The sequence below is a fragment of the Perognathus longimembris genome, chromosome 17 (assembly GCF_023159225.1).
Source record: "Perognathus longimembris pacificus isolate PPM17 chromosome 17, ASM2315922v1, whole genome shotgun sequence".
Lineage (NCBI taxonomy): Eukaryota > Metazoa > Chordata > Mammalia > Rodentia > Heteromyidae > Perognathus > Perognathus longimembris.
In genome coordinates, this window is record NC_063177.1 from 46,892,873 (window position 1) to 47,037,051 (window position 144,179).

The 144,179-nt window shown below is 46.9% G+C and overlaps 2 protein-coding genes across 2 annotated transcripts; one reads left to right on the forward strand and one right to left on the reverse strand.

Annotated features, from left to right (window-relative positions):
* Positions 1–4,986: 4,986 nt before the first annotated feature.
* On the reverse strand, positions 4,987–68,319 carry Rgs9 (regulator of G protein signaling 9). The gene is made up of 19 exons (XM_048365627.1): positions 68,122–68,319; positions 55,727–55,823; positions 52,983–53,033; positions 51,278–51,384; positions 50,559–50,610; positions 50,219–50,277; positions 48,508–48,584; positions 44,424–44,505; positions 38,406–38,468; positions 33,347–33,376; positions 32,519–32,580; positions 29,215–29,328; positions 28,120–28,235; positions 22,563–22,650; positions 20,537–20,675; positions 18,206–18,291; positions 15,817–15,934; positions 7,986–8,455; positions 4,987–5,228 (listed from the first exon to the last, which is right to left on the reverse strand). Exons 1-19 carry the CDS (start codon positions 68,176–68,178, stop codon positions 5,078–5,080), a joined length of 2,019 nt encoding a protein of 672 aa, XP_048221584.1. The 5' UTR covers positions 68,179–68,319; the 3' UTR covers positions 4,987–5,077.
* A 1,664-nt stretch (positions 68,320–69,983) lies between these two features.
* On the forward strand, positions 69,984–71,351 carry LOC125365740 (tripartite motif-containing protein 43-like). Its single transcript, XM_048365971.1, has 3 exons — positions 69,984–70,823; positions 70,869–71,057; positions 71,142–71,351. The coding sequence occupies exons 1-3, from the start codon at positions 69,984–69,986 to the stop codon at positions 71,349–71,351; spliced, it is 1,239 nt and encodes a 412-aa protein (XP_048221928.1).
* Positions 71,352–144,179: the final 72,828 nt, after the last annotated feature.

Here is a 144,179-nt window from a genome sequence, read left to right on the forward strand (position 1 = left end):
AGAGGAACCAGAACCCCAGCATTCTTGGCTTGTAGAGGAATGTGTTTGGCCCCACGTGGTCTTTATGCTCCTGTCAATGCCGGCACAGACAGACAATGTCAAGGTATTGGTGACAACTGTGGCTAGGATGTTAAGAAAATGATTTTCCTCACACATCCATGGCTGGAAGCAATCTAACTCAGCCCGATGGACTGGTCTTAATATAGGCACAACCTTAAATGCAGCAGCTCCTCTTATTAATTGCTGACCCGGGAAAACGGAGGAATGCACACGGCTGTGCATGATGACATCATGTTTGTGAAACACTGGGAACCACTTAATGTGTATGGTTGAGATCTGTGAGCCACAGACTCCCTCTTCTGGTGAAGAACACGGAGACAGGACAGTGGAGCTCTGAGCAGAGTCAGCAGTCAAGAGTGCCTGGCTCTCCTCGCCCTCCCCAGTGCACCTGCCTGGTGCTCGGATACTTCTCCACTATTTGGCCAGCCCAGACTCTTCCATAAGCTGTTGCTTCTCCCCTAGCAAATCAGCAGAGAGAAGCACAGTCTTTTCTCAAGCTCAATGAATTCACAAGCACCAAAAGGTCTTCTCCCTAGAGAGGACAAAGAGACAAACCACCCTAAGGCCCCTGGAGAAACTTGCTCTGCTTGGAGCTTGTCATGAAAAGGACAATAATCACATTCTTTTTTTTTTTTTTTTGCCAGCACCACCTCTGGCCATTTTTTTCTGTATATGTGGTGCTGGGGAATTGAACCCAGGGCCTTATGTATACGAGGCAAGCGCTCTTGCCACTAGGCCATATCCCCAGCCCCAATAATCACATTCTTGGGACTACAGTAAGTGCAAATGGAATGTTAAGCTAAGAACCCTGCTTTCACTTGTGCTGTGACCTGAAAGCTCAGAATATACACAGTAAGTACCAACCAGCTAGCTACCCTTTGTGGGCTCCATAGGCAGACAAATCCCACCTACAGGAGATGGGGGGCTTTGCCCCCTTACAGGCCAAAGGTGGGGTTTCCCAGGGCCAAGTACACGTCACACTGTCTATACACCAGATTTCCTGGTTCACAGAGGAGGTGATGAGGTTCTGTCTGTCCTATGTTGGAAATGAGTTGGCCAGGACTCGCAGACTCCATGTCATGTGCTGCGCCAGAGACTCACAGATCCAAGTACCCCCAGCTTACCTGAGTGAGAATAGGAAATGAGCCACAGTCCCCAACCCCCCACTTGGGTTTTCACATCCTGTGGCACATATTCAGTCTGAGCAAGCGAAACGCCAACCAAGGGATGGCACATAGCTACATTTTTGTATTCAGGCCCTTAGCAAATGGCCAAACAAAAACTAACCAGCCCTCCTGCCTCCCCTCACTCCATTTCTATATTAACCTTGTTTCTATCATGCTTTCAAGCTCCTCAGGACCGTGTAGTGGTTCCAGTGTGGGGGAGACAAGCAGCCACTTATTCCCATCCTCCACATCACCCTAGAAGTTTAGCGAGTCATAAACTGGCTTAAGACTCCATGTCCCAACCTCTTTATGGGTAGGTGTGGCCATGTGATCAAGGGCTGACCCATAGAATATGAGTGGCAATAATACAATCTGCTTGTGGCTTGTGAATTCAAGAAGCAGTTGTCTTGCCAATCACCTCTCCTGAGCTTGGACTGAACATGTTGATGATGAGCCAGAAGGACTGCAGGGCCATGGCTCTTCATTTGGCTTTGATATTGAAATCACATAGGAAAGATTCTTTAAAAGGTCCTGAATTCAGTTACCATTAAAGGAAGGAAGGAAGGAAGAGAGGGAGGGAAGAAGGGAGGGAGGGAGAGTGGACCCAATACTAGGGGGTCACCCCCATGGATCCTCACTTGATTGGACTCTGTTCTGGGCATCGGATCTCTCAAGATTCCCGGATTCTAGTGTTCAAATAAAACAAGGAATCAGCCTTGCTGGAAGTAGAGGATGGGTAGAGCAACAAGGTTTTTAAAAGTCGTATTCCTTTCATACGAAACAATATTTATCAAAATGAACTTCAGGAAATGAAATTGAGAGGTTTTTTTCCCCCTTTTGTTTGCTGCTTTTTGTTTTCTTTTCTTTTTGTTCTGTTTGTTCCTTTATATGTCTTAGGGAGTGTCTTAAGGGGAGGCATAGAAATGGAGGGGTAATGGGTGAATAAAAGCAGCAGTGGTACTCACTGGACACTATGTTGAAAATGAGCTTTACAACTTGTGGGTGGAGATGGAAGGGGAAACTTGAGGAGAGAGCAAGGGAAGGGGTAAAAAAAAGAAATGTTCTCTTTTCCTGACTTCTCTGTTCATCACCTTTATAATAACAATATTAAAGTAGTGTTCCCTACACTTCCTTCCTTCCTTAGACTCTCCTACCCACCCCTCCTACCCACTGACCTCCCAACTATGAGCAAGTATGTAGCAGAGAACAACTCCCTATTTGAGTCTCGTCTTTCTGGGATCTATTTATTACTGAACTTTGTCCTAGATTTTATTCCATTCAACCAGCACATTCTGGATTCTTCTGTCCCTGATACTGAAGATCCAGGCAGCATTAGTTCTCTTTTGCACTTTCGGATATAGAAGTGGAACCCCATTAATGCTAGTATTCAAATCCAGAGATTCTTGCCCCTCATTTCTGGGCACATTGGCAGGTAGTAATCCAGGGACATGGATTGCCCCCCACTTTAATCTTATTTTAGATCAGCTTTGCAAATAAAGGCACTGAACCAACACTTTCCAAGAAAGATGCAGACTCTTCCACTTCCTTCCTAGGAGAAAAGTTTCCTTAGCCCTGTGGACTAAGTCTGGCAGGAGCCACAATAAGTGATGTTGAAGTACTAAGCCTCGGTAGTTACCTGGCAGACTTCTGCAAGTTTTGACCACACATCTGCCCATCATTCATTTTTGGAAGTGGGCAAAGAGGTGATTCACCAGCCCCAGTATTTGTATCCTAGATGAGATAAGCTGTCGGAAGTCAAAGTAAGTGAGAGCTCTTATCTACTAATTGAGTTCTGATGTAATTGAGGGGTAGAAGAGGGACTGTCATAACTGGTTTATCAAATATCATTTCCTTTGAAGACTTCTTATGCAACTTTCTTCTCCCCTCCCTTCTTTTTTTTTCTTTTTTTCTTTTTTTTTTTTTGGCAGTATGAGTTTAAAACCCAGGGCCTTGAACTTGCTAGGTAAAGGCTCTACCACTTGTGCCACGCACCTAGCCCTTTTCAGTTTAGTTTATTTTTCAGATCAGATCTCAACATAACTCAGGCTAGTCTCAGACCTTGATCCTTCCATCTCCTAGAATAACAACCTCACAGGAGGAAGGACTTCTCAGACAGTTGGGATTATAAGCATGCCTCACCATGCCGTTTCTTCTCGCGACTTAAAACTGTTTTATTCACTGTATAGCAATTAATTTCAGCCCACTGGTCAAATCCAGATACAAGTTCAGGAGGAACCTGTGGAACAATGCTAGGACTAGGGAAAAAAAGACAGGGGTATAATGTGTAATCTCCAATCCAGGTTTTATTTATGTGTACACACACACACACACACACACACACACACACATACGCTTGTGTGCATGCACACATGTGCATGCCAGTACTGGGACTTGAACTTAGGACCTCATGCTCTCAGCTTGCTTTTTCATTCAAGGCTGGCACTCTATTACTTGAGCCACACCTCTATTTCAGCTTTTTTCTGGTTAGTTGGAGATAGAGTCTCATGGAATTTTCTGCCTGGGCTGGTTCTAAACTTCGATCCTCAGATCTCAGCCTCCTGAGTAGCTAGGTATGAGCTACCTGCAACCCAGACATGTCTAGGGTTTCTTAAATAGTGACCCTTTCTTGAGCTATCTTTTGTTGCGAGGGTTCTGTGCTTTGTGGGATGTTGAGCAGCCTCCCTGGCCTTTGCCTTCCAGATGCCAGCAATCGCTTCAACTCCCCACCACAATCCTGACCTTCAAAACTCTCTCCAGGCACTGCCTCATATCCCCTAGGAATAAAGGTAACTCAACCTGGTTGAGAACCATGAGATAAATCCTTGGGGCAAAAAGCCATTACTACAGCCCACCTCCCCAGGCTAGCACAGCACTGGGCATCCAGTAGACAATCAATACGCACTCTCTGGGAGAAGAGATGGGAAAGGCATCAAGCCCAGCCCTCCAAAAGTACCTGCTGGCCTGGTGTAATGGAAGACAAAATGGACCCCCAGATCCTCCTGTAAGGAGAGGATGGACGAATGACCCAGTGCTACACCACAGAGACTCTATCTGGAAGGCCAGGCTTTCCTCTGGGGGAGTGGGAAGGAGGCTCCAGACAGTGACGACGGTGCAATAGTTAGGGCAACAGTGCAGGGCCATTCCCAGCAAGACTCCCTTGACAACGACTGACTCAAGGATGCTATTCAGGTGGCCTGGCCCAAATTCTGGAGATCAGACCTGCACCAGCTTCTAAGCCCCTCCCTCCTTTCTGCAGCTTCCATCCTTTAAGCCTCACAGGTGTTGTCCCCAACACAACCCACTTTGATGCCTACTTTTAGAGAATCTGGCATTCCAGGGTATGCTTTTCCACTTCCTGTGGCCTGCCACAGTCCTCCCCCAGAAGCTCAGGTGATGAAAGCATTATGTCTCAACCAATTTAGATAGGGAAGTTGGGGCAGGGGGGACTTTTGAAAGGTACTCAATTCAATTTTCCACAAAACTGAAGAAAACATGAGTTTACTTCACACGCTATTATTGCTCATGAACCACTAATAGAATTGGACACATGCTATAACATTCCAATCCAAGACACTCTTCCAAGTGACCCTTTATTGGTATTAAGGCAGCAAGGGACATCTTCTAGGACCTCTTCCGGCCCACATGCCTTTTTGGCCACACGGCGGGGGGGGGGGGGGGTGTGTCAGGACAAGGGAAGGGGGAGGCCACCGGGAGCCAGCCAGAGGACGTTTCCCTTGGTCTCTCCAGCCCTCCATTTTCATTCTAATGCACTTTGGTTTGAGAGCGCGTGTGCTCCGTGGCCCCATCTGTCAGGGTCTTCCAGGAAGACGTGCGTGGCCTGCAGCCCCAGCTCAGCCAGACTTGCCCTCTGCCAGGCTCTCCCAGGGACAGATGACCTCGTTTTCTGTTGCCCGGTCACTAGACGCCCCTGTCCCAGCGTCGTCCGAGTCCACTAGGCAGGGGCCACTCTCTGTAGGCACATCCATTTTGATCTGGAAAAAGCTTCGGGCACAAAAGGGTACACATGACCAAAGGTAAAAGGCCAGATGATCCCCAACCGCCCCAAGAAGACTAGCACACCGGGGGCATTGACCCAAAGGGGGTTGTGCCACCCTGGGCTCAGGAGATCCCTTTCATTAAGGAGGATGACTCCAAATATGCTTTGTTTTACTTGGGGGGAAGGGCTTGGATCTTCTGCTTTTGGATGAATTCAGGAAGTCCCTGTAGGACACAGCAGCCCCCTTGATCTCTGAGAAACTTTAAAAAGTCCCACACCTCCATGTCAGGGCTGACAGTGACCTCTGAGCTAGAACATTCCATCATCATCCTTCCGATTGAAGAATCCCCAAGCATGCACCAGACCCTACTCCCCCTCCTAAGGCGATGCTGCCCTTCCCTCCTGCTCCTCCAAGCAACAAGGGGAGGACAGGGAATGGCCTCCGGTACTTACTGTGCCCCCTGCACACAGTGCATAGCGAACCCATGCTCCTAGGGTACCTATGGCAACCTAAGGCCTTTGCTTGTCGCTCCATTCTCCAACACAAGCAGGGCCACACACAGGAAGTCGTTCATTCACTGGGGGCGGGGGGTACCCTTGACTGCCTCCTTTCAAATCCAATAAGGATGGGGCTGATGCATAGTCTGTATTGTCTACAACTTGGCTTTCTGCCATGGGCCTGGGCTTTATCAGGCATTCTTCTGAGCTCCCTTCTGCCTTTGGCAGCTGAGGACTCCTGCTCAGGAAAAGATTGGGCATTTCTGCCAATCACTGCCAATGCAAAGATCTAGGTGAGAGTGCATGTGGAAGCTGGAGGGGGTACCCTGGGCAGGTCCTCTGAGGGAGCAGGGCTAGGGGAATGCAAGCCACCTAAGGTAGGGGTAGCATACCCTGGGATATCATCACCTGTGCATCCTACTGTGGCCATAGATCTTCTGTCCTTTACAAATGCAGTGGCTTTATTAATCTCATATTCTTGGGGTGGAGCAGGGTATAAAGAAGAATGTGGGGCTGGGGATATGGCCTAGTGGCAAGAGTGCCTGCCTCGGATACATGAGGCCCTAGGTTCGATTCCCCAGCACCACATATACAGAAAACCGCCAGAAGCGGTGCTGTGGCTCAAGCGGCAGAGTGCTAGCCTTGAGCGAGAAGCCAGGGACAGTGCTCAGGCCCTGAGTCCAAGGCCCAGGACTGGCAAAAAAAAAAAAAAAAGAAGAATGTGGATAGAAAAAGAAGTCGAGAAAACATCACACAGGTGGGTGCAGTGGGCCACACCTGTGATCCTAGCTCCTTGGGAAACAGAGACTCAGAGATCACGGTTCAAAGCCAGCCTGGACAGTTACTGAGACTTCCCAACTCACCCCATCTCAACAAATAAAAAGCAGCGACACAAGATTTGTAAATAGAAGGGTTGCAGTACAGGCCAACATATAAAGCTAAGATCCAGGGCTGGGAACATGGCCTAGTGGCAACAGTGCTTGTCTTGTATACATGAAGCCCTGGGTTCAATTCCCCAGCACCACATCTATAGAAAACAGCCAGAAGTGGCGCTGTGGCTCAAGTGGCATGCCGGGCTCGGGTCGCCTCCCCTGGCACGGGAGTTCAGGCTCTATTCTAATCTAATCGCTCCCTTTCTCACCCTCTCCCCTGGTCACCCAACCCGCAGGTAAGGCCAGAGTGGAGTGGGGGGCTCAGGAAAGACCTCAGGTGCACGCAGCCGTACGAGATCCCTTGTCCTCCCTCCTTACCCTCGAAGGAAGCCAGGCGCAGATGGGCCTCAGAGATGCTTCAAGAGCAAATCTGATTTAATAAGGGAGTGGCTAACAGTTGATATAGTAGGGGTGACGAGAAAAGGGGTGATTGACCAAGAGCTGGCGATAGGCTGGTGAGCTTGTCATAAGACCCCCTCATGAGCTAACGTCACCTGGAAAGCACCACCCCAGGGGCAAAGCCCGCGAGAATGGGGAGCACATGGGCTGGCGAGAAAGTTGGGGGGCTGGTCGCAAAGCCAGTTCTTCTGGTTCTGGACCCAGAGAACTGTGGCCTGCTTCCGCATTCCCCCAGGGCTGGAGGAAGGGCGACGTCTTGGGAGCGCTGTCCTCTGCCCTTCCCCCCTCAAGGCCAAAGCTGAACCCCAACAGTGGTAGAGTGCTAGCCTTGAGCAAAAAGAAGCCAGGGACAGTGCTTAGGCCCTGAGTCAAAGTGCCAGGCCTGGCCAATAAATAAATAAATAAATAAAATAAAAGCTAAGATCCTGTTTGAAAAAGTAACCCAAGCCAAAGAATGCTTACCTGATTCTGATTTTTTAGAAATCTAATTAGCTAACTCTTTTTTTTTTTTTTTTTTTTTTTTTTGGCCAGTCCTGGGCCTTGGACTCAGGGCCCAAGCACTGTCCCTGGCTTCTTCCCGCTCAAGGCTAGCACTCTGCCACTTGAGCCACAGCGCCGCTTCTGGCCGTTTTCTGTATATGTGGTGCTGGGGAATCAAACCTAGGGCCTTGTGTATCCGAGGCAGGCACTCTTGCCACTAGGCTATATCCCCAGCCCCCCCCCCCCCTTTTTTTTTTTAAAGAAAACCTCTGAACCCTCTCCTTGTCAGGAAGAAGGAGGGAGAGATTCCAGTGACCTAGGGCTATGAACAGCCTACTGGTGACCCTGTTTGGTCCCCACCAGCCGCCCTCCCCCCCCATTACTGCCCCAGGGCCGCGGCCACACCCGCAGCTCCCCAGTCATCGCAAGCACAGTGCAAGCCCCTCTCCTTACTTTGCTACCTTCTTGGGTTTCAGCCTCGGCAGCTGCTGGCCCACGTCCCCGAGGGGCTGCACCTTCCCATGGGACACAGCTGGGCACTTGGGTGAGAGCCTGGCAAAAACCGGAGAAGCCAAGCAACCTCGCCTCAGAAACCTGCTGAGGGACAGGGCTGGCCGGGCCTTAGGAGGGGCCCTGGCCTGGCTGAGGGACCCCGGGCCATCGATGGGGGCCTCGCTGCTCTCGCCGTGGACACCAGACCAGCTGGCTTCCCCCTTGGGCTCCAAGCCCGAAGAGCTCTCCAAGGCCCCTCGAATGGGCGAGGGGCAGATGGCAGTGCTGGGCCTCCTGATGAAGCGGCTGGGCGAGGGGAAAGGCCTCCGGGGGGAGCGGCAGGAGGGGGAGAAGGGGCCGGAAGGAGAGGGAGGCACGCAGGTCCCCGTGTACACAGCCAGGTGGGGGCTGGGAGCCATGTGCTGGCCTGGCTGTAGGGAGGAAAAGGAAAGAGCTCAGTGCTGAGTTGTGGGGTCCCTCAGCCCACGGGGCCCCTCAAGCTGCCCTTCTGATGGCTAGGGTGCAGGCCTGGCCTCTCTTCCTCCAGTGACAACAATGCAGATATGCAGAGGCCTGCTGTGAGGGACCTGTCTGTCCCCAAGGGTCTCCAGAGTGGTGCAGCAGCACAAATCCTCCTTCCGGTTCCCAGATGCTGGGGTGCAACCATCACCCGCAGGGCCATTCCCCAGATGAGCAAGCCCCAGCACCCCCAGGGCCACACCAGCTGCACAGGGGGCCTCAACCTCAGGTCTGGAAGCATCGAACTGAGGGGGGGATGGTAAGACCCCAACACTTCAGCATGGTCTGGCCCCAGTCCCTTTACAAGCCCTGTCAGGTAGGAAGGGGAGGCAGGAGCAGAAGGCTGGAGGAGGGGGGGAGTTGAGTGGAGAATAGGGAACTATCGCAAGTTCCTGATGCAGGACAGAGGGCTTGGCACTTAGCTCAAGGAGCGTGAAGGAGGCTTGTCCATGCAGGGACAACGTAAATGAAAACTCACATTTCCAGTGAAGACCTATTCCCTTTACAGAGCACAGAGGCCCAGCCACCTGGGCCAGTCCCAAAGGCCTGTTACAGTTATACCAGTGCCTGGTAAGGGCAGAGGTCTTGGGGGGAAGCGGGGGGTTGGAAAGGCCTTAGGGACAATTGTCCAAGTGCAATCTCCAAGAGAGAATTGAAAATGAGCCCCGTGAGGCATAAGGATTCCTACTCAGAGAGATCCCAACTGCCACCTTCTCTCCACCCCCCAAGAACTGCCCTGCAACTGGAGGTGGCTGTCGCAGCCCTGGGCAGACAGGGGGTCGATGGCTGGGTGAGATCAGAAGTGGGGGACAGGGGGAGGATCTTCATTCTTTCCCACTGGTTCTCTGAAATTCAAACAAGACCCTGTTCTGAAACAGCAGCTAGAGCTACTGCTCCCTGTAACCGGCTAAGAACCAGACAGGACCAGGACCTGGGCTGGAGAGTTATCACATTATTAACCATTACTGTTATTGTTAGGACACCGTGAGAACTTAGCACCCAGAAGTCCCTGGGCTGAACAATTCACTCATAATCACGAGTGCTTGCATTTGCCTCCCTTCCCACCCCCAGAGCCACTCCGTGGGGCAAGTCACGACTGATATCTCCATCTCACTGCGGTAGAAAACGCATGCTCAAGGAGCCAAGGAGTGGTGGAAATGATGAGGGAGACCTTAAAACTCCAGGGCCTGGGTGGTTGAGTTGATCAGTGTATCTAGTCAAATAGCCACTTCTGGTCCACACCACCCCCCCAAACACTCACTCTACAAGGAGTCACATCTTACCAACAGCCTGAATAAGCCTGGAAGAGGACCCCCTTTTCTCCCCACCAAGAGTTTCCACATGAGGGTGCAGCAGGTGCTGTCAGAGACCCATGCTCCTTTACCATCAGAGTCTCAACGAACTAAGGCACCGCCATTTGTTTTCTTGGACAATCATTTGTTTCCTGGAACCATTGCTGACCCATCAATCAAAGACTTAATCAGTGACTAAATACGATTCTGAGCCCGGATCAGTGTGATACAAAAGTCCCTGCTGCTTCTACTGAGCCGTGTTGGCACCCTATTGCCTATGGGAGCTTGGGATCCTAGAAGTGGATGGAAAGTACGTACCCACAAGAGAAGCTAGGCCTTGCAAGGGGGAAAAACAGACGTATCGGAGTGGTGCCTCCTAACCCTAACTTAAAACCTATTCCTTTAGAATCGATGGTAAACTCTCCTATAATTGTACTTTACAACTAAGACAACAGTCACATGGACCTGGTCAAGCTGACCAGGATTGTATAGATTATGATTTGAATTTCTTCTCCCTACCCTCCCCCAACCCTGTGCATCTTCCATCCTCCTTCCTCCCTCCATCTTTTCCCATCCCATTCCTCCTCCAGCATCTTCTCTTTTCCAGGATGAATAACAGGATGGACAGGAAAAGTGGCCACTACCTTTCTTCACTTACCTTGCCTGAGCTGGTTCTTCCTTCTGGGCAAATGGTCATTGCCTGGGTTGATTGAGGACACTCTAAGCAGGATGCTCTATCTACCTCCTCCCAGGGAGCCAGGGATCCCCACCTTTTCTCCCTCCCACCAAGGAACTTGGAGACCTAGCCCCTCCCACCCAAGCCCCACCTACCACTGATGTCAAGTAGCAAGGCTGTGACATGCAAGACACGTGGCAAAGAAATGTGACAGGACACAGTCCAAGCAGAGGAGAGTTTGATTTCCTTTTGTTGTGCATTGCATTTTATTGTGCGAGGTTCACCAAGAGAGAGAAGCATGAAATGGAGCAGGTACAGAATGAGAACACAATCACAGGCATTGTAATGGAAGGCAAAGCAGATGATGTAGGAAGATGCAGCTCATCTTTGTCCCCCGAAACTGGCTGAGAATGCAAAGAAAATGCGTGGCCACTTGAATCGCCTTCCTGGTAACCAGAGGGCTGTGTTCCGATTTAACATTCAGGTAGGCGGTCCTGCCTTCCATACCCTCCCCACTCTCCCTTCCCTTCCTTCTCCAAGAGCAAACAAGCCAAGTTGATTACAGGAGGAAAATCCCTGTGGGTGGCAATGCCATGTCTTCTTCTAGTCATTCCATTGGTCACCGTCTAGCACAAGGCCTTCCCAGCTGGAACTGAGCCTTACTTGGGCTGGGCAGTAACTACGCCGTGGTTGGTTCGTCCTCTCCTAGATGCTGAGGGGGGCAGACATCAACTCTTTATCCTGCCCACACTTGGATTGTATCCTAATGTTTCCTGGAGAGCCCGGGGGGGGGGGTGCACGACAAGGTTTTGAGAGGGAGGAGTGTGGTGGGGGATAACAGTGACGTGCACACGCTCAGGAAATGCCCTGATAAGCAGCCTCTGTATTGGACAATACTGACAGGCAGAAGTTCTCTTGAAGAGCATGCAAGCGCTGGGGAGCAAGGGGAATGAGGATGGTAATAGCAGTGATTGTAGTGAGATGGTGAGGGTGGTGCTGGTGATGAAGATGGTGTTGATGGTAATGATGGTGATGGAAATGAAGGTGATGATGAAAGTAAGGATGATGGTGGTGATGGTGATCAAGATGGTGGTCATGATGATGATGGTTGTGATGATGGTGATGATGGTGGAGAGTGGTCGTGGTGATGACGATAAAGGTGATGATGATGATGGAGGTGATGGCAATCATAGTGAAGATGATGATGATGATGATGATGATGATGATGATGATGATGAAGATGATAACAGGAGTTAGTATTTATGGAGCATTTGTATGTCAGGCATGGGTCTAAGGTCTCGTGTTCTTGTCTCTAGCCCTTATTTTTTCACTGAATACTCCTCATCTTAACAGTCAAGCTGGGAGATGGAATTCTACAGAGGAAACCCTGGTGCCTGCTCTAGCATAAAATGTACACTCCATGCATCAAAAGGTTTGTCATGTGGTTAAACTAGTGGCACTAAGGAATTACAATGGTGCCTGAGCCCATGGAATAATAGACTATCATAGTGGTTGAAACGTGTCACATTGTCCAAAGGAACACTGTCTTTGATGCCACATGACATCCAAGTGGGCCCTGCAAGGCTGGCTGTTACCTCTGACCCCTGCTCATAAAATCAGTAGGAGCAACTTCCACCTGCTAGAACGGACAGCAGAACTCAGACCTGTGTGGCCCTTTTTCTACAGCACAGGACAATTCCCTAGGAGGCCTGCGGGCTGTAGAACAGAGTACTGGCACACTCCTGTGCTGGAAAGGAAGTAAGTGAAGACTGGAAAAGAGCTAATGTCTGGAGGTGAGGTGCAGTGAGGTCCCACAAGTGTGTATAAAATCAAACATCTCTAGTTGCTGCACAGAATTTTCCAGAATGGATAGTCTAGGTTCAGTCACTCGATCTGTTCCTGCACACCAGCTAACTGCCCTCAGAGCCACTCTTGCTCTCTCCAAGTCTTCACTCCCTCCACAGGCTAGTGGATCCCAGTTCAAAGCCAGCCCAGGAAGAAAAGTCCACACAAACGCCATCTCCAAAATAAAAATAAGGCTAGAGAGGCACGACCCAGATGGTAGAGCACCAACTGAGCAAGCAAGCGGAGCGAATGTGAGGCCCCGAGTTCAAACCTCAATACCATCAAAAAGTCAAAAAGGAATTTATGCTATCTTCAACACCTCTCCTACCCTGCCCGCCATTTTGCTAGGGGTGTGAGCTCAACACATGCAGAGCAACTCGAAGGGGCAGCAAATATTCACTGATTTCCTGCTTCTCAAACTTTCCCACGAAACTAGGCCAAACGGCAGGAGAGCTCGGCAACCAGCTCCCCCAGGAGTCCGAGGGCAGAGCCCGAACCTGCCACAGCCAAGCGCAACACGCCTTTGATGTCTCAGACTCCACTCTTAAAAAATTCATGCACATTTTGCATTCTATTTCATAACATATTAATGATTGTTTTAATGTAAATTTTTTAAAAAAAACTTTTCTCTTATTCTAAATATTGAAGTCGAATTGCTATCCCAGGCCTGGTACCCCCTCATGAAATTCAAAGTCTACTTTGAGAATAAATCTAGACCCAACTTCTCTTTTCTCGAATGAATAAGAAACCAAGAGGTGCTGGGACTTGCTCAAGACCTCGTGTCTAGTGCTAGGACCAGAACAGGGTCCAAAAGACTCTGTCAAAACCTAGAAATCTTGCTACTCCATTCGCTCCTTCATTCATTCACCTGAATACAGGTTGTGTAGAACCTGCTAGGTCTTGGTCAATAGACTCCAAATGGTAAATTAGTAATTACAGCCCTTCCTCCTCTCATGTCACTGGATTGACAGTGGTTCCCTATCAACCTGCAGGCACCCTCCAGAGCTGGAAAAGTCCAACCATGTTTAAAAGAGAGATAAGTGAAGTAAATGCCTTGGTTCCCTTTCAGGACATAAACTAGTCTTTGACCCATGAAGGGAAGTAGACATTCCCTTCTTGAGTCAATTTTGGTTTTTTGGCCAGTCCTGGGGCTTGGACTCAGGGCCTGAGCACTGTCCCTGGCTTCTTTTTGCTCAAGGCTAGCACTCTGCCACTTGAGCCACAGCGCCACTTCTGGCTTTTTCTGTCTATGTGGTGCTGAGGAATCGAACCCCGGGCTTCATGCATGCTAGACAAGCTCTCTACCACTAAGCCACATTCCCAGCCCAGACATTCCATTCTTCAGGTTGCAGTTATCTTGCTAATAGAAAACCAGAGACCATGAACTCCTCAGAACCCTGGCACAGAGGGTCATCGGTGACCTCGCCTTACCTCCTCCTCCTCCTACTTCATCTTGTGCCATTTCTTCTTCATCCTCCAGGCTTCATGGCTCACCTGGCCTGGCAGTGCACGCTGGTGGATTTGCCTCCCCTGGAACTTGGTGCTCACTGTCCTCTCCCCCTGGGACTGCTCCCTGCTCCATTGCCACCACATAGCCATCTCCTCCCCGCCCCCCCCCCCCCCCCGCTTCTCTACACAGCTCATCTTCCCAATCACAGCACCCTCTCCATTCCCTTTAGAACACATCTAAGCTGTGTTTATGTTATTGATTGTGCAGTAACCTCAGTTTTCTACCATTTCCTGCATCTGTGTTTTTTGCTAGAAAACTCTGACAATTTTTTTTTACTAGAATCCAGCTGCCTCTGTGACTCACTTTGGCCAATGAAATGATATAGATGAAACCATGCGAAGCCCTATTCTTTCTACTGGCTGCCTTGTATTTCTGCCATCATCATCAGCTCCCTGCCTAGGTCAAGTTGTTGGAAGAAAAGAGATACGGGAAGCAGTGTGGACTCATCCATTCATCCCAACCTAGGCTTCTGTAGACATGTAAGCCAACCCAGCCAGGATACACAAAGCCAAAGATACACAAACAATAAATACCTGTTGAATGGCACTCTAGTTTGTGGTTGAATGTCACCCAACAACAGTTACCTTTGAAAGTCCTAGACTACAAGTTCCACGAAGGAGGAACAGTGGCTTGCTTGTTCATCAACTCCTTGCACTTAGTAAGGGCTCAAAAAGTATGCTGAGTAAATGAGTGTACTCCTGCTCACCTCCTTGCTCGCTCTTTTGAATGCAGGTGTATGAGGTGAGCTTCACTTCAAGAATAACCACCCAGGTCTCACAAGGCCAAGGTTGGAGCTGTCTTCTCCTTCTACCCTTGACCACAGAGCTGGCCTAGCCTATAGCTGCAGAGGAGGGAAACCTCCAGAGCTAGAAAACATCCTTCAAGAACGTATTCTAGGGCTGGGGATATGGCCTAGTGGCAAGAGAGCTTGCCTCGTATACATGAGGCCCTGGGTTCAATTCCCCAGCACCACATATACAGAAAACGGCCAGAAGTGGCGCTGTGGCTCAAGTGGCAGAGTGCTAGCCTTGAGCTAAAGGAAGCCAGGGACAGTGCTCAGGCCCTGAGTTCAAGGCCCAGGACTGGCCAAAAAAAAAAAAGAATGTATTCTATTAGACCACAACTCATCCTGAAAATGCTACGGAGAGCTACCATCCTTCTTCCCCAGGAGTGAAGACACGAGTGCCTGGATTCTGCTCTGGCCGGAGTCCTGCATTCCTACAAGCTGCTTCATTACCCAGGAATTACAAGGAGATGGAGAGACAGAAGAAAAAAAGATACTGCTATCTCCTCTGGCAGCTGTGGCCTACTGGGGCCTTTTCAGTCATATAGAAGCTAAAAACGTATTTGCACAGGGGAACCTGGAACCGACTCCTTGGAAAGACTTCAGATTGCTTGAGAAGGACCATCTAAGTGGGAGAGACAGGCTGAGGAGCTTCCTAAAGCTACTTTGGACTGATGTCCTTAGAAGAACTATGCCGGGTGGCAGGGAGAAGCCATCTCTATAGTTCTGCAAGGTTCATGGTAGTACACAAAGCAGCCTATTTTCAATATGGTTCATGCTACACAAACTGCACAGGTGAAGACAGGTGGATAGGTAGCAACTGAGACAGGTGACTCCCCCAGCCCGGACATCACCAATGGTACCCCTTGGGGAATTGGAGTGAGGGAACAAACGTAAGTAAGTCATGTTTAGCATTATAAAGCCCACCATGAAGAACATTAGAGGAATCTGGGGGGGGGGGGGGAAATTCATTGACTCCACTGCTCTAATAATGGGGAATGGAATCGTCTAGACTTTGATCCTGCTTTCTTTGTTTGCCTCCTCCAGGTATACCCCTCTCTCCCCTCCCCGCCTCCCCAGCCCCACCATTCATGCTAGAAATCACAGATTTATTTAGGAGGGAGCTCCTTCTTGAGTTGGCTCCTCCGGTCCAGCTTGCTCATGACCTGGGTGATGTCCACCGTGTTGGCTGCTTCTCGAGCTTTTGCCTCCTCTTCTAGTTGTCTCAGGATGACAGGGCTCGGGCTGGACCGTAGGTGACGGCGCATGAACGGAAGGCTGGAGCTGCAAGGAAGGACAGATTGATGACTGGCAGAAAGCTACACCGTTTGCCTCGTGAGTCTGTTACTATACCTGGTGGGAGTAGATGGGGCTAGGAAGGCCAGAACCTGGAGTGGTTCCCGCACATTCCCCTGTGGACATCAAGGAAAGTTCTCAGAGCCAGATCCAACTTTCTTTCTCCCTTGGAGAATGAGACAACTGCCACCGGATGGTAAATTAGATGCGAGGAGAACTTTCTGGATCATGATCATGATAGACACCTTCCTCCAATGTTTAGAAATCTAATTGTTATCTTAGCATCCTGTAAGATCTTCATAAAAGCTAGGAGCAGGGTAGACTCCGGGACTAAAAACTCAAGATTTTCTATCTTGGGGAAGAATTGGAGCTCTCAGCCAAGGATCTGAAAAGGAAACAAAGAACTGGACTGTCCAGGAGGACTGGGTGTCGTTGACAGAGAGAGCAAGAAGGATTTGTAGAGGGATGGCAAGCTGGCAACACCCTGCTCCTAACCCAAGATCTTAGAATTACCCCAAAACTCCTTTAGAAACCAAATAGGGATTCAATTACACCCTGGAAGCCAGAGGCATGCCTAAGTGCCTGCGAACTACAGAGGAGAAGCACCAGAGAGACCACATGGACACGTGTCCACAAAGGCTGGGAAACAAGAATCCCAGCAGTGATAATACATGGATGATCTAGGACCCCCAACTTTCCGGATCACATAAGGCCACAGAATGCTAGTACAGATATTAGGGAGGTAGAGGGATCCCCTACCAACAAACTTTATCGAATATTGACTGTCTCACTACTGGCCAAGGGGAAAGCTTGGGGTTTAGGGCTCACTTGTCCTGGGAGAATTAAGTTCTACTAGACTATCTATACCTGTCAATCATGGAACAAATTCCCACCCACTAGAAATCCCTGCCTGGATACAGGCTGAGCCTCACACTGAACAAAAGCATTTACACGTGGTTCTCATTCATACTCATGATTCCTACTCACCACATTGCCACACTACAACATCCCATGCCCCAAGCCAAGCATTCCACCAGGGGCCTCTGCCACCCTGGGCACCAGAAACCCTGGTGGTGGCCCACAAGGACTCCAGCTGAATTCACATGTATTCAAAAATATCTGGAAGGAAAAGGGCAATCCAGCCTCTCTCTTAGACCTGCTCCTTGCTAGCTGAACGTCTGGCACTCTTCTGGCCCTTTCTTGTGGCTTAAGGTGAAGCTCTCAAGTGCCCAGGGACACTGAACTCCTTTTCTTCCTTCATAAACCTAGATCTGCACCAACAAAGGCCATCTTTCTCTCCCAGTCATCACAGAGCCATTGTCCTCCAAAATGAGACCGAGTTGGGGGCATTCTTAAGAAAGCCTTTAATAGAGGCTGTAGTTCAACTGCCCTCCTTTTGAATTGACTAGAGAAGCTGGAAAAGAGCCCAGCATGGGTTGAACAAATAGGAGCGCTTACCACAGGACACGTGGCTGGCAGGGTTCGGGAAAACCTCTGCCAGAGTCCCATGACTTTGTGCAAGCTGTCATTTGGTTACACTTTTGAATCTTCAATCCAACACACACACACACACACACACACACAGATGCACACACACCCATACACACAGATAAATACACACACACGCCTATACACACACACACACACACACACACAGAGCAGGCCAATTTGTCCCTCCGACATTAATGTTGCCCACTGTCCCAGTGGTGAGATGAGATGATGAGATGACCCACATTTCCAACAGGGAAAGTGAGAACGAACCAGTCAATGAATTCCTGAGCAGTAGCTCCAGAAGGAGCCAGAACACACCAGGTGTTCATGTGTACCCCCCTCCCCCCAGACCCAAACAGTTTGGTGTTTTCTCTTGGGGTACAATTTGCTATTGTCTCTAAGATCTTGGGACAACTCAGATATAGAGATGTCGCTACATGAATACCCATTCATCAATTTGGAAGGCGTGGCAATAAAAAATGAGATGTTTCTGTTTGTGATAAGAGTAATTATTGGTTTGATCATCAGAATTCTTTCAAACCAGCATTAGAGAGACAAAACATGCTGGAGATAATTACTAATGAAATCTTGCTTGTGGTTTCATGGCTTTGGAAACAAATGAAACATTTATTCCCAGAGTGATACTTCCAGTTCCCAACATTCTCCGTCTAGCAAATATCTCAATAACAGACATTAGGCTGAAAGAGACTGCCATGTCTCTATAAACCAAGCAGTGGGAGGCTAGTAATTTTAGACAACAGAACTTGCCTTCTCTTGGTGGTTTCCTGAGGTTCGATAGCCTTGGCCAGCATTTCCTTATAGATTGGAGATTTTAAATAGCGAGCATACGAATCCTGACAGGAATAAGAGAAAAGTAGTGATGGTGAGGGTCGTTCTCAGATGCGGCCCGCGGACCAGCGGCAGCAACATACCCAGGAACTCAACGGAAACACACGTTTCCAGGTGTAGGCCCATCATCTATTACCCACCCACTAACATCCTTGCAGTGACTTCCATGCAGCGAACCCTGGGAGAGACAAGGGAAGGGAATGTTGACCTCTCCCATTCAATCCCTTCTTCCTCCAAGTGTGGCCACAGGTAGGGAGCCCAGTCAGCCCCATTCATGCCCCTTTCTGCCCTGTGTTTTGGGGCCTAAGTGTAAGATATCCAAGAAAATAGAAGATCATGACTTAGACCCCACCCCCCCACCCCCCACCCCCAGTGGTTTCAGAGAAATGGTTCCATGATGGCTTCTTCCTTCCAAGCCAGCTAGATACTCTAATCATAACATACACAGGACAAAGCCCACTGCAACAACCTGGGGGCGGAGCACAGCCATCAAGGTCTCTTGAGTTGCTCTGATTCTAAGGACTAAGTGGTAGCAGTAATGGTTACAGGAACCAGGATGGAGTCTGGGAGAAGGGCTAATGGAGCCACTGGGTCCTGTTGTGCCTGTCACCATAGAAACAAAGCTGCAGAGAAGTAGAATCTAATGGAGTCCATGCATCACTCCGCTGGTAAATTAGCCGTGACCCTGTTCTATTCTGGCTAGTTGCTCATCTTCCCGAGTGTCTCCTGAATGTACTGTATTAAAACCACGTTTTTAAGAATCACAACATTTTCAAATACACAAAGGAAAACTAGTATTAAAGAAATGCTGGGCTGGGAATATGGCCTAGTGGTAAAGTACTCGCCTCGTGTACATGAAGCCCCAGGTTCGATTCCTCAGCACCACATATATAGAAAAAAGCCAGAAGTGGCGCTATGGCTCAAGTGGTAGAGTGCTAGCCTTGAGCAAAAAGAAGCCAGGGACAGTGCTCAGGCCCTGAGTTCAAGCCCCAGGACTGGCAAAAAAAAAAAAAGAAAGAAAAATAAAGAAACCCTGCTGTGGGTTTTTTAAACATACATACATACAGAAAGAAAGCCCACTAATGGAAAAACAAGAGAGACAGTTAATATTCCTTGCTGAAACTGCAAAGTGATTGCCCCACTTTTAAAGTAACTGTGTTGCTTTCCAATACGAGAGAATACGGGAAAAAGATGACCTAAAGGAAAGCTAATAAACATTCACCATCCCCACCAACCTATAATCATATAACAAAGATGTTTAGAAGGAACTTTGCTATAAAGGGACTCATTCCTATACTGAGAAGTTGGAGGACCAGCAGAAATTGTCTACGAATTCCCCTAAGAAAGAATGGGGCTGGGAATATGGCCTAGTGGCAAGAGTGCTTGCCTCATATACATGAAGCCCTGGGTTCGATTCCCCAGCACCACATATATAGAAAATGGCCAGAAGTGGTGCCGTGGGTCAAGTGGTAGAGTGCTAGCCTTGAGCAAAGAGAAGCCAGGGACAGTGCTCAGGCCCTGAGTCTAGTCCCCAGGACAGGACTGGCAAAAAGAAAAGAAAGATTGGGCATGGTTGGCTCACACCTATAAGGGATAGCATGCAGGCCCTAAGTTCAAGTCCCAGTACTGGCACCAAATTATTTTTTAAGTAATTGATTTTACATGTATTAATTTATGTATATATTCATGTATTGATTCATTCTCTGTGTATTGTGGTACTGGGTGAACTCAGCGCCATATGCTTGCTAGGCCAGTGCACTCAACATGAGCCACACTGCAGCCCCTTGTCACGCTGGCTTATTTTTGAGGTGGGGGGGGATCTCACTTTATGACTGGCCTGGCCTGGGCTGTAATCATGCACCTGTGTCACTGGGAATGACAGGCATTGTGTCTCCCCTTTAGCTGGGATGACAGGAGCATACCACCAGGTCCAGCCATGCATGGAGACGGGGTCTCACACACTTGTTTTTCTCCAGGCTGGCCTCAAGCAGGATGCCCCCATCTCTGCCTCCCCAAGTAGCCAGATTTACAGGTTTAAGTCACCTCACTCAGTTCTTTATTTTAACAATTCCGGGGTGCACAGGTGCAAACAGCCTCCACAGGCGTCCGTCGTGGCCGGTGGACCCCAGTCCAGCGGACAGGTGGGAGCGCTGGGGGGCCATGTCTGCAGCCTGCCACCTGGAAAGCGGAACCCCCGTGCCCTCTCCCTTTCCCCTAGGCTCCCAGGCACCCTGGGCACAGCCCCCCTACCTTCTTCATGAGCATGTAAATGTGGGTCTGCGCTGCGTCCAGCACGTAGCGGTGGGGGTGCCTCAGCCCCTTCACCGTGATGTCCATAGTCTTCCCATCAATGTTGATCCACCGTCTGGCCCCGGGGGCCAGGAACAGCCTGGGGAGAGAGGGAGGGAAGGAGGGAAGGAGGGAGGGAAAGGAGGGAGAAGAAGAGAGTGAGGGAGACGGAAGGAGAGATAGAGGGGGAGAGGTAGCAGGGGAGGAGTGAGGAAAAGGAAGAAGGGAGGGAGGGAGGGAGGGGAGGGGAGGGAGGGAGGGAGGGGAGGGAGGGAGGGAGGAGAAGAAAGGGAGAAAAAGAAGAAGGGAGATGGAGAAAGGGAAGTACAGATAGAGGGAGGTGGGGGGAGAGTTATCAGGGGAGGTAGGAAAGGGAGGGAAAGTAGCGAGTTCAATGTACAGGCCCAGGGGTGGGGACTGATCTAGCCTCTTCTGGCTTTGTTAGGGGACACTAAAGACTTGGACTCTGAAGAGGCTGTTGAGCAACTTTCCCTTGAAGTAAGAAGATAGCCATGTCAGCCTCAGAAACAGAAAACTGAAGTGTGCTGTTCTGGCTTCTAGGAGACAAAGCCTGAACGGGGGAGGCCCTGCTATGGGGGTGAAGAATCCCCCCTCTGAATACCCTCCTTCTCCTCTCTCACCCAGAAACCAGGCCCAGACACCTCCACACAGCTGCCCCCCTCCATGACCCTGTCGAGTGGGGTTTGGTGAATCTCCAGTGCAGGACTGGGAGGCGCCCCCCCGCCCATCATCCCAGAACCCCACGGGCGGCCCTTCTGGAGACCCAGGTCCAGCAAGCCCTTCAAGTGCCAGGGTTCTTAGTGGACCCCCGTTTTCCAGTCCTCTGAGGGGGCAGGCCTCATTTCCCCCCCCCCCCCGCCCATGGCTCAGCACCCCAAGCTGGGGCTGCTTCCCACAGCAGAGCATGTGAGGAGGAACTAGAACTATGGGGTCTCGGAGCCCAGGCGTCCACTGCAGCAAGGACAAACAGAAGGACCAGCAGGGATGTGACTCCGGTGGCACAGCCATCTAGCAGGCCAGGGAGGAGGGGGCTGAGGGGCGGGAGGAGTGTGGCTCTCAGCAACTTGCCTTCCTGCCCACTTGGGCCCCCAGACACAGCACTGGCCCTTGGGAACCTTCCCAGTGTCTCTTGGGTAATTTGGGAGAGAGGGGCAGACTTGAGCTGCAAGGGGATCCCAAGCTAGGCTTGCTATTGCCCCCAACCCCCGCAGGAGGCCAGCGCTTCCCTTCAGGCTTCTTGGGACCCAAGATGGCTTGTGGGGTGGGTTCTCTCCCACCTCAGTTCTTCTCCACTCTATCTCCCCCTTCTCCCTCCTTCCTTTCTCTGTCTCTCACTCTGCTCTTGCTCTCCTCGCTCTCACTCTCTCTCTTCTCAGTGTCCCTCCTACCCCTCTCTTATTCTCTCTTCCTTCCTCTCTCCCTCCCCCTCTCTCTATCTCCCTCCCCTCCTCCTCTTTACTTTTTTTTCCAGTCCTGAGGCTTGAACTCAGGGCCTGGGCACTGTCCCTGAGCTTCTTTTTGCTCAAGGCTAACACTCTACCACTTGAGCCACAGCGCCACTTCTGGCTTTCTCTGTTTATGTGGTGCTGAGGAATGGAACCCAGGACTTTATGTATAGGAGGCAAGTGCTCTACCACTAGGCCATATTCCCAGCCCCCTCTCCTCCTCCTCTTTCTCTCCCTTCCTTCTCCCCGCCCCCTACGGACACGGACACACACACACACACACACACACACACACACACACACACGTGCATGGTTGTGCCTTGGAAGACCTGAGAGCTGTTAGCCAACACATTTTGTGCTGAACTTCAGAGCACCCATCCTCTAGCTCACCAAGTTTTCATCAAAGGAACCCCCAAACTTTCCACAGCAGCAGCAGGGAGGAGCACTGTGGAGCTGAGGCCGAACCCCAGCCTAGCCACCCTCCACGCAACCTAACCCCCCACAAGCTGGCTGACGCTCACTTGTAGATCTCCTCTGCCTTCTCCTTGACCTTGGACTGGTCTCCATACTTCAGGTCCTCACAGGCTTCCCAGAATCCCAGATTCTCCCCTGTAAGGAGAGAGAAGGAAAGAGGAAATGGAAGACACGGGCCCCAGACAGGATGGTGTCATTACTGAGGCTGCATGTCCTGCAACACAAGCCACCACCGAGCAGTGTGGTGATATGAGGCTAAGTGCTCCTGGAGAGAGCCAGGCCCCTTCAGCCCTACTTTCCTCCGACCCCCACATTCTCTCCCCACTCCTCCACAGCACCCAGAAGCACCGGAATATGGTGGAAGAGTGATTCTAGGCGGCAAGTTTTTCCCAAGAAATTAAAGACAGTCATGGTGGAATAAATCCTGCACAAGTCTGTGTGTATATGTGTGTTTGTGTGTGTCCATATGTGTGTCGTAATGCAGACGCAGGCAATGGACTAGAGGATTCCCCTCCTCTCCTTTCACAATATTTTTGGAAGTTTCCAGATATTTCAGATTGGAAATGCCTACTTAACATTTGTCTCCTCACTGTCATAAACATTTGTCTCATGAACGTCAGAGAATTCTTTGGACCACCATTAACAGCCAATGATGTTCTTAACTGATGATCAGCTGATCAGGCGTCAAGTGAACTGTAAACCATCTTGTCCTTAGCAAAAGATTGCTTATGGTTAAAATTAAATGAGCAATTAGTCACAACAGCCAGGAAGTGAAAACAACTCTAATATCCAAGATGATGGAATTTATAAACAAAATGTGGTAGGCAGGACTAACAAATGATATAATGTGAATGCAACTTTGCAGGCACTATGCTAAGTACAATAATGAAGATAGGAAAGGCCAACTGTTGTATGATTCCACTTAATGTAAAGCACCTAAAGTAGACAAGTTCACAGAGGGAGTAGTATGGTGGATACCAGGGAGTAAGAAGTTCAGGTCTGTTGGATATACAGTTTCAGCTTGGGAGCAAGTTCTAGCAATGGAAGATGGTAATGATTGCACGTCAATGTGATTGTACTGATTGTCACTGAATTGTACCTCCAACAATGGTAAATATTTTGACATATAATTTTGCTACAAAAAGTACGTGCATGAAAGCATCTGCGCAAATGTCCACAGCAGCATTAATTGTAACAATCAAAATCAAAGCAACCCAAATGCCCATTCATTGATCAAAGGTGAACCAAATGGAGATACATATATATATATATATACACACACATACACACACACACACACACACACACACACTACAGCCACAAAAAAGGAATGAGGCGCTGCTACATGCCACAACACACACAAACATTATACTAAGTGAAATAATCACGTAGCATATGACCTCGTTTGTAAGAAATATCCAGAAGGGGCAGATCCACACAGATTGTGGCTGCCTAAGAATGAACAGGATTGGTAGGTGTGTGTGTGGGGGGGCACAGAGAGCAAGTCAGAGCCAGGGAGGAATATGAAATATTCAACATGGGCAAGGGGTTTCCTTCTGGGCTGTTGAAATCGTCTAGAATTAGATAATGTTCACAGTGGCCCAACAGCAAGATCATAATAAACCCCACTGAACTGCATTGGATTGCAGTGGTGCCTGCTTGTAATCCCAGCACTCAGGAGACTGAGGCAGAGGATCAGAAGTTTCAGACCACCCTGGGCTACATAGAACCTGTGTCAATATATATATTCTGTGTGTGTGCACATGTAATGTTTCACAACAGGTTGCGGAGTAGCTCAAGTAATAGAGCATTTTCCTACCAATGGCAAGGCCCTGAGTTCAAACCCCAGTACTTCCAATAAACAAAAGCAGAGCCAAAACTCTACTGTCTACTTTAAAAGGGTAAATTTCATGTTATATGGTTCATATCCCAATTTCACTCTTTTAACTAAATGAGAAAACAGATGATTTATCTTCCTTGGTTCATACATAAAGACATCCTTGGGACTCGAACATCAGTAATACAGTCTTAAGCCACGTGCTGGTGGTTCATGCCTGTGATCTTAGCTATGAAGGAAACTGAGCTTCGAGGAATGAATGGGTTACAAAGCCAGGCCAGAAAGTCTGAGACTATATCCAATTCACCAGCAAAATGAAGCCAGGAGGTAGTGCACCAATTGTGAGCAAGAAAGAGCAAGAGACTCTTATTTCAAGTACCAGAACACACACACACACACACACACACACACACACACACACACACACACACACACACACACACACACACACATGGTTTTAATGGTGCCTTAAGTCCTTTCTGAATTCTATTACTGAAGAATGGGGTTCAGGGGGAAGTTTATCGTTTTTGTCACTAGATGGCACCATTTCCACTTAATCCACTTATTCATGGGCCCACCTCGGTGTGTGTGCATCCATCCATTAGCTATTAGACCTCATTAGAGAGAAAGGTTTTCTACAATCCATATTACAATGTAACTTTCTACATCAGGCAGCCAACCAGGTTAAAGGCATGTCCAGTCTGATCTATGTCAGGCCAACCTTATAGACAAGAAGCTGAATCTTAAAGCCCAGACACTAAGCTCCCCTCCCCACCCCCCCCCCAAACTGGGGACTTCAGAAACAGGAAAATAAACCCTCCTCCCCCAAAACAAACATGTCAGCAAAGGCGGGAAAGCTAGCTGAACGTTCAGCCTAGTGACATTGGTTCTAATCTAGCCTTGATTGTCCTGGTGTTCCTTGGCACAGCATAGTGAGAGTCATAAGAACCCACCATGATGAGTCAGCCAGCAATGGGGCCCAGCATGTGAGTCGGCTTCCTCCCATAACATCCACACCCTCCAAAGGCCTTGAAGAAAATCCAGACCGGGAAGCAAGGCCCTGCGTCTCAGTCACACTTGAGAATCACCTGAGAGTGGGGAAGGGAATGTTCAAAACCTATCCCAACCCAAACCAATAGATAACTAATCTATGGAAATGGGATCCAGGCAAACCTTTTTAAAAAATATCCCAAGGAGATGCTTATGAGATTGGCAGAATTCATGTCAGGAAAATGGTCATACTGCCAAAAGCAATCTAAAGAGCCCATGCAAAATCCTACTATCATCCCTCACTAAATTAGAAAAATCAATAACAAAATTCATATGGAGGCATAAAACACCCCAAATAGCGAAAGTAATCCTGCGTAGAAAGAGCAGCAGGGGAGATGTCTCAGTACCAGGCTTCACATAATACTAGAGCCACAGATATAAAGAGCTTGTTACTAGCACCACAGCAGACCCAAAGACCAATGGGGCAGTATAGAAAAAAAGAAAACCACACAACTACAGCCAGATCTATCTAACAAAAAGATCCTAAAGCAGACACTGGAGGGGGGAAAAAAAGACAGCCTCTTAAATAAATGGTGGTGGGGAAACTGGTTATTTATTTATTTGTAGGGTAATTAAACTGGACCTCTATCTCTCACCCTGAACAAAAAATCAACTTCCAAAGCCAAAGAGCTTAAAGTAAGACCCGGGACTTTCAATCTACTACAGGAAAACCCCAGAAGTTATTAGGCACGGATAAGCATTTTCTGAATAGGACTCCAGTTGCTGAGAAGATGAGAGCAAGAACTGACAAATGGGGCTATATCCAATTGAAGTTTCCTCATAGGTTTGATATCAGCCAGAGGCCAGGCGTTCAGGAATCAACTTTTCTCTCCTGCCTGAAAAGCAAGTGGTGTTCTCGTTCATCAGCTAACTACTTCAATAACTCTTACAGTCAGAGCCAAGAGGCAATTCACAGAAAGGGAGAAAAATCTTTACCAGCTATTCAACAAATAAAAAATTCATATCCAGAATATATTTTAACTCAAAAATTAAGCAGCCAGATAACAAATAATCCGATTAATAAAGAGGCAAGCAAACTGAGCAGACTGGTCTCACAGGAAGAAATACAAATGGCTAACAGATGCATGAAGAAGTTCAGCATCCTCAGTCACAAAGGAAATACAAAGCAAAACCACAATAAGATTCATCTCACCCTAAGCAGCCATTAAGAAAACAACAAATGCTGGAGAGGACATGCATAAAAGAAACCCACTGTTGGTGGGAATGTAAGCTGGTACAACCACTATGGGAGTCAGTATGGCGGTGCCTCAAAAAACTAAAAATAGACTTGTTCTTTGACCCTGCTATACCACTACTGAGCACATATCCAAGGGAAAGAAAATCAGTCAACAAACCAGAAAGGCACCTTTGTACTGTATCTATTGCAGCCCTTTCAAAACTACCACACAATGGAATCAGTCTAGACACACAACAACTGATGAGTGGATTCTGTACACACCATTACACAGCCATAAAGAAAACTGAAACCATGTTATGTGTAAAAAAAAATGGATGGAATTAAAGGACTTCGTATTGCACAAGACCAGCTCAAAAGATAACACGTGTTCACTCACATGTAGGAACTAGACCTTAAAAGACATATTCATAAACATGTAGATACATAAATACTTGTAACCTTAGCCACTTGAGAGGCTGACATTGGAAGATCACAGTTGGAAGTCAGCCTGGGCAGAAAAGTCCATAGACTCCTATCTCTAACTGCCAAAAGCCAGAAATTGACTGCAGCACAAATGGTAGAGCGCTAACCTTGAACAAAAAGGTTCAGGGAAAGTGCCCAGGCCCTGAGTTCAAGCCCCAGGATTGTCACAAATTAATTAATCAGTCCATTAATTAAATCTCCCCAGGATTGGGGTGGAGCTAGCAGAATGGCTTAAGTGGGATAGTGAATGCCTAGCAAGCGTAAGCAAGACCCTAGTATAGGCAGTACACGTGTGTGTATGTGTGTCTGTGTGTCTGTGTCTGTGTTTGTGTCTGTATCTGTGTATACATATCCATCCTCAAGTGAATCAAATCTGTAGACACTGAGCTAAAGAAAATCAGCCTGGGAGACCAAAGGAAAAGCTTGAGGGGGCTGGGAATATAGCCTACTGGTAGAGTGCTTGCTTTGTATACATGAAGGCCTGGGTTCAATTCCTCAGCACCACATATATAGAAAAGGCCAGAAATGGCGCTGTGGCTCAAGTGGCGGAGTGCTAGCCTTGAGCAAAAAGAAGCCAGGGACAGTGTTCAGGCCTTGAGTTCAAGCCCCAGGACTGGCAAAAAGAATAAAAAAGGAAGAAAGAAAGGAAGGAAGGAAGGAAGGAAGGAAGGAAGGAAGGAAGGAAGGAAGGAAGGAAGGAAGGAAGGAAGGAAAGAAAGAAAGACAGACTTGCTTGTTTTAAAGTCTATGCCTGGTTGAGGTTGGGTGGGCCGGCAGTGGGACCTCTGAGTGACAGTCAGGACAGCCTGACCAGCATGGAGCCCTGGCAAGAGCGCAGGTGTCTCTTTTCCCCTGGCATGTGGTATCTCTTGGAGCCTATGGAAAGAACAGGCCAGTGACCAAGGTGTGACTCTTCCAGCTAGGAAGCATGGAAGTCCTGTTTAAGAGCATTGCTAATGAAAACATCCCTGGAGAAATTCCAGAAATCCTAGACGAGAAAGGAGTGTGACTTAAAATAAATTATTTTCATTTAAAAAAAAAAAAAAAAAGGACTTACCACTGAATTCTTTCTTGAGAAAGTACTGGAAGCTCTGTCGGCCCTTAGGGTCCCGGATCAGTTCACTGAAGTTAAAGGCCCATCTTTCCACCCGCATCTTGGTGGGGATTTCCACCCTGCAAGGATGATGGTTTACACATGTAACACTCCACACGAGGCAGGGGCTTTGCCCTGTGATGGCCTGGGTGGGAGATGCGGGACCTTGCCTGCCTCCATTAGTCCCACAGCCCAGGGCTCCTCTCCAACCCCTGCCAGAGGACACAAGCTACCCAGCCAACTTGCTAGGAAGCTGTAGCCTCAGACAAATGCCCTGGACCCACATCCAGGAAAAGGCCCCCTGGAGGTGAGGAGGACCCCTCGCCCTCAAGCCCTGCTCAGAAGGCCTCAGACCTGAAGACCATGAGAGGGAAGAGGGGATGTCAGGCTGCACACAGTGAATATTACTCGGCCATAACAGAATAAACTTTGAAAGTGTTGTGCCAAGTGAGAAAAGCTAATTAAAAAAAAAAAAACCCATGTTGTATGATACCACGCACAGCGAAGATACAGAATGGGCAGATCCACAGAGACAGAGAGAATGATGGAGCAATGGTAGCTTAGTGCTAGACTGGTCTGGGGAGATGAGAACTTAGGGGATCTGACAGCTAAAAGGTTCAGGATTTCTTCTGAAGGTAATGGAAAGATTTTTAAGTCAGGTCCTTCCATTCTTTGCAAATGGTACAATACCATTCTAACAGATGAGTAAATTCCATTGTGTGTGTGTGAAGGTGTAGCATTTTCTTGATCCATTCATCCATTAAGAGGCATCTGGGCTGATTCTATGCCTCAGCTATGGTAACTAGTGCTGCAATGAGAATGGTTGTGCTGGTGGCTTTACTGCATCCTGGTTTGTTTGTAATCTTTTGGATAAATGCCCAGGAGTAGAATTGCTGGATCATAGGGTAGTTCTATATTTAGTTTTTGGAACAATCCCCATACTACACTACTCTGAGTGTAATTACTTTTTTGAAAAAAAACATTGAACTGGACACTTTAAATGAGTAAGCTGTATAGCATGTGTATTGCAACTCAGAAAAGCAACCATCAAATACATACAACTTGGCATTTAAATCCCAGAACTGGGTGTCATCCGTTATCCAGGGGTTGCTGGGGAGACAGCCCGACATGATGGCATCGTTGGACAAGAACTGCTCGCTGTACTTGACAATCCTGAAAAGCAAGGGAACACAGTTTCCTAGACATTCCCATGCCAAGAGACTAAATCCATGCTCCCATTGACTGAACCTGCACTGACAGGGCTGCAGATTTATCATTGTCCTATCACAAATGTTCTAATAGCCCCAAGGACTGGTAGATACTTGTCAAGATCTGTCCTTTTCTACTTGGGAAAGTGTGTCATTTGGTCAATTCTCATTAAAAGATGACCTCTTTACGCTTTAACAAGTTTTGTTTTTTTTTGGGGGGGGGAAGACATGCGTATGTCAGTACTAGGGCTTGAACTCAGAGCCTTGTGCTCTTGCCTGGCTTTTTCACTCAAGGGTGAGGCTCTACTACTTGAGCTCCATTTCTAGTTTACTGCTGTTTAACTGAAGATAAAAGTCTTTCAGCTTTGTCTGACCAGGCTGCTTTCAAACTTTGATCCTTAGATCTCAGCCTCCTGAGTAGCTAGGACTACAGCTGTGAGCCACCGGTGCTGTGGGGATGTATTAGCATTTGTGGCTAATTCGTGGGCCAGGGTCTTGCTTCCATTGTTTGTGCCTTGGCTGGGGCTCTGCTGACATGCTAGAGCTTACCCTTTGTCAGCATAGTGCCCATGTTTGGGAACTTATGCCTCATTAATTTTTTAGCTAATTTTTATTGCAAAGGTGATGTTCAGAGGGGTTATAATTACATAAGTCAGGTAATGAGTGTACTTCTTTTAGAACAGTATCACCCCTCCTTAATATTCTCTCCATTTTTCCCTCCCTTCCTCCCCCCCAAGTTATACAGTTCATTTCCAATACAGTGTCTAGTGTATCACTGCTGAATCCATTTACCCTTTGCCCCTCCATTTCTGTGCTTCCTTTCCCCTCCCCAAATCAGATAAAGTTACATATAAGACAAAGGGTACATAAATAAAAAAAACAGCAACAAAAGGGAAAAAAACAGAAGAAAAGAAAAAAGTGGAAGAAAAGAACCACAGACAGTATAATTTTTTAAAAATCTCTTGGAGTTTATTTGAATAAGCATCATTTTATATGATCATATGTGCACAGCTATTGAGCCTTTGTGATCCTCTCCTAAGAATATCCTCCTTTGGTCTCACTGTTTGAATGTTTAGACTGCTGTTTAATTAATCATGCCCAAGTGTAATTTTTTTTATCTTCCACTATTCATTGGGTTTACTAGGCCTCATTGTTTAAAGCCGGAGACGTGAACCCCAAACCTATCATGGGAGACAAAAATAAATGCTCTCAAGATAAGTTAGACCTTCCACATGGACACACTTCCCTTTGTCTGAGTGGGGAAAACAAGCACCCAGAGGTGCAGAGCAGTGTCCAGGTGTGCCCAGAAGGTGACCGTCATCAAGTTCACACCAACAATGGGCGACTTCTCAGGAGAGGTAGTATTTTTGTAAACTACGAATTGGGGATGTTTTGTTAACAAGAAATAAACTCCTAACCATACTGGAAGATACTGGGGTACTCAGTCCCAGGAGCAACCAGGACCATTGTTCAAATCTTCTACAGACCAAGTAAAGGAATAAGCCAGGTTTGTGTCATGTGGGAGGGAGGGGAAAAAATCTCAGAGCTAGCAAAATGTTCCTAAGATGAATTTCCTATTTCAAAAAGATGAACTTGGGCTGGGAATATGGCCTAGTGGCACGAGTGCTCACCTCGTATACATGAAGCCCTGGGTTTGATTCCTCAGCACCACATATATAGAAAATGGCCAGAGGTGGCGCTGTGGCTCAAGTGGCAGAGTGCTAGCCTTGAGCAAAAAGAAGCCAGGGACAGTGCTCAGGCCCTGAGTCCAAGCCCCAGGACTGGCAACAACAACAAAAAGATGAACTGCTGTGTATTTGAGAGGCAAATAATCTGTTTAATGTCTCCCAACTATTGCCTGACGGTGAGGGGTGGGGGGAGAACTGGTTGTGGGGGAGGAACACTGGAAATTCACTAAACCAAACATCAATTTCCAATGTATCCAAATCCAGTTTTAAATCAGAGATTAGCAATGGACATTTAGCAGCCCACTGGATGGGTAAACACAACCTACATATCCCTAATTAATAAATATGAGGGCTGGGGATATGGCCTAGTGGCAAGAGTGCTTGCCTCATATACATGAGGGCCCTGGGTTCAATTCCCCAGCACCACATATACAGAAAATGGCCAGAAGTGGCGCTGTGGCTCAAGTGGCAGAATGCTAGCCTTGAGCAAAAAAGAAGCCAGGGACAGTGCTCAGGCCCTGAGTCCAAGCCGCAGGACTGGCCAAAAAAAATAAATAAATATATATAAATAAATAAATAAATAAATAAATAAATAAATAAATAAATAAATAAATAAAAAATATGAGCGGATGATGATGGAACCCAGGCTGTCTCAGATCCCCCTGGAGGTCCTTTCCATGAACTTGGGACCCTTCCCCTGCTCCCAACCTGATCAGTGGATCACACAGAACAGGACAGACTTTTATAGGAGCTTGATGACTCTTGACTTTTCTCAACCCAAGATAAAACCTGGAGACTTCATCACGAGTGAAGAAGGAACTGAACTTCAAGGAGACTGGTGTGTGTGTCTACAGTTCTTAGGCAGTTCTAAAGCAGCCAGCCCATTATGTGTCAAGTTTGCCTTAAAGCACACGTTTTCTCAATTGAGCCCCAGTGGCTCACACCTGTAATCCTCAAAACTCTGGAGTCTGAGATCCGAAAATCCTAGTTCAAAACCGGACTAATCTGAAAGATGCTTACCTCCAATAAGCCAGAAAAAAAACCCAAAAAGCCAGACGTGGAGGTGTGGCTCAAGTGGTAGAGCCTTGAATAAAGCTAAGCAAGAACACAAGACTGTGAGTTCAAGATCCAGGACACACACACACACACACACACACACACACATACACACGTGCACGCACAAGTTCTCCTCTTGCTCACCCACCTAACTGCTCACCTAGCAAGACAAACAAATCAAAGACATACCCTCAGGGCTGGGAATGTGGCTTACTAGTAGAGTGCTTGCCTAGCATGTGTGAAGCTCTGGGTTCGATTCCCCAGCACCCCATAAACAGAAAAGGCTGGAAGTGGTGCTGTGGCTCAAGTGGTAGAGCGCTAGCTAGCCTTGGGCACAGAGAAGTTCAGGGACAGTGCCCAGGCCCTGAAGTCTAAGCCCCAGGACTGACCAAAAAAAAAAAAAAGACATACCCTCCGAGAGACACGGACGACTTCACTGTGGACCGCATCAAGGCCTGCTGGTAATACATGATCTAGAAAAGACACCATCATGAGACAACCAAGCCTTACCCTTGAGGATCGCCAACACTCACATCACATGGGGCTCCAAACTGAGAAGCCATTTATTAATCCACAACAAGCGTTAAGCCAGCCATCTTGCTACCAACAAAGCAGGGACTCAGTAGAGAGGTGAATCCCAAACTCCACGTTAGTGCCCTCCTTCACCCATCATGCATTGATTTGGGAAAATCAATGAGTCCTGCAGGCTGATGCTTAACTACTCCCTCACAGGTCTCATGGTGACAGGAGCTGAGTGGTTCCCACCACAGGGGCCATCCTCAGTCTTTCTGCTTCTGAGGGGCCAGCAGAAGCAAGACATTCCCCCTTCCCTCTTAGACCGCCCTCCTCCCCATTCCGATACCCACTGCCCATCCCCCGCTTCCGTGGCCCAGACTGCCCAGGGCTCTAGCCTGGGTGACATAGGAGATTCTCAATGGCTCTACAGAAGTGAGTGGAGAGTCTGGCTGGCCACTGTCCCATTTCCTCCACAGCCCTCTCTGCCTTCCCCTCAGAGGTGTGAGTCTGTGGGTAGATCTTATCCAGACCTCAGCTTTGGCCCCATCCTGATCTTACCAAGGATTCCTGATCATTCTGTCCTGTCCCTTAATGTGGCAACAATTGTTTGCACATCACACCTGGGTTTCATTCATACTACTGAGTACAGAGCATAAGGCCAAGGTCTGTGTCATTTATTAGAGCATTTTTAAACCAGGTCCCTGGAACTGAAAGACTAATTACCTCTTTTCTGACAGCAGGGATTGTTTGTTTCTGTAAAACAGAAGAAACAAAACCATTAAATGGATGTAATTGAAATCATCACAGTTCAAATACCTGCTGGAAAAATGAAAACCCTTCACACATGAGAAAACAGCCCATCTTTTCTTACTTAAAGAGTAGAAATTTCCCATTGCTACCACTTCCATCCTATTCTGTGCAGCCATGGGAGACCAGCAACAAAGAGATGAGACCAGGAAAGGGGGTGCAATTTACCACTAGGACTCAAAACTAAGATGAACTGGGCACTGGTGGCTCACACCTGTCATCCTAGCTACTCACATGGCTGAGATCTGTGGGTATGGTTTGAAGCCAACATAGGCAAAAAGGTCCATGATACTCTTATCCCCCATTAGCCACCTGGAGCAAAAAACACTAAGGGACAGTACAGTGCCCGGGCCCTGATCAAGCCTTGGTACTGGCAAAAATGTTTTTTAAAAATGAATCACTGGCCCAATCTCCTGTTATATCTCTAGAGCCATCTGGAAAGTGAGCGATAAACAAGTGAAACCTCACCTCTCTCTCATTCTGTTAAGAGAGAGATGGAGATGGAAAAGCTGGTGAGGATCTTAAGCTTGTTTCTTCTCCCGTAGGGGAAGAGTGCTGAAGGAATGGTGAGGAGTATTCTGTTATTCATAGCAACTGAACCAACACCACAAGTTGGAAAAAAAAAAATAGCCACACTGTCAATGATAAAGAACAGCAGCTCCAGGGGAGGCTTTATATGTAGGCTTTTAGAAGCTTCTGGAAAGCATTCCACCCTGAAATACATACATAGATCTCCGTCATCCTGGGTCTCCCAGTACTACTTTTTCTGGTTGGATTAATTCCAGTCTTGGCTTTCCTAGATTCCCCCCACCCCCCACCCCGGACAAAGGCAGAGAAAATCTGGGCCCCAGTGGTTTATGCCTGCAATCCCAGCTACTTAGGAAGCTGAGATCTAGAGCATCACAATTTGAAGCCAGCTGGAGCAGAAAAGCCCACAACAACAGCAACAACTAAACAACAACAAAAATTGTCACTGTGTATCAGAAATTCAAATCAACTGGGAATCCGGTGTGTCTATTTGCTGAATTCAGCAAACCTGCTTCTGTCATTACTGTTAGTCACGGTCACAAAAGACATCATTTAAAATCCCACAGGCTCACACACACGTCTGTGCGATTCAAAGAGGAAATGATAAATCAGGCAGAAACACATTTGTTTTTCTCCCTGGTACTCACAGCTAACTCCCTTCCTACCCGGGAAACTGGTCCTCCCAGAGTGAACCCATGTTGTGACACAGAGAACGCTCATCCTAAGGAATCCTTGCTGTCACTCTGTATTCCTGGAATTCTGGCAACTTAATGATTTTTCACTTGTAGAGCTGCCCAAATGGGGACACATCTAGATTTGTTTATACTGCTCTGTGGCTGAAACCGGAATAGGTGCTGAAGACAACTGTCACAGGGCAAGAAGAGCCAGAACCGTTTCTGCCAAACCCCTGGGGGCCCTGCCACACAGGAAGGAGAAAGCCAGGGCAGGAAAAAGCAAGCTCTGGTGCCAGGTAGGAACAGGCAAAGACACAGAGGTAGAGCCAAAGGTGAGGCAGTCCTGGCATTGATGCACAGAGCAGGTGTATCGATGCACAGAAATGGTGAAATCCAGAAACAGAGGGAGTTCATGCAAAGCAGACAAGAAAGGGAAGGAGAGACTGCTGGCCGAGGAGACAAGGCTAAGACTGTCTTCATCTGAATCTCCTGCACAGGGTGAGGCAGGATTTCTCCAAATCTAAAGACCCTGCTACAAAAAGAACATATGCACAGCTCCTTCAGAAAAGCGGGTGTGAAGATGACAAGAATAAATCAAGCATGGCGCTTCTGGGTGTGGGCCTTGGATACTGGAACAAGTCACCTGCCTGTGCCTCTTGAGTGGCCCTATGGACAGGATGAGCCTCAGAGAGATGGAGATGAGAGAGGGGTGGTGATCTGCTATAAACTAGAAGGATCTAAATCAGAATTTTAGCTGCTCTTTTCTGGGCAAATAGCGAAATCTCCATTCCAGTTTTGTTATATGGAAAATGAAAGTAGCCTTATCTCCCCTAAAGGACTTAATGAAATCCAGGCACATTTCTAAAAGCCCCATACAATGGGCATTTGACACCATCAGGCAGGATTTGGGGCGTACTCTGGAGGCCATTTATGGAGATTCAAATCCCAGCATCACCATTCCCAGGCTGTGAATTCTCTCCCCCTCTAGTCCCTCAACTTGGAAGCTGAGATGCTCTTACAATTCCCCTCCTAAGAGGAGGGGCTTTGAATGGCTCAAGAGCTGAGCCAAACTCCCCTGGGTAGGGAGTGATAGAGCTGGGTCCTTCGAAGGTCAGCATAGGGCCATTCTCTCCAGCATAGGGTGTGGCCCCTCATTACTGCAGAACCTCTCCTGGGGTGGAGGAAATGGGAAGGAAGGGCCAGCCCTATGCACATAACAGGAGACAGCCAGCACCTGGCCTCTGGGACCAGCATGACAGGACCGGTCTTTCCGAAATAAGAAATGGGGAGATCGGTGCACTTGGCACCCTGTGTATCCCCAAGTGCACTGGAACTGAGCGAGGGCATACTTCCTAGGCTAATGTGGTCAGACCTTCCCGGGACTGGGCAGCCGCCCCAGCTCGTGACCGTCATCAGCCTGAGGAAGTGGGCCACCCAGGGGCCCCAACACCTGCCAACCTCGCAGTCTCCTACGAGCTCATGCCCCATGGGGCTTTGGTGCTCTTCGGGAAGAAGAGAGGTTTCTTCAAGGGTCCAGCTGTTCTCAGAAATGACCTCACTCTCCTCTGAACCGAGACACAGACAAAATCTCTCTATACGCCTGAGGCTTTGCAGAGATGTTCCAAGTGCTCTGTTCCTCTCAAGGCAGAAAAATGGGAGGAAGCAAGGACCCCCAGATATGGGGGCTGCTGCCTGCACACAGTATCCAGTCCCAGGCCCGCCCTGCGCCAGGGATGCACTCAGACCCTGGACGCTCAGACCCTGGAGGTGGAGGGAGGATGGCGGCCTGATTGCATGAAGGCCACGTGTTTCTTCCTTTGATGCCACAAAGCCAGCAGCCACACCCAGGCAAAAGAGCTGGTGGAAGAGAAAGAGAAAGAGGAGATATCAATAGCAGAGGTGCCCCAGCCCCTGGGGGACCCACCACAGTGAACCCCCACTCTGCCTCTTCCCCAGTCTGTGCTCTGGCCTTAGGCTCTGAGCACTGCCAGCTCTAATGTGGAGGCCCTGCCAATGCCTTCCCCCTCAACGCTGCTCAGCCATAGATGGAGCCCCCGGGGTCCCCACCCTCGTCAGATGAGTGACTGCTTCCTCCTCCTCCCCCTCCAGCAGAGGTTTCCAGAACAGCTCCTTCCCCTAGGGAGGGGGATGGGAAATGACAAAATCTTTTACCCTGGCTCTGTATTTTACTCGATGATTCTGTCTCCATGGCAACGGAGCCAACGAGGCCTCTGCAGTGATTTGTTATCTGACAAGAGGGGATGTGGGAAAGGCTGCCATAGGAACAGGCAGCTGAGGCATGCGGATGGTACCACGCATGTGCCTCGTGGACAAGAAACCTGGCAATTCCCCCCGTGGGGCTCTCCAGGGACTCATGGTTCTCTCCCCAGACATGCCAGAGATGCCCTTTTCCAGATCCTTCCCCTTCCCCTGCCATCTTCCTGCACTTAGGGCGCAACCCTCTAAGCCTTCACTCATGCCTCAAGGTATGGCCATGTCTTATGGATGACACCCTAAAGAAGTAACTGCCCCTTGCTGGCTCACGGAGGGTATTGCAGAGAAAACAAGGAAATGGAAACGGCTTTTAGGCAGAATGAAGAGGTCAGTGGTTTCCAATCTGAGCAATTCTGACTCCCCCAGAGGCATTGGACAAAGCCTGGAGACATGGTTGACAGCACTGCAGGCATTGGGGGAGGGGTGGGGAGAGGACTGGAAGTGGTGGCATGTAGTGGGCAGAGATTCTGCGAGACATCTTACAAAACACAAGCCATCCCCTACAGAATAGTCTGACCCCCAAATGTCAACTGTGGTGTGGTTTCAATAGGTTATGGCTACATTTCTTTAAATTATAAAAAAACAATATGGGGCTGGGAAGGAATTGCATATTTGGGGGTAAGTTCTTTTTAAACTAAGGGGTATGGCTTAAATGGTTGAGCTCTCACTTAGGGAAGCACAGAGCCTTGAGTTCAATTTCCAGTACCACTAAAAACCAAATATACAACTGGGTGGTGGTGGCTCACTCTTAAAATCCTAGCTACTCTGGAGGCTGAGCTTCAGGATCACAGTTTGAAGCCAGCCCAGGCAATTAAGCCCATAAGATTCTTATCTCCAATAAACTACTCAGAAAAGGCTGGAAGTGGCTCTGTGGTTCAGATGGTACTGTGCTAGTCTTGAGCAAAAGATGCTCAGGACAGCACCCAGGCCCTGAGTTCAAGCCCTAGAACTGGTAAACACACACACACACACACACACACACACACACACACACAGAGACAGAAAGAGAGAGAGAGAAATTTAAAGTATTTGAAAATGTTTGACCTCAAAGGGGGATATGAACAGTGGTACTCTAGTCCCTGTCATATGTGGATTAAGACTTAAATCCAAAGTTGACATAAGGGTTTTCCAGGCTGGCGCCTAAAGTCTTCTCAGGGCCAAGGAATTTATTGCAAGTGCATAGAACATGTCTGTGCATCTTTGGGCAGGATTGGTACATAGTTTTTAATCAGACTCTCAAGAGAGAAGTGACTCAGAAAAGAAAACCAGCCATCCAGTTGCCATTTGCCCTGACCTATATCCTTCTCTCTCTCCTTTTTCCTGTTGTGATCTCGCTACCCAGGACCTTTGCCCTAGGCTCCTCCTCTCCTGTGACTGCACAATGCCATGATACTCCTCGATGTGGAAGTTCCCAAACAAGACACAAATGAACCTGTGGACACCTTTCCAGCCTCAGAAACTGGCCCTGCCCAGAATGCTTCAGAGACTTACCTGTTTACCTTAACTTCATTTGGATTGGTCACTCGATCCAGGCCATAGTCCAGCACATCGTTCATTCCTGGCTAAATGGAATAGAAACAATACACGCATCACTCTAGGATGACCAACTTTAGGTCTTAGCCAACCTGCCAACTGTGAGATCAAGCTGAGAAGGGCTTGCAGCCCAACCCATAGGAGACACGAGGATGTATAAACCTTCCAAGTGAGCTAGGGGGCTGCTTGGGGGCTGTTCTGATATCAGTGATCCCCAGCATCTAACATGGTATGTGATGGAAGCCCAGTTGGGTGAGTGGGCAGAAAGATGAATGGATGGAACAATGGGTGAGTGGGTGGCGGGATGAATGGATAGACAGATGGACAGATGGATAGCATTCCAGTACCATAGTAGGGAAGATGGATGAATGGGTAGGTGGATGGGCAGAGAGATAAATAAATGGATGGATAGACAGACAGACGGATAGCATCTCCAATACCAGCAGATGGATAGATAGACAGACAGACAGACAGACAAGAAAAGGGAGGGATAACACTGAAATTCACAAGTATTCACTAGGATTCATCCATGGGACCCCTGACTCCTCCCAAAGGGATCTTTCCCGCAGTGCAGTGTTCTGCCATGGGCTGGATAAGAAGTAAGACAGCAGTGCTTAGAGAGAGTCCAAGTTTTAGTCAGGCACTTCTGGGATCCAGCCCTGGTTCAGCTGCTTTCCAGGTGGGCCAAAGCTCTTGGAAAGTGCTCTGTCCACACTTACTGCCCCTGCTGGGAAGCAGAGACCATGCGTACAACGTGGCAGGTTCTTCTGAGGGTTTAATGAGAGGGGATGTCCTATGCACTGTCAGTAGAGGGTCACTGTCACTCAACAAGGGAATGGATTCATTAGACAATTTAAAGGTGTGTTTCAGAGTGAGGTCTGCAATCTCTGCTCCCTTCCCCACCATATCTCAACCCTACAGACAGGCTCTGTTGGTTGCTCTCATCTCTTTGAGGCCGGCCATTGAGACCCTTCACTTCCTGGACACTGATGGAGGCCAGGCACCCATCAGGTGCTCAGCATGTGCTATTAACGCAGATTGCACTGAGAAGCACGTGGGGGCCACTGGCTTTCTTTCATCAGAGCTGGCCTCCTCCATAGGACAGAAACAGCTTTAGCTCAGTGGTCAGGCTGCCAGATAGGGCATCCGGTTCCTTTCAGATAAGTAGCAGATGATCTGTGCCTCCGATTGTTTAATACTTGTTGTACATTTGGGTTGAGACTACAGAATATATTGTAATAAGCATGTATTTTATGTAAACATGCTGTTTAGCTGAAATTCAAATGTATCCAAACATCCGTATTTAATTTTCTAAATCTGGCAACCCCACCCAGCAGCCTACCATGGTGGAAAAAAGCGGGCCTACATCCTAGACAAGGAACAGGAAAAAAAGAACAAGACAACAGAAAATATATAGGGAACAAGACAACAGAAAAGGACAGGGAAGGGGTGCCGCTATCCTCTGTGGGGCTGGGACCTCTGGACCTGGATCAACAACTACTTCAGAGCCACTTCCTCTGTGCTGGGCACTGCCCGGGGGGGCTGGCCCCTGCTCACAGGCATCCCCAGAAGGTATACTGAGGCACTTCTAGTCTTAGGGGAGGAGAGGTAGCCTCTCCTCAGAGACTCATCACAAAAGGATAATTAAGAAGCTGGGCACCAGTGGTTCACGCCCATAATCCTAGCTACTCAGGACGCGAGATCTGAGATTCATGGGCAGCCTGGGCAGGAAAGTTCATGAAATTCTTGTCTCCAATTAAACAGAAAAAGAAACAAGCTGGAAGGAGAGGTATGGCTCAAGGGGTAGAGTGTCAGCCTTGAGCAAAAAAGCTGAGACAGCAGCACTCAGACCCTGAGTTCAAGCCCTAGTACTGGGATAACTTATAGCTGTGACTAGTACCACGAAGGAAATACAGATGCCTGAGGCAGAACTCCATGAGAGCTAACTTTGTAGGAAAGGGAAATGGGTGGCAGCTTTCATAACAGTGCTTTGCCTAAAGTGGATTCCAAGAATTTCTCCATCTGCTAGGGAGAAATGCCTGACAATGGATGAAACAGAACACATACCTGAATGTGCATACACACACACACACACACAATTATGCTCATAGGCATGAATATTCACTTTTTTTTTTGCCAGTCCTGGGCCTTGAACTCAGGGCCTGAGCACTGTCCCTGGCTTCCTTTTGCTCAAGGCTAGCACTCTGCCACTTGATCCACAGCACCACTTCTGGCCATTTTCTATATATGTGGTGCTGGGGAATCGAGCTCAGGGCTTCATGTATATGAGGCAAGCTCTCTTGCCACTAGGCCATATTCCCAGCCCATGAATATTCACTTTTACAGACACATACACACACTAGTACACTGGAGTACACACACGCGCGCGCGCACACACACATACTCAGTTGTCTATACTCAGGCTCCCTTCTTACTACCTTGGCATAAAGGCTTGACTTAGCTACCCAGCCCTTCCCTCTGAATCCCTCTGAACTCCACATGAAATCAGCTACTCCAGGGCTCAATGGTTTACCTGAAGAACAGAAATCAACCAGGGCTTCCCTCCGCTTTCTAGACGGGATGTCTGGGACTATCAGACCTGCAGCCTCCACCAGAGTTTGTTGTTCCCCCAGCCTTCCTGATGCCCCATCTTTTCCATCATTTCTACAGGATGGCCAGGCCCTTCCTCGCCTGTCCTGTAGTCCCTGCTCTGGTCTCCTTTCAGCTTCTGTGTGGACAGCAGCTGTCTGTCTCAGTTCATGGAGCTGTAGTCCCATTAAGGTTTCTACCTACAAAACTCCCCCAGCAAGAGGCTGCCTTTCTGCCTCTGTTTGTTTGGGGATTCCCAGGCTTATTCATTCATTCATTCACTCATCCATCAGCTAGCATCATCTTTGGTTTGCTGTGACAGTCAGCAAGAGTCACCGCTGACACAGAAAGGTACACAGATGAAGATAAGCAGACATAAGTGTTAGGGCACAGGAGGCAAAGGCAATCAACCAGTGATGTGCTGCCCAGAGAAAGGAGATACACACACACACACACACACACACACACACACACACACACCTCCTGCCCTGGTGCCACAAACACGAATCCATCCAGAGAGGCACATACTTTGCCCTCTTCAATTAGCATGAAGCCCAACTACATCTCTGGGGCGTAAATGAAAGCTCAGAGAGAGCTGATGTCCACTTCTCAGTGACCCTCTTCTCCTTTCTCTAGTTCTTCCTTCCTTCCTTCACTGGTCCTTGCTCTCTTTCCCAAAGTGTCAGACCGTTCCAATGCATGGGAGAAAAATGATAACTAAAACACTAAATTGGGGCTGGGGATGTGGCTTAGTGGCAGAGTGCTTGCTTAGCATTCATGAGGTCCTGGGTTCAATTCCTCAGCACCACACAAACAGGAAAATCTGGAAGTGGCACTGTGACTCAAGTGGTAGAGAGCTAGCCTTGAGAGAAAGAAGCTCAGGGACAGTGCCCAGGCCCTGAGTTCAAGCCAAGGACTGGCCAAAAAAAAAAAAAAAACAAAAAAACACCAAATTGTTTGGTAAGCCAAATAAAACGTGAGGAGACAGACAGACAGAGAGACAAAGACAGGGACAGAGAGAGAGGTAGAGAAGAGCAGAAAAGAGATCATTTGAGGCTAGAAAATTGGAGAAGTTTGCTACAAGCACATGTTGGCTTGAATGTGGCCTCTGGCAAGCTACCCAGCATTCTGCACATCACTCGCTCATTTGTGCAATAGTCTTAGTCTCTGGCTCTCTGCTTGAACATCCTCAAAGTCACAGGCCAAGTCTTTTTGGGCCCATAGTCCCAATAGTCTCATTAACTACTAGGCATCTGGGATACAGTGGACCTTCAAAAGTATATGTTGGCATTTGGAAAAAAAAACTAAAACCAAAATACATAGAGTTTCCTGTCTTGTTATTCATGATATAGCATCATGTGCCAGGTTACTTGGTCGGGGGGGGGGGGGGGGTGGGCAATGAATAGCCTTTGAAAATACTGTCTTCATAGCTTCTCAGTGTTCCATGAGGTCAGATTCAGCTTCACTGACTCCGCCATCCTCTGTGGTGGAGCATTTAGCCTGATCCTAGCAGGAAACGGAAAGCTGATGTGTCTTCTGTCTGTGTGTGGGGGTTGAAACCAGGGCAACTGAGCTCCATATTCACATGTGTGACCGTAGTATTTAGGGCACACTGCCAAAAATTATCCTCTGCCACAACACCAGGCCTAGGAGAGGGACTACACCCCTGGAGGTCTGGGGTAGCAACACAACCCCCCTCTCCCCCCACCCCAGATGGCTCATGCAAGGAACCATCTCCCCGCTGCATCTATATACATTACTATTACATAGTGCTCACACCTGTACTTTGTTCCATTTGGGTAAAAAGCAGATGAGGAACCTCATCTTCCTTCACCACAGGGTGCTGAATCACGAGTGCCATTTTGGCTCTGTGATTCCCCCACCCCCACCTCACATCCGACCTAGGCCTCTGCCAGTGGTGCTAGTCCCAATGCAGCGGCCGAGCCCCATCCTCTCCCTGGGTGACAGCAATTGGGATTCTAAGCCCTGGAGGAACACAGGAGCGGGGCACATCCGGGGTTTTCTTTCACAGTAGCAGCTTGTGGGGACCACCAGTATGAACTTGCTACTCAGCACCGAGCACTAAGCCTTGATTTCTCCATCTGAGTGATGGGACGATGACATTCTCTGTTTTGTAGCATCATGACCAGGTGGGAAGGAAGCAACCTGGGCCTAGAGCTTCCCACGTACACACAGTGGGTGCTCCATGGTTTCTAGCTACTATTTCACGCCCAGCACCTAGCTTCAGTGCTGGCACAGAGTCAGGCCCAATCAGAGCCTCATAAACGAAGAAACAGATCAATGAAAAAATAAATCAGTTAATGCCATAGCTGCGTGACATGCTATATAGCAGCTGGCCACAGTCAGTCCACAAAGCGACTGTGCCACATCCACAGAGCCAAATGCTCAGTGTGTGGAGGCTGGCTTTTGTCCCACCTCACTGATGGTTTGTTTGTGTCTCCTGGAGACAGTCTGGCAGTCTGTGGGCTCCAGGGCTCCCTGAGTTTGTCAGACAGATTGCTCTTTTCCAGGCTGAGACGCTCCTCAGACTGAATGATGTCTGCTCCATGCATGCCAATAAGAGGGGGAGAATGTTCTGGAAGATTTAAGGAGGCCCCACATGCACTCCTGCCTCATCCTTGAGGACTAGTGTCTGTTTTCTACAGAGAGGAGATTAAGTGTGAAGAACCGTTTCGTGTGCTAGGAGCTTTAGGAGTACAGCAAAGCCTCACTCTGAACATGGGTCCCTGAACATGCTGTCAAAGAGAGACTGGGCATCTTTGAACCCAGGTGTTATGTTTTAGGAGCAGCAGGCAATGTTCTAATGGCCAAGGAGATTACAAAACCCCTGAAATGCAATGACTATATCACATGACATTGTCAGGAGCACAAGGACCCTAGAGGATTAAGATAAGATTCCCCCTTAGATCTAGGGGTTCAGATTCTCTGGCTTTAGGAGTTGTGTGAGCCTCCGCTTGCTTATCAGTAGAATGGGAATGACACTAATCACTTTCACAGGAGAGGGAAGGCAGAATGCTTAGCACAAAATGGTGATGGTGGTGGTGGTGGAGGAGGAAGTCGGGGAAGTAAGGACATGGTGTGGGGGGGAACTGATGGGAGATGGTGGAGGTAAAAATAATGTGGTGCTGGCTGTGTTGGATGTGTTAGTATTAGGGATCACGAACCCGGATGGGCCATGCGCAGACACCAGGCAGGCAGCACAACCCTTCTTCCACCTGAGTAGAGGACACCTACCTACCTGCTCACTCAAGACTGAGCAGTGGCTCGGGCCATTCCAGGTCCACCCCCGGAGGGAGACAGCTGGCAAGGGACATGGAGAGGGCAGGCAGAGGGTGGGGGCGGGGCTCAGAAACCATGAGGGGCCTCAGACTCACCGGGCTCCGGTGCACCAGCCAGTAGGCTTTTTCCTGGCAATCCAGTGCGTACCGATCAGCCTTGTTCCTTTCCTTTCCAGTCCTGAAGGAAGAAAACCATGTTCAAGGCCAGGAGCCATATTTTGAAAGGGTTGTTTGGGGTTTTTTTTGTTTTTGGTCTTTGTTGGCCCATGATAGCCTCCATTCTTGATGATATTTTGCACTGTTCTCCCTGTCTGTCCAAATAACCCAGGTGTGTTAGCTATAACACCAATACCACACCTACACAGGGTACAGGTGTGTCCCTGTATTACTTCACCTAGTCTCCGTGAGTCCTCTTTAGTGGCTTTTTCCAACCTTACTGGTGAAAGAATTAAAGCAAGGTTTTCCCCAGCCAGGGCCACACTCGAGCACAGGGCAGAAATGGGGCTTGCCACCTGGGAGCTTACGCCCTGACCCGGTCTCTCTGATGGCCCCAGCTGCAGTGAAATGACCATCTAGGCTGCACGGAACCCCCACTAGCTTCTTACTATGTCTTCGCCTTGGTAAACCACATGATCAACATCTGGTGGTGCAGGCTGCAATCGATGTCAAGCTGGGCTGGGGGCAGGGGTGGGGGGACATTGGTCTCAGAGTATCTTCTTTTTTCTCTGCTGTCCATCCTTCTCTGTCACTCCAAAGAGCACAAGCCAAGTCAGGGCTTGTTTTTTTCTGAACTCAACTGATGATTGCCATAAGTCATTTCTCTCTCTCTCTCTCTCTCTCTCTCTCTCTCTCTCTCTCTCTCTCTCTCTCTCTCTCTCTCTCTGTCTCCCTCTCCCTCTCTCTCACCACTACTTGGGTTTAAACTCGGGGCCTGGCCACTCTCCCTTAGCTTTTTCCCTCAAGGCTAATGCACTACCATTTGATTTACAGATGCACTTCTGGCTTTTTGTGAGTTAATTCATGGGCTTTTCTGCCCCCCTCTGGCTTTGAACCAAGATCCTCTTATCTCAGCCCCTGTAGTAGCTAGGACTACAGGCGTGAGCCATTGGTACCTGGTTGATCATTCCCATCTTATCTCTCCACCCCTTTCCCACTGTCCATAGGATATGATGCTGGGCCTCCCTCCTCCAGGACTGGGGAGACATCAGTTAATTATGGCCCGAGGTCCACGCTCAGTCCTGTTTCCTGGGTGAGCTGTACTCACATTCATCAACACTTGTTTTCCCAGGCAACGTAAGATGACGCACATGCCCTCACCACGACAGTCAGCAGATTTATCGCCCTGTTAATGTACTGTGAATAACATAATAACCTCCAGAGAGCCCGCTGGGTGAACAGTGCCATTCCAGCAGGGTGTTCTGCCAGCCTCCTCTGGAAATTAAATAGAAACACTGTCGCTCCAGCTTCCCCCTTGACAACCTAACTGGATTTTCCACCAGGTTAACTAGCTTGTCTTGGAGAGGCTGGGCCACACACGGCCTGGGGCATTATGGGGATTCCACCAGTCCCTAAAGACCCCAGTGGTCCTTTCTGGATCAACTCAGCTGCTCCTCTGCAAATGATGTTAACGGACAGGAGTCGTGATGTCTGGAATCTCAGACAGCCAGGAAACTAGGAACTCTTTGTTAGGTCATATAATGATTTTTTTTAACAACAGCATTTGTTTAATCTTTCATCTGTTCATGCATTTATTGATCTTCTATGCTGTTCCATTTACTATGAATATTTTAGTGAACTAAACACAGAGTCCCAGCCTTTGAGGAGATTTTTGGACTAACCACGACACAAATTGGCCATGTAAGCAAACTGGATTGGAAAGGCACGGTGTGCTGTAGGGAAACCCTCAGGGGACTTCGGGGTCAACATGGGGTGGGGTGGCATCTTCAGTGATTTCTGAATAAGTCTACAGTCCTTCGATGCTCTTTCCACAGACAGAGCCGTCCATGCCCTCTCCCTTGAATCCGGGTGGGTTTTCTGTGATAGTTTTGTATGTCACACGCAGCACTGTGAAACTGCTGAGGCCGTACCAGAAAAGAGAGGGAGGCCGCCAGGTTCCTCCTGTGCTGCCAGATGAGCCTACATCTCCTCTAAGCAACCTGACCTCCTCCATGCCGCCATGCTATGAGGAAGCTCAAGCCACACAACACACAGGGCCTAGAAGTTTCCAAAAGAAAACAAGGAATGCCAGCAGGCTCTCACCTGCACCAGGCCCCCAGCTCTCACCACGTGACCATAACTACTAGAGAAGCTTAACGTTGGAACCACTCAGCCCAGGCCCTTCCCACATCCCTGACCTTTGAAAGTCATGGCAGATAATACAATAATTGTTGTTGCTGTTCTAAGCCACTAAGTATAGGGCGCTCTGAGTGCAACAACAGCACATCAGAAAGGGGGACGTGACATTTGAAGTGAATATCCTCTTGACTGCTTGGAGGAAGTGGAGTGGCATGATCCTAATTGTGTTTCAAAAATAGGAGCAGGGCCAATGATACCATCAAGTGGTAGAGCTCTTGCAGGCACCACAAGGTCCTGGGTTTTCTTCCAGTACTTCCAAAGCATCAGATGCTGGAGCAAATTAAGAGTAGAGGGAGGTTGGGAGGGTATGTCTGTGGTTTGGCACACAGTGAAATTGGCTCCACTTGTGTGGTGGCAATGGAGGTGGGCAGGCGTCCACCATGCAGCCTAACTGGGTACCAGCAAGCCTACTGTTCTAGGATCAGGACCTGTGAGGGTGAGCAAGGCCAGCTGATTACCCCACCTTGAATTATCCATGTAAGTAACCACTGCTGGTAGCCACCAGACCTCCCATGGCTCCCTCGCTTCTCAGACCATGGGTGGGATTGTACAGCCCCATTCAGTCCTCTTGGAAGTCAAGCATAACTGTGGGAGTGCAGGTGACAGGTGTCTCTCTAATCTGCAAAGAGTGTCCCTTCCCTGATACAAAGGTAGCAAAGCCCAGATGCATCCTGGACTGAAGGAGCTCAGATGACCCACAGCAGACAGGAACACAACCAAGAAATGAACCTGTAGAATCTAGCCCCTAAGAGTTGGGGGCTATTTGTTCTGATGGCCTAGCCCTTGTCCTGACGGATAGATCACTGTCCCCACCCAACACTTATATCTGGCCCTCATGGACAAGACAGATGTAGCTCTACATCCCCTAGGGACACAAAGCAAATGCAAGCCAGAAGTGGGTGCCCCTAAAGGACAAATCTAATAATAGCTTTTCCTACCTAAAGTCTCCCTGTGGTCCTCTGGTGATCTGCCACTAACACCTCCAGCAAGTATTGTGCTAACTCCTGCCCAGTCCACACTTGGCACTCTGCTCCAGCCATAAGAAATGCTTGCTGGGGCAATCTCCTGCTTTCCAGCTCTAGTGTTCCCTCTGTATCCACCATTGCCATCCTTCACCTAGGTATGTCTTACTCAGCTACCAGTTGAGTGTCGTTTCTACAGCTGCCTCTGCAAACTCCCACCGTGTGGCCCTCACACCATGAGAGTATCAGGGCCTGTTCACTTGTCTTCCTGGCCCACCACAGTGGGTCCTTTTATTCTCTAGAGCTCACCCAGTGCTTGACACACCAAAGCTTATTAAAGATTTACTTTAATAAGGGGGGGGGGAAGCTAGGTGTGGTGAAGCACATCTGTAATCCCAGCTAATCTGAAGGCAGAGGTAGGAGAATCCTGAGTATGAAGCCAGCCAGGCAAGGCCCTATATCAAAGAGAAAACACAACAAACATGGCAGGGGATATAGCTCGGGAGGTAGAGCACTGGGTTTGAGGCACTGGGTTTGATCCCCCACAAAAAAGAAAAGGGAGAGGGAGGAGGAAGAAGGAAGCAAGGACACAAGGAAGCAAGAAGAAAGGGAGGGGAGGAGGAAAGGAATGAGGGAAGGGAGGGAAAAGAGGGAAGAGGGAAGGAGGGAAGGAGGGAGAGAGGGAGGGAAGGAGGAAGGGAGAGAAGGAAGAAGGAAGAAGGAAGAAGGAAGGAAGGAAGGAAGGAAGGAAGGAAGGAAGGAAGGAAGGAAGGAAGGAAGGAAGGAAGGAAGGAAAGAAGGAAGGAAGGAAGGAAGGAAGGGAAGGACACAACCATAGGGCAGGTATGGCCCCTTTCACTCACCTGTACTGCTCTTTGGCCTGCATAATGACAAAGTCCCACTTGTAGTTAATTTTTTTGTTCAAGAAATTGTAATTCTCCTAGAGAAGGAAAATACAAAGAAGAATACTGAGCCTTGGCCACATGCAGCAGAGTAAAAAGCTCTAAGCCATTGGAGCCCATTGTTCTAGATGGACTCGCCCAGCTTCAAGATGATGTTCAATCATTCAAGGGACAGTATGGATTGCCTTCGCTAGGAGTCTTGTCTTTCTCCATTTGGATGTGTTTTGTTTAAACTAAGTAATCCCAAGTCTGACAGGCATGGTAACACACATCTGTAACCCAACACTCAAGAGGCTGAAGAGGCTGGGGATATAGCCTAGTGGCAAGAGCGCTTGCCTTGTATACATGAAGCCCTGGGTTCGATTCCCCAGCACCACATATACAGAAAATGGCCAGAAGTGGCTCTGTGATTTAAGTGGCAGAGTGCTAGCCTTGAGCAAAAAGAAGCCAGGGACGGGGTGCTCAGGCCCTGAGTCCAAGGCCCAGGACTGGCAAAAAAAAAAGGCTGAAGAAAGAGGATCTCAAGTTAGAAGTCAGCCTAAGCCTCAGAAGAAAAAAAAAAGTTAAAATACAATAAACCTATCCCAAACATGACTAGGAAGAAAGGACAAAGGAAGAGGGAATAAAAACTCAATATTCAACCATCGAACATCAAAATCCACAAAGCATATATGAAAATATAACCTATCATTTGTATAGTTAATATATACTAATTTTTAAAAATCCACTCCCAATGTTACTGTGATGCTGGTTGTTGTTGTTTAGGGTTGTTTTGTTTTTGTTTTGCCAGTCCTAGGGCTTGAACCCAGTGCCCAGGTGCATCCCTGAGCTTCTTTTGCTCAAGGCTGGCACTCTACCACTTGAGCCACAGCGCCACTTCCAGCTTTTACTGAGTAGTTTATTGGAGATAAGAGCCTCGTGGACTTCCTGCCTGGGCTGGCTTCAAACCACAATCCTCAGATCTCATCTTCCTGAGAAGCTAGGATGACAGGTGTGAGCCACCAGCACCCAGCTAAAAACATGTTTTTGTTTTATTTTTTTAATTTAAATTTTATTTACAATGAAATGTATAGAAGGGTTACAGTTACATAAGTAAGGTAATGAGTACATTTCTTTTTGAACAGTGCAAAGTGGGAGAAAGACATGTTTTTAAAGAATTAAAATATAGCAAGATGGTTGCCCTCTGCTAGCAATGTGAGGCTTCAGAAGAAGCTTAAGGTTGTACTTAGGGAAATTTGATTCACCCAGACTAAATTAAATAATACGGTATAGTATGAATAAAAGCCTACACAACTGCTTTTGCGCCATAAACTCAAGTTCAATGGTGTTCATGAAGGGTGATCCATAATTATGACATATATCAAGTACACCGTGTTATTTGGAGACCGAAAAAGGAATAAAACATTAGTCCCCAAGTGCCTAACAGGCAAGGGAGCAAGGACCTACACTACAGCATGAGGAATTAAAACTGGACACAGAGAAGAGCTTGTTTCAGCAAACTCCTCCTAAGTAAATCAGGGGATGGATGGGCAGATGGCTGAGTAGATGGATGGGTGGATGGGAGGATAGGCTACAGATCAATGCAGAAGTGTGAGGGAAGAAGAGGGAAAACCCCATTCATGACCATGTCCCACTCTACTATAATTAATTCAACTTGAAAACCTCTTCTTACCTTTTCATATTCTTCTAAAATCCCCTTCTTCTTGATATTTCGCTTGGCGAGATAGATGGCTAGGAAAGAAATCAATGACGCTTTCCATCATCATTATTACATTTCAATTCTCAACGCCTGCTCCCCTTGGCGGCCTCCCTCTGTGAGGCTGCCCAGCTCAGATTACTTAAGAGGATACTCAGCCCAGTGCCCTTCCTCCATCCCCAAGGACCTTCCCAATACAGATGTGAGCTGGCGCAAAGGTACAGGTGACAGCAAGACAAATGTCACCAAGACACAGCAAGTAAACAAGCAACTGCTGAGCATGAGCAAAGGCACAGGAGCGGGGTGAAGTACTTACCATAATCTGTGTCTTCTGCTGGCCACTGCTGAGTGGGCCAAAAATAGGGTGTCTGCAAAAGAAAATAGAAAAACAGTGCTCACCCACTGGGCTGGGATCTCAAGAACAAACCTCTTGCCCTCTAGACCTGGGTTAGAAGAGATAAAAACACCTTAGCCCCCTCCACTATTTTTAATTAACTTTTTTTTTGGGGGGGGGGCCAGTCCTAGGCCATGAACTCAGGGCCTGAGCACTGTCCCTGGCTTCTTTTTGCTCAAGGCTAGCACTCTGCCACTTGAGCCACAGCGCCACTTCCGGCCATTTTCTGTATATATGGTGCTGAGGAATCGAACCCAGGGCCTCATGTATACAAGGCAAGCACTCTTGCCACTAGGCCATATTCCCAGCCCTTTTTAATTAATTTATTTTTTGATCAGTTGTGGGGTTTGAACGCTGTCCCTGAGTTTTTCCGCTCAAGGCTAGCACTCTACCACTTGTAGCCACAGCACCACTTCTGGTTTTCTGGTGGATCACTGGAGATAAGAGTCTCACAGACTTTTCTGCCCCTGGCTGGCTCTGAACTACAATCCTCAGATCTCAGCCTCCTGAGTAGCTAGGATTACAGGCATGAGCCACCTGCAGCCAGCTCCTTTTAAATCCTTGATCTGTGAGGTCAAGCAGTTACCTTTCCAAATAAAATCAATCCTACATGAACACCCAAACTCAAGGCCCAAACTCACCTGAAATCGGTAGAGGCTGCTGTCAGGCTTGAGAATGAGATTCTTGGGGTCTTGCAGAGGGTAGATGTACCCGTATTTGACAATAAAGTTGCCCAAGTTCTGGGCCTCTGGGGAGAAGGAGTTCAGACACAAACATGGAGAGCGAAGGCTAGAGGTTAGAAGGCCATTGCCCAGCCACACATAACACCCCAAACTCCAGGAGAGTGCCCTTCCTACCAGCAAGGTAGCTGAGGGATGCCCAGGTTCTTGAACCTGACTATGGACAGGCATGGGAAGGGGTGGAGGCTAAAAGGTTCTGGCCCCAGGACTGACGACTCAGTAAGTCAGTGAACCTGGATATGAATGGGTACAACATGTGGCTTGCTGCAGGTAACTTGTAGCTGATGGTTGAGAAAGCCCTGGAGAAGCATCTTTAGGCTTTGGGTCTGGAAAAGGTCACAGAGTGGTAAGAAAAAGTCTCTCTGCCTGACCATCAGCCACGCCTTCACTTAGAGAGAAAAGAGGAAGGAGATCACACTGATCCTCAACTATCCCTATGTGTGGCCCACATCCAGAGCCCTCCATTCCTTCCCACATTAATGCCCACAGCCCTCTTCATGTCCAACCAGAGTCGTCTTTCTGGATTTAACTCCGTTACAAGGAAAACCTTCTTGCTAACAAGTAAGAACGGAGGCAGGTAATCCTCCACTGGGAAATCCATCCCCCAACGCCTTCAAAGCCAGAACCTGCCCAGGACTCCTGCCTTCATCCTATCCCATCACCCAAGGCCTGGGAAGCCGTCCTCTCCCGCTCCCCTTTCACGGGCCAGACCCTGAGCTGTCCTGCCTTACTGAACCCACAGCTTTTTTCCCTATGAAATCTGCTCCCCAGAGTCTGTCACTCTGATCAACCCCTACAGATTGCTGCCAAACATCTTAAATAATTACAGGATACCTGCCAGGCTCCAAAGCTGCTCGTGGCTCCCTCACACCTATCTCTAGATAGAACTGGAATATGCAAACAGGTCGGGTGCACTCCCATGCTCCCTCCATCTCCCTAAGTAACTGACATCATCACTCCCAATTTCTCTTCATCGCCCCTCTATTCCCTGTTGGTTCCATGTCTATAGCATTGCTCTAGCCAGTCCCGGCTCGCTGGGAGACCCTTCCAGCTTCTCTTCATCAGTCAAGAGCATCACTTTTCTCCAGCGCCCCTTTTGAGAAGCCTCTTTGGACAGCATTGTCTCCATCTTCCTCTATAGCCTACATGCCCTCGTTATTTTACGTGACATAACTATTTCATCTCAGAAGCATTGTGCTGTTGTTTGGTTTTATTCTTGGAGGTCCTCTCGATGTAAATTCTCTTCCTCTGTGTGTGTGTGTATGTGTGTGTGAGTGTGTGTCAGTCATGGGGCCTGAACTCAAGGCCTGTGTGCTGTCCCTAAGCTTTTGTGCTCATGGCTAGCGCTCTACCACGTGAGCCACAGCTCCACTTCCGGTTTTCTGGTGGTTAATTGGAGATGAGTCTCATGGATGTTCCTGCCCCAGCCAGCTTCGAACCATAATCCTTAGATTTCAGCCTTCTGAATAGCTAGGATTACAAGTGTAAGCCACCAGCATGCAGCTCAATGTAAATGTCTTAGCCACACCAGCCACACAAAGCCTTGGTCTAGTTTTCCCTGTAGTAGGGTAGACACAGTAGTCAGCAATAATCAATAGATCCTCACCCAAATTGGAGATCCAAAGACGCTGGACAATCCACTGCAGAACATCACCTCCTGCACAACAGAGATGAATTCGGTCACTATCACAGTCTCGTAACTCACCCCCAGGGGGCCATACCCTCCTCCGTGTGGTTGCCTGCCTGGTCTCCTCTCTGCTCATCCAGGATCTTGTCCCTCAACTGCTCAAAACCCTCAGGCTCCTGGATCCCACTTATCCAGTTCATTCTTTGTAGCCTGCATGTCAGGGTTGTCCACGACGTGACTCCAGCATCTGCAACTCAACCCTCACCTCCCCCACACACGCTCTTCAATTCTTATCACACTTTGTCAAGGACAATACTTCCTACATAGACCACCTTGCACTAGACACTAAACACAAAGTGGATCCAAGGCCAGCCATTTAAGGAGCAGGAAAGTGGCTCACAAAGCTTGCAAACAGGGCTGGGGATATAGCCTAGTGGCAAGAGTGCCTGCCTCGGATACACGAGGCCCTAGGTTCGATTCCCCAGCACCACATATACAGAAAACGGCCAGAAGTGGCGCTGTGGCTCAAGTGGCAGAGTGCTAGCCTTGAGCGGGAAGAAGCCAGGGACAGTGCTCAGGCCCTGAGTCCAAGGCCCAGGACTGGCCAAAAAAAAAAAAAAACAAAAAAAACAAAAAAAAAACAAAGCTTGCAAACAAAGACATAAGACACGAGGGGATGGAACCTTGTCCATGACACTTCCCTCTTTGGGGGTTGGGAAGGGAGACTTCTTCTGGTATTCTCTTCTGGTATCCCTTTGGGAATACTCACACTCCCCAGGCTTAATCACAGTCCTCCAGCTATGGCTGGGTGTGGACAAGCTTTGTCTCTTCCCCTCGTGACCACACCACCAAGGGCATGGATGCTCCGCTATTGTGTCTCTTGGTACCTGCATGCCACCCATTCTTGTTTGCAATGGGTTTCCTTTCCCTGGATTCATCTTTGGCTGAAAAACATTCATCATCTAACATCCTGCTTCAAAAATCCCAGGCTGTTGTATGTGAAAGATGAAATATAACTGGATATGATAACTTATACAGGACCCCAGGTAATCACACACAGATTAAAGGAAGATGCCCTTAAGGGATGAACCCAAAGGCACAACTCCTCTCAACAAAGTTATCAATGCAAATTCCAGGAAATGGAAACATGGTGTTTTGTTGGAGGTGGTGGTGTTTGTTTTTGCTATTGGGTGTTGTTTTTTTCTTTGAAGAGGGGCAGAAGGGGTAGGGCACAGAAAGAGAGAGGAAGGGAGAGAAGATGCAGTCATGGAATTCAGTATATACTATGTAGAAAATCAACTGTGCAACTTATGGGCAGGGACAGGAGAACTGGGAAGAAGCAAAGGAAGGGGTGACAGTCTCCAACAAATGTACTCACCACCTGACTTATGAAATGGAAACCCCTCTGTACAACATCTGAATAATATCAATAAAGTTGTGTGTGTGGGGGGGGGGGTAAATCCCAGGCTGGGGCATGTTGACATTGCAATCTCTCTTTTAAAAAGCCTCTCTTTAGAAGCTACACACAGCCGCTACCAGCCCAAGAGTCAAGGCTATTCTCATCCTCTTGATTGCTTCCTGAAATAGATAGAGTAAGCTCTGGATGCCACTGGCCTTGCTACCAGACGGTCTGTGCTGACCGCAGGGCAGGCTACTCAGGTTCCCACTTCAGCCATCTTTTTCTAGAAACCTGGCACTGCTGATGCAAGACCAGGGTGCTTTGCTGTGGGACCTGTGTGTACAAGAGACAGAAGACCCCCATGCAGCAAGAGTAAGGAGAAACATGGCAGGGTAGATGCCACCCAGATCCAGAAAACCAAGTGTAGATCTACATACTAACAGTAGATGAGGTGAATTCTAGACTCAAAGAGCTAGCATGTGGCTTAGAAAAGCAAATGGCTTCTGTATGCATGATGTAATACCTACTGTTTACAAGATCTTAAAGAGTGGCTAACGGAGGAGTCAAATGCCTTCTGCTGGTGCCAGCCCCTTCCTCCAGCCAACCTCCCCATTGATGCCCTGCAGGCCCTTTAACTCCAACAAGAAGAGCTGGGGGCTCCAACCTAGATTATATGACTATGATCTAGAAGGTAGGGAAGAGTGGAGCAGGGCAAATGTGCATTTCTTTCCTAATAAATGTGCATTTATTTCCCACTGCCTGATTTCATTAAAACAAAACAAGCCGGCCGCCAGTGGTTCACACCTGTAATCCTAGCTACTCAGGAAGCTGAGATCTGAGGATGGCAGTTCAAAGCCAGCCCATGCAGGAAACTCCATGAGACTCTTATCTCCAATTAGCCACTCAAAAACCGGAAGTGGCGCTGTGGCTCAAGTGGTAGAGCACTAGCCTTGAGCTAAAGAGCTCAGGGACAGCGCCTAGGCCTAGAGTGCAAGCCCCACAACCAACAGGAGAAAAAAATGAAAAAGACAATTAAGTTTTCTAAAAATGAGCTTCTAGGAACAATGGTGAAAGGGACCTATCGCTTACAAGAAAATCAAAGTGCAGAAATCAGCAAACTTATTCTGCAAAGGGCTGGATAGTAACTATTTCAGCAGTGTGGGTTCCGATTCCACTCTGCAACTTAACCCTGCCCTTGGCATGTGAAAACAAGAGTGAATGGACATGCATGTGTTCTAGTAAAACTTTATTCATAAACACAATGGCCAGAGAAGAATTGGCCTGTGCGCTTGAATTTGCCAGCAAATTCACAAAGCCGCCTCACCTGTCATGGCGTGAGGGACACTGGTGACCAGGACCCTCTGGTTCTGCATTCTGACCCCTGTGTCTGGGTTCTGCATGTCTTTCACCAACGCTTCAATCTGCAAGACGGAAAAGGGGGGAAAGTCAGCTGATGGGAACTCTGCCAGGGCAGGATCCAAAGACAGGAGGGGACCCCGGGGCCTCCAACCCTGCAGGAGTCAGACCCGCACTGAATGGTTCCCTCGGGAACAGAGACACTCACGTGCCTCATTGACCCAGATGCCTCCTGGGCTGCCTGAGCTCCTGCAGGTACCTCCGGACTCAAAGGGGCTAGACAGGGCTCAAGAGCAAAGACTCCTTAACAAAAAAAATTTTTTTTTTTTTTGCTGGATAGAAAGTGAGAAAATACCACCTACGCGTGCCCAGGGGGAGAGAGCGACAGAGGAGCTGGCGTGGCGGGGGGAAGCCAGCTCCTGGGGGGCTCTGCAGGTCACACCCGAAGTGTGGGGTTTGTTCCAGTGGCTGGAGCCAAGAGCCTGTTGGAAGTGTACCCGAGGCAGAGAGAAGAGGTTTGTCACAGCAGGGAAAAATGGGTTCGCCCAATCCATTCCAAGTCACCTCCACAGTCCAGCCCATCACGTGAGCTTTCCAGTTCCTTCACAATAATTCCCACACGTGACTGCCTGGCCCGTGCACTGCCAAAGATATTGTACTTGGAGTGAGGGCCAAGGGCAAACCACCAGCCTCCACGATGGAAACCTCTTTTCTTTAGGACTCTTCTCCTTGCTCCTCCTCACTGGGGCTCTCACGTCTAGTCACACCTGCCACCTTGCTGTTCCTGACAATGTCAAGCACACCCTCTGCTAGACACAGGGCTTTTGCTCTGGCTATTCAGTCAGCCTGTTCCTAAGAGGTTTCCTTGGCTCATTCCCTCCCCTGCTCCCTCTTCTGGTATTCCCAGGTCTACCCTGGCCATGTTACTCAGTGCTGCAACCTCAGTCCCACCCTGTTTGCATTTCCCATTGCATTCAGCATCCGACAGACTGAGTCAGTAAGCACCTTAGGACACTGTTAGTCGTGTACCTCTCTTCCCTCCTAGGAGCTAGCCCTCCAGGGACCGGCCTTCGGTCCACCTTGCTCCCTTGCTGTATTCTGACTGCTTGGATGAATGCCTGGTACACAGGTGGCACTTGATAAACAGCTGGTGCAGGAATAATAAAGAAATGGTGATAAGGCCTTGATGGAGCACCAGCAAGTGACCAGGTAGCTCAGTGAGTGGCAGAGAAGAATACTGAGGTTTGTGATTACAATTGCCAGTTACCAACATGAGAAATGCAAAAAAATAAAAAGGAGGGGATGTCGTTTAGTGGTAAAGCACTTGACTAGCACGCATGAGGTCCTAGGTTCCATCCCTAGTACCAAAAATAAGAGAGAGGAAAAGGAAGAAGTAAGGAAAAAGAAGGGAGGGAAGGAGAGGAGAAGGAAGGGAAGGGAGAGGAAGGGAAGGAAGGGAGGAGAAGAGATGGGAAGGAGAGAAGGGGAAGGGAGAGAATGAGAGGAAAGAGAAAGAAACAAGGAAGGAAAGGGAGAGAAAGGACAGAAAGGAAGGGGAAGGGAGGGGAAGAAAGGAGGAGAGAAAGCAGAGAAGGGAGAGAAGGGAAGCAGATAGGGGAGGGAAGAAGAAGAGGGAAGGGAGAGGAAAAAGAGGGGACGGGGAGGGGAAAGGAAGAGGAAGATTGGGGGAGGGGGAAAGAGCATCCAGAATCACATACTTCTGCTCTTGCTCGTTAGCTACCAAGAACTGCTGAGAGACCGACACTATAGCGAGTGTCTGGAAATGGCCTCCTCAACTTTGGAACAGAAGAGGATCAGAGAGATAAACTAGAGAGCCATGAATATTCAAAGGAATGTTGGGAGCCAGAGAAACATCAATACACTGTCAAGGAAGACTGAACTGCAAGAAGACAGCACCAAGACAGCCCCACGCATCTTTAGACGGATATGGTGGTAGACGCCTGTCATCCCAGCCCTTGGGAGATAAAAGCAGCAGAGTCTCACATTCAAGGCCAACCTGGACTATACTCCATCCCAAAAACAAACAAGAGAAAAAAAGTTTTCCCACCTGAAAAAAATTAAATGGAAATAAAATCAGCTGCAAAATTACTTGTACACTATTTGAAAGCCGTGGTAACCTGGTGTTTCTTGACATCTAGTGTTCGTGACTGATATTAATCAAGCCTCATATCCAAACCCCACATCCTCCAGGGAAGTCCCCACTAATGGGAAGACCGTGTTAGGGCTTGGGTCTGAGGTGCCCCCAGAGGCCCCTATGCTGATGGCTTGGTCCTGCAGCAGCGTTCTGAAGCAGGACTTTGGGCAGGTGATTGGGTAGGCTAGGGCTCTGACATTATCCATGGATTAGTCTCATAATCTGATAGGCTATTTGGAGGTGATAGAAACTTAGGGGTAAGACCTTGTTGAAGGAAATGGTCTTTGAGGGCTTTATCTTCTCCTGGCCACCCCTTTCATTCCTCCCCTCACCCATTTCCCACTTAGTAATTTTGGACCACAGTTGATCATGAGTAACAACACCCTCAACACTGTAGGCTCACCCCAATGAACAGAGCCATTTTTGAGTTTGAAGGTGCTTGTGATCAGAAGAAAAAGAATTCCAGGCTCCTGCCTCCTCTGAAAGGTATTTCTTTCTCTCCTAACAGAAGGATCTCAGGCAACTCACATAACCTCTTTCCTCTTCTATAAAATGAGGACTATGATAGTATGTGCCCCGTTAATTGACATGGTTCTGTAATTGTTTAGAATCAAATGAAATAACTACGTTAGCTGGAGTACTGGTGGCTCACGCCTGCCATCCTAGCTACTCAGGAAGCTGAGATCTGAGGACCATGGTTCGAAGTCAGCAGAAAAGTCTATGAGACGCTCGCTCATCTCTAACAAAAAGCTGCAAGCAGAGATATGGCTCAAGTGAACAAGCTAAGTGAGAGGGAGGAGAAGAATTCAAGTCCCAGTATTGGCACCCCCCCACCCCCCCAAAAAAAGTTGATTCTGACTGCAATTTAAAAAAAAAAAAACAGAAGAGGAAATTAAGTGAAATGATTCCTCAAACTGTATATACAGGATGAGCAAACTGTCCCAATGTCGTGAGCATAGACTGTCTGGCACTCTGAGGGGTGGGTTCCCAGACTCTGAGCCTGTCCACCCACACAGGAGAAGGAAGAGATGGACACTAGAATTCTTGTGAGCTAGGAATGTAAAATGGCATAGAATGTAGAATGGACAGCCCTCCAAGAAATGAAAAGTAGACACATGACCTAGCATGTGACCCAGCAATTCCCCCCTCCCCACCCCCCCATCTGGAGGCAAAGGAACTGAAATCAGGATCCTGGACAATATTCATGCCATGTTCATCGCCTCACAGTGATGGCAGTCAAGATGTGTAAACAGTATCTAAGAGTCTATGAGCAGATTAACAAGAGGCGGTGTGTGTACACATCCGGAAAAAGCCTGTAACATGGAACAATGCAGAGAGGAGCCATGAGGACATTTTAATAAATAAACTAAGCCAGGCACAGAGACAGACAAATCACCCGTGTGAGCCACCTCATACAGGCAAATTTATGGGATGGGAAAGTAAATGCCAGGGACTATGGGGAGGAAATAAAACATGGTTCATTAATGGATATAAATCTCAGTTAAAATGAATGTACTGCAAAAATCTGCTATGTCATGTTGTTCTTGCACTTAATAATACTACACTTCATTTTTAAGAGGGTAGATCTCATGTTAAGTAGTATTACCACAATAAAATAAAATAAAGTTAGCCAGGCACTGGTGGATCAAGCCTGAAATCCTAGCTACTCAGGAAGCTGAGATCTGAGGATCAGAGCCTGAAGACAACCCAAGCAGGGAAGCTGGTGAGACTCTTATCTCCAATTAACCTGGCTCAAGTGCTAGAGTGCTAGCCTTGAACAAGGCAGCTCAGGGACAGCACCCAGGCCTTGAGTTCAAGCTCTAGTATTGGCACAAAATAAAAAATTAAAAAATAAAATAAGCCATTGATCCATCTGCGTTGGAGGGGAAAGGTCTTTTGGGGAAGCCTTGAATTTGAAAATATGACTTTACCTCCCACTCCTCCAGCCTGTTCCTGAAGCTGGAAGGCTCCCACCTTCACAAGGGGCGTGGGAAAATGTCCTAATTCAGCCTTGAGCAGTGGGGGTTCCCTGTGTCAATCTTTGTTGTAAGATCAGCATGTGAAGCTAAAGTATCAGCTCAAGAAACAAGCTGAAATCCATGCACAGGCCTGTGGCTCAGCCAGCCAATGAGCTCCAGGTAGCACCAGGGCTCCCTGTGAGGGGCTGAGCATACACTTGGTCTGCACAGACCCTTTTAGCTCATGGAATTGCTTCACTTCAGGTTCATTCAAAGTGGGAGTCGTCTGTGGGGCCAGAGCTTGGCCATGTCTCAGGCCGTGGGTAGGTGGCAGAAAGAGAAGCAAAGAGATCATCCCATTGGCCGGGACAGACAAAGGACCAAGGAGCCATGTCTTCCTGAGAGCTGCAGAAGCAACTCCTTCTAGAGTTAACTACGTCTTGGAATATAGGATGCTTCGAGAACCCCTTCTAGAGTTAACTGTGGGTCTTGGAATATACAATGCTTCAAGAAGCACCTGATTTTTGCAACGGTAAAGCCCAAACCTTCCCTCTCCCGTGTCAGCTATCAGAGAAAAATCTGTATTCCTGGGGATTTTTTTTTTAATTAGAAGAAATAACAGCATTGCCTGGAAACAAAAGGCCCATCTACTGGAGGAGAAATGAAAATCTCACCTCCAAAGTTTCACCTGAGTTCCCCTGACAAAGTCAGTGGGTTTGATTCCTTCTCTGCCTCAAAAAGAGAAAAAAAAAACCCAGTTATTATGAGTTTGAAAATAACTTTCAGAGGAGGCATAATGAGAGTTATTTTAAAATCACAATGAGGAGAGTCAAATTTCTTTCTAGCAGGTGTGTCAACCCTTTGCAGAAAGGAGTAGTGGGTGGGAGGGACGACTGTCACGTGGGCCTGGGGAACATTTGAAGGGGTTCGACCCATTGGATTCTGAGCAGCCTTCCTCAGACTTTCCTCATACACAACCTCTGAGAGGTCTCCCTGGTCATCTCACTCAGAAAGGACAGGGTTCCTGCACATGCCGTTGTGTCTCAGAGATTCTCTTGTGAGCTGAGTTGTATCTCAGTCCCCAATTTCATATGTTAAAGTCATACCTAGAGCTGGGAATATGGCCTAGTGGCAAGAGTGCTTGCCTCATATACATGAAGCCCTGGGTTCGATTCCCCAGCACTACATATATAGAAAATGGCCAGAAGTGGCGCTGTGGCTGAAATGGTAGAGTGCTAGCCTTGAGCAAAAAGAAGCCAGGGACAGTGTTCAGGCCCTGAGTCCAAGGCCTAGGACTGGCAAAAAATAAAAAAAAATAAAAAAGTCATACCTAACCCCCAATACCTCAGATGGTGATTGATTAAAGAGGTAAGTAAGAGCTACGAATGATGGCAGATACTTGTAATCCCAGCCCTTGAGAGGCAAAGGCAAAGAGGATCACAAGTTTGAGGCTAGCTTGAGATACAGAGAGAGAGAGAGTGAGCGAGCGAGAGAGACAGAGAGACAGACAGAGAGAGAGAGAGAGAAGAGAGAGAGAGAGAGCCTGCCTCAAAAAAGAACAAGGTCTGAGAGCCAGGTGCCAGTAGCTCACATCTCTAATCCTAGCTACTAAAGAGGCTGAGATCTGGGGATCTATGTTCAAAGCCAGCCCAGATAGGAAGGTCTGTGAGACATTTATCTCTAACCATCAAAAAACAAAAAACCCAAAACAGTTGGAAGTGGAGGTGTGATTCAAGTGGTAGAGAGCTAGCCTTGAGCAAAAAAGTTAAGGGACAGTGCCCAGGCCTTGAGTTCAAGCCCCAGGCACAGAAAATAAAACAAAGCCAAACAAGGTCTGGGGATACAGTATATACTGGTATTAGAACTAGGGAAGGAAAAAGGAATATCAAAATCCAGAGACAAAAGATTAAAAAAAAAAAGACTCCAAAAGCAATACTTACAAAACCATTTGGTGTAAACCAACTGGGGGAGAAGGAAAAGTGGAAAGGGAGGGGGGAATGAGGGAGGAGGTAACAAATTATACAAGAAATGTACCCACTGCCTTAGGTATAAAACTGTAACCTCTGGGCTGGGAATATGGCCTAGTGGCGAGAGTGCTTGCCTCATATACATGAAGCCCTGGGTTCGATTCCCCAGCACCACATATATAAAAAACGGCCAGAAGTGGCGCTGTGGCTCAAGTGGCAGAGTGCTAGCCTTGAGCAAAAAGAAGCCAGGGACAGTGCTCAAGCCCTGAGTTCAAGGCCCAGGACTAGCAAAAAACAAAACAAAACAAAACTGTAACACCTTTGTATATCACTTTTGACAATCAATCAATAAATATATATTATATAAATATATATATAAATAATAATAAATATCTACTAACAAAAAATAACAGGGTCTGGGAACGTAGCTCAGTGTTAAAGTGCTTGCCTAGCATGTGAAAATAAGGGGGGGGGGTTATACTCTAATCCAACAGGACTGGCATCCTCAAGAGAAAAGATCAGAATATCAGCTGAGAAGACAATGTGGAGACACAAACAGAAGACAGCCATCCACACACCAAGACAAGAGTTCTCAGAAGAAACCCACCCTCTGCACACTGCTCGCGGAATCCCAGCCCCCAGAACTGTGAGGAAATGCCTTTCTGCTGTTGAAGCCACCGAGCCTGTAACATTTTTTTATGGTAGCTTGCGCAGACAGGCTATCCTTAATCAGAAAAAATCCTTCCCCACTCTCAGAGAGGCAACTGCATTCTTTCCCACATTCTCCTTGCCTTTCTGCTCCAAACTGCTGCGAACTGTCACCCCCAGCTCCTTGGGTCCTGAGGGTGCCTCTGCTCCTCAGGAGATGAGGGAAGGCCAGGCCTCTCCCCACAATGGTTGAGCAGTGTCCCTGTCCCCAGCCAGATCAGCTTCCCCTCCCACAGAGATGCCACAAAGGTAGGCCACCGCTGACCTGTGCTGGGGTAGGGGAAAGAAGGGAGGGTGACACCATGTCGGGAGAAGCGGGGAGAGGAGTGGGGTATCGGCCCCACACTTCCTCTCTCAGACACCCATGAGCAGAGATGTGACTGCAGGCGTCCCATCCCGGGGACCCCCACATCACGAAGGGATCAGACACGACGGCTCTGATAGCTGTGACGGCTCTGACATCCCACCCACCGCACCCACGTTGCTCCTCCAATTAACGAGCTGTCACTCACGGTGGAAGATCTTGGGGGCTGGAACTTTCCTTTAAGCTGGAAGAGGCTCCCAGGGGGACAATTATAATGAGGATTCGTCTACTTGGAGATGAGGTGAGTGGCCCAGAACCACAGGGTTACTTTGCTGATAGAGAAAGGTGGGATCACGGCTGGGCAGACTCCTACCTACCCATTGCCAGCTCCTCCCAACATCTGGAAGACACTCACCTGCACCCGGCCTACTATTGTGGCACTCTTTCACCTGAATCTGCTCCTGGCAGCCCAGCCACAACCAAGCAGGAATTCCAGATGGCCCCCGGCAAGAACTGCAGTAGCCAACTTCTATTGATTCTGGGGGGTTTTGTTTTGTTTTGTTGCCAGTCCTAGGGCTTGAACTCAGGACCTGGGCACTACCCATGAGCTTCTTTTACTCAAGGCTAGCACTCTATCACTTGAGCCACAGCATCACTTTTGGCTTTTTCTGTGTATGTGGTACTGAAGAATCGAACCCAGGGCTTCAGGCATGCTAGGCAAGCACTCTGCCACTAGGCCACATTCCCAGCCCCTTGATTCTGGTTTTGTCTATATCTCTTATCTACCCACTGACTCAACCCCAGTGGATCATCTGCAAACAGTAGGCTAACAATGGGCTGGGGACAGGCTCTACCTTCACACGGGTTTGGGTCCACAGCCTTTAATATGCTCTCTATCCCAGGGGACCTGTTTAGGGAACCATCTTGTACACTCTAAAATATTACCGTCTGTCTCTACCCACTCAGTGCCAGTACAATTCCCAGTGGCAGTAGCCCAGAATATTGTTGCCAAATGGCCCCAGAGCTGCCATTTTATCTGCATAGTCAAACCACCTGGGAAGGTCTTTTTAAAAAGACAAATGTCTAGGCCTCACCCCAAGCCAAATAATTAGAAATTCTAATGACAGTGACTTGATGTGAATCCTTTTCAAGATGCAGCCAGGGTTGAAAAGCAGTCACACCTTCTCATCAGAATCCACTTGTAGCATGCAAACCAACCCAGCTTATTCATCCCTGGTTTTAAAGCATCCAGCAGCTTCACGTTAAACACAGAAAGCATTAAGTGCTCAGCATATTATAGGAAGCTCTCCAGCTCTGGGCCCTTCTCAACCACACACTCTTCCTATCCATCCACTCCAAACCCACCCCCCATCCTCTCCAGGAAGCTGTCCTGACCCCAAAGATTCCCCGCATGCCTCTCTTACGCATCTGTATTTTGCATCTGCCTACAATGCCACTCATCTTCCCAAACTCCTTTAAAATTGTTTTTGTTAACTTGACTCAGTTGGGAGTTCCTCATGAAATCTAATCCCCACCACACACACATACACCAGACAGAACTCCCCCATCCATCCCAGCTGGGTGTATCAACAACAATGTCTCTGTTTATACAGCTGTCTTTCTCAAGGTGCTCAGAGCAACCTGGTGTCCCCTACACCTGGCGTAAAAATGCTCCATTAAGTGTATTGAGTTAACAAATGATACAACCATCTGCCCAGGAATCTGACATCCTCTTCTCAAGTAGAGGAGGGAGGGAGGAAGGGAGGAAGGGAGAGAGAGAGAGAGAGAGAGAGAGAGAGAGAGAGAGAGAGAGAGAGAGAGAGAGACGCCAGGAGCCACAGGAAAGGTAAGCCATGTAATAGAAGACCCTCCTCATGTCACCAAGAAAGCCAATCCCATTGGAAATCTCAAGGGCAGAGGGAGGTTGGATTGGCTGGGCTGGTGACCTGGAAATCACAGACATGTGTGGGCAGCACCAGAGCAAATGCGTGTGGGTATGAGAGCCACTAGAAACCACTTACTTGTGGCTCTTTAATCCGCGTGTCCTTGGCTAACCCCACCCTCAGCAAAGCCCTGGGCCAGGTGGGCCCTCCGTCTCTTCCCATCACACCTCCACCAAGCCCAGGCATCCGGGTGGGCAGTGGCCTGGGCGAGGGGCAGGAAGGTCCAGCCACGGTGTGGAGCTGGAGGTGGAGGCACAGGGGAGTGACATCAGCACTCACAGGAGGACACTTTGGACCTGTGCCCACCCCCACCCCCCCCATGAGAAGACTCCATTCCCTGGGGTCACTGCAGTGGAGGACATCACCTCCCCTCCTCGGGCTCACATCAGCAAGTCTGCTGCATTCCTTGCCTATTCCAGCTTCTGCAATGGTTCCTTAAGGAATCAAATTGTCTCCAAAGAGTAGCAAGAGCTCATTTCCATCCCTCCACCTCAATCCACCTTTCTTCCAATTCTGTCTCTTACAAAATCACATGTCTGCAGATCCAGCAGATTCCCAGGCCTTCCAGCAACAGTGGCGTGTGCCCTTCCCTCTCTTCAAAGCATCTTCCTTTCTCTCAGCCGGAGCCTCCTATTTATCCCTCAGCTCCATGTCCCCGGCACATCGAAGGCTTGTCCCGCAGCCTCCTGACCCTATCTTACATCACAGAAATGTTTGTGTCATTGTTTAGCACTTGGAAATGGACAATGGCCACTTCTGTAATATTTTTGTATCTTTTTCTGATCCTACTATTTTATTAATATTATTATTAAAAATATTATTATTATTGCCAGTGCTAGGGCTTGAACTCAGGCCCTGGACCTTGTCCCTGAGCTTCTTTTGCTCAAGGCTAGCACTCTACCATTTGAGCCACAGTGCCACTTTCAGCCTTTTCTGTGTGGTTTATTGGAGATAAGAGTCTCACAGACTTACCTGCCCAGATTGACTTTGAGCTGTGGTCCTCAGATCTCAGCCTACTGAATAGGCAGGACTACAGGCATAAGCCACCAGCACCTGGCTTGTCCTATCACTTTAGTGGCTGTGTGATTAGCAAGTTTCTTAACCTGTCTGGGCCTCAGTTTCTTTCTTCATAAAATAATAATCACTCATTTCATCAGACCACTGTCCAATGAAACAAATGAGAAAATGCCTGGAAGACCCTGTTAGGGACAAACTGCACATTATGGTAAACCTGGAATGGAGAATGGCACCTGACACCATGCACCTGCCCTTGGTGCAGACCGTTCTCCAGAAGATGCCTGGTCCAGCTGATTGGCTACTGCTCCCCAACACCTGTTCTGCAGAGCCTTTCCTGTTTCCTGCTCTCTAAACAGCTCTGTAACATGATCCCAAACATTGGAATCCACAGGCAGGGTCCTAGCCAGTGCAAGACAAAGGGGAAGCACTATTAAAGACAGGGGTGCAATCTGTAGACACAGGAACGGAAGTCAGTCCACTAGGGGGGTTGGCAGAACCCACCTTCACAGTGGAGGGGCCTATGCGGGGGAAGAGGAAGGAATGGAAGGATGGCAGAGGGGCAATAGGAGGCTCCCACAGAAGGAGCCCGAGCTGTGGCAGATGGCAGAACATGGGGGTCCCTAAGAGATGAGGAGGCCATGGAGCTGAGTCCTTGCACTGGTGGCTGCTCTGCTCTGCCTGCTAGAGGGCGGGCAGGGAAGCTGGAGGGAGGTAATGCCAGGAAGGAGGTCAGGAGGAATCTTAAGTAGCTAGGCTGAGAAGGGAAGACTGCATCCTGCAGGCGTAGAAAGCCGGTCGGGGGAAGGGGACCCAAATGGAGGGGGTCACTTAATTTTGGAAAGAAAACCGGTGTGTGGGAAGGGTGTCTTGAGGGAGGGAGGTGGGGAGGGCAAGAGAAGCTTGGGTGGAGGGAAACGCAGTGGAAAAGGGAGGCTGGGTGAAGGATGGGAAGCTGAGGTGGAAGCTGAGGCTGGAGTGGAGGAAGGCAGGCCAGGATGGAGGCGAGGGAGATGGGAATGAGAGGGAAGGCTCGGGTGAAGGAAAGATTGGATGGAGAAGGGGAGGCTGGAGATCAAGACACCAGTGAGAAGGCCAAGGTAAAGAGAGAAACTACTAGAGAAGACAGTAACTGGTGCAGGGAAGGAATGCCCGAGATTTAATCAGGAAGCTCAATGTCTCCAGACAACTGCTCTCTCCCAAGCCAGAGTGGTCCAGCCCCCAAGAAAACCTGGAAGTTAACATTTCCTTTCCCACATCAGACTTGGTTAGCTTCCTCTGGCTGCAATCCTGCCCTGCAATCCTGACTCTCTGGGTTGTTTCTGTTTTCTGGACATCATCACATGTCTACTATGGAGGGGAGACCCAGTGTGAGTAATGAGTGAGCCCTGGGGTGGACCAGGGTTTTAACAGGTAGCAAATCCACAGAGTTGATCACTGAGTAGCAACTTGCTGAGCTCTCAGGGCTCAATGTCCAGGTCTAGCTTGTCACAAAGCATTCAGCTAATTCTACTCAATGGGATAAGCTTAAGACGATGCACACTGTCCTGCAAAAGTGGCTTTGGATAGGAGGAAGGGCACACAAGTGACTGGAGCCCTAATCCCCCTAGAGCTCTTCCCACACTTGCTGTCTCAAACGCCAGGAACAAAATGAACCGCTTCGTCCCCAAACACAGCACCCCACAAGTGCCTTCCACCCTCCCCCTAAGTCCCACCCGTGTCCCTCCAGGATGGGTTCCGCTGGGTCACTTGCTCTAAGCTTCTGATTGTGCGGCGGGGAGGGAGATGCCCAGCGATTCTTCTGGGGTGAAGGGCTCAGGGAGGCCCAGGATCCTTACAGATCACACCAGGTTTGAGGTCTACGCAAGACACAAACACCGTCACTTTAAAACACTGCAGCGTGGGACAGAAAATGGCCCAAAATGTTCACTTCACATCTGGTTTCTTATGACCATACAAGCAGGCAGATACCCCCTCCCTCCCTTCCCACTACCCTCCGTCCCCCGCAAGCGCAGCCTCCCTGGCTGCCTTGGGCACCCGCCTGTCCTCTCTTCTCCGAGGAACAACAGGTTGTTGGCAGCCTGCAGCCCAGTAGCAGAGCTGGCCTCCGAGGCTCCAATATAAACAACTTGCACACAAACCTCATTATTGCAGTCTTGGAACCGCAACGCGGGCATCATAAGTCATTTAAGACAGGCAGTCACCGGGAACCGACGACCGGGGACGCCCGCCGCTCCCGCCCCGCACCCCCGCACTCTCCCCAGAGCCGCCCCGCCCACCTGCCGGGGCCCACAGGTGAGGGCAGCCCGGCTACCTTCTGGAGAAATGCCATCCTCGGCCTGTACTGCTGGCCCTGGTGTCGGATCGTCATGCCGGACCCTGGGTGAATTCACCAGCGCCACACGAAGGTGAAGAGGAAGGAAAAGCCCCCCCAAGTGGGGCAAGCCGGCCTGGCCCGCCCCCGGCCTGGGCGTCGCCCCGGAGGCGCTAGGCGGGGAGCGCGCTCGGCCCCGGCCGCCGCCGCTGCTGCCGCCGCCGCCGCCGGAGGCTGCTCCGCTCCACTCGCACCCGCCGACTTGCAAAACAGCTGGAATCCGCGCCAGCCAATCAGCGGGCGGCGGCGCGAGCTCATTAGCATGCGCGGCGTCGGCGCCCGCCTGCCACTAGGGGGCGGTGTGCGGCTCCACCTGGGCTCGGTGCGGCCTCAGGTGAGGGTCAGGGATGAGCAAGCAGGTGGAAATGTCCCCAGGCCGAATGAGTTACATACAGAAGTTAGGCAAATGGTTCACGAATAAACCGCGATGGTAAACGGTCCTTCACCATTAACTGCTGGGCAACTTGGGCAAATTTTTTAAAACCTCAAGAACCAATGTCATAACCGGAGATGTTAAAAAAAAATAAAATCAATGGGATTGCAGTACACACTAGAAAGGGTCTTCAAGCATTTCCTGCCAAAATGAATAACACAGTGATTGTTCCTCAGTGTTTCCGTAGGCGAAAAGATCAGGGGTGACAATTTGTTGACCAAATAAGTATCAGAATAATTGGCCAGAAGTTTATTGTACAGGGAGAAAGTGAAGAATGAAGAGAATGTTATTACTCTTCAGCCACCTGTCTAGCCTTGGACAAATCAGATTTTACTTCGGGTTATTAGTGATTGCTCTGTGTGTGTGCACACTCACACACACACCAGACTGGGGACTTGAACTCAGGGCTTGGGTGTTATACCTGAGTTTTTGTCAAGGTTAAAACTCTACCACTTGAGTTGCAGCGCCATTTCTGGCTTTATATATATATGTGTGGTGCTGAGGAACAGAACCCAGGGCTTCATGCATACGTGGAGCACACTGTACCATTAGGCCATATTCCCACCACTACATTTGTTTTTAGCAGACTTCTGAAGGGCAGTTTTAGATTGCCTGCCAAATTAAGCAAAAGATGCTACACAACTCCTCTCCTAACACATGCAAAGCTGCCCATTGCCTAAGCCTCCATCAACAGATTCTTTCTGTAATCTTATCTAGAGAAAGGAGAGGAGGTGCTCCTGAGAAGTCCTAAAAACCCTTTCAGATTTACTGGCAGATAAAGTGTTTAGGATGGAAAAGAACTAGAGGGTATTTACTTAGGAAGGCAGTCAACTAAGAGCCCTTGAACCTGGAGACCCTTTTTCCTTTCAGGTCATATTTACCTGTAATAATCTGATGAAAGGATGAGCACTGGTGGACTCACACGTGTAATCCTAGCTATTCAGGTTCAAATCCAGGGCAAAGAAAGCCCACCAGACTTCAATCTCCAATTGACTAGTAAAAAAGCCCGAAGTAAAGGTGTAGCTCCAGTGGTAGAGCATTAGCCTTGAGTGATTAACTTAAGGGAGAGAACACAGGCCCTGAATTAAAGCCCCAGGACTTATTGATTTATAACTACAATACCAGAAGTAAAGCTCATGCTCACAACCATCTTTAAACCAATCAAGGAAAAGCATTCTGATTGGTTTTCAGTGTCCTGAGGTCCCACCCTCTCTAAGTACAAAAGGAGCCCAAACCACTGAGATTCAGACTGTTCACAACAAGGGTCCACTTCAACACACCTGCAGAGCTGCCCAAATTTGGATCTTGGCTACCGTTAGTGAGGATTACAGAGAAGAATCAGAACTCTAAGCATTCATTCACTGGAAAAATGGACATAGAGATGGACGTCTACAAGGCCTTGCAGAAGGTACTGAATTGTGTTATCTGCTTGAATACCTTGATTGACCCGGTCACCATAGTCTGTGGGCACACTTTCTGCCGACCATGTCTCTACCTGGCCTGGGAGGAAGCCCAGAATCCAGCCAGGTGCCGGGTCTGCAGGGCTCCATCCCAGAAGAGAGACCTCAAAACCAACATCAAGATCAAGAATCTGGTGTCCATTGCTAGAAAAGCCCGCCTCCGGCAGTTCCTGAGCTCTGAGGAACACAGGTGTGAGACACACCAGGAGCCAAAGCAGATGTTCTGTGAGGTGGAAACCAAGTTGCTGTGTAAACTCTGCTCCCGGTCTCCTGAGCACCAGGCTCATCAACACAGTGCCATTGAAGAGGCTGCTGAGGCCCACCGGGAGATGATTTTAAAACAAATGACATCTTTATGGGACAAGATACAAGACAACCAGAGAAACGTATGTAAAGAGACTGTAGTAATCTACAAGTGGATTTCTTATATGCATACATACAGAAGGATCATCCACAGTATGTATGAGATGCTGCTTCCACAATTGCAGGAGGAGGCAAAGACCCATTCAGAGACACTTATCAATGAAGAACGTGTGACTCTAGAGAAACTTAAAACAAGGGAAATGGAAATGCTTAATAAGAAGACACAACTCAGAAAAATGTATCAAGAGCTGATGAAAACATACCAAATTCCATATGTGAAACTCCTCATGGACTGGAAATATACACGAGCTAGATGTGAGTCATTGTTGGTATATCTGCCCCAGCCAATGAATCCAAAGCTCCGTGCTCTTCCCATCTCTGGACTGATGGATGAACTCAACCAGCACAGAGTGGAGATTTCCTTCACTCAGGAGACACAGAATCCTGGTATGACGCTGTTTGATGAAGTGAGAAAATTTACTAATGGCAATGACAGTGATGACAATGGTGCATTTTTGAATTCCGATGGATCCAACTGCTCCATTGCATGGGGTGTCCAGAGGTTCAACTCCTGGAAACATTACTGGGAGCTGAGTGTGGATGACTCTAAGGACTGGGCAGTAGGCGTCTGCAGGAATTCTAGGCTACGTAAGGACCACAACAGATTTCAATCTACAGATATATTCCTCCTTTTATGTGTGAAGGGGAACCAGGATGCCTATCTGTTTACCACCTCACCACTTTTGACTCAGTTTATAGAGAGGCCTGTGGGCAGGGTTGGTGTGTTTCTCGACTTTGAAGATGGAAGTCTGAGTTTTGTGAATGTTGCTAAGGGCTCCTTTATCTGGAAGTACCCGCCGGGCACCCTCCAGTTTTCTGTCCGCCCATTTTGTTCTACTGGTCCTACAGCATGATTCATTAGTTAAGGACTTGTCTAAGCCCTTCTCTGGAGCACATCACTAATACTGGATTTTTTTTCCTGGCTTTCTTTGTATTTAATGTATACTAGGTGTTTTTTTTTCTTTCAAATATGAATGCCGAATAAGGAGAACAAATTGAATGAAAAAATGGGCGTGGTAGCCTGTGTGTTTTATCCTAAGTACAATGAGAAGCATAGATTGGTGGACTGTAGTCATCTTTGCCTGGCTAAGAAGCAAGACCCTGTCTCAAAATTAACCAGAGCAAAGTGGGTGGAGGCCGTGCTGTGGTGACAAGAGGGCGCATGAAGACATCAGGACGGACATGTGTCCTGTTTCCTGTTTTGCCTGAGTGGATGGGTGGCATTTTAAAGTAGTTATATTAAGGCATGGCTTACATACAAGAAATTATTGCAAGTCAAGCATATAACTTACAGGTTGTTTGTTCCTTTTTTTGCCAGTCTTGGGCATAGAATCAGGTCCTGAGTACTGTCGCTGAGCCTTTTTGCTCAAAATAGCCATAGATCCTTCATACTTTTGGTGGTGAATTGGATATTAGACTCTCATGGACTGTCCAGCCCAGGCTGACTTCTGAAGAGAAATTTTTGATTACCTACAAAACAGAGTAAAAGATACTGGATTCGTTCTCTCCTTACACAGCCTCCTTCTTACAAACAACCTCCTCAACAGATTTTTTTTTTCTGCTATCTTATCTAGAGAAAGGAAAGGATGAATTTCTAAGTAGTCCTGAAAAATCCTTCCAGTTTGACTGCATTAAACCCTTCCTGCAGTCTGCAGGTGCTGGGTGTGGATAGAGTAGGTTGGATAATGTGTTTATGGTGGAATAGAACAAAGGGGATTTTTGCTTAGGAAGGCAGTCAATTAAGAGCTCTTGAAACTGGAGAACATTTCTCCTTTCAGGTCATATTTACCTGTAATAATGTGATGAAGGGCTGAGCACTGGTGGACTCACACCTGTAATCCTAGCTATTCAGGTTCAAAGCCAGGGCAAAAAAAAAGCCCACCAGACTTCAATCTCCAATTGACTAGCAAAAAAACAGAAGTAATGGTGGTAGAGAATTAGCCTTGAGTGACTAACTTTAGGGACAGAACACAGGCCCTGAATTAAAGCCACAAGGCCCACAGTAAAAAGAACAACACAAGAAAGGGCAGAGAGGTAACATTTAAGTGTGGTTGGTGGGCATATCTGCAGAGATTGTGGGGCATCAGCTTCCCTAAGTGGTGCCATTTTAAAGAAATGGGGTCTGCATGGCATGACATGGGAAGGGGTCCAAGGGTGCTTGCTGGAGAGACAGAAATGGTCCGAGTCTGGATGGTAAGGTGGTTGCTCAGTAACTTGAAGTCACACTGCCCGGGATGCTGTCCAGTGGGATGCACACACACCTGTGCTCAGAGCCCCTTTTACAGTCTGGGAGGAAAGACAGAGCCTTACGTGGTTCATCTCCACCTCATGGATATCTCAGGACAGTTCAGGCAAAGACTTCCCTGAAGAAGTTTCTTTGAGATGGGCCAGAGTTAAAGGAACCATTTGGTCACATGAAAGCATCCAGAAAAGAACTGCCTTGGGAAACCATGACACTGCCTAAGCTCAAATGGATGAAAAGCCAGAGCTCATGTAGGGAGTGTGTATTCTTGCAGGGACACAGGCATTACCAGAGAAGAATCTGGGGGATAAAAACTCTGCTCTCTCTTTTCCTGACCTTCATTAGGCATTGGTGCCCCCACATAAAGGCAGGGGCTTAAGAGCCTGGGTGGTGCTATTGGGGTAGCCAGGGCAGTGCAAGGGTTTGGAGGGACTGGGAGGAGGGAGTGTAGGGGATCCTGGGAAGGTGAACTAAGAGGAGGAAGCACAGGGGTTAAATGTCTATGATGCCACAAATGACCAGAGATGTCTGCGTCCACATGGGGTTTTGGAGCACTCTAGACTGAGCCCCAACTCCATCAACCACAGCCTCGTCAGCTTATGGAAACCAAGTGAAAGGTGTAGGGGAACCCCATTTTTGAGTCCCTAGAAACAGCAGGCTTAGACAAAGTAGTGGTCCTGGGGAGGAGCAAACGTGAACCCAATAACAGGAGCCCAAAGCAGCTTGACCTAGAGCTTCTTGACTTGGGCCAAGAAAGGAATGAGGAAGACCACTCCCTTTAGGGGAAGTTCCTAGAAGAGAAAGATTTCAGGCTGATTAAGACCACTCACACCCAGAATCAAGAATTGTATTGTTTGATTGGTTTCCAGAGTTTCCTGAAATCCTAATCACTAACAGCAGTCCTGCTTAGGTCTGTCTGCCTGCTTGCTTTGCCTAACTTGCCAGACCACCTGCGTGTGGTGAATGTGATTCTTACCCCATGACCACCTGGGAGGGGCACATGTGATACTTGCCTTTAAAAAGCCCAGCCCTATTTTGCCCTAGCAGTGTTTGTCACCATCTTGGTGGTGGCCAGCAGATGCTGAACACAGCTAAATAAAGACTCCTAGCCCAATTGACTGAGTGCTGTTGACTACTGCCGGGGGGGGGGGGGGGGGGGGGGGAAGGCCCACCTGGTTATCCTGTATTCAACAAGCTGACTTTGTCCTGACTTGGACAGGAATGGAATCAGATATCTGACATCGGGACTACTGCCCATGTACAGCTACACTTGTGTAATTCAGTCTTGTGATCATTCTTATGAAGAAAGCATATTACATCTGCTGTTGCGGGGTCTAAGGGGGGGGGGTGATTCCATGTCCCACCAAGAGTAGGCCACTCAGACAGTCTCCAGCAAAAAGATGAGTTTATTGTGGAAGCAAAAAGCGAACTGACCTGCTGGGAATGCAGCACAGACTTGGGAGCTGAAACTGCGTTTCCCTCACTGCCCCATCCTTGAGCTGGGTTTTATCAAGGTAAAAGCATAACAGATGTAGGGGATTGATGCTGTGGGTGGAGCACACAATAAACATTTCCTACCAAGTTTCCCTAATCAAGATGGAGTCAGCTGTATTCCCTGGTGTTAGCATTTCCCTAGCCTCAGGGCATTGGCTCCTCCCACTAGCCCCCAGATCCACCCATACCTAATGAGCCACTCCTACTCACTACCTACCTTCTTGCCTTTTACCCCCAGATACCCCCACCTGGATAAGGTGCAGATGCCATGTAGTTCTCCCATGGGAAATGTTCCCCCACTAGTAAATTTCCTTCTGTCTGTGATTATCTTCGCATGGTTCCCTGGCATGGCCCGGATATAGCCTTTCACCTACAACACTACAAATCGATTCAAGAACACATAGAGTAGGACTGGTCACATGAGGAATATATCTTTCCCACGCTTGTTAGGCAACAACTCATGAACACATATCCTGGTGGTGAAACTAAGGATTTATTTTACAGGGAGAGAACGTGGGCCAGCTAGACACTTCATTGGCCAACTCCATTCAAGAAAAAAGAAGTGAGGACAGAATGCATCCATCATGACCTCTCTCTCTCTGTACTTACTCTCTCCACAGAGTGGGGAAACCAAGTGAAAGGTATAGGGAACACCCCTTTTTTGAGTCCCTAGAAACAGCAAGTTGAGAAAAGGTACTGGGCCTGGTGAAGGGGAAACCCAAGGCCAAGAAGAGGAGCAGAAAGCACTTTGACGTTCAGCCACTTGATCTTGGCAAAAGAAAGGAATGAGGAAGACCACTCAGTTTCCATGTTTTCCAATAGGGGAAGTACCAAAAAGACAAAGATTTAAGGTTAAAAAGTTAAATAGGTAAAAACCAGTCACACCTGGTGCCAGGAATAGTATTACGATGATTGCTTTGTTTGCAGGAGTTTACTGGAATTGTAATCCCTAATAATGATTCTGTATCTGTATGTCTGCTTGCTTGCTTTGCCTAACTTGACAGACTGCCTGCCTGAGTCTTTAAAAATCCAGCCCTATTGGGGGCTACGGATATGGTTAAGTGGTAGAGTGCTCCCATGCATGCCCAAAGCCCTGGGTTCCATTCATCACCACCACATAAACAGAAGAACCCGGAAGTGGCCCTTGTGACTCAAGTGGTAGAGTTGCTAGCTTTGAGCAAAAAGGAAGCCAGGGACTAATGCTCAGGATTCGCAAAAAAATAAAATAAAGCCAAATCCAGCCCTAATAAGACCCAACACTGTCCTGCACCTTCCAGTGGGTGGCAAACCTACTCTGCACAGGTAAACAAAAGACTCCTAGCCCTATAGTCATGAGTTCAAGGCCAAACTGATGTCCAGTATACAACCCCAAGGACATTGCAGGCTTCTAGAAGCCCAGCTATCCAAGGGGTCCTTGGTGTTTACTCAGGAACAGGAGGGCAAACAGGGAGGGACATTTCATGCAAGGTTTCCTGCTTCAAACTCACCCAGGGGTTATTCAGAAATTATTTAAATATGGTGGCAATAGCCAGCTACTTCCATAAAGCATAATCCTCTATGTAAACATCCCATTGGAGAGCCAGGCAGGTACTCCGGCCTACAATCCCAGCCACTCTGGGGACTGAAATCAGGATGACCATGGTTCCTGGACACCCAGGCCAAAACAAGTTGATGAGATCCCCATCTCAACAGAAAAAGTTGGCACCATGGGAAGGGTAGTGTTCCTAGCAGACCAACTGTTTTCCTTTAGAGAACCTGGACCAAATGCAGATTGCAATTTGCTACTGTGTGAATCTCAGAGCTGCTGCTAGGACAAATCCTGATAGTGCCCGAAGCTGGTTGATTCTGTCCTGAGACGTGAGAGGTGGAAATCATCTTCCTGTGCAGCATGGCATACATCTGCACCATGAGTATTTCATAGCTTAGAGCTCTGATGGTTTTTAGGACATGCTGTGCAGAGGATCTTTCTCCTTGACATGTCATCATTGCGTTGGAGTCTATGGGCTATGTATCTTTGTTATGAGAATGTCACCAGCCTCAGGCAACAGTAGACATTACCCTCAAGTATGTATTTGTTAATAGTTGTTTTTTTTCCATTTTAAGTGTAGAACTTTTTATTATACCTTCTTTTCTCGTTATGAGTTGGAATATTTGAAATAAAAGAGCAATTGTTTAATATCTTGAAAGGTACACAATGTGTCAAAAATTTCTTGATCTAATATAATTTTTATTGTAAATTGTGCTTTGGAGAGACTGAACAAATTATTTAAGATGAGGAAATTTATTTCCAAAACTTGGAGTCCATTTCACTTAGCATCATCTTATGAACTCACCAACTCCATGTATTAGAAGTAAGTGGTTTATGTTTGTTGTTTTTATTTTCAATTTGCCCTACAAAATTATGTCTTTTTTTTTCTTTATTCCCATGTTTTTACCCCTGAAGGGACTGTAACTGATTACTGATCATGGTACCTTGGGTATTGTATGTACAGTTATCCGAACTGGGGAAGAGGAACACCAAAATGAAGAGACAAAGGGTAAAAGGCCAACAATTGCCACAGCAATACTTACAAGACTTATGCAGAAAACCAACTGCAAAACACAGGGGATGGTGGAGAGATATCTGGAGGGGACAGGGAGGAAAAAAACAAGGGAGGAGGGAACAAGTTTGATAAGAAACTTACTGCCTTACATAGGAAACTCTATGCCTCTGTACAGCACGTTGACAATAAAAAAGTAAAAAGAACAGTTACAAATAAACACGATTAACTCAAAGAACCTGAAAACATATTGAAACTATGCAATTGTTGCAACACAGAAATTTAGCAAACAACGATGGAAAGCAAATTTCATCCTTTGAGAAGGGATACCTAAAATTACACCCAATATCATTCAAGAGGATATTGTTGTGATTATTTCTGTGAAAATGAACACAAAGGCACACGTGCTTGGTTTTAAAGTTCCACTTATTGATTTGAAACTGGAATACCTGAAGGAAAGCTCAGGCACACGCCCTCTTTTAAGCCAATCAAGGAAAAGCATTCTGATTGGTTGTCAGAGTCCTGAGGTCCCGCCCTCTCTAACCAGAAAGGGAGCCCAAACCACTGAGACTCAGACTGTTGAGCTCAAGGGCCCAGTTTCGCCGATCGGCGTTTGCAACTTAGCTGTGGTTCGCGAGGATCCGAGTGAAGAATCAGCTCTGTAAACTTTCATTCATCGGGAAGGTGGACATGGACATCATGCAGGCCTTCCAGGAGGGACTGAGCTGCGCTATCTGCTTGAATACACTCATTGACCCGGTCACCATAGTCTGTGGGCACACTTTCTGTCGACCATGTCTCTGCTTGGCCTGGGAGAAAGCCTACATTCCTGCCAGGTGCCGGGTCTGCAGGGCTCCATCCAAGCGGACAAACCTCAAAACCAACCTCAAGGTGAAGCAACTGGTGTCCATTGCTAGAAAAGCCCACCTCCAGCAGTTCCTGAGCTCTGAGGAACACAGGTGTGAGACACACCAGGAGCCCAAGCGGGTGTTCTGTGAGGTGGAAACCAAGTTGCTGTGTAAGCTCTGCTCCCGGTCTCCTGAGCACCAGGCTCATCGACACAGTGCCATTGAAGAGGCTGCTGAGGCCCACCGGGAGATGATTTTAAAACACATGACATCTTTATGGCGCAAGTTTAAAGAAAACCAGAGAAACATACGTCAAGTGTCTGTAAAAGTCGGCCAGTGGATTCGTTTCATGGACACCTACATGAGGCTCATCAACAATATTTGTGAGGAGCTGCTTCCAGAATGGAAGGGAGACGAGAAGAGGATATCTGAGATACTTATAAGTGAAAAAAAATTGACTTTAAAGAAACTTAAAACAAGAGTAACACAAATGTGTAGAAAGAAGACACATTTCAAGAAAATGTATCAGGAACTGATGAGAACATACCGAAATCCAGATGTGAAACTCCTCACGCACTGGAAATACACACGAACCAGGTACGCCTTTTCCTTGTGCCTCATGCCCAAGCCTATGAATCCAAAGCTCAGAGCTGTTCACATCCCTGCCCTGAGAGATGAACTCGACCATTACAGAGTGGAGATTTCCTTCAGTCAGCAGACATGGAATCCTGTGATGATGCTGTTTGATGATGTGATAACATTGACAAATGGCTATGAGGACGAGGACGACTATGAGGAGGATGCATTTTTGAATTCTGATAGATGCAACTGCTCCAACACATGGGGCGTCCAGGCGTTCCGCTTTGGGAAATATTATTGGGAGCTGACTGTGGATGACTCTAAGGACTGGGCAGTAGGCGTCTGCAGGAATTCTAGGCTACGTAAGGACCCCATTACAATTGAATCTGGAGATGTATTCCTCCTTTTATGTGTGAAGGGGAACCAGGATGCCCATCTGTTTACCACCTCCCCACTTTTGCCTCAGTTTATAGAGAGACCTGTGGGCAGGGTTGGTGTGTTTCTCGACTTTGAAGATGGAAGTCTGAGTTTTGTGAATGTTGCTAAGGGCTCCTTTATCTGGAAGTACCCGCCGGGCACCCTCCAGTTTTCTGTCCGCCCATTTTGTTCTACTGGTCCTATAGCATGATTCATTAGTTAAGGACTTGTCTAAGCCCTTCTCTGGAGCACATTGCTAATACTGGGTTTTTTTTTTCTGGCTTTCCTTGTGCTTTAATGTATAGTGTGTTGTTTTTTTTTAATATGAACGCCGAATAAATAGAAAAATTAAATTAAAAAATGGGCGTGGTGGCCTGTGTGTTTTTTTTGTTTGTTTGTTTGTTTTGTTTTGTTTTTTTTTTTGGCCAGTCCTGGGCCTTGGACTCAGGGCCTGAGCACTGTCCCTGGCTTCTTTTTGCTCAAGGCTAGCACTCTGCCACTTGAGCCACAGCGCCACTTCTGGCAATTTTCTGTATATATGGTGCTGGGGAATCGAACCGAGGGCTTCATGTATGGGAGGCAAGCTCTCTTACCACTAGGCCATATCCCCAGCTGTGTGTTTTATCCTAAGTAGAAAGAGAAGCATGGATCTGTGGACTGTAGTCATCTTTGCCTGGCTAAAAAGTAAGACCCTGTTCAAAATTAACCAGAGCAAAGTGGGTGGAGGCCATGCTGTGGTGACGGAGGGTGGGTGAAGACATCAAGATGGACGTGTGTGCTGTTGCCTGTTTTGCCTGAGTGGATGGGTGGCATTGTAAAGCAGCTTTGTTAAGGCATGGCTCATGAACAAGAAATTATTGCTGGGCTGGGGATATGGCCTAGTGGCAAGAGTGCCTGCCTCATATACAGGAGGCCCTGGGTTCGATTCCTCAGCACCACATATACAGAAAATGGCCAGAAGTGGCGCTGTGGCTCAAGTGGAAGAGTGCTAGCCTTGAGCAAAAAGAAGTCAGGGACAGTGCTCAGGCCCTGAGTCCAAGCCCCAGGACTGACCAAAAAAAAAAAAAAAGAAGAAATTATTGCTAGTCCAAGTATGTAACTTGACAAGATGTTTCTTCATTTTTATGCCAGTCTCGGGGCTTGAATCAGGACCTGAGTACTGTCTCTGAGCCTTTTTGCTCAAAATAGCCATAGCTCCTTCATACCTTTGGTGGTGAATTGGATATTAGACTCTTACAGACTGTCCAGCCCAGGCTGACTTCTGAAGGGAAATTTCAGATTACCTACAAAAGAGAGCAAAAGATACTGGATTCGTTCTCTACCTACACACCCAAAGCCTCCTCCTTACAAAAAACCTCCTCAACAGAGTTTTTTTTCTGCTATCTTATCTAGAGAAAGGAAAGGATGACTTTCTAAGTAGTCCTGAAAATCCTTCCAGTTTGATTGCATTAAACCCTTCCTGCAATCTGCAGTTGCTGGGTGTGGATGGAGTACAGCAGATAACATGTTTACAATGGAATAGAATAAAGGGGTTTTTGCTTAAGAAGGCAGTCAACTAAGAGCCCTTGAACCTCCTGGAGACCCTTTTTCCTTTCAGGTCATATTTACCTGTAATAATCTGATGAAAGGCTGAGCACTGGTGGACTCACACCTGTAATCCTAGCTATTCAGGTTCAAAGCCAGGACAAAAAAAGCCCACCAGACTTCAATCTCCAATTGACTAGCAAAAAAAGCCCGAGGTAAAGGTGTAGCTCCAGTGGTAGAGCATTAGCCTTGAGTGATTAACTTAAGGGAGAGAACACAGGCCCTGAATTAAAGCTCCAGGGCCTGCACTAAAAAGCACAACATAAGAAAGGGCAGAGAGGTAAAGTGTAGGCGTGATTGGTGGGCGTCTCTGCAGAGATTGTGGGGCATCAGATTCCTTCCCTAAGTGGTACCCTTTTGAAGGAATGGGATCTGCATGGAATGACATGGGAAGGGGTCCAGGGTGCTTGCTGGAGAGGCAGAAATGGTCCATTTCTGGATGGTAAGGTGGTTGCCCAGGGAAATGAGTGCAGCATAACTCATCCACCTACTGTCTTAACATTATACCGCATCATTTTATCCAAAAACTAAACCTCCACAAAGACGTTGACAAAAAGTACAATCGTATCTATGGAAGTTATATCTAGAACACACTGGGGGATAACTGTTACGTGGTCGGGGAGAGGGGGAAAGTTCCACATCCCCCTAAGAGTCCACCATTCAGAGACAGTCTCAAGAAAAAGGATGGGTTTATTGGGGAAGCAAAAAGCAACCTGCCCGGCCAGGGACACAGCACAGACTCGGGAGCTGACACTGTGCCCCCAAGCAGTCCTCAAATTGGGGTTTATAAAAGTAAAAGCCTAGCACAGACATAGGGGCTTGACACAGGGGGTAGAGCAAGCAACATTAACAAGCAAGCCTGGCACAGATGTAGGAGGTTGACACAGGGGGTAGAACAAGCAACTAACAAGTTAAGCCATTTACAGGAACAGAATTTTGTGGTCACACTGACCTAACTTGCCCCCCCCCCCTCCAACATTTCCTACCATGTTCCCCTTACACTGGAGTCAGCTCTGCTCCCTACAACAATAATAACATATGCACGACTCTAGATCCTCACATGCTGTGAGACAAAAGAAGATACTTTCTGGGAGAGAATCACAAAGATACATGTATATATGTATGTATATATATATGAGTATATATATACTGAAATGAACTCCAACATATAGAAACAAAGGACTTTTTTAAGTTTTTGATGATTCTGTCTTCTTTAGCTTATAAAAGGTGTATTCATCTGTACATTTTTGAGAGGGCACTAGAGAGGGTACAGAACTGGAGGGAAACCATTTGTACATGATACAGTTTTTAGGAAAAATATAAAGATCTGTAATTTATTAGAGCATGGGAGCAAATTTGGGTGGGGAGGTTTTTGTAATAGTATATTATTAGCTTCTATTAGTTGTACGAAGGGAGGATTTTGTTGTGGCATTTCATGTATACAATGTACAAGCCTTTTTTCATTACCCACTACAATAAGTATATGTACATATATATACACACACATACAGATATGTAAGTATATAGAACCCATGTGTTAATAATCCTATAAGTCCTAAGAAAATATTATAAAATTTAATTTAAAACACTAACAGATAATATAAACCTAGAGCAAGGATGAGCAATATTATTTTCTACCAAGGGCCATTTGCATGTTTATAACATCATGCCTAGGCCATATAAAATTACAAATACAGATGAAGAGTGTAGGAGAAACATGTATTTATCTTGTAATCTACTAAAGGATTATGTAAAGAGTCTATGTAACTATAAGAATGGGCATTCCCCACCACTGACATAAATGACATAGCATATTTGTGAATAAAAGGAGTGTTTTAAAAAAAGAAAGAACTGGAGGAAAAATGGGTGAAAAGCAGAGCAGTGGAGCTCACTGGACTGTGATGAGAGTGAACTCGGCAGCTCCTGGGTGGAGACAGAAGGGAGGGGCTAGGAGACAGCAAGGGACCAGAAGACATTGGACAAAGAAACTGTACTCTTTGCCAGACTCATGAAAATATCACCCTTCTATATATCACTTCTATAATAATGGTAAACAATTTGGAAAACTATGATCACACAATGAGGTAGAAGGGCATGTGCTAACAGTCGACGCTCCTGAGCCACGGTGAGGTACATAGACACACTGTCATCATCTTCCTCATCCCTATTGTCCTCCACGTCCTCCTCATCACCAATAAAAGCAACTTAGAGCACAGGGCAGGCGGGGTTGTGCCAGAGCCTGTCCCAGGTGGGAGGAAATCTAGGAGGCTATGATCCAGGATCTAAATTGAAGCCATACTGCCTTGGATGCTGTCCAGTGTGATGCACGCACACTTGCCACTCAGAGACCCTTTTACAGTCTGGGAGGAAAGACAGAGCCTTACCTGGTTCAGCTCCATCTCGTGGATATCTCAGGACAGTTCTAGGCAAAGACTTCCATGAAGAAGGTTCTTAGTGGGGCTGGGGATATGGCCTAGTGGCAAGAGAGCTTGCCTCGTATACATGAGGCCCTGGGTTCGATTCCCCAGCACCACATATACAGAAAACGGCCAGAAGTGGCGCTGTGGCTCAAGTGGCAGAGTGCTAGCCTTGAGCAAAAGGAAGCCAGGGACAGTGCTCAGGCCCTGAGTCCAAGGCCCAGGACTGGCAAAAAAAAAACAAACAAACAAAAAAGAAGGTTCTTAGTGGTGGGACTGAGTTCAAGGAACCTTTGGGGCACATGGAAGCACCCAGAAAAGAACAGCCATGGCCAACCATGACATTGCCTAAGCTCAAATGGATGAAAAGCCAGAACCATGGAAGGGAATGTGTATTCTTGTGGGGACACAGGCATTTCCAGAGAAGAATCTGGGGAATAAATACTCCCTGAACTTCATTAGGCATTGGTGCCCCCACTTAAATGCAGGGGCCAGGGAGTCTGGGTGGTGCTGTGGGGGCAGCCAGGGCAGTTCCAAGGTTTGGGGGGGTGTGGAGAGTGGGGGTAGAAAGGATCCAGGGAAGGCAAACTATGGAGAGGCAGCATGGGGGCTGTCTATGTTGCCACAAATGCCCAGAGATGTCCAAGTCCACCCGGGATTCTGAGCACGCCTGCATCAGCAGTTACAGGGATAGAGTCAGAAATCTAACATGAGGACTAGCGCCATGTTCTGTTACCTTTGTCTAATTCAGTCTTGAGGAAGTTCTTTATGAGAGTATGTTACATCTGCAAATCAATTAAACAACATATAGAGGAAGACAGCTCAGATGCAGAATGGACCCGTCCCACACGTGTTAGGCAATAACAAATGAACACATAGCCTCATGAAGAAACTAAGTCTGTATGTTTCACAGAGGGAGAATGGGGCCCCACTAGACACCTCACTGGCCAGCACCAATTCAACCAAAAGGAAATGAGGGGAGGAGCCCCATTCATCCTCCTCTCTCTTGTCTCACTCTCTCCACAGAGGTGATAGCAAGGTTCTGGAAGCCCACCTCCCCCAAGGGTCCTTGGTGTTTACTCAGGGACAGGAGGGCAACAAGGAAGGGACATTTTCTGCAAGGCTTCCTGCTTCAAACTCACCCAGGGGTTATTCAGAAATAATCTTAATGCAGTGGGAATAGCCAGCTACTTCCATAAAGCATAATCCTCTATGAAAACATCCCATTGGAGAGCCAGGCAGGTCTCCAGCTACTCTGGGGACTGACATCAGGAGGAGCATGGTTCCTGGCCACCCAGGGAAAAAAACAAATTGATGAGACCCCCATCTCAATAGAAAAAGTTGACATGAGGAGAAGGAGCTTGTTTCCAGCAGACCAACTGGTTTTTGGGTGTTTTTGTTTTTGTTTTTGCCAGGGCTGGGCCTTGAACTCAGTGCCTGAGCACTGTCCCTGGCTTCTTTTTGCTCAAGGCTAGCACTCTGCCACTTGAACCACAGCGCCACTTCTGGCCATTTTCTATATATGTGGTGCTGGGGAATCGATCCCAGGTCTTCATGTATAGAAGGCAAGCACTCTTGCCCCTAGGCCATATTGCCAGGCACAGACCAACTGTTTTTGCTTAGAGAACCTGGATGGACCAAGTGCAGACAGCAGTTTGCTACTGTGTGAAACTCCACCTGCTGCAAAGATGGATCCTGATGGTGTCAGAAGCTGCTTGATTCTGTCACGAGACCTGAGAGGTAAAAGTCATCTTCCTGTGCAGTATGGCCTACATCTCCACCATGAGTATTTCATAGCTTAGAGTGTTGATAGTTATTGGAACATAGGGTGCAGAGGATCTTTCTCCTTGACATGACATCATTCTGTTGGAGTCTGCTGTCTACATAGCTTGGATTGTAGGACTGAGTCACCAGCCTCTGGCAACAGTAGACATAATCCTCAAGTATATATTTGTTAATAGTTTTTTCATTTACAATGTAGTACTTGTTGTTATACCTTCTTTTCTGGTTATCATTTCAAATTGGTATATTTGAAATAAAGGAAAAATTGTTAGTTATTTTGTAAGGTATACAGTATGTCACAATTTCATGATCTAATATCATTTTGAGTGTAAATTGGTCTTTGGAAAGTTGCCAAAATGATTTGATATAATGACAGTTATTCCAAAAACTTAGAGTTCACTTCACTTAGCATCGTCTTAGGAACTTACCAATACCAAATGTTGGAATTAAGTGCTTTATCTTTATTGTTGCTATTTTCAATGTACCATATGGAATTATGCATTTTTCCTATGTCTTTCTTCCCCATGTTTTTGCCCCTGATGTCACTGTAACTGGTTTGGTGCCCTGAGTATTGTATGTAAAATTATCTGAACTCAGGAAGAGAATCACCAAAATGGAGAGACAAAGGGTGAAGTGCCAGACTTTGAAGTATCAGGAGCTGATGGAAATATACCAACTTACAGATGTGAAATTCCTCATGGAATGGAAATATACACGAGCCAGATGTGAGTCATTGTTGGTACACATGCCCCAGCCAATGAATCCAAAGCTCAGTGCTCTTCCTATCTCTGGACTGATGGATGAACTCAACCAACACAGAGTAGAGATTTCCTTCACTCAGGGGACACAGAATCCTGGTATGACGCTGTTTGATGAAGTGAGAAAATTTACTAATGGTAATGACAGTGATGACAATGATGCATTTTTGAATTCCAATGGATCCAACTGCTCCATTGCATGGGGCATCCAGAGGTTCAAGTCTGGGAAACATTACTGGGAGCTGACTGTGGATGACTCTTTGGACTGGGCAGTAGGTGTCTACAGTAGTTATGGGATATGGAAGGTACCCAACCTAACACACTCTAGGGACATATTTCTCCTTTTGTGTGTGAAGGGGAACAAGGATAACCATATGTTTACCACCGCTCCGTTTATGCCTCACTATATAGAAAGGCCTGTAGGTGGAGTTGCTGTGTTTCTCAACTTTGAAGATGGAAGCTTGAGTTTTGTGAATGTTGCTAAGCGTTCCTTTATTTCGAAGTACCCTATGGGCACCTCCCAATTTCCTGTCAGGCCTTTCTTTTCCACCAATCATACAAATAACTCATTTGTAAAGAACTGGTCAGTGCACCTGGGAATATGGCCTAGTGGCAAGAGTGCTTGCCTCATATATATGAAGCCCTGGGTGGATTCCCCAGCACCACATACATAGAAAATGGCCAGAAGTGGCGCTGTGGTTCAAGTGGCAGAGTGCTAGCCCTGAGCAAAAAGAAGCCAGTCACAGTGCTCAGGCCCTCAGTCCAAGGCCCAAGACTGTCCAAAAAAAAAAAAAAAGGACTGGTCAGTGCAATGCCTAACATATGAAAGTGTAACGTCTCTGTACATCACTTTGAAAATAAATAAAAAAAATTACGAATAAACCTAAAAAAATAAAAACTGTTCAGATGCCAAATGTTTCTTTCCCTCTCGTATTAGCAAATAACTCATGGAACACATATGCTGGTATGCACACTACGTTCTTCTTTTTCACAGAGAGAGAATGTGGCCCGGCTAGACATCTCATTGGCCAACACCGATTCAACAAAAGGGATGTCAGGGCAGACCATATCCATCATCGTCTCTCTCTGTCTCTCACTCTCTCCACAGAACACAGACATAGCAGGCTTCTGGAAGCCACCTCCCCCGAGGTCCTTGGTGTTTATTCAGGGACAGGAGGGCAACGAGGAAGGGACATTTCCAGCAAAGTTTCCTGCTTCAAACTCACCCAGGGGTTATTCAGAAATTATTTAAATATGGTGGCAATAGCCAGCTACTTCCATAAAGCATAATCCTCTATGAAAACATCCCATTGGAGAGCCAGGCAGGTACTCCAGCTACTCTGGGGACTGAGACCAGGATGACCATGGTTCCTGGCCACCCAGGGCCAAAACAATTTGATGAGATCCCCATCTCAACAGAAAAAGTTGGCACTATGGGAAGGATAGTGTTTCCAGCAGACCAACTGTTTTCCTTAGAGAACCTGGACCAAGTGCAGACTGCAATTTGCTACTGTGGGAAACGCAGAGCTGCTGCTAGGACAAATCCTGATAGTGCCCGAGGCTGCTTGATTCTGTCATGAGAACTGAGAGGTGGAAATCATCATCCTGATCATCCTGTTTAGTGTGGCCTACATCTGCACCATGAGGATTTCAGAGCTTAGAGTGCTGATGGTTATTGGAACATGAGGTCCATAGGATTTTTCTCCTTTACATGACAGCATTCTGGTAGAGTCTGCTGTCTACATAGCTTGGATTAAAGGAATATGTCACCAGCCTCTGGCAACAGTAGACATTATCCTCAAGTATATATTTGTTAATAGTTGTTGTTTTTTATTTTAAATGTAGTACTTCTTATTATACCTTCTTTTCTCATTATGAGTTGGAATATTTGAAATGAAAGAGTCATTGTTGAATATTTTGTAAGGTACCCAATGTGTCAAAAATTTCATGACCTGGGCTAGTGATATGGCCTAGTGGCAAGAGTGCTTATTTCATATACATGAAGCCCTGGGTTCGATTCCTCAGCACCACATATACAGAAGAAGGCCACAAGTGGCGCTGTGGCTCAGTGGCAGAGTGCTAGTGTTGAGCAAATAGAATCCAGGGGCAGTGCACAGGCCTGGAGTCCAAGGCCCAGGAATGGCAAAAAATAAAAATAAATAAATAATAAATAAATAAAATTTCGTGATCTAATATCATTTTTAGTGTGAATTGGGCTTTGGAAAGATTGCCAAAATTATTTAATATAAGGAAAGTTATTTCCAAAACTTGGAGTTCATTTCACTTTGCATCACCTTATGAACTGACCAACTCCATTTATTAGAAGTAAATGGTTTATGTTTGTTGTTGTGTTGTGCCAAGTCGCAAGACCACCCCCAAGAAGACCACCGAGATTCAGACACTCCGAAATGCAAAAGCAAGGCAAGACTTTATTTAACGAGCTGCCAACTCGGGCCTCGTCCTACCCACCGACACAGCGGAGGTTAGGAGGAAGCCCCGAGCTGTGATTACACAGGGCTTATAAAGGCACAGAACAAGGTTACAACAATCAGCTGTGCAAGCAAGATTAGAACACAGGTACAAATCTGATTGGCTCAGGGTTCAATTCTAAAATGGGGTTCACGTGGTGGGGCCTGACTTCAAAGTCTGGCACCTCAGTTGTTATTTTTGATGTGCCATATGGAATTATGCCTTTTCTCCCTCTTTCTTCCCATGGTTTTACCCCTGAAGTCACTGTAAGTTATTACTAATCATGGTACCTTGGGTATTGTATGTACAATTATCGGTACTGGGGAAGAAGAACACCAAAATGAAGAGACAAAGGGTAAAAGGCCAACAATTGGCACAGCAAGACTTACGAGACATGTGTTGAAAACCAACTCCACAACACAGGGGATGGTGGAGAGATAACTGGAGGGGACAGGGAGGAGAAAAACAAGGGAGGAGGGAACAAGTTTGATAAGAAATGTACTCACTGCCTTGCATAGGAAACGGTACCCCTCTGTACAGCAAGTTGACAATAAAAAAGTAAAAGGAACAGTTACAAATAAACACGATTGAGTCAAAGAATCTGAAAATATATTGAAACTATGCAATCGCAGCAACACAAAAGTTTAGCAAAGATGGGAAGCAAATTTCAAAATTTGAGAAGGAATAATAAAATTACATCCAATGACATTCAAGAGGGTATTGTGATTATTCTGTGAAAATGAACACAAAGGCACATGTGGCTTGGTTTTAACGTTCCACTTACTGATTTGAAACTGGAATACCTGAAGGAAAGCTCAGGCACACGCCCTCTTTTAAGCCAATCAAAGGAAAGCATTCTGATTGGTTGTCAGAGTCCTGAGGTCCCGCCCTCTCTAACCAGAAAAGGAGCCCAAACCACTGAGACTCAGACTGTGCAGCTGAAGGGCCCAGGTCCATCAAACCGCAGAACTTCCCACCTTTGCAACTTGGCTGCAGTTCGCGAGGATCCCAGTGAAGAATCAGCTCTGTAAACTTTCATTCATCGGGAAGGTGGACATGGACATCACGCAGGCCTTCCAGGCGAGACTGAGGTGTCGTATCTGCTTGACTACCCTCATTGACCCGGTCACCATAGTCTGTGGGCACACTTTCTGTCGACCATGTCTCTGCCTTGCCTGGGAAAAAGCCCAGATTCCAGCCAAGTGCCCAGTCTGCAGGTCTCCATCTAAGCGGACAAACCTCAAAACCGACATCATGATGAAGCATCTGGTGTCCATTGCTAGAAAAGCCCACCTCCAGCAGTTCCTGAGCTCTGAGGAACACAGGTGTGAGACACACCAGGAGCTGAAGCAGGTGTTCTGTGAGGTGGAAACCAAGTTGCTGTGTAAGCTCTGCTCCCGGTCTCCTGAGCACCAGGCTCATCGACACAGTGCCATTGAAGAGGCTGCTGAGGCCCACCGGGAGATGATATTAAAACAAATGACATCTTTATGGGACAAGATACAAGAAAACCAGAGAAACATACGTGAAGAGTCTGTTAAAGTCCGCCAGTGGATTCGTTTCATGGACTCCTACATGAGGCTCATCAACAATATTTGTGAGATGCTGCTTCCAAAATGGAAGGGAGATGAGAAGAGGATATCTGAGATACTTACAAGCGAAAAAAATTGGACTTTAAAGAAACTTAAAAAAGGGGTAACACAAATGTGTAGAAAGAAGACACATTTGAAGAAAATGTATCAGGAGCTGATCAGAACATACCAAAATCCAGATATGAAACTCCTCATGCACTGGAAATACACGAGAACCAGGTACGCCTTTTCCTTGTGCCTCATGCCCCAGCCTATGAATCCAAAGCTCAGAGCTGTTCACATCCCTGGCCTGAGAGATGAACTCGACCATTACGGAGTAGAGATTTCCTTCAGTCAGCAGACACAGAATCCTGGTATGATGCTGTTTGAAGATGTGAAAAAATTGACAGATAGTGATGAGGAAGACCACGAAGATGATGATGATGATGATGTTTTGAATTCCGATGGATCCACCTGCTCCACCGCATGGGGCGTCCAGGCGTTCAGCTTTGGGAAGTATTATTGGGAGCTGAGTGTGGATGACTCTAAGGACTGGGCAGTAGGCGTCTGCAGGAATTCTAGGCTACGTAAGGACCCCATCAGAATTCAATCCTCAGATGTATTCCTCCTTTTATGTTTGAAGGGGTACCAGGATGCCGATCTGTTTACCACCTCCCCACTTTTGCCTCAGTTTATAGAGAGGCCTGTGGGCAGGGTTGGAGTGTTTCTTGACTTTGAAGATGGAAGTTTGAGTTTTGTGAATGTTGCTAAGGGCTCCTTTATCTGGAAGTACCCGCCGGGCACCTTGCAGTTTTCTGTCCGCCCTTTTTGTTGTACTGGTCCTGAAGTGCCAGACGTTGAAGTCAGGCCCCATTTTACCACGTAAACCCCATTTTACCACGTGAACCTGAGATCAACAGGCCCTGTGAGCAAACCCAGGACAAGCTTATTAGGGCCCAGCAGGTCTAGAACTCTAAGGACTGGGAATGCTCTAACCGCCCCTAGTATACCTCAAGCCCTGAGCCAATCAGATTTGTACCCGTAATCTTTCTTGCTTAAACACCTGATTGCTGTAACTTTGTCTTTGGCCTTTATAAGTTCTGTATAATCGCAGCTCGAGGCTGCCTCCTAACCTCCTCTGTGTCGGTGGGTAGGACAAGGCCCAGGTCGCAGCCTCGCTTGAATAAAGTCTTGCCTTGCTATTGCATTTCAGAATGTCTGAGTCTCGGTGGTCTTCTTGGTGGTGGTCTTGTGACTTGGCACAACATTTGGGGTTTCATCCGGGATGGCCCCAGAGACCCCCGAGACCCCAGACTCCAAAGGTAAGAAAATAGCGCTGTTCATTCTGTGTGTCTGTGTCTGTGTGATTTGTAGTTTTGTTTTCTGTTTTGGCCAGCTGCCTGAATCTGAATCTGTAGGTAGTGAAGGACCAGCCGCAGTGGACACGCTCATTTGGGCAGTCCTGGAGGACTGGGGGACACCTCAAGCCCTCCACAGGGGGCTCAGGCTTCTCACTACCACCCTAAACCTGAAGGACTGGACCGGGAGGCCCTTCTAACAGGTGCCCGTCCAGTCCACTCTATATTCGGGGTTGTCTGGTCTGCTCCTACACAGGAATGGGAGAGAGAGAGCCTCAAGACTGTGTGGTCTGCCCCCTCACAGTGGCAGGAGAGACACAGTGAGACTGTGTGGTCTGCCCCCTCACAGGGGCAGGAGAGACACAGTGAGACTGTGTGGTCTGCCCCCTCACAGGGGCAGGAGAGACACAGTAGAACCTGTAAGCCGTGGCTCCCTAAGTCTAAGAAATTCTTCCTATCAGCTTGGCTTTACTCCTTTTGAAATAATGTATGGGTACCCCCCGCCCATTATCCCTAGCCTTCAGACTGAATTGCTTGCTGATTTGGATGATGCTGAATTTTTGTGTAAACTTGATTATTTGCAGCTCATGCACAAGAATATGTGGCCCCAACTTAAGGCATTATATGATTCTGCTTCTGTCTCTACCCCCCATTCATTCACCAGGGGACTGGGTGTTCGTCCGGAGGCAGAACCCCAAATCCTTAGAACCACGGTGGAAGGGACCCTATGTAGTGCTACTGACTAAGGTAGACGGCATCAACACGGGTCCATTGCTCCCACGCCAGGCCAGCTGACCCCTTTGCCCTGGACGATGACTATCGTGATGGAACCTGGGAGGTCTCCAAGCACCCAAATCAGCCACTTTGCCTTCTCCTCAAGAAAAGAAAGTTAGACTGAATATTGTCATAATTTTCATTTTGCCTTCTTTCCTTGCTACACTGGCTAATGTTGACGTTAACCCTCACCAGCCTTTCCAATTATTTTGGCAGCTCACTCCAAAGTGGGGTGACCCCCTTATTTTAGCAACTAAGGAAGCCCCCTTAGGAACCTGGTGGCCAGACTTAGTAGTAGACTTACGTGATCTAGCCACAGGCTATAGGTTCCTGGCTAGGTAAGGTCAACGTGCCTTAGTCAGCCTGAAGAAGTTACAGAAGATGGATGATCTTCACCCATCAGCCCCCCTTTAAAACCAAGGCACCAGAGTTGTGTTGGGGAAGATGAGGCAGGACAAACTAGAGGTCTCAAAACAGAGGTACAGAGACTGTACTTGTGAGAAATGGTGACAGGCCCTTTGGTTACTACTTTGGGCCCTATTGGCCCATGCCTTATCTCTATATCATCCCCTAGACATGCAATCCATTGAAATGGACAGAATGGAGCCATGGTTGGCTCCCAAGATACCAAAAAGAAAAAGGAGGAAATGAAGTGCCAGACATTGAAGTCAGGCCCCATTTTACCATGTGAACCCCATTTTACCACGCGAACCCCACTTTACCATGTGAACCTGAGATAAGCAGGCCCTGTGAGCAGACCCAGGAGAAGCTCATTAGGGCCCAGTCAGTCTAGAACTCTAACCGCTGGGAATGCTTAACTTTGACCACCCCTAGAATTGAACCCTGAGCCAATCAGATTTGTACCTATATGCTAATCTTGCTTGCTTGAACACCTGATTGTTGTAACTTTGTTTTTTGCCTTTATAAGCCCTGTGTAATCACAACTCAGGGCTTCCTCCTAACCTCCGCTGTGTCGGTGGGTAGGATGAGGCCTGAGTTGCAGCTTGCTTGAATAAAGCCTTGCCTTGCTTTTGCATTTCAAAATGTCTGAGTCTTGGTGGTCTTCTTGGTGGTGGTCTCGAGACTTGGCACAACAGTCCTACAGCATGATTCATCAGTTAAGGACTTGTTTAAGCCCTTCTCTGGAGCACATCACTAATACTGGACTTTTTTTCTGGCTTTCTTTGTGATTTAATGTATACTGGGTGTTTTTTTTTTCTTTCAAATATGAATGCCGAATAAAGAGAACAAATTGAATGAAAAAATGGGTGTGGTGGCCTGTGTGTTTTATCCTAAGAAGAAAGAGAAGCATGGATCGGTGGACTGTATTCATCTTTGCCTGGCTAAGAAGCAAGACCCTGTCTCAAAATTAACCAGAGTAAAGTGGGTGGAGGCCGTGCTGTGGTGACAAAGGGAGCATGAAGACATCAGGACGGACTTGGGTCCTGTGCCTGTTTTGCCTGAGTGGATGGGTGGCATTGTAAAGCAGCTTTGTTAAGGCATGGCTCATGTGCAAGAAATTATTGCTAGTCCAAGTATATAATTTGACAAGTTGTTTCTTCGTTTTTATGCCAGTCTTGGTGCTTGAATCAGGACCTGAGTACTGTCTCTGAGCCTTTTTGCTCAAAATAGCCATAGACCCTTCTTACTTTTGGTGGTGAATTGGATATTAGACTCTCACGGACTGTCCAGCCCAGGCTGACTTCTGAAGGGAAATTTTAGATTACCTACAAAAGAGAGCAAAAGATACTGGATTCCTTCTGTCCTTACAAAGCCTCCTCCTTACAAACAACCTCCTCAACAGAGTTTTATTCTGCTATCTTATCTAGAGAAAGGAAAGGATGACTTTCTAAGTAGTCCTGAAAATCCTTCCAGTTTGACTGCATTAAACCCTGAAGTAGAGTGGGGGTTCGCTACAATGAAACAGGGTCCCCCCCAAGGGAGGGGATTCCTGGTTCCCCCAAGAGTCCACCACACAGTCTCCAGCTACAAGGTGACAAAAAGACAGTTTTAATGGGGAAGTAAAAAGTGAACATAAAGTGAACCGACTGGCCTTGGTCGCAGCCCAAACTCGGGAGCCGAAACTACCCACCGCAAGTGCAGTGTCAGGGCCCAGACTCGGGAGCTGGAACCGCCCGCAGGTGTGCAGTCCAGACTCAGGAGCTGGAACCACGCACACCTGTGCAGCCCAGACTCGGGATCTGGGACCACGCATCCGTGTGGCCTTCCAGCCTGGTTATAAGGCAAACATCACAGATGAACTTGTCACACGCAGGTGACCAATGAACATACAACACTTACAGAGCAAGCTAGGCCGCACACAGGTGGCCAATAGAGTTACAGTCTGTCTCATAATATCTATTTGAACTAACCTATCATAGCAGGTTCCCTTGAAGCTCCCAGGACTCAGGTGGTCAATCTACATAACTTATCATAATAAAGAGGAGGACACAGGTTCTCTAGAAGCTCCCAGGCCTCAGGTAGTCAATCTACATAACTTAACATAGTAAAGGGGAGCTTCCCTGAATAGGGTGGGGGAAGGCTTAGTGGAGATGGAGTTGGCTTCTGCTCTTATGTGAGCTGGAGTCAACCTAAAGTCGCTCTACAGCTAATGATGGCACTGGGAAGATCTGGCCTCCCTATTGCAACCTTTTCTGCAATCTGCAAGTGCTGTGTGTGGATAGAGTAGGTTGGATAATGTGTTTATGGTGGAATAGAACAAAGGGGATTTTTGCTTAGGAAGGCAGTCAACTAAGAGCTCTTGAAACTGGAGACCATTTCTCCTTTCAGGTCATATTTACCTGTAATAATCTGATGAAAGGCTGAGCACTGGTGAACTCACACCTGTAATCCTAGCTATTCAGGTTCAAAGACAGGGCAAAAAAAAAGCCCACCAGACTTCAATCTCCAATTGACTAGCAAAAAAACAGAAGTAATGGTGGTAGAGAATTAGCCTTGAGTGACTAACTTTAGGGACAGAACACAGGCCCTGAATTAAAGCCCCAAGGCCAAAAGTAAAAAGAACAACACAAGAAAGGGCAGAAGGTAAACTTTAAGTGTGGTTGGTGGGCATCTCTGCAGAGATTGTGGGGCATCAGATTCCCTAAGTGGTGCCATTTTAAAGAAATGGGGTCTGCATGGCATGACATGGGAAGGGGTCCAAGGGTGCTTGCTGGAGAGACAGAAATGGTCCCTGACTGGATGGTAAGGTGGTTGCTCAGTAACTTGAAGTCACACTGCCCGGAATGCTGTCCCTTGTGATGCACACACACCTGTGCTCAGAGCCCCTTTTACAGTCTAGGAGGAAAGACAGAGCCTTACCTGGTTCATCTCCACCTCATGGATATCTCAGGGCAGTTCTAGGCAAAGACTTCCCTGAAGAAGTTTCTTTGAGGTGGGCCAGAGTTAAAGGAGCCTTTTGGTCACACAGAAGCATCCAGAAAAGAACGGCCTTGAGCAACCATGACATTGCCTAAGCTCAAATGGATGAAAAGCCAGAGCTCATGTAGGGAGTGTGTATTCTTGCAGGGACACAGGCATTACCAGAGAAGAATCTGGGGGATAAAAACTCTGCTCTCTCTTTTCCTGACCTTCATTAGGCATTGGTGCCCCCACATAAATGCAGGGGCTCAGGAGCCTGGGTGGTGCTATTGGGGTAGCCAGGGCAGTGCAAGGGTTTGGAGGGGCTGGGAGGAGGGAGTGTGGGGGATCCTGGGAAGGTGAACTAAGAGGAGGAAGCACAGGGGTTAAATGTCTATGATGCCACAAATGACCAGAGATGTCTGCGTGCACAGGGGGTTTTGGAGCAATCTAGACTGGGCCCCAACTCCATCATCCACAGCCTCGTCAGTTTATGGAAACCAAGTGAAAGGTGTAGGGGAACCCCATTTTTGAGTCCCTAGAAACAGCAGGCTTAGGAAAAGTAGTGGTCGTGAGGAGGAGCAAAGGTAAGCCCTAAAACAGGAGCCCAAAACAGCTTGAACTAGAGCTTCTTGACATTGGCCAAAGAAAGGAATGAGGAAGACCACTCCATTTAGGGGAAGTTCCTAGAAGAGAAAGATTTCAGGCTGATTAAGACCACTCACACCCAGAATCAAGAATTGTATTGTTTGATTGGTTTGTTTCCAGAGTTTCCTGAAATCCTAATCACTAACAGCAGTCCTGCTTAGGTCTGTCTGCCTGCTTGCTTTGCCTATCTTGCCAGACAAACCTGCATGTGGTGAATGTGATTCTTACTCCATGACCACCTGGGAAGGGCACATGTGATACTTGCCTTTAAAAAGCCCAGCCCTATTTTGCCCTAGCAGTGTTTGTCACCATCTTGGTGGTGGCCAGAAGATGCTGAACACAGCTAAATAAAGACTCCTGGGCTGGGGAGATGGCCTAGTGGCAAAAGTGCTTGCCTCATGAGGCCCTGGGTTCAACTCTCCAGCACCACATATACAGAAAACGGCCAGAAGTGGCGCTGTGGCTCAAGTGGCAGAGTGCTAGCCTTGAGCGAAAAGAAGCCAGGGACAGTGCTTAGGCCCTGAGTCCAAGCCCCAGGACTGGCCAAAAATAAAAAAAAAAAAGACTCCTAGCCCGACTGACTGAGTGCTGTTGACTACTGCCGGGGAAAGGCCCACCTGGTTATCCCGTATTCAGCAAGCTGACTTTGTCCTGCCTTGGACAGGAACAAAATCAGATATCTGCCATCGGGACTACTGCCCATGTAGGGCTACATTTGTGTAATTCAGTCTTGTGATCATTCTTATGAAGAAAGCATATTACAACTGCTGTTGCGGGGTCCAAGGTGGGATGGGGTGATTCCATGTCCCACCAAGAGCCTGCCACTCAGACCGTCTCCAGCAAAAAGATGAGTTTATTGGGGAAGCAAAAAGGGAACTGACCGGCTGGGAATGCAGCACAGACTTGGGAGCTGAAACTGCGTTTCCCTCACCGCCCCCATCCTTGAGCTGGGGTTTATCAAGGTTAACACATAAGAGATGTAGGGGGTTGATACAGGGGGTAGAGCACACAACAAATATTTCTTACCAAGTTTCCCTGATCAAAATGGAGTCAGCTGTATTCCCTGGTGTTAGCATTTCCCTAGCTCAGGACCTCGGCTCTTCCCACTAGCACCCAGATCCACCCATACCTAATGAGCCACTCCTACTCAGTACCTACCTTCTTGCCCTTTAAGCCAAGATACCCCCACCTGGATAAGGTGCAGATGCCATGTAGCTCTCCCATAGGAGGTGTGGCCCCACTAGTAAACCTCCTTCTGTCTGTGATTATCTTCGCATGGTTCCCTGGCATGGCCCGGATATATCCTTTCACCTACAACACTACAAATCGATTCAAGAACGCATAGACTAGGACTGGTCAGATGAGGAATGTATCTTTCCCACTCTACTTAGGCAACAACTCATGAACATATATCCTGGTGGGGAAACTAAGTGCGTATTTTCACAAAGAGAGAATGTGGGCCAGCTAGACACTTCATTGGCCAGCTCCATTCATGTTTTCCAATAGGGGAAGTACCAAAAAGACAAAGATTTAAGGTTAAAAAGTTAAATAGGTAAAAACCAGTCACACCTGGTGCCAGGAATAGTATTGCGATGATTGCTTTGTTTGCAGGAGTTTACTGGAATTGTAATCCCTAATAACAATTCTGTATCTGTATGTCTGCTTGCTTGCTTTGCCTAACTTGACAGACTGCCTGCCTGTGTCTTGAAAAATCCAGCCCTATTGGGGGCTACAAATATGGTTAAGTGGTAGAGTGCTCCCCTTACATGCCCAAAGCCCTGGGTTCCATTCATCACCACCACATAAACAGAAGAACCCAGAAGTGGCCATTGTGACTCAAGTGGTAGAGTTGCTAGCTTTGAGAAAAAGGAAGCCAGAGACCAATGCTCAGGATTGGCAAAAAAAAAAAAATAATAATAAAGCAAAAATCGAGAACTAAAGAGACCCAACACTGTCCTGCACCTTCCAGGGGGTGGCAAACCAACACTGCACAGGTAAATAAAAGACTGCTAACCCTATAGTCACTAGTACAAGGCCGACCTGATATACTGTATACAACCCCAAGGACGTTGCAGGCTTCTGGAAGCCCAACTCCCCCAGGTTCCTTGGTGTTTACTCAGGAAGAGGAGGGCAAACAGGGAGGGACATTTCCTGCGAGGTTTCCAGCTTCAAACTCACCCAGGGATTATTCAGAAATTAGTTTAATGTGTTGGCAATAGCCAGGTACTAACATAGAGCATAATCCTCTACGAAAACATCCCATTGGAGAGCCAGGCAGGTACTCCAGCCTACAATCCCAGCCACTCTGGGGAATGACATCAGGGGGACCATGGTTCCTGGACACCCAGGGCTAAAACAAGTTGATGAGATCCCCATCTCAACAGAAAGATTTGGCACCATGGGAAAGATAGTGTTCCCAGAAGACCAACTGTTTTCCCTTAGAGAACCTGGACCAAATGCAGACAGCAATTGGCTACTGTGTGAAACTCAGAGCTGCTGCTAGGACAAATCCTGATAGTGCCCGAGGTTGCCTGATTCTGTTATGAGACCTGAGAGGTGGAAATCATCTTCCTGGGCGGCATGGCCTAAATCTTCACCATGAGAACTTCATAGCTTAGCGTGTTGTTGGATATGGGAAAATGGGGTAGAGAGGATTTTTCGCCTTGACATGAGGTCAAACTCTTCGTATCTGCTTCCTACATACTTTGCATTATTGGAGTGAGTCGCCAGGCTCTGGCAACCGTAGACATTCATTTCAAACAGATATTTCTTAAATATTTTTTCCATTTTATTATAACTTTTGATACCATACATTTCCTTTCCTTCTGGTTAGAACTTGTGAGCTGGTACATTTGAAATAAAGGCAAAACTGTTAACCATTTTAGACACAATGTGTCAAAATTTTTATGATCTAACACCTTTATTTTCTAATGAGCTAGGGCTTTTGAAAGATTGCCAAAATGGTTAAATAAAAGAAACCCCACGAATAGATTTTGATTTTGAGAGAAAATATCATTAACACGAAGAATCTACAAACATATTGAACCTATGCAATTGTAACAACACAAACGTTTACTAAGCAATGATGAACACATTTCAAATTATTCTAAGGGATGCCTAAATTGCATCCAATGCGATTTCAGAGGGAATTATTACAAGTGCTTAGTGAAACTGAACACAAAGGCAGAGTTGCAGGGTTTTAAAGTGCAACTTATTGATATGTAAATGGACTACTAGAAGTAAAGCCCAGGTACACACCCTGTTTTACGCCAATCAAGGAAAAGCATTCTGATTGGTTGTCAGAGTCCTGAATCATTTCGCTAGACTTTCCATCATTGAAAAGATGGGCACGGAAATCACCCAGGCCTTCCAGGACCAACTGAACTGTGTTATCTGCTTGAATACCCTCATTGACCCGGTCACCATAGTCTGTGGGCACACTTTCTGTCGACCATGTCTCTGCCTTGCCTGGGAAGAAGCCCAGAATCCAGCTAGGTGCCTGGTCTGCAGGGCTCCATCCCACCAGAGAGACCTCAAAACCGACATCATGATGAAGCATCTGGTGTCTATTGGTAGAAAAGCCCGCCTCCAGCAGTTCCTGAACTCTGAGGAACACAGGTGTGAGACACACGAGGAGCCAAAGCAGGTGTTCTGTGAGGTGGAAACCAAGTTGCTGTGTAAGCTCTGCTCACGGTCTCCTGAGCACCAGGCTCATCGACACAGTGCCATTGGAGACACTACTGAGGCCCACCGGGAGATGATTTTGAAACAAATGACATCTTTATGGCACAAGATACAGGAAAACCAGAGAAACGTATATAAAGATTTAGTAGTAACCTACCACTGGATTTCTTATATGCATGCATATAGAACGATTATCCACAGTATGTATGAGATGCTGCTCCCACAATTGCAGGAGGCGGCAAAGACCCATTCAGAGACACTTATCAATGAAGAACGTGTGATTCTAGAGAAAGTTGAAACAAGGGAAATGGAAATGCTTAAGAAGAAGACACAACTCAAAAATATGTATCAGGAGCTGATGGAAATATACCAAATTCCAGATGTGAAACTCCTCATGGACTGGAAATATACACGAGCCAAATGTGAGTCATTGTTGGTATGGATGCCCCAACCAATGAATCCAAAGCTCAGTGCTCTTCCCATCTCTGGACTGATGGATGAACTCAACCAGCACAGAGTAGAGATTTCCTTCACTCAGGAGACACAGAATCCTGGTATGATGCTGTTTGATGAGGTGAGGAAATTTATTAACCGCAATGACAATGATGCATTTTTTAATTTTGGTGGATCCAACTGCTCCATTGCATGGGGCAGCCAGGGGTTGAACTCCGGGAAACATTACTGGGAGCTGACTGTGGATGACTCCTTGGACTGGGCAGTAGGCGTCTGCAGGTGTTATGGGATACGAAAGAAGCCCACCCTAATGTACTCTGAGGACATATTCCTCCTTTTGTATGTGAGGGGGAACAAGGATGACCATATCTTTACCACTGCTCCATTTTTGCCTCACTATATAGAGAGGCCTGTGGGCAGGGTTGGTGTGTTTCTCAACTTTGAAGATGGAAGCTTGAGTTTTGTGAATGTTGCGAAGCGTTCCTGTATCTGGAAGTATCCCACAGGCTCCTTCCAATTCCCTTTCAGGCCTTTTTTCCCCACTAATTATACAACATAAGTCATTTGTTAGGAACTGTGCACTCTAATGCCTAATGTATGAAACTGTATCCTCTCTGTACCTCACTTTGAAAATTAATATGAAAAGTAAATAAATTATGTATACACCTTCAAAAAAGAAAAAGAAGTGGTCAGATATCAAATGTTTCTTTCCCTCTCATATTGGCAAATAACTCATGGATTACATATGGGTGTATGAGAACTATGCCCTTCTTTTTCACAGAGTGAGAATGTGGCCCAGCTAGACACCTCATTGGCCAGCTCCATTCTAATAAAGGAAGCGAGGGCTGAGCATATCCATCATCCTCTCTCTCTGTCGCTCACTCTCTCCACAGAGGACATGGCAGGCTTCTGGAAGCCCAACTCCCCCAGCTTCCCTGGACATGCAAGCCATTGAAATGGACAGAAGGGAGCCATGATTGGCTCCCAAGGTACCAACGAGAAAAGGAGGAAATGAAGAGCCAGACTTCGAGGTCAGGCCCCAATTTCCCACACGAACCCCACTTTACCACATGAACCTGAGATAAGCAGGCCCTGTGAGCAAACTCAGAACAATCTTATTGGGGTCCAGCAGGTCTAGAACTCTAACTACTGGGAAAGCTTAACTCTAACTGCCCCCAGAGTGCCTTGAGCCCTGAGCCAATCCGATTGTACCTGTGTCCTAATCTTGCTTGATTGAAAACCTGAGGGCTGAAACTTTCTTTTTTGCCTTTACATGCCCTGTGCAATCGCAGCTCAGGGCTTCCTCCTAACCTCCGCTGTGTCCGTGGGTAGGAAAAGGCCCAAGCAGGCCTTTATTCAAGCAATGAAGTCTTGCCTTGCTTTTGCATTTCGGAATGTCTGAATCGGTGGCCTTCTTGGTGGTCTTTTTGCGACTTGGCATAACACTCTAATTAGGAAAAGGGAAATTAGATATTGGGCAAGCTATAACGTTGATGAAATTGGGAGCCAATAAAGGAGAATGCCACAGGGCATTCAGGCCGGAGAGGAAGGTTTATTCCAGAATAATTGGCCAGGGAGCAAGGTGATCTATGGCTGGAGAGAAGGGGAGCCAACCTCTTGGCCCTCGCTTATCTAGGGCAGGGCAGGGGATTCAGCCAGGTGAATTAGGATGTGACCTCAGGGGAAGGGGGAAGTAACTGCCTCCAGGTATGTTGGTCACCTAGGTAACTGCGTGGATCCTTAACCAGGTGGGGGCATCTGCATGGAGCCCTCCCAAGGTGGACTACACGAGCATATTGCACAAATGTCCAGTGAATTCATTTCAGAAACGCAGCTTTACTTTGGTCTTGCCTTATTTACCCAGAATAAAATCCCCATGGGTGAGGTCACATGGACCAGTGAGAACCTATCAAATGACTTTTGAAATGTGCCCAGCAGTTCTTCGGCAGGGTTGAATCCATTTAAAATCCACTTTCCTGGGGATGCTATATGACGGTTATGAATGGTTCTAAGTAGAGAAAGAGTAGTGGAGAGGTGTGGAGATGATTGAAAGAGAGCTTATTGGACTACATTCCCAGGCACCCATCTGGCGGGGATCAGAGAGGTCAAACCAGGGCCAGCCTGCTCAGGCAGGGTTTATAGGAACAGTTGGTCAGGGGGGACTTGCGTTGGAAGTCAGCAGGTAGTTTGTTCTTCAACTCTGGGTGGTTTCCGTTGGTCTCAGTGTCTAGGATCAGCTAAGCAGATGGTGCTTCAGGAGAGGAAGGTGGTTTATTTCCAGAGCCACTGGAATATTCCACTGGAATATTTGCAATTTGGCTAGATTCTGCACTTGTTTATTTTGTTTATATAGGTGTAGCTTCCTTTCTGTTTTTTGAGGAGAAAATGCAGGTGAGTAAATAAAGGTTGTTTTACCTGGACATTGAGTGAACAGAGGAGACAGTGGGGGCAAGGAACAGCTAAAACAGGTGTTCCATGGCTTTAGAGGAGAGAGAGGGTTGTTCTGTGAGAAGATGCCAGAACTGTCATCTCATTCCCAACCACGGTTCAAACCTTTCACTATGGTGATTGAAGGTCTTTTCACCTGCATTCGTGGGGGTAAGTTAGACTCCATCCCGATGAAGAAACAAATGCAGCCGTGCATTCACTAAGGAAAAGAAAGCTATGAATCTCTAGTTTTAGGGTACCACGGTGAACCTTTTTTTTTTCTTTTTTTTCTTTATAATGATGAAGACAAAGTCTGATCCTCTGGCGGTGCAACCAGGTAGAACTAAGTATTAAGTGCCTGGGAGGTAGTCCAGAAGACAGGGACCTCACCCTTTCCGCCTGAAGCCAGCGGCCCTCTTGTTTTCCCACCAGCAGGCGGCGGCAAACTGCGGACCATAGAGAGGGGAAGCCTCCGGGATCCTAGAGAGGACCGGCAGGCTCCAAGACCGGACTTCCGGTCTCTCCACACATCCGGTTCTATCCCGTAGTGGTGTCCTGTGTGATTGTGCTTTCGCATCTCCTCGGTTCTTCCGACCTCTGGGGTTTCGGGTCTAGTGCGCAGATGGGAAGGTTTAGGGCCGTACTCCACCGTGTTGCGGGCGGGGAGGAGACGCCGCCAGTTGGATGTCCACGGCGCCCCGCTCCCATTCCCTGGGCATACCTCGGGGTTTGGCCCTTGCCCCTTCCCGGTAGGAGGTAATGGCGATGCCCCAGTCTAGGAGCTCTGGCTCCCGGTGCTTTCCGGGTATCAGGAGCGAACACTCAAGTTGTCCATCTCAGTCATAACCCAGTCGGGCGCCGCTGGCTCAGGCCTGTAAGCACGAGGCTGAGGTCTGAGGATGGGGTTTCGCAGCCAGCCAGCTCCATGCGCACATCTGTGAAATTCTTGTCTGCAATTGGCCACCAAAGAGCAGGAGGTCGAGTCTTGAAACAGGGATTGTGTGCCAGCGGCCCAGAGCTCAAGCGGCAGTTCCGGCCCCAAAAGGAAAGTAACGGGAATCTGCAAGGTATTTTATTATTTGTGGCCTAGTTAAGAGATCTCGACTTGGGTGGGATGAGGAGGAATTGCAAAGGAAAAGCCATCTGGAACCATCTGGAAGGGTGCCAGTAGGCACAGTGGGGAAGCGGGAAGCAGGTCTTGATGCCCCCCCCCACCCGTGGGAGAGAAAGGGCGTGAAGGTAAATCAAGACTTCTCACCAAGGGAGAGAGAAAAAAAAAAGCCACGACTGTGGATTGGGTGGCTAGAATACTTGCCTGGGCTTTTCCCCTATTAAGACACTACCCACCTCATTAGAAGTGGAGTGTGTTTATTTAAAAAAAAAAAACAACCTTAAAGTATTTATACAGGGGCTGAGGATATGGCCGAGTGGCAAGAGTGCTTGCCTCCTATACATGAAGACCTGGGTTCAATTCCCCACCACCACATATACCGAATAAAAATGGCCAGAAGTGGCGCTGTGGCTCAAGTGGCAGAGTGTAGTCTTGAGCAAAAAGAAGCCAGGGACAGTGCTTAGACCCTGAGTCCAAGCCCCAGGACTGGCAAAAAAAAAAAAAAAAAAAAAAAAAAGTATACAAAGGAGTTGCCATATAACAAAACTGTTTATGAATACTGTAAGGTCCAGCCAAGAGAGCTCCAAGCAGATATCCCCGTCCCCCCCCCCCCCCCCCCCCCCCCCCGCCACACACACCTGGTTAAGTCTCCACCCAGTTACATGGGGAACAGACATACCTGGTGGCAGTTACTTCCCCTGCTCTGAGAGGTCACATCCTCATTTACCTGGCCACTCATCCCTTCCCCTGCCTTAGATGAGGCAGGGGCAAGTGGTGGTTGCCCATTTTCTCTAGACATGATCACCTTGTCCACAGGCCAGCAGTTCTGGAATAAACTTTTCTCTCCTGCTTGAATACAGTGTGGCCTTCTCCTTTATCAGCTACCTACTTTAAGAAACCTTACATATGGTTCCTTTAAAACCTGCAACTCCCAACTAGCCAGAAAAGAGCCAGGCTGGAAGCATGGCTCAAGAGAGGCATCTAATTATTAATCAGCCAAAGACTGCAAGTATCTCAAGTAGTAGACCAGTAGTCTCCAGCGGAAGTGCTCAAGGACTGTGCCCAGGCCTTGAGTTCAAATCCCTGTGAATGTTGACTTGGGCCAGCCACCCAGCAACAAGTATTTACACCCCTGGGACTCAGCCAGTTCCTGGAACAAGGGATCATGGGGAGTTGTAAGAGGAGAATGATGTTACATCCTAAATGGAGTCACTTTACACCCACTCTTTCAAAATTAATCAGACCATAGGATCAGGAGATAGTAGCCTGTCCATCTAATGTCCATACCTGAGCATAAGAACTGCCCCAACTAGCCAAGTCATCCAATTTTTAATTTTCTTCCCTAATTCCTTCCTTTCCCCTTTGCATACATTGCTAGCCACCGCCTCATGAGATTTCAGGCAAGGACTGGCACCTACCACCAAAAGACAACTGCTGCTTGCCTTCTCCAGAAGGGGCCACATTTCTACCTTTACCCCCTTGCCAGCAGGAAGTAGCTAGGGAATCTTCATCTCTTTTCATAATTATTAAAAGCGTGGAATATACAGTCCACAGAGGCAGGGCTCCATGCCGATGACCCAACCTGGTTAAGTCTCTACCCAGTTACCTGGGTAACCAGCAGACCTGCAGGCAGTTACCTCCCCCTTCCCTGAGGGCACATCCTCATCCACCTGGCCCCACCCTCCTGGGCCTGTCCTAGCTAAGGCAGGACCCACAGAGGTTGCTTCTCTCTGCCCATGCCTCATGTCAGCAAAGACCATCAGTCCTGGAATACACTTTTCTCTCCTGCCTAAATACCGCGTGGCGTTCTGCTTTATCGGCTCCCTACTTTCATAAAACTTGCAGACATATTAGAAATAAAGGAGAAATTGTTAATTATTTTGTAAGGCATAGAATGTTTCAAAATTTCATGATCTGGCCTGGGAATATGGCCTAGTGGCAAGAGTGCTTGCCTCATATACATGAAGCACTGGGTTGGATTCCCCAGCACCACATATATAGGAAATGGACAGTCGTGGCGCTGTGCCTCAAGTGGCAGAGGGCTAGCCTTGAGCAATAAGAAGCCAAGGACAGTGCTCAGGCCCTGACTCCAAGCTCAAGGACTGGCCAAAAAAAAAAAAAATCATGATCTGATTTCATTTTTTAGTGTAACGAGCTTTGGAAAGATTGCCAAAATGGTTAAATATAAGGGAACTTTTTTACAAAATTTAGAGTTCATTTCACATAGCATCATCTAGGAACTCGCCAATCCTAATGTTGGAAATAAGCGGTTTATGTTGGTTGTTGCTATTTTCAACGTACCAATGCCACAGCAATACTTACAAGACATATGCTGTAAAACAACTGTACAGTTAAGGGGAGGGTGGGAGAGTGGAGATGAACAAGGAAGGAGGTAACAAATTTGACAAGAAATGTACTCACTACGTTACAGGAAACTGTAACCCCTCAGTACACTAATTTGACAAGAAAAAACCTTTTAAAAAGACTCACATATAAATAAGTTTTAATACTGAGAAAAGACATGATTACCTCAATGTAAAATACATATGAAAGAATATATAAACTATGAAATTGTTGCAGCTAAAAAGTTTTGTACACAAAGATGGCAAACATTGCAGAGTTCGAAAAGGGATGCCTAAAATTACATTCAATGACATTGAACAGGAATTGTTATAAGCCTTTCTGTGAAAATGAAAAGAAGGCATCAATGCTTGGTTTTAAAGCTCAACTTATTGATTTGTTATTAGAATACCAGAAGGAAAGCTCAGACATGTGCCCGTTTTTTTAAACCAACCTAGGAAAAGCATTCTGATTGGTTGTCAGAGTCCTGAGGTCCCACCCTCTCTAAGTATAAAGGGAGGCAAACCCACTGAGTCTCAGTCTGTTCAGAGGGAGGCCCCACTTCAACACAGTGCTGAACTGTTCAAATTTGGAACTTGGCTGCAGTTCGTGAGGATCCGAATTGGAGAATCAGCTCTGTAAACTTTCATTCAGCGGAAAGAAGGACATGGATATCACCCAGGAATTCCAGGAGCGACTGAGCTGTGTTATCTGCTTGAATACCCTCATTGACCTGGTTACCATACTCTGTGGGCACACATTCTGTCCTCAGGTATCTGCCTAGCATGGGAAAAAGCCCAAGTTTCCTGCCAGGTGCCCAGTCTACAGGGCTCCATCCAAGCAGAGCAACCTCAAAACCAACAACAAGAGGAAGAACCTGGTGTCCGTTGCTAAAAAAGCCTGCCTCCAGTAGTTCCTGAGCTCTGAGGAAAACAGGTGTGAGTCACACCCGGAGCTGAACGTTCTGCATGGTGGAAACCAAGTTGCTGTGTAAGCTCTGCTCCCGGTCTCCTGAGCACCAGGCTCATTGAAACAGTCCCATTGAAGAGGCTGCTGAGCCCCACTGGGAGATGATTTTAAAAAGAAGACATCTTTATGGAACAAAATACAAGAAAAGAAGAGAAACGTTTATAAAGAGGTTGTAGTAACCTACCAGTGGACTTGTTATATGCAGGCATACAGAAGGGCCAGCACGAATATGTTTGAGATACTGCTTCCACAATTACAGGAGGAGGCAAAGAAGCATTCAGAGACACTTATCAAGGAAAACGGGGTGACTTTACAGCGACTTAAAGGAAGAAAAAGGCAAAGGACAATGTATCAGGAGCTTACGAAAAAATTGCAATGTCCAGATGTGAAACTCTTCTTGGACTGGAAATACAACGAGCCAAATGTGAGTCATTGTTGGTATATATGCCCCAGCCAATGAATCCAAAGCTCCGTGCTCTTCACATTTCTGGACTGATGGATGAACTCAACCAGCACAGAGTGGAGATTTCCTTCAGTCAGGGGACACAGAATCCTGGTATGATGCTGTTTGAGAACTTGTTATAGAAGACAGTGTTGATGCATTTTTGAATTGAGATAGATCCAACTTCTCCACTGCATGGGGCGTCCAGACATTCAGCTCCGGAAAACGTTACTGGGAGCTGACTGTGAATGACTCTTTGGACTGGGCACTAGGCATCTGCAGGAGTTTTAGGAAATGGAAGAAGCCCATGGAAATTCACTCTGGGGACATATTCCTCCTTTTATGTGTGAAGGGAAACAAGGACACCTGTCTGTTTACCACCTGCCCATTTTTGCCTCAGTATATAGAGGTCTGTGGCAGGGTTGGTGTGTTTCTTGACTTTGAAGATGGAAGCTTGAGTTTTGTGAATGTTGCTAAGGGTTCCATTATCTGGAAGTATGACACTGGGTCCTTCCACATTCCTGTAAGGCCTTTTTTTTGCACTAAGCATTCAACTTTATTCAGTGGTTAAGGATCTTTCTAAGGCCTTCATGGATCATACCACTAATACTGTACCTTATTTAGCTTTGTTTGAACGTGAATGTATATTCGTTTGTATTACATATGAAAATGGAATAAAATGAAAGAGAGTGAAAAAAATCGGCATGGTGGCATGTGTGTATCATCAGAAGAAAAGTGAGTAGCATTCATAGTGGCTTATAGTCATGTTTGCTGAGCTACCAAGCAAGATCCTGTCCCAAAATTAACCAGAGCAAAGTGGGGGTAGGCTGAGTTGGTGTTTGAGGCAGGAAGATGTCAAGACAGATGTGTGTCCATGTGTATCCTGTTCTTCTTTCCCTCTGGAGGACTGGGTGGCATTTTAACAAGGCTTTATAATGCCATCGGTCCTGTATAAGAAACTATTGCTAGTTCCACTATATAACTTGATAGGATGTTTTGTTCATTTTTGTGCCAGTCCTGGGGCTTAAGCTCAGGTTTAGCTAAGGCACTCCTGTCCCTGAGCTTTATTGCTAAACATAGCCATAGCTTCTTCTTACTTTTTTGTGGAAATTTGTTTTGTTTTTGTTGCCAGTCCTGGGGCATGGACTCAGGGCCTGAGCATTGTTCCTGGCTTCTTTTTGCTCAAAGCTAGCACTCTATCTCATGAGCCACAGCCCCACCTGCGGCTTTTTGCTATATATGTGGTGCTGAAGAATCGAACCCATGGCTTCATGTATACGAGGTGAGCACTTTACCACTAGGCCATATTCCCAGCCCCCTTGGTGATTATTTGGAGATAAGAGTCTCACAGACTTTTCTGCCTGGTTGGTTTTGAACTGGGATTCTTATATCTCAGCCGCCTGAGTAATTAGGATTCCAGGCATGAACCACAAGCACCCAGCTATTTGTTATACTTTTTAGAATTGTTCTAACTTTCTCATTGTTCAACAAACATTGGTTTTGGTGTCAGTTCTAGAATGGGAACTATGTTCAGCATCCAGAGCAAAGAGAACACCATATTATCCTGTTCTCAAGGTATTTCCAACAGGAAAGAATAAATTTCCGTTTCTGAGATAATATTGGAGTGTGTAATACACACAAAGAAAAAAAGGCCACAAGTAAAAGCTTTCTGGACTAGGAATGGTAGAGATATGGAAGTCAGAAATAACAATGGTACATCAGCTTTACACCTGCCTCAATCACTCATCCCCTACTGTTGGGGTCAGCTGCACCTTTAAGGGGCCACAGCTGATCTCAGCCTGTCCCTCCCCTCCCTGTCTTTAACCGGAAGAGAAGGAAGTCTGACATCACTTAAGGGACAGCTCCTTGGGACCAATCAGGGGCCCATCTCTTGTGCCCACCTTTGGGGTATATGTGGGAGGTTCCTCATTTAAATAAACAGAAGCCCTAGAGGCTTTCTCCAGGTGCCCACGCGTCCATGTCGTCCTTGGCAGCTTTGGGGCACCCTGCGACCACACGCCACCGAGGCTACCCGTGGCCATCGCTCCTGTGAGAGCGATAATGGGCCACCCAGGAAGGGGCGGACAAGCCCCTTCCCCCCCCCCCCAAGTGAGGGGAAGTCGAGAGAGCCCACACCCTACCACAACCCTTCATGTAAGGAGACTCCTATTGGTATGTCCACCAACCATTGACCACCATCAGAGAGCTTATGTTTCAAGCTAGCATTCAAGCACTTGTTAAAGCAGCACTTGTTAAAGAGACAAGGTTAGGTGACTTGTAGCCTGGATCTTGACTCTGCCACGCTGGGGCACGGAACCCTAGGAGCGTTCTTTCCATTGTAAATTTAGAACAATCCTAGTGCTCTAATCAGGAAAGGGGAAACAAGATATTGGGCAAGCTATAAGGTTGATGAATTAAGGAGCCAATAAAGGAGAATGCCACAGGGCATTCCGGCTAGAGAAAAAGGTTTATTCCACAACAGCTGGCTAGGGCTGGTAATATGGCCTAGTGGTAAAGTGCTCACCTTGTATACATGAAGCCCTGGGTTCGATTCCTCAGCACCAAATGTATAGAAAAAAGCTCGTAGTGGAGCAGTAGCTCAAGAGGTAGAGTGCTAGCCTTGAGCAAAAAGAAGCCAGGGACTGTGCTCAGGCCCTGAGTCTAAGCCCCAGGACTGTCAACAAATACAAAACAAATAAATACAGAACAGCTGGCCAGGGAATAAGGAGTTGCTTGGATAGAGAGAAGGGGAGCCCACAGCTAGGCCCTGCCTTATCTAGGGTAAGGCAGAGGGTGTGCCCAGGTGGAGTAAGACCTAGGTAACCTAGGTAACTGGGTAGAGACTTACCCTGGTGGGGGCATCTGCATGGAGCCCTCCCTGGGTGGACTACACAAGCATATTGCACAAATGTCCTGTGAATTCATTTCAGAAACGCAGCTTTACTATTCTTTTGCATTATTTTCCCAGAGCAAAATCCCCATCGGTGAGGTCGCATGGACCAGAACAGAACATACCAAACACCTTTTGATAGATGCCAAGCAGTTGTTCGCCAGGATTGAATACATTTAAAATCCACTTTCCTGGGGATGCTATATGACGGTAATGAATGGTTCTAAGCAGAGAAAGAGCAGTGGAGAGCTGGGGAGATGATTGAAAGAGAGTTTATTAGAGTATATTCCCAGGCACCCATCTAGTGGGGATCAGAGAGGTCGAACCAGGGCCAGCCGGCCCAGTCAGGGTATATAGGGCCAGTACCAACGTGGAACAGTTGGTCAGGGGGGACTTTTGGGGAAGTCAGCAGCTTGTTCTGCAAGTCTCGGTGGTTTCCATTGGTCTCAGGGTCTAGGATCAGCTGAAGCAGATGGTGATTCAGGATAGGAAGGTGGTTTATTTCCAGGGTCAGACAATTTACACTGAAATATTTGCAATTTGGCTAGAATCTGCACTTGTCTTTTTATTTATATGGGTGTAGCTTCCTATCTATTTGTTGACGAGAAAATGCAGGTGAGTAAATAAAAGTTGTTTTACCTGGACATTGAGTGAACAGAGGAGACAGTGGGGGCAGGGAATGGGCAGCACAGGTTTGCCATGACTTTAGAGGAGAGAGAGGGTGGTTCTGTGAGAAGATGCCAGAACTGTCATCTCAGTCACAACCACAGTTCAAACCTTTCACTATGGTGATTGCAGGTCTTTTCACCTGCATTCTTGGGGGTAAGTTAGACTCCATCCCAATCAAGAAACAAATGCAGATGTGCATTCACTAAGGAAAAGAAAGCTATGAATCTCTAGTTTTAGGGTACCACGGTGAACCTTTTTTTTTCTTTTTTTTTATAATAATGAGGGCAATGTCTGATCGTCTACTGACGGTGGAGCCATGCTGAATAAGTATTAAGTGCCTGGGAGGTAGTCCAGAAGACAGGTATCTCACACTTCCCACCTGAAGCCAGCGGGCCTCTTGTTTTCCCACCAGCAGGTGGCGGCAAACCGCGGACCATAGAGAGGGGAAGTCTCCCGGATCCTAGAGAAGACCGGCAGACTCCAAGACCGGACTTACGGTTTCTGGACACATCCGGTCCTATCCCGTCGCGGTGTCGTGTGTGGTTGTGCCATGGTATCTCCTCGGTTCTTCCGAACTCTGTGATTTCGGGTCTAGGGCGCAGATGGGAAGGTTTAGGGCCATACTCCGCCGAGTTGCAGGCCGGGAGGAGATGCCGCCAGTTGGAAGTTCGCCGCGCCCCGCTAGTCTTCCCTGGGCATACCCCAGTCTACGGGCTCAGGCTCCCAGTGCTTTCTGGGTATCAGGAGAGAAGACTCCTGTTGTCTATGTGGAATGGAACCCAGCCGGGCGCCGCTGGCTCAGGCCTGTAAGCCTAGCTACCTACAAGGCTGAGGTCTGAGGATGGGGTTTCGCTGCCAGCCAGCTCCATCAGCACATCTGTGAAATTCTTGTCTACAGTTGGCCACCAAAGAGCAGGAGGTCGAGTCTTGAAACAGGGATTGTGCCCTGGTGGCCCAGAGCTCAAGTGCCAGTTCCTGCCCCAAAAGGAAATTAACTAGAATCTGCAAGGTATTTTATTATTTATGGCCTAGATAAGAGATCTCGACTTGGATCGGTCGAAGAGGAATTGCAAAGGAAAAGCCACATGGAAGGGTGCCAGTATGCCCAGGGGGGAAGCGGGAAGCAGGTCCTGAAGCCCCCCACCCCTCGTGGGAGAGAAAGGGGATGAAGGTAAATCAAGACTTCTCACCAAGGGAGAGAAAAAAAAGACACGATTGTAGATCAGATGGTTAGAATACTTGCTGGGTTTTTCCCCTATTAAGAAAATACCGACCTCATTGGAAGTGGAGTGTGTTCATTAATAAAAACAAAACTTTAAAGTATTTATACAGTGGCTGAGGATATGGCCTGGTGGCAAGAGTGCTTGCCTCCTATACAAGAAGCCCTGGGTTCAATTCCTCAGCCCTACATGTACAAAATAAAAATGGCCAGAAATGGCTCTGTGGCTCAAGTGGCAGAATGCTAGCCTCGTGCAAAAAGAAGCCAGGGACAGTGCTTAGGCCCTGAGTCCAAACCCCAGGACTGGCCAAGAAAAAAAAAAGTGTACAAAGGAGTTGCCATTTAACAAAACTGTTTATGAATATTGTAAGGTCCACCCAAGAGAGCTCCAAGCAGATGTTCCCCCCCACAAACACACACACCTGGTTGGTTAAGTCTCCACCCAGTTACATGGGGAACAGACATATCTGGAGGCAGTTACTGCCCCTGCTCTGAGGTCACAACACAGAGTGGAGATTTCCTTCACTCAAGAGACACAATCCTGGTATGACACTGTTTGATGAAGTGAGAAAATTTACTAACGGCAGTAACAGTGATGACAATGATGCATTTTTGAATTCCGATGGATCCAACTGCTCCATTGCATGGGGCGTCCAGAGGTTCAACTCCTGGAAACATTAATGGGAGCTGACTGTGGATGACTCTTTTGGCTGGGCAGTACGTGTCTATAGTAGTTATGGGTTTATGGAAGGTGCCCAACCTAATGCACTCTAGGGACATATTCCTCCTTTTGTGTGTGAAGGGAAACAAGGATAACCATATCTTTACCACCGCTCCGTTTATTTCTGACTATATAGAGAGGCCTGTGGGCAGGGTTGCTGTGTTTCTTGAAATGGAAGGTGGAAGCTTGAGTTTTGTCAATGTTGCTAAGGGTTCCATTATCTGGAAGTAAACACTGGGTCCTTCCACATTCCTGTCAGGCCTTTTTTTTCCACTATGGTTTCAACATGATTCAGTAGTTAAAGACCTGTCTAAGTCCTTCATGAAGCGTACCAGTAATACTGTACCTTAATCCACTTTCCTTGTCTTCTCATTTGTATTAAATATGAAAATGGAATAAAATGAAACATAAAATGAAATAAATTGGTGTGGTGGCATATGTTTATCATCAGAAGTAAAGAGAGTAGCATACATAATGGATTGTAATCATCTTTGTCTGGCTAATAAGCAAGATCCTGTCTCAAAATTAACCAGAGCCAAGTGGGTGGAGAGTGTGCCTAGGGGTCTGGGGACATGAGGTATCAGGACAGATGTGTGTCCACGTGTCTCCTGTTCTTCTTTTCCTCTAGAGGGCTGTGGGGCATTTTAACAACTCTTTATTATGCCATCGGTCCTGTACAAGAAACTATTGCTAGTTCCACTATATAACTTGATCAGATGTTTTGTTCATATTTGTGCCAGTCCTGGGGCTTCAATTCAGGTTCTGGGTACTGTCCCTGAGCTTTATTCCTCAAGATAGCCATAACTCCTTCTTACTTTCTGGTGGTGATTTTTTTTGTTTTGTTTTCGTTGCCAGTCTGGGCGTGAACTCAGGGCCTGAGCACTGTTCTTGGCTTCTTTATGGTCAAGGCTAGCAGTCTACCTATTGAGCTGCTTGGCCACTTTTGGCTTTTTACTATATATGTTGTGCTGAGGAATCCAATACAGGGTTTCATGTATATGACGCAAGCACTTCACCACTGAGCCATATTCCCAGCCCCTTTGGTGGTCATTTGGAGATAAGAGCCTCACAGACTTTTCTGCCTTGATGGTTTTCAACCGGGATTCTCACACCTCAGCCTCCTTAGTAGTTAGGATTACAGGCATGAACCACAAGTGCACAGCTTTTGGTTATACTTTTTTAAACTGTTCTAATTTTCTCAGTGTTCAACAAACATTGGTTTGGGTGTCAGTTCCAGGATGGGAACTATGTACAGCACCCAGAGCATAGGGAACAAGATATTGTCTTGTTCTCAAGGTATTTCCAACAGGAAGGAAAAATATTCCATTTCTGAGATAATACTGGAGATCATATTGGAGTGTGTAATAGACACAAAGAAAAGTAGGCCACATGTAAAAGCTTTCTGAACACAGGCACGGTAGAGGCATGGAAGTCAGAAATAACAATGGTACATCAGCTTTATATCTTCCTCAATCATTCATCCCTTGCCACAACCCTCCAGGTAAGGTATCTCCTATTAATATGTCCACCACCAAATGACCACCATCAGACAAGAACTTGTTAAAGCAGCACTTGTTGAAGAGACAAGGTTAGGTCTCCGTTAGACTGGATCTTGACTTCATGACTTATCATTCTGCCACACTAGGGCATGGACCCCTAGGAGCATTCCTTCCATAATTAGTTTAGAAAAACCCTAGTGTTCTAATCTGAACGTAGATATTGGGGAATATATAAGGCTCATGAAATAGGGAGCTGATAAAGAGAATGCCACAGGGCACTTAGGCAGGGGTAAAAGGTTTCTTCCAGAACAGCTGGCAAGGAGCTGGGAATATGGCCTAGTGGTAAAGTGATAAAGTGCTTGTATAGATGAAGCCTGGGGTTCAATCTTCAGCACGACATATATAGAAAAAAGCCAGAGGTAGCTCTGTGGATCAAGTGGTAGAGTGATAGTCTTGAGCAAAAGGAAGCCATGGATAGGGCTCAGGCCATTGGTTCAAGCCCCAGGACTGACAATAAAAAAGTAAATAAAATAAAAATGGAACAGCTGGCCAGGGACTAAGGACTTGTTTGGATAGAGAGAAGGGGAGCCCACCTCTGGGCTCCCCCTCATCTAGTGCTGGGGAAGGGAGGGTGAGGCCAGATGGATTAGGATGTGTCCTCAGAGAAGGGGGAAGTAACTGCCTCCAGGTATGTTGATCACCTAGGTAACTGGTTGGAGACTTAACCAGGTGTGTTGGGGGGCATCTGAAAGGAGTGCTCCCAGGGTGGAATATAGAAACATATTGCACAAATGTCCAGAGAATTAATTTCACAAACGCAGCGTTACTTTTGTCTATTTGTGTTGTTTTTATTGCCAGTCCTGGAGCGTGGACTCAGTGCCTGAGCACGATCCCTGGCTTCGTATTGCTCAAGGCTAGCACTCTACTTCCTGAGCCACAACTCCACTTCCAGCTTTTTTCTATATATGTGGTGCTGAGGAGTTGAACCCAGAGCTTCATGTATAGGAGATGAGCACTTTACTACTAAGCCATATTCCCAGCCCCACAGCTTTACTTTTGTCTTGCATTATTTCCCGAGAGTAAAAACCCATGGGGGAGGTCGCATGGACCAAAGAAGAATGTTGTGACAAGTCAGGAAATGACCACCACGAAGGCCACCGAGACTCAGACGTTCTGAAATGCAAAAGCAAGGCAAGGCTTTCCAGTAAGCTAGGGTCAAATCTAGGGGGCTAGGTCCCCAAGATAGAACGTTATTCAAGCAAGCTGCAACTCTGGCCTCGTCCTATCCACCAACACAGTGGAGGTTAGGAGGGAGCCTCGAGCTGCGATTACACAGGGCTTATAAAGGCAAAAAACAAAGTCACAACAATCAGGTGTTCAAGCAAGCAAGATTAGGACACAGGTACAAATCTGATTGGCTCAGGGCTCGAGGCATTCTGGGGGCAGTTAGAGTTAAGCATTCCCAGTGGTTAGAGTTCTTGACTGAATGGGCCCTAATGGGCTTGTCCTGGGTTTGCTCACAGGGCCTGCTTAACTCAGGTTCGCGTGGTAAAGTGGGGTTCGCGTGGTAAAGTGGGGCCTGACTTCAAAGTCTGGCACTTCAGAGAACATACTAAAATGCTTTTGATACATGTCCAGCAGTTCTTGGTCAGGCTTGAATACATTTAAAATCCATTCTCCTGGGGATGCTATATGATGTTTATGAACGGTTCTAAGCAGGGAGAGAGCAGTGGAGGGCTGTAGAGATGATTGAAAGCGAGTTTATTGGGGTAGTCTCCAAGGTGCACATCTGGTGGGGATCAGAGCAGTCGAGCCTGGGCCAGGCCCAGGAAGGGTTTATAAAGCCAGCACCAACATGGAACAGTTGTTCAGGGGGACTTTTGGGGCAGTCAGCAGGTAGCTTGTTCTGCAAGTCTGGGTGGTTTCCGTTGGTCTCAGGGTCTAGGATCGGCTGAAGCAGATGGGGCTTCAGGATAGGAAGGTGGTTTATTCCCAGGGCCAGACAGTTTACACTGGAAGAGATGTTATTTGCCTAGATTCTGTACTTGTTTATGTTGTTTATACTGGTGTAGCTTCCTATCTGTTTGTTGAGGAGAAAATGCAGTTAAGTGAGTAAATAAAAGTTGTTTTACCTGGACATTGTGTCAAAGGAGCCAGTGGGTACAGGGAATGGGCAGGGCAGGTGTGCCATGACTTTAGAGGAGTCAGAGGGTGGTTCTGTGAGAAGATGCCAGAACTGTGATCTCAGTACCAACCACAGTTCAAACCTTTCCCTATGGTGTTTGAAGGTCATTTCACCTGCATTTGTGGGGGTAAGTTAGACTCCATCCCAATTAAGAAAAAAGTGCAAGTGTGCATCTAAGGGGAGGGTGGAAGGGGAAAGAAGAGGAAGGAAGGAGGTAAGAAGTTTGATAAGAAATGTACTCACTGCTTTACAGGGAACTGTAACCCCTCTGTACACTACTTAGACAAGAAAAAAACTAAATAAAAAAGACATAAATAAATTTTGCTACTGAGAAAAACCATGAGTAACTCACGTAAAATATATATATGAAAGAATATATAAACTATTCAATTGTTGCAACATAAAGCTTAGTAAACAAAGATGGAAAGTAAATTTCAGATTTTGAGAAGGAATGCCTACAATTACATCCAATGACATTCAAGAGGAATTCTTGCAAGCATTTCTGTGAAAATGAACAAAAAGTCATATGTGCTTTGTTTTAAAGTTCAACTTACTGATTTGTTATTACAATGCCTGAAGGAAAGCTCAGACACACGCCGTTTTTTAATCCACTCAAGGACAAGCATTCTGATTGGTTGTCAGAGTCGTGAGGTCCCGCCCTCTCTAACCATAAAGGGAGGCAAACCCACTGAGGCTCAGGCTGTTCAGAAGGAGGCCCCACGTCAACACAGCTGCTGGACTGTCCAGATTTGGAACTTGGCTGCAGTTGGTGAAGATCAGAGTGAAGAATCAGCTCTCTAAACTTTCATTCATCGGGAAGATGGACATGGACATCACCCAGAACTTCCAAGAAGGACTGAGGTGTCGTATCTGCTTGAATACCCTCATTGACCCGGTCACCATAGTCTGTGGGCACACTTTCTGCCGACCATGTCTCTGCCTTGCCTGGGAAGAAGCCCAGAATCCAACCAGGTGCCCGGTCTGCAGGGCTCCATACCACCAGGGAGACCTCAAAACCGACATCATGATGAAGCATCTGGTGTCTATTGGTAGAAAAGCCTGCCTCCAGCAGTTCCTGAGCTCTGAGGAACACAGGTGTGAGACACACCAGGAGCCGAAGCAGGTGTTCTGTGAGGTGGAAACCAAGTTGCTGTGTAAGCTCTGCTCCCGGTCTCCTGAGCACCAGGCTCATCGACACAGTGCCATTGAAGAGGCTGCTGAAGCCCACCGGGAGATGATTTTGAAACAAATGACATCTTTATGGGACAAGATCCAAGAAAACCAGAGAAACGTATATAAAGATTTTGTAATAACCTACTAGTGGATTTCTTATATGCATGCATACAGAAGGAGCATTCACAGTATGTATGACATGCTGCTTCCACCATTGCAGGAAGAGGCAAAGACCCATTCAGAGACACTTATCAATGAAGAATGTGTGACTCTCGAGAAACTTCAAACAAGGGAAATGGAAATGCTTAAGAAGAAGACACAACTCAAAAATATGTATCAGGAGCTGATGGAAATATACCAAATTCCAGATGTGAAACTCTTCGTGGAATGGAAATATACACGAGCCAAATGTGAGTCATTGTTGGTATGGATGCCCCAACCAATGAATCCAAAGCTCCGTGCTCTTCCCATCTCTGGACTGATGGATGAACTCAACCAGCACAGAGTAGAGATTTCCTTCACTCAGGAGACACAGAATCCTGGTATGATGCTGTTTGATGAGGTGAGGACATTTATTAACCGCAATGACAATGGTGCATTTTTTAATTTCGGTGGATCCAACTGCTCCATTGCATGGGGCATCCAGGGGTTGAACTCCGGGAAACATTACTGGGAGCTGACTGTGGATGACTCTTTGGACTGGGCAGTAGGCGTCTGCAGGTGTTATGGGATACGGAAGAAGCCCACCCTAATGGACTCTGAGGACATATTCCTCCTTTTGTGTGTGAGGGGGAACACAGATAACCATATCTTTACCACTGCTCCATTTTTGCCTCACTGTATAGAGAGGCCTGTGGGCAGGGTTGGTGTGTTTCTCAACTTTGAAGATGGAAGCTTGAGTTTTGTGAATGTGGCGAAGCGTTCCTTTATCTGGAAGTACCCCACGGGCTCCTTTCAATTTCCTGTCAGGCCTTTTTTTTCCACTAATTATACACCATAAGTCATTGATTGAGAACTTCTCAGTCCAATGCCTCATTTATGAAACTGTAGCCTCTCTGTACATCACTTTGAAAATAAATAAGTAAAAAAATATATTACGAATACATTTTCAAAAAAGAAAAAGAAGTGGTCAGATGTCAAATGTTTCCTTCACTCTCATATTGGCAATTAACTCATGGAACTCGTGCTGGTATGGAAACTACGTCCTTCTTTTTCACAGAGGGAGAATGTGGCCCAGCTAGACACCTCATTGGCCAGCTCCATTCAATAAAAGGAAGTGAAGGCCAAGCATCTACATCATCCTCTCTCTCTGTCTCTCACTCTGTCCACAGAGGACATAGCATGCTTCTGGAAGCCCAACTCCCCCAGGCTCCTTGGTGTTTACTCAGGGACAAGAGAGCATAGAGGAAGGGACATTTCCTGCAAGGTTTCCTGCTTCAAACTCACCCAGGGGTTATTCAGAAATTAGTTCAATGCGGTGGCAATAGACAGCTACTTCCATAAAGCATAATCCTCTATGAAAATATCCCATTGGTGAGCCAGGCAGGTACTCCAGAATACAATCCCAGCCACTCTCGGGATTGACATGAGGGGGACCATGGTTCCTGGACACCCAGGCCCAAACAAGTTGATGAGATCCCCATCTCAATAGAAAAAGTTGGCACCATGGGAAGCATAGTGTTCCCAGCAGACCAACTGTTGTCCCTTAGGAACCTGGACCAAATGCAGACAGCAGTTTGCTACTGTGTGAAACTCAGAGCTGCTGCTAGGACAAATCCTGGCAGTGCCTGAGGCTGCTTGATTCTGTCATGAGACCTGAGAGGTGGAAATCATCTTCCTGGGCGGCATGGCCCTACATCTCCACCATGAGGATTTCATAGCTTAACGTGTTGATGGATATGGGAAAATGGGGTTCAGTGGATCTTTCGCCTTGACATGAGGTCAAACTCTTCGTATCTGCTTGCTACATACTTTGGATTATAGGAATGAGTTGCCAGGCTCTGGCAACCGTAGACATTCACTTCAAACAGATATTTCTTAAATACTTTTTCCATGTTATTATAACTTGTGATACCATACAATTCCTTTCCTTCTGGTTAGAACTTGTGAGCTGGTACATTTGAAATCAAGGCAAAACTTAACCATTTTAGACACAATGTGTCAAAATTTTTATGATCTAACACCTTTATTTTCTAATGAGCTAGGGCTTTTGAAAGATTGCCAAAATGGTTAAATAAAAAACCCCACGAACAGATTTTGATTTTGAGAGAAAATATCATTAACACGAAGAATCTACAAACATATTGAACCTATGCAATTGTAACAACACAAACGTTTACTAAGCAATGATGAACACATTTCAAATTATTCTAAGGGATGCCTAAATTGCATCCAATGCGATTTCAGAGGGAATTATTACAAGTGCTTAGTGAAACTGAACACAAAGGCAGAGTTGCAGGGTTTTAAAGTGCAACTTATTGATATGTAAATGGACTACTAGAAGTAAAGCCCAGGTACACACCCTGTTTTACGCCAATCAAGGAAAAGCATTCCGATTGGTTGTCAGAGTCCTGTGGTCCCACCCTCTCCACATATAAAAGGGAGGCAAACCCACTGAGAATCAGGCTATTCAGAAGAAGGGCCCACTTCAACACAACTGCAGATCTGCCGGAGTTTGGAACTTGGCTACAGTTGGTGAGAATCAGCTCTCTGGGCTGGGAATAAGACCTACTGCAAGAGTGTATGCTTCCCTTACCTGAATCACTGGGTCTGACTCCTCAGCAATATATAAAAAAACGGTGAGAAGTGGAGCTGTGGCTCAGGTGGTAGCGTGCTACTCTTGAGCGTAGAGAAGCCAGGTACAGTGCTCAGGCCCTGAGTTCAAGCCTAGGAGGGGCAAAGGAAGAAGGAAAAGAATCATTTCGCTAGACTTTCCATCATTGAAAAGATGGGCACGGAAATCACCCAGGCCTTCCAGGACCAACTGAACTGTGTTATCTGCTTGAATACCCTCATTGACCCGGTCACCATAGTCTGTGGGCACACTTTCTGCCGACCATGTCTCTGCCTTGCCTGGGAAGAAGCCCAGAATCCAACCAGGTGCCCGGTCTGCAGGGCTCCATACCACCAGGGAGACCTCAAAACTGACATCATGATGAAGCATCTGGTGTCTATTGGTAGAAAAGCCCGCCTCCAGCAGTTCCTGAACTCTGAGGAACACAGGTGTGAGACACACGAGGAGCCGAAGCAGGTGTTCTGTGAGGTGGAAACCAAGTTGCTGTGTAAGCTCTGCTCCCGGTCTCCTGAGCACCAGGCTCATCGACACAGTGCCATTGAAGAGGCTGCTGAGGCCCACCGGGAGATGATTTTGAAACAAATGACATCTTTATGGGACAAGATCCAAGAAAACCAGAGAAACGTATATAAAGATTTTGTAATAACCTACCAGTGGATTTCTTATATGCATGCATACAGAAGGAGCATCCACAGTATGTATGACATGCTGCTTCCACAATTGCAGGAAGAGGCAAAGACCCATTCAGAGACACTTATCAATGAAGAATGTGTGACTCTCGAGAAACTTAAAACAAGGGAAATGGAAATGCTTAAGAAGAAGACACAACTCAAAAATATGTATCAGGAGCTGATGGAAATATACCAAATTCCAGATGTGAAACTCTTCGTGGAATGGAAATATACACGAGCCAAATGTGAGTCATTGTTGGTATGGATGCCCCAACCAATGAATCCAAAGCTCCGTGCTCTTCCCATCTCTGGACTGATGGATGAACTCAACCAGCACAGAGTAGAGATTTCCTTCACTCAGGAGACACAGAATCCTGGTATGATGCTGTTTGATGAGGTGAGGACATTTATTAACCGCAATGACAATGGTGCATTTTTTAATTTCGGTGGATCCAACTGCTCCATTGCATGGGGCATCCAGGGATTGAACTCTGGGAAACATTACTGGGAGCTGACTGTGGATGACTCTTTGGACTGGGCAGTAGGCGTCTGCAGGTGTTATGGGATACGGAAGAAGCCCACCCTAATGGACTCTGAGGACATATTCCTCCTTTTGTGTGTGAGGGGGAACACAGATAACCATATCTTTACCACTGCTCCATTTTTGCCTCACTGTATAGAGAGGCCTGTGGGCAGGGTTGGTGTGTTTCTCAACTTTGAAGATGGAAGCTTGAGTTTTGTGAATGTTGTGAAGCGTTCCTTTATCTGGAAGTACCCCACGGGCTCCTTTCAATTTCCTGTCAGGCCTTTTTTTTCCACTAATTATACACCATAAGTCATTGATTAAGAACTTCTCAGTCCAATGCCTCATTTATGAAACTGTAGCCTCTCTGTACATCACTTTGAAAATAAATAAGTAAAAAAATATATTACGAATACATCTTCAAAAAAGAAAAAGAAGTGGTCAGATGTCAAATGTTTCCTTCACTCTCATATTGGCAATTAACTCATGGAACTCGTGCTGGTATGGAAACTACGTCCTTCTTTTTCACAGAGGGAGAATGTGGCCCAGCTAGACACCTCATTGGCCAGCTCCATTCAATAAAAGGAAGTGAAGGCCAAGCATCTACATCATCCTCTCTCTCTGTCTCTCACTCTGTCCACAGAGGACATAGCATGCTTCTGGAAGCCCAACTCCCCCAGGCTCCTTGGTGTTTACTCAGGGACAAGAGAGCATAGAGGAAGGGACATTTCCTGCAAGGTTTCCTGCTTCAAACTCACCCAGGGGTTATTCAGAAATTAGTTCAATGCGGTGGCAATAGACAGCTACTTCCATAAAGCATAATCCTCTATGAAAATATCCCATTGGTGAGCCAGGCAGGTACTCCAGAATACAATCCCAGCCACTCTCGGGATTGACATGAGGGGGACCATGGTTCCTGGACACCCAGGCCCAAACAAGTTGATGAGATCCCCATCTCAATAGAAAAAGTTGGCACCATGGGAAGCATAGTGTTCCCAGCAGACCAACTGTTGTCCCTTAGGAACCTGGACCAAATGCAGACAGCAGTTTGCTACTGTGTGAAACTCAGAGCTGCTGCTAGGACAAATCCTGGCAGTGCCTGAGGCTGCTTGATTCTGTCATGAGACCTGAGAGGTGGAAATCATCTTCCTGGGCGGCATGGCCCTACATCTCCACCATGAGGATTTCATAGCTTAACGTGTTGATGGATATGGGAAAATGGGGTTCAGTGGATCTTTCGCCTTGACATGAGGTCAAACTCTTCGTATCTGCTTGCTACATACTTTGGATTATAGGAATGAGTTGCCAGGCTCTGGCAACCGTAGACATTCACTTCAAACAGATATTTCTTAAATACTTTTTCCATGTTATTATAACTTGTGATACCATACAATTCCTTTCCTTCTGGTTAGAACTTGTGAGCTGGTACATTTGAAATCAAGGCAAAACTTAACCATTTTAGACACAATGTGTCAAAATTTTTATGATCTAACACCTTTATTTTCTAATGAGCTAGGGCTTTTGAAAGATTGCCAAAATGGTTAAATAAAAAACCCCACGAACAGATTTTGATTTTGAGAGAAAATATCATTAACACGAAGAATCTACAAACATATTGAACCTATGCAATTGTAACAACACAAACGTTTACTAAGCAATGATGAACACATTTCAAATTATTCTAAGGGATGCCTAAATTGCATCCAATGCGATTTCAGAGGGAATTATTACAAGTGCTTAGTGAAACTGAACACAAAGGCAGAGTTGCAGGGTTTTAAAGTGCAACTTATTGATATGTAAATGGACTACTAGAAGTAAAGCCCAGGTACACACCCTGTTTTACGCCAATCAAGGAAAAGCATTCCGATTGGTTGTCAGAGTCCTGTGGTCCCACCCTCTCCACATATAAAAGGGAGGCAAACCCACTGAGAATCAGGCTATTCAGAAGAAGGGCCCACTTCAACACAACTGCAGATCTGCCGGAGTTTGGAACTTGGCTACAGTTGGTGAGAATCAGCTCTCTGGGCTGGGAATAAGACCTACTGCAAGAGTGTATGCTTCCCTTACCTGAATCACTGGGTCTGACTCCTCAGCGATATATAAAAAAAACGGTGAGAAGTGGAGCTGTGGCTCAGGTGGTAGCGTGCTACTCTTGAGCGTAGAGAAGCCAGGTACAGTGCTCAGGCCCTGAGTTCAAGCCTAGGAGGGGCAAAGGAAGAAGGAAAAGAATCATTTCGCTAGACTTTCCATCATTGAAAAGATGGGCACGGAAATCACCCAGGCCTTCCAGGACCAACTGAACTGTGTTATCTGCTTGAATACCCTCATTGATCCGGTCACCATAGTCTGTGGGCACACTTTCTGTCGACCATGTCTCTGCCTTGCCTGGGAAGAAGCCCAGAATCCAACCAGGTGCCCGGTCTGCAGGGCTCCATACCACCAGGGAGACCTCAAAACCGACATCATGATGAAGCATCTGGTGTCTATTGGTAGAAAAGCCCGCCTCCAGCAGTTCCTGAACTCTGAGGAACACAGGTGTGAGACACACGAGGAGCCGAAGCAGGTGTTCTGTGAGGTGGAAACCAAGTTGCTGTGTAAGCTCTGCTCCCGGTCTCCTGAGCACCAGGCTCATCGACACAGTGCCATTGAAGTGGCTGCTGAAGCCCACCGGGAGATGATTTTGAAACAAATGACATCTTTATGGGACAAGATCCAAGAAAACCAGAGAAACGTATATAAAGATTTTGTAATAACCTACCAGTGGATTTCTTATATGCATGCATACAGAAGGAGCATCCACAGTATGTATGACATGCTGTTTCCACAATTGCAGGAAGAGGCAAAGACCCATTCAGAGACACTTATCAATGAAGAATGTGTGACTCTCGAGAAACTTAAAACAAGGGAAATGGAAATGCTTAAGAAGAAGACACAACTCAAAAATATGTATCAGGAGCTGATGGAAATATACCAAATTCCAGATGTGAAACTCTTCGTGGAATGGAAATATACACGAGCCAAATGTGAGTCATTGTTGGTATGGATGCCCCAACCAATGAATCCAAAGCTCCGTGCTCTTCCCATCTCTGGACTGATGGATGAACTCAACCAGCACAGAGTAGAGATTTCCTTCACTCAGGAGACACAGAATCCTGGTATGATGCTGTTTGATGAGGTGAGGACATTTATTAACCGCAATGACAATGGTGCATTTTTTAATTTCGGTGGATCCAACTGCTCCATTGCATGGGGCATCCAGGGGTTGAACTCCGGGAAACATTACTGGGAGCTGACTGTGGATGACTCTTTGGACTGGGCAGTAGGCGTCTGCAGGTGTTATGGGATACGGAAGAAGCCCACCCTAATGGACTCTGAGGACATATTCCTCCTTTTGTGTGTGAGGGGGAACACGGATAACCGTATCTTTACCACTGCTCCATTTTTGCCTCACTGTATAGAGAGGCCTGTGGGCAGGGTTGGTGTGTTTCTCAACTTTGAAGATGGAAGCTTGAGTTTTGTGAATGTTGTGAAGCGTTCCTTTATCTGGAAGTACCCCACGGGCTCCTTTCAATTTCCTGTCAGGCCTTTTTTTTCCACTAATTATACACCATAAGTCATTGATTAAGAACTGCTCAGACCAATGCCCAATATATGAAACTGTAGCCTCTCTGTACATCACTTTGAAAATAAATAAGAAAAAAATATATATTAGGAATACATCTTCAAAAAAGAAAAAGAAGTGGTCAGATGTCAAATGTTTCCTTCCCTTTCATATTGGCAATTAACTCATGGAACACACGCTGGTATGGAAACTACGTCCTTCTTTTTCACAGAGGGAGAATGTGGCCCAGCTAGACACCTCATTGGCCAGCTCCATTCAATAAAAGGAAGTGAAAGCTGAGCATATCCATCATCCTCTCTCTCTGTCTCTCACTCTCTCCACAGAGGACATAACAGGCTTCTGGAAGCCCAACTACCCCAGGTTCCTTGGTGTTTACTCGGGGACAAGAGGGCATAGAGGAAGGGACATTTCCTGCAAGGTTTCCTGCTTCAAGCTCACCCAGGGGTTATTCAGAAATTAGGTTAATGTGGTGGCAATAGACAGCTACTTCCATAAAGCATAATCCTCTATGTAAACATCCCATTGGAGAGCCAGGCAGGTACTCCAGAATACAATCCCAGCCACTCTGGCACTGAAATCAGGATGACCATGGCTCCTGGACACCCAGTCCCAAACAAGTTGATGAGATCTCCAACTCAACAGAAAAAGTTGCCACCATGGGAAGCATAGAGTTTCCCGCAGACCAACTTTTCCCTTAGAGAACCTGGACCAAATGCAGACAACAATTTGCTACTGTGTGAAATTCAGAGCTGCTGCTAGGACAAATCCTGATAGTGCCTGAGGTTGCTTGATTCTGTCATGAGACCTCAGAGGTAGAAATCATCTTCCGGTGCAACATGGCCTACATCTCCACCATGAGTATTTCAATGCTTAGAGTGCTGATGGTCTTTGGAACATTGGGTCTGGAGCATCTTTCTCTTTGCCATGACATAGCTTGGATTACAGGTGTGAGTCAACAGCCTTATCCAACAGTAGACATTATCATCAGGCATATATTTTTAAATAGTAGTTGTTAATTCAATTGTATTAGTTTTATCATTCCTTCTTTGAGTTATAATTCATGATGGCTATTGGATGGTCCACACCAGCAGGGTTCCAAGCAGATACCCCCCCACCCTGTTAAGGCTCCACCCATTTACTTGGGTAAGGGGCATAACTGGAGGTGGTTACTTTCCTGTTGACTGAGGTCACATTCTCATTTACTGGGCCACACCTTCCTGTGTCTGCCCTGGCTAAGCCAGGGCTGGGCTTGATTTTCCCTTATCTCAAGCAAAGCATCATCTTGGCCACAGGCTAGCAGTTCAGGAATAAACTTTTCTCTTCTCCTTGAATATGAAGCTGCTTCCTCTATTATCACCTGCCTACTTGAATAAACCTCCGGGCATGTTTCAAATAAATGAGAAATTGTTAATTATTTTGAAAGATGTACAATATGCCAAAAATTGCATGATCTAATATCATTTTAATGTAAACTGGGCTTTGGAAAGTTTGCCCAAATGATTTAATATAAGGAAAGTTTTTTTTTTTTTTTCCCAAACCTTGGACTTCATTTCACTTAGCTTCATCTTATGAACTCACCAACTGCAAGTATTAGAAGTGAGTGGTTTATCTTTGTTGTTGTTATTTTACAACGTCCCATATGAAATTATGTGGGTTTTTTCTTTGTCTTTCTTCCCATGGTTTTACTGTAGCTGTTTATGGTACCTTGGGGAAAAGGAGGAGAAAAACAAGGAAGGTGGTAATAACTTTGATAAGAAAGGTACTCACTGCATTACAGGAAACTGTAATCCCTCTGTACATTCATTTGACAAGAAAAATGAGTAGAAAATAACAGGAATAAATTCTAATTCTGAGAAAAATCATGATTATCTCAATGTACAATATATATACTCGAACTATGCAATTGTTGCAACACAAACGTTTAGTAAGCAAAGATGAGAAACAAATTTGGGATATTTCTCTCTCTCTCTCTCTCTCTCTCTCTCTCTTTTTTTTTTTTTTTTTTACCAGTCGTGGGGCTTGAATTCAGGGCCTGAACACTGTCCCTGACTTTTCTTTTTCTGCACACATGCACAGATGTACTTGAAACAAGATTAACAGTGCATACTAAAAGAGTACAGTTTGATCAGTTTTGACATCTATATATAGACATAAAGCCATCATTCCCGGACTTCGTTTTGCTCAAGGCTAGCACTCTACCACTTGGGTCTCAGTGCCACTTCTGGCTTTTATCGATATGCGTGGTCCTGAGGAATCGAATCCAGGGCTTCATGCATACCGGGCCAGCACTCTACCACTAGGCCACATTCCCAGCCCACAGGCTTGGTTTTAAAGTTCCACTTACTGATTTGAAACTCGAATACGTGAAGGAATGATCAGGCACACGCCCTCTATTAAGCCGATCAAGGAAAAGCATTCTGATTGGTTGTCAGAGTCCTGAGGTCCCGCCCTCTCTAACCGGAAAAGGAGCCCAAACCACTGACACTCAGGCTGTGCAGCACCAGGGCCCAGTTCCGTGAAACCCAGGAACTGCCCGCGTGTGTAACTTGGCTGCAGTTCGGGAGGATCCGAGTGAAGAATCAGCTCTGTAAACTTTCATTCATCGGGAAGATGGACATGGACATCATGCAGGCCTTCCAGGAGGGACTGAGCTGCGCTATCTGCTTGAATACCATCATTGACCCGGTCACCATAGTCTGTGGGCACACTTTCTGTCAACCATGTCTCTACGTTTCGTGGGAGAAAGCCTACATTCCTGCCAGGTGCCCGGTCTGCAGGGCTCCATCCAAGCAGACAAACCTCAAAACCATCATCAAGATGAAGAATCTGGTGTCCATTGCTAGAAAAGCCCGCCTGCAGCAGTTCCTGAGCTCTGAGGAACACAGGTGTGAGACACACCAGGAACCAAAGCAGGTGTTCTGTGAGGTGGAAATCAAGTTGCTGTGTAAGCTCTGCTCCCTGTCTCCTGAGCATCAGGCTCATCGACACAGTGCCATTGAAGAGGCTGCTGAGGCCCACCAGGAGATGATTTTAAAACACATGACATCTTTATGGCACAAGATACAAGAAAACCAGAGAAACATACATCATGTGTTCTTTTTAATCGACGAATGGAATTCCTATATGCCGGAATACTGAAGATCCAACAAGAATATGTTTGAGATACTGCTGCCACAATTACAGGAGGAGGCAAAGAAACATTCAGAGAGACTTATCAAGGAAAACCGCGTGACTTTACAGCGACTGAACGCAACAAAAAGGCAAATGATTAAGAAAAAGACAAATCTCAGAAAAATGTATCAGGAGCTGATGAAAATATACCAAAATCTAGATGTGAAACTTCTTATGGACTGGAAATATACACAAGCCAGATGTGAGTCATTGTTGGTATATATGCCCCATTTAAGGAATCCAAGGCTCCGTGCTGTTCCCATCTCTGGACTGATGGATGAACTCAACCAGCACAGAGTGGAGATTTCCTTCAGTCAGGTGGCACAGAATCCTGGTATGAGGCTGTTTGACAAAGTGAGAACTGTGATAGATAACAAAAATGATGCAGTTCTGAATTCCGATGGATCCAACTGCTCCATTGCATGGGACATCCAGGTGTTCGGCTCTGGGAAACGTTACTGGGAGCTGACTGTGGATGACTCTTTGGACTGGGCACTAGGCGTCTGCAGGAGTTCCAGGAAACGGCAGAAGCCCATGGTGATTCACTCTGGGGACATATTCCTCCTTTTATGTGTGAAGAGAACAAGGACACCTGTCTGTTTACCACCTGCCCATTTTTGCCTCACTATATAGAGGTCTGTGGCAGGGTTGGTGTGTTTCTTGACTTGGAAGATGGAAGCTTGAGTTTTGTGAATGTTGCTAAGAGTTCCATTATCTGGAAGTATGACACTGGGTCCTTCCACGTTCCTGTCAGGCGTTTTTTTTGCACTAAGCGTTCAACATGTTTCAGTAGTTAAGGATCTGTCTAGGCCCTTCATGGATCATACCACTAATACTGTACCTTATGTAGCTTTCTTTGAACTTGAATGTATACTCATTTGTATTAAATATGAAAATGGAATAAAATGAAACATAAAATGAAATAAATCGGCGTGATGACATGTGTGTATAACAGAGGAAAAGGGAGTAGCATTCATAGTGGTTTGTGGTCATGTTTGCTGAGCTACCAAGCAAGATCCTGTCCAAAATTAACCAGAGCAAAGAGCAAAGTGGGTGGAGTCTGAGCTGGTGTTTGGGGCATGAAGATGTCAGGACAGATGTGTGTCCATTTGTATCCCTTTCTTCTTTCCCTCTGGAGGACTGGGTGGCATTTTAACAAGGCTTTATAATGCCACTGGTCCTGTATAAGAAACTATTGCTAGTTCCACTATATAACTTGATAGGATGTTTTGTTCATTTTTGTGCCAGTCCTGGGGCTTAAGCTCAGGTTTAGCTCAGGCACTACTGTCCCTGAGCTTTATTGCTAAACATAGCCATAGCTTCTTATTTTGGGTGGTTATTTGTTTTGTTTTTGTTGCCAGTCCTGGGGCGTGGACTGAGGGCCTGAGCATTGTTCCTGGCTTCTTTTTGCTCAAAGCTAGCACTCTGCCACTTGAGCCACAGCCCCACTTCCGGATTTTTTCTATATATGTGGTGCTGAGGAATGGAACCCAGGGCTTCATGTATAGGAGGCGAGCACTTTACCACTAGGCCATATTCCCAGGCCCCTTGGTGATTATTTGGAGATAAGAATCTCACAGACTTTTCTGCCTGGTTGGGTTTGAACCCGGATTCTCATATCGCAGCCGCCTGAGTAGTTAGAATTCCAGGCATGAACCACGAGCGCCCAGCTATTGGTTATACTTTTTAGAATTGTTCTAACTTTCTCATTGTTCAACAAACATTGGTTTAGGGTCAGTTCTGGAATGGGAACTATGTTCAGCACCCAGAGCATAGAGAACAAGATATTATCCTGTTTTCAAGGTATTTCAAACAGGAAAGAATAATATTCCGTTTCTGAGATAATATTGGAGTGCGTAATACACACAAAGAAAAAAAGGCCGTAAGTAAAAACTTTCTGGACACAGGAATGGTAGAGGCTTGGAAATCAGAAATAACAATGGTCCCTCAGCTTTACACCTGCCTCAATCACTCATCCCCTACCACAACCCTTCATGTAAGGTGTCTCCTATTAATATACACACCAACCATTGACCACCATCAGAGAGCTTGTATTCCAAGCTGGCATTCAAGCATTTGTTAAAGCAGCACTTGTTAAAGGGACAAGGTTAGGTGACTTGAAGCCTGGATCTTGACTTCATGAATTATCACTCTGCCACGCTGGGGCATGGAACCCTAGGAGCTTTCTTTCCATTGTAAATTGAGAAAAATTCTTGTGCTCTAATCAGGAAAGGGGAAACAAGATACTGGGCAAGATACTAGGCAAGCTATAAGGTTGGAGAACGCCACAGGGCATTTAGGCTGGAGAAAAAGGTTTATTCCACAACAGCTGGCTGGGGCTGGGAATACAGCCTAGTGGTAAAGTGCTCACCTTGTATACATGAAGCCCTGGGTTGGATTCCTCAGCACCAAATATATAGAAAAAAAAGCTGGAAATGGAGCAGTAGTTCAAGAGGTAGAGTGCTAGCCTTGAGCAAAAAGAAGCCAGGGACTGTGGTCAGGCCCTGAGTCTAAGCCCCAGGACTGTCAACAAATACAAAACAAATAAATACAGAACAGCTGGCCAGGGAATAAGGAGTTGATTGGGTAGAGAGAAGGGGAGCCCACAGCTAGGCCCTCCCTTATCTAGGGTAAGGCAGAGGGTGTGCCCAGGTGGAATAGGACCTAGGTAACCTAGGTAACTGGGTGGAGACTTACCCAGGTGGGGGCATCTGCATGGAGCCCACCTTGGGTGGAGTACACAAGTATATTGCACAAATGTCCTGTGAATTCATTTCAGAAACGCAGCTTTACTATTCTTTTGCATTATTTTCCCAGAGCAAAATCCCCATCGGTGAGGTCGCATGGACCAGAACAGAACATACCAAACACCTTTTGAGATATGCCCAGCAGTTGTTCCCCAGGATTGAATACATTTAAAATCCACTTTCCTGGGGATGCTATATGATGGTTATGAATGGTGCTAAGCAGAGAAAGAGCAGTGGAGAGCTGTAGAGATGATTGAGTTTATTAGAGTACATTCCCAGGCTCTCATCTGGTGGGGATCAGAGAGGTGGAAGCAGGGCCAACCGGCCCAGGCAAGGCTTATAGGGCCAGCACCAACGTGGAACAGTTGGTCAGGGGGGACTTCTGGTGGCAGTCAGCCGGTAGCTTGTTCTGCAAGTCTGGGTGGTTTCTGTTGGTCTCAGGGTCTAGGATCAGCTGAAGCAGATGGTACTTCAGGATAGGAAGTTGGTTTATTCCCAGGGCCAGATAGTCTACCCTGGAACAGTTGTGATTTGGCTAGATTCGGTACTTGTTTATTTTGTTTATATGGGTGTAGCTTCCTTTCTGTTTTTTTGAGGAGAAAATGCAGGTAAATGAATAAATGAAAGATGTTTTACCTGGACATTGAGGCAACTGAGGAACCAATGGGGGCAGGGAACTGGTAGGACAAGTGTGCCATGGCTTTAGAGGAGAGAGAGGGTGGTTCTGTGGGAAGACCCCAGAACTGTGATCTCAGTCCCAACCACAGTTCAAACCTTTCCCTATGGTGATTGAAGGTCTTTTCACCTGCATTCGTGGGGGTAAGTTAGACTCCATCCAGATCAAGAAACAAATGCAGATGTGCATTCACTAAGGAAAACAAAGCTATGAATCTCTAGTTTTAGGGTACCCCGGTGAACCTTTTTTTTTTCTTTTTTTCTTTTTTTTTTTTTTTATAATAATGAGGGCAATGTCTGATCCTCTGGTGGCGGTGCAGCCAGGTTGAATAAGTATTAAGTGCCTGGGAGGTAGTCCAGAAGACAGGGACCTCACACTTCCCGCCTGAAGCCAGCGGGCCTCTTATTTTCCCACCAGCAGGCGGCGGCAAACCGCGGACCATAGAGAGGGGAAGCCTCCGGGATCCTAGAGAGGATCGGCAGGCTCCAAGACCGGACTTCCGGTTTCTGGACACATCCGGTCCTATCCCGTCGCGGTGTCGGGTGTGGTTGTGCCATGGTATCTCCTCGGTTCTAACGATCTCTATGGTTTCGGGTCTAGGGCGCAGATGGGAAGGTTTATGGAAGTTCGCGGCGCCCCGCTAGTCTTCCCTGGGCATACCTCGGGGTTCGGCCTTCGCCCCCTCCCGGTAAGAGGTAATGGCGACGCCCCAGTCTACGAGCTCAGCCTCCCGGTGCTTTCCGGGTATCAGGAGAGAAGACTCCTGTTGTCTGTGTGGAACGGAACCCAGCTGGGCGCCGCTGGCTCAGGCCTGTAAGCCTAGCTACCTACAAGGCTGAGGTCTGAGGATGGGGTTTCGCAGCCAGCCAGCTCCATCAGCACATCTGTGAAATTCTTGTCTACAGTTGGCCACCAAAGAGCAGGAGGTCGAGTCTTGAAACAGGGATTGTGCCCTGGTGGCCCGGAGCTCAAGCGCCAGTTCCTGCCCCAAAAGGAAAGCAACTAAAATCTGCAAGGTATTTTATTATTTATGGCCTAGATAAGAGATCTCGACTTGGATCGGACGAAGAGGAATTGCAAAGGAAAAGCCACATGGAAAGGTGCCAGTATGCCCAGGGGGGAAGCGGGAAGCAGGTCCTGAAGCCCCCCAGCCCTCGTGGGAGAGAAAGGGGATGAAGGTAAGTCAAGACTTCTCACCAAGGGAGAAAAAAAAGCCACGATTGTAGATCAGATGGCTAGAATACTTGCCTGGGTTTTTCCCCTATTAAGAAACTACCCACCTCATTGGAAGTGGAGTGTGTTTATTAATAAAAAAAACAACTTTAAAGTATTTATACAGTGGCTGAGGATATGGCCTGGTGGCAAGAGTGCTTGCCTCCTATACAAGAAGCCCTGGGTTCAATTCCTCAGCCCTACATATACAAAATAAAAATGGCCAGAAGTGGCTCTGTGGCTCAAGTGGCAGAGTGCTAGCCTCGAGCAAAAAGAAGCCAGGGACAGTGCTTAGGCCCTGAGTCCAAACCTCAGGACTGGCCAAGAAAAAAAAAAGTGTACAAAGGAGTTGCCATTTAACAAAACTGTTTATGAATATTGTAAGGTCCACCCAAGAGAGCTCCAAGCAGATGTTCCCCCCCACAAACACACACACCTGGTTAAGTCTCCACCCAGTTACATGGGGAACGGACATATCTGGAGGCAGTTACTGCCCCTGCTCCGAGGTCACAACACAGAGTGGAGATTTCCTTCAGTCAAGAGACACAGAACCCTGGTATGACGCTGTTTCATGAAGTGAGAAAATTTACTAATGCCAATGACAGTGATGACAATGATGCATTTTTGAATTCCGATGGATCCAACTGCTCCATTGCATGGGGCGTCCAGAGGTTCAACTCTGGGAAACATTACTGGGAGCTGACTGTGGATGACTCTTTGGGCAGGGCAGTAGGTGTCTACAGTAGTTATGGGTTTATGGAAGGTGCCCAACCTAATGCACTCTAGGGACATATTCCTCCTTTTGTGTGTGAAGGGAAACAAGGATAACCATATCTTTACCACCGCTCCGTTTATGCCTGACTATATAGAGAGGCCTGTGGGCAGGGTTGCTGTGTTTCTTGAAATGGAAGATGGAAGCTTGAGTTTTTTCAATGTTGCTAAGGGTTCCATTATCTGGAAGTAAACACTGGGTCCTTCCACATTCCTGTCAGGCCTTTTTTTTCCACTATGGTTTCAACATGATTCAGTAGTTAAAGACCTGTCTAAGTCCTTCATGAAGCGTACCAGTAATACTGTACCTTAATCCACTTTCCTTGTCTTCTCATTTGTATTAAATATGAAAATGGAATAAAATGAAACATAAAATGAAATAAATTGGTGTGGTAGCATATGTTTATCATCAGAAGTAAAGAGAATAGCATACATAATGGATTGTAATCATCTTTGTCTGGCTAATAAGCAAGATCCTGTCTCAAAATTAACCAGAGCAAAGTGGGTGGAGACTGTGCCTAGGGGTCTGGGGACATGAAGGTATCAGGACAGATGTGTGTCCACGTGTCTCCTGTTCTTCTTTTCCTATAGAGGGCTGTGGGGGCATTTTAACAACTTTTTATTATGCCATCGGTCCTGTACGAGAAACCATTGCTAGTTCCACTATATAACTTGATCAGATGTTTTGTTCATATTTGTGTCAGTCCTGGGGCTTCAACTCAGGTTCTGGGTACTGTCCCTGAGCTTTATTCCTCAAGATAGCCATAACTCCTTCTTACTTTCTGGTGGTGATTTTTTTTGTTTTGTTTTTGTTGCCAGTCTGGGCGTGAACTCAGGGCCTGAGCACTGTTCTTGGCTTCTTTATGGTCAAGCCTAGCAGGCTACCTATTGAGCCGCTAGGCCACTTTTGCCTTTTTTGTATATATGTTGTGCTGAGGAATCCAATCCAGGGTTTCATGTATATGACGCAAGCACTTCACCACTGGGCCATATTCCCAGCCCCTTCGGTGGTTATTTGGAGATTAGAGCCTCACAGACTTTTCTGCCTGGATGGTTTTCAACCGGGATTCTCACATCTCAGCCTCCTTAGTAGTTAGGATTACAGGCATGAACTACAAGTGCATAACTTTTGGTTATACTTTTTTAAACTGTTCTAATTTTCTCAGTGTTCAACAAACATTGGTTTGGGTGTCAGTTCCAGGATGGGAACTGTGTACAGCACCCAGAGCATAGGGAAGAAGATATTGTCTTGTTCTCAAGGTATTTCCAACAGGAAGGAAAAATATTCCATTTCTGATATAATACTGGAGATCATATTGGAGTGTGTAATAGACACAAAGAAAAGTAGGCCACATGTAAAAGCTTTCTGCACATAGGCAAAGTAGAGGCATGGAAGTCAGAAATAACAATGGTACATCAGCTTTATACCTGCCTCAATCACTCATCCCCTACCACAATCCTTAGGGTAAAGTGTCTCCTATTAATATGTCCATCACCAAATGACCACCATCAGACAAGAACTTGTTAAAGTAGCACTTGTTGAAGAGACAAAGTTATGTCTCCGTTGGACTGGATCTTGACTTCATGACTTATCATTCTGCCACACTAGGGCATGGACCCCTAGGAGCATTCCTTCCATAATTAGTTTAGAAAAACCCTTGTGTTCTAATCTGAACGTAGATATTGGGGAATATATAAGGCTCATGAAATAGGGAGCTGATAAAGAGAATGCCACAGGGCACTCAGGCAGGGGTAAAAGGTTTCTTCCAGAACAGCTGGCAAGGAGCTGGGAATATGGCCTAGTGGTAAAGTGCTTGTATAGATGAAGCCTGGGGTTCAATCTTCAGCACGACATATATAGAAAAAGGCCAGAGGTAGCTCTGTGGATCAAGTGGTAGAGTGATAGTCTTGAGCAAAATGAAGCCATGGATAGGGCTCAGGCCATGGGTTCAAGCCCCAGGACTGACAATAAAAAAGTAAATAAAATAAACATGGAACAACTGGCCAGGGAATAAGGACTTGTGTGGATAGAGAGAAGGGGAGCCCACTTCTGGGCTCCCCCTCATCTAGTGCTGGGGAAGGGAGGGTGAGGCCAGATGGATTAGGATGTGTCCTCAGAGAAGGGGGAAGTAACTGCCTCCAGGTATGTTGATCACCTAGGTAACTGGTTGGAGACTTAACCAGGTATGTTGGGGGGCATCTGAAAGGAGCGCTCCCAGGGTGGAATATAGAAACATATTGCACAAATGTCCAGAGAATTAATTTCAAAAACGCAGCGTTACTTTTGTCTATTTGTGTTGTTTTTATTGCCAGTCCTGGATCGTGGACTCAGTGCCTGAGCACGATCCCTGGCTTCGTTTTGCTCAAGGCTAGCACTCTACTTCCTGAGCCACAACTCCACTTCCAGCTTTTTTCTATATATGTGGTGCTGAGGAGTCGAACCCAGAGCTTCATGTATAGGAGGTGAGCACTTTACTACTAAGCCATATTCCCAGCCCCACAGCTTTACTTTTGTCTTGCATTATCTCCCGAGAGTAAAAACCCATGGGTGAGGTCGCATGGACCAAAGAAGAATGTTGTGACAAGTCAGGAAATGACCACCACGAAGGCCACCGAGACTCAGACGTCCCGAAATGCAAAAGCAAGGCAAGGCTTTCCAGTAAGCTAGAGTCAAATGTAGGGGGCTAGGTCCCCAAGATAGAACGTTATTCAAGCAAGCTGCAACTCCGGCCTTGTCCTACCCACCAACACAGTGGAGTTTATGAGGGAGCCTCGAGCTGTGATTACACAGGGCTTAAAAAGGCAAAAAACAAAGTCACAACAATCAGGTGTTCAAGCAAGCAAGATTAGGACACAGGTACAAATCTGATTGGCTCAGGGCTCGAGGCATTCTGGGGGCAGTTAGAGTTAAGCATTCCCAGTGGGTAGAGTTCTTGACTGACTGGGCCCTAATGGTCTTGTCCTGGGTTTGCTCACAGGGCCTGCTTAACTCAGGTTCACGTGGTAAAGTGGGGTTCGCGTGGTAAAGTGGGGCCTGACTTCAAAGTCTGGCACTTCAGAGAACATACTAAAATGCTTTTGATACATGCCCAGCAGTTCTTGGTCAGGCTTGAATACATTTAAAATCCATTCTCCTGGGGATGCTATATGATGTTTATGAACGGTTCTAAGCAGGGAGAGAGCAGTGGAGGGCTGTAGAGATGATTGAAAGCGAGTTTATTGGGGTAGTCTCCAAGGTGCACATCTGGTGGGGATCAGAGCAGTGGAGCTTGGGCCAGGCCCAGGAAGGGTTTATAAGGCCAGCACCAACATGGAACAGTTGTTCAGGGGGACTTTTGGGGCAGTCAGCGGGTAGCTTGTTCTGCAAGTCTGGGTGGTTTCCGTTGGTCTCAGGGTCTAGGATCGGCTGAAGCAGATGGGGCTTCAGGATAGGAAGGTGGTTTATTCCCAGGGCCAGACAGTTTACACTGGAAGAGTTGTTATTTGCCTAGATTCTGTACTTGTTTATGTTGTTTATACTGGTGTAGCTTCCTATCTCTTTGTTGAGGAGAAAATGCAGTTAAGTGAGTAAATAAAAGTTGTTTTACCTGGACATTGTGTCAAAGGAGCCAGTGGGTACAGGGAATGGGCAGGGCAGGTGTGCCATGACTTTAGAGGAGTCAGAGGGTGGTTCTGTGAGAAGATGCCAGAACTGTGATCTCAGTCCCAACCACAGTTCAAACCTTTCCCTATGGTGATTGAAGGCCATTTCACCTGCATTTGTGGGGGTAAGTTAGACTCCATCCCAATTAAGAAAAAAGTGCAAGTGTGCATCTAAGGGGAGGGTGGAAGGGGAGAGAAGACGAAGGAAGGAAGTAAGAAGTTTGAAAAGAAATGTACTCACTGCTTTACAGGGAACTGTAACCCCTCTGTACACTACTTAGACAAGAAAAAAACTAAATAAAAAAGACATAAATAAATTTTGCTACTGGGAAAAACCATGAGTAACTCACGTAAAATATATATGAAAGAATATATAAACTATTCAATTGTTGCAACAAAAAGCTTAGTAAACAAAGATGGAAAGTAAATTTCAGATTTTGAGAAGGAATGCCTGCAATTACATCCAATGACATTCAAGAGGAATTCTTGCAAGCATTTCTGTGAAAATGAACAAAAAGGCATAGGTGCTTGGTTTTAAAGTTCAACTTATTGATTTGTTATTACAATGCCTGAAGGAAAGCTCAGACACACGCCCTTTTTTAATCCACTCATGGAAAAGCATTCTGATTGGTTGTCAGAGTCGTGAGGTCCCACCCTCTCTAACCATAAAGGGAGGCAAACCCACTGAGGCTCAGGCTGTTCAGAAGGAGGCCCCAGGTCAACACAGCTGCTGGACTGTCCACATTTAGAACTTGGCTGCAGTTGGTGAAGATCAGAGTGAAGAATCAGCTCTCTAAACTTTCATTCATCGGAAACATGGACATGGACATCACCCAGAACTTCCAAGAAGGACTGAGGTGTCGTATCTGCTTGAATACCCTCATTGACCCGGTCACCATAGTCTGTGGGCACACTTTCTGCCGACCATGTCTCTGCCTTGCCTGGGAAAAAGCCCTGATTCCAGCCAGGTGCCCGGTCTGCAAGGCTCCATCCAAGCGGAGGAACCTCAAAACCAACATCAAGATGAAGAATCTGGTGTCCATTGCTAGAAAAGCCCGCCTGCAGCAGTTTCTGAGCTCTGAGGAACACAGGTGTGAGACACACCAGGAGCCGAAGCAGGTGTTCTGTGAGGTGGAAACCAAGTTGCTGTGTAAGCTCTGCTCCCGGTCTCCTGAGCACCAGGCTCATCGACACAGTGCCATTGAAGATGCTGCTGAGGCCCACCGGGAGATGATTTTGAAACAAATGACATCTTTATGGAACAAGATACAAGAAAACCAGAGAAACATCCATCAAGAGTTCGTTTCAACGAAGGAGTGGATTTGTTACATGCAGGAATACAGAAGATCCAACAAGAATATGTTTGAGGTAGTGCTTCCACAATTACAGGAGGAGGCAAAGAAGCATTCAGAGAAACTTCTCAAGGAAAACCAAATGACTTTAGAGCGACTTAAAGCAAGAACAAGGCAAATGTTTAATAAAAAGACACATCTCAGAAAAATGTATCAGGAACTGATGAAAACATACCAAAATCCAGATGAGAAACTCCTTATGGACTGGAAATACACACGAGCCAGATGTGAGTCATTGTTGGTATATATGCCCCAGCCAGTGAAACCAAAGCTCCGTGCTCTTCCCATCTGTGGACTGATGGATGAACTCAACCAGCACAGAGTGGAGATTTCCTTCAGTCAGGAAACACAGAATCCTGGTATGAGGCTGTTTGACAACATGAGAATTGTGATTGAAGACAGTGTTGATGCATTTTTGAATTCTGATAGTTCCAACTTCTCCACTGCATGGGGCATTCAGACATTCAGCGCCGGGAAACATTACTGGGAGCTGACTGTGGATGACTCTTTGGACTGGGCACTAGGCGTCTGCAGGAGTTCTAGGAAATGGAAGAAGCCCATGGTGATTTACTCTGGGGACATATTCCTCCTTTTATGTGTGAAGGGGAAGAAGGATACCTGTCTGTTTACCACCTGCCCATTTTTGCCTCACTATATAGAGAGGCCTGTGGGCAGTGTTGGTGTGTTTCTCGACATTGAAGATGGAAGCTTGAGTTTTGTGAATGTTGCTAAGGGTTCCATTATTTGGAAGTATGACACTGGGTCCTTCCACATTCCTGTCAGCCCTTTCTTTTCCTCTAAGCGTTCAAAATGATACAGTAGTTAAGGATCTGTCTCAACCCTTCATGGAGCATGCCACTAATACTGTACCTTATTTAGCTTTGTTTGAACTTTAATGTATACTCATTTGTATTAAATATGAAAATGGAATAAAAGGAAACATAAAATGAAATGAATCAGCGTGATGTCATGTGTGTATTCACAGAAGAAAGTAGCTGTCATAGTGGGTGTAGTCATCATTGCCTTGCTAATAAGCAAGATCCTGTCTCAAATGTAACCAGAGCAAAGTGAGTGGAGACTGAGCCCAGTTGTTGGGGGCATGAAGATGACAGGACAAATGTGTGTCCACGTGTCTCTTGTTCTTCATTCCCTCTGGAGGGCTACGTGGGATTTTAACAATGCTTTATTCTGCCATCAGTCCTGTACAAGGTATACTTCCACTGTATAATTTGGTAAGGTGTTTTGTTCATTTTTGTGCCATTTCTGGGGCTTCAACTCTCGTCCTGGGTACTGTCCCTGGGCTTTATTGCTCAACATAGCCTTTGCTCCTTCTTTTTGTTGGTTATGTGTTTTGTTTTGTTTTTGGTGCCAGGCCTGGGGCATGGACTCGGCCTGAGCACTGTTCTTGGCTCCTTTTTGCTCAAGGCTAGCACTCTACCTCTTGAGCCATGGCACCACTTTTGGCTTTTTTCTATATATGTGATGCTGATGAATTGAATACAGGGCTTATTGTATATGAGGTGAGCGCTTTACCACTGGGCCATATTGCCAGCCCCTTTGGTGGTTATTTGGAGATAAGAGTCTCACAGAATTTTCTACCTGGCTGCTTTAGAACGGGGATTGGCATATCTCAGCCTCCTGTGTAGTTAGTATTACAGGAATGAACCACAAGCTCCCAGCATTTGGTTATACTGTCTAAATTTGTTCTAATAGTTATTTCCAACATGAAGGAAGTATATTCCATTTCTGATATAACACTGGAGATCATACTGGAGTGTGTAATACATACAAAGAAAAGAAGGCCGCATGTAAAGCTTTCTGGACACAGGAATGGTAGAGGCATGGAAGTCAGAAATAACAATGGTACATCAGCTTTACACCTGCCTCAATCACTCATCCCCTAGCACAACCCTTCCTGTAAGGTGTCTCCTATTAATATGTCCACAAAAAATGACTACCGTCAGAGAGTTTATGTTTCAAGCTAGCATTCAAGAACTTGTAAAGCAACAAAGACAAGGTTAAGTGTCTTGTAGCCTTGATCATTTTTTTTTTTTGGCCAGTCCTGGTCCTTAAACTTAGGGCCTGAGCACTGTCCCTGGCTTCTTTTTGCTCAAGGCTAGCACTCTGCCACTTGAGCCACAGCACCACTTCTGTCCATTTTCTGTATATGTGGTGCTGGGGAATTGAACCCAGGGCCTCATGTATACAAGGCAAGCATTCTTGCCACTAGGCCTTATCCTCAGCCCCGTAGCCTTGATCTTGAGTTCATGATTTATCAGTCTGCAACACTGTGGCATGGAACCCTAGGAGCCTTCCTTTCCCTGGTAAGTTTAGATCAATCCTAGTGCTCTAATCAGGAAAAGGGAAACAAGATATTGGGCCAGCTATAACGTTGATGAAATAGGGGGCCAATAAAGGAGAAAACCACAGGGTATTCAGGCTGGAGAGAAAGGTTTATTCCAGAACAATTGGCCAGGGAGCAAGGTAATCCTTGGCTGGAGAGAAGGGGAGCCCACCTCCTGGCCCTCCCTTACATAGGGCAGGGCAGGGGGTTTGGCCAGGTGAATTAGGATGTGATCTCAGGGAAGGGGGAAGTAACTGCCTCCAGGTCCATTGGTCACCTAGGTAACTGGGTGGAGATGTCATCAGGTGGCCAGCATCTGCATGGAGCCCTCCCAGGGTGGACTACTCAAGCACATTGCAGAAATGTCCAGTGAATTCATTTCAGAAACGCAGCTTACTTTGGTCTTGCATTATTTTCCCAGAGTAAAATCCCCATGGATGAGGTCGTTTGGATCAGAGGAAAACATACTAAACAGCTTTTGATATATGCCCAGCAGTTCTTCATCAGGCTTGAATACATTTAAAATCCATTTTCCTGGGGATGGTATATGACGGTTATGAATGGTTCTAAGCAGAGAAAGAGCAGTGGAGAGCTGTAGAGATGATTGAGTTTATTAGAGTACATTCCCAGGCGCTCATCTGGTGGGGATCAGAGAGGTGGAAGCAGGGCCAACCGGCCCAGGCAGGGCTTATAGGGCCAGCACCAACGTGGAACAGTTGGTCAGGGGGGACGTCTGGTGGCAGTCAGCAGGTAGCTTGTTCTGCAAGTCTGGGTGGTTTCTGTTGGTCTCAGGGTCTAGGATCAGCTGAAGCAGATGGTACTTCAGGATAGGAAGTTGGTTTATTCCCAGGGCCAGATAGTCTACCCTGGAACAGTTGTGATTTGGCTAGATTCGGTACTTGTTTATTTTGTTTATATGGGTGTAGCTTCCTTTCTGTTTTTTTGAGGAGAAAATGCAGGTAAATGAATAAATGAAAGATGTTTTACCTGGACATTGAGGCACCTGAGGAACCAATGGGGGCAGGGAACTGGTAGGACAAGTGTGCCATGGCTTTAGAGGAGAGAGAGGGTGGTTCTGTGGGAAGACCCCAGAACTGTGATCTCAGTCCCAACCACAGTTCAAACCTTTCACTATGGTGATTGAAGGTCTTTTCACCTGCATTCGTGGGGGTAAGTTGGACTCCTTCCAGATCAAGAAACAAATGCAGGTGTGCATTCACTAAGGCTATGAATCTCTAGTTTTAGGGTTCCACGGTGAACCTTTTTTTTTTTTTTTTTTTTATAATGATGAGGGCAATGCCTGATCCTCTGCTGGCGGTGCAGCCAGGTTGAACTAAGTACAAAGGACCTGGGAGCTAGTCCAGAAGACAGGGGCCTCCCAATTCCCACCTGATGCCTGCAGGCCTCTGGTTATCCACTCAGCAGGTGGCTGCACCGCGCACCATAGAGAGGGGAAGCCTCCGGACTCCTAGAGAGGACCGGAAAGCTCCAAGATTTTCCCCTATTAAGACACTACCCACCTCATTGGAAGTGGAGTGTGTTTATTAAAAAAAAAAAAACTTTAAAGTTTAATTTTATACGAAGGAGTGGCCATTTAACAAAACTGTTTATAAATACTGTAAGTTCCACCCAAGAGAGCTCCAAGCAGATTTCTGCCCCCCCCCCCCCCCCCCCACACACACCTGGTTAAGTCTGCACCCAGTTACATGGGGAACCTACATATCTGGAGGCAGTTACTTCCCCTGCTCTGAGGTCATATCCTCATTTACCTGGCCACTCATCCCTTCCCCTGCCTTAGATGAGGCAGGGGCAAGTGGTGGTTGCCACCTACTTTAAGAAACCTTACATATGGGTCCTTTCAAACCTGCAACTCCCAAGTAGCCAGAAAAGAGCCAGGCTGGAAGCATGTCTCAAGAGATGCATCTAATTATTAATCAGCCAAACACTGGAAGTGTCTCAAGTGGTAGTCTCCAGCAGAAGTGCTCAGGGACTGTGCCCAGGCCTTGAGTTCAAATCCCTGTGAATGTTGACTCGGGCCAGCCACCCCAGCAACAAGTATTTATACGCCTGGGACTCAACCAGTGCCTGGAACAAGGGATCGTGGGGAGTTGTAAGAGGAGAATGATGTTACATCCTAAGTGGAGTCACTTTACACCCACCCTTTCAAAATGAATCAGACTGGAGGATCAGGAGATGGTAGCCTGTTCATCTAATGTCCTTACCTGAGCATAAGAACTGCCCCAAGTAGCCAAGTCATCCAATTTTTTATTTTCTTCCCTAAGTCCTTCCTTTCCCCTTTGCATACACTGCCAGCCGCTGCCTCATGAGATTTTAGTCAAGGACTGGCACCTACCACCAAAAGACATCTGCTACTTGCCTTTTCTAGAAGGGGCCACATTTCTACCTTTACCCCCTTGCCAGCAGGAAGTAGCTAGAGAATCTTCATCTCTTTTCATAATTATTAAAAGCCTGGAATATACAGTCCACAGAGGCAGCGCTCCATGCAGATGACCCAACCTGGTTAAGTCTCTACCCAGTTACCTGGGTAACCAGCAGACCTGCAGGCAGTTACCTCCCCCTTCCCTGAGGTCACATCCTCATCCACCTGGCCCCACCCTCCTGCCCCTGTCCTAGCTAAGGCAGGACCCACAGGGGTTGCCCCTTCTCTCTGCCCATGCCTCATCTCAGCAAAGACCATCAGTCCTGGAATACACTTTTCTCTCCTGGCTAAATACTGCGTGGCATTCTTTTTTATCAGCTTCCTACTTTCATAAAACTTGCTGGCATTTTAGAAATAAAGGAGAAATTGTTGATTATTTTGTAAGGTATAGAATGTTTCAAAATTTCTTGATCTGGGCTGATCCAAGCAAAAGAACCTCAAAACCAATATCAAGATGAAGCATCTGGTGTCCATTGCTAGAAAAGCCCGCCTGCAGCAGTTCCTGAGCTCAAAGGAACACAGGTGTGAGACACACCAGGGCCGAAGCAGGTGTTCTGTGAGGTGGAAACCAAGTTGCTGTGTAAGCTCTGCTCCCAGTCTCCTGAGCACTAGGCTCATCGACACAGTCCCATTGAAGAGGCTGCTGAGGCCCACCGGGAGATGATTTTAAAACAAATGACATGTTTTGGAACAAGATACAAGAAAACAAGAGAAACATATATAAAGAGTTTGTAGTAACCTACCAATGGACGTGGTATATGCAGGCATACAGAAGGGCCTGTGAGATTATGTTTGAGATACTACTTCCACAATTACAAGAGGAGGCAAAGAAGCATTCAGAGAGACTTATCAAGGAAAACGGGGTGACGTTACAGTGACTTAAAGCCAGAAAATGCATATGTTTAATATGAAGACAGATTTCAGAAAAAATGTATCAGGAGCTTATGAAAAAATAGCAACGTCCAGATGTGAAACTCCTCATAGACTGAAAATACACATGAGCCAGATGTGAGTCATTGTTGGTATATATTCCCCAGCCAATGAATCCAAAGCTCCGTGCCCTTCACATTTCTGGACTGATGGATGAACTCAGC

Excerpts from the sequence above, each read along its gene's own strand:
- Rgs9 (XM_048365627.1), bottom strand. The coding sequence starts at position 68,178 with ATGACGATCCGACACCAGGGCCAGCAGTACAGGCCGAGGATGGCATTT. Across the intron at positions 33,377-38,405 it reads CCAATCCAAATGAAGTTAAG|AAACAAACAATCCCTGCTGT; the intron begins GTAAACAGGTAA and ends TCTGTTTTACAG. Across the intron at positions 22,651-28,119 it reads TCTCAAGAAAGAATTCAGTG|GGGAGAATCTGGGATTCTGG; the intron begins GTAAGTCCTTTT and ends CTCTCCTTACAG.
- LOC125365740 (XM_048365971.1), top strand. The coding sequence starts at position 69,984 with ATGGACATAGAGATGGACGTCTACAAGGCCTTGCAGAAGGTACTGAAT. Across the intron at positions 70,824-70,868 it reads CTCTTCCCATCTCTGGACTG|GAGACACAGAATCCTGGTAT; the intron begins ATGGATGAACTC and ends TCCTTCACTCAG. Across the intron at positions 71,058-71,141 it reads ATGACTCTAAGGACTGGGCA|GGGAACCAGGATGCCTATCT; the intron begins GTAGGCGTCTGC and ends TTATGTGTGAAG.